Source organism: Haemaphysalis longicornis, unplaced genomic scaffold (genome assembly GCF_048455015.1).
Source record: "Haemaphysalis longicornis isolate Haplotype H1 unplaced genomic scaffold, Haemaphysalis longicornis Haplotype H1 scaffold_8, whole genome shotgun sequence".
NCBI classification, from domain to species: domain Eukaryota; kingdom Metazoa; phylum Arthropoda; class Arachnida; order Ixodida; family Ixodidae; genus Haemaphysalis; species Haemaphysalis longicornis.
Genome location: NW_027526445.1, coordinates 40,470,216 through 40,614,394, shown reverse-complemented (window position 1 = coordinate 40,614,394; position 144,179 = coordinate 40,470,216). Strand labels below are relative to the sequence as shown.

The following is a 144,179-nucleotide window of genomic DNA, read 5'->3' as shown; positions in this document are numbered from 1 at the left end:
CCAGGTTAGCAGCCCAATACGCCACCAACTGCGCTACCTTCGAACTTTTTTTCTTCTTTACTTCATGTAAAACTGCACTTATAACAGCCTAAAAAAAGCTATCAGTCATCCAAGAATATGCAGATCACTGCAGCTAAAATAGCCGTCCGTCAAAACCCCGGATTGCGGACGCACTCGTACATCAGATGCAGCCATTATTCTGGTGGGTCACTTTGCGCCGCATAAATGCTCCGCACCACCGCAGCCTGCTCCAGAAAAAATGAACTTTATTGAGCGAGGGGATCCACATGCCTGTCAGTCATGCGGTACTTCCACAAGCTATACTACCCCATCACAACAAATATATTATAGGGCACTCCTGTAACATCTCGAAAAGGCATGAACTGAATTGTGTCAGGGGTATTGTCCATGTCCTTCTTAACAGTTCATTGCAAAACATCCCAGAAAAAACACCGAATCCCGACACAAAACAAAACAATGACCAATGGTTTCATGTTGGTTACATAAGCGGCAATTGTCGGACCAAGGAATAGACATTCCTTTCTCGCGCAACCATGTTTTCACTGGGAGTGTTCATGTACGCAGCTTAAAGAAAAGCGCTTCTGCATTTGGCGGAAGACACATACGTCTGACAGGCTCCGAAACACTCTCCTTATGGTTGCCAATGTAAGACTGGCGATAAACGGGCAGTGGAGTACACCCACTAATCATCAAGGTCTTCCAGGAAGGCCTTGATGATGCGCTACCTCCGCACGGTGCCAGGGGTCGAACAAAAAGTTGCTGTCGTCGTTATTCTTTTTTTCGTGGCACATATACACGTAGGGAATTGTCAGGAACTAGGAACTTTCAGCGTATAACGAGCCCTCTCAACGAAACTAGGGTCCGTATTCTGAGTCCCCCCTCCACTTCGTTTGCTCCCTCCCCTCGGTTGAGGGGGAGGATTCCGCAATGCTTATGCACGGAGAAATCCATTTAAAGGACCTTCTCTACTGGAGGTTCGTGTGGAAGAAGGTCTCAGAATACCAGGGTATGAGTCGGAAACGTTTAAGTTTGTAGATTAGCGCGGGCCCCGTGAGACCTGAACGTGATGGCACGTGAGTAGAACAGGTACACACCAGCTGTCCAGAACCCTAACGGTAAGGAAGCTGTGGCGAGTACCACTCTGCGCACTGGCGTAATTCGCGCAGGAAGAACACAAAATGAAAGCGAAGAAGTAGACAAACACATGGTGTGGCAAAACATTTACACATTTACACCATCTTCCCGCGAGGGGAACCATGGGGTAGATGCGACGCATCGGGGGTTGCCGTTGCGTTTCCGTTATGTTAGCGATGTCATTGTGTGGATTGCTGTTGTTGTGTATCCTATTTACGCAGCATGTTCACACCCGATGCGTCGCATCTACCCCATAATTCCCCTCGCGGGAAGATGGTGCAAATTTTTAACCGAGCGCAAGCTGCGAGCGAACGCGCAGCTGGCACGGCGACGGGAGCGAGCGCAGCCGAGCGCAAGCTGCGCGCTGACCGCGCTGACGCACAGATGGCGCTGCGGTGAGAGCGGTGGAGCGCGCAGCTGCCGCGGCGAGGAGAATGGGGGAGGGATGCGGACTACGCCGCGACAACGACGCGGGACAAGGCGAGTTAAAGAGATGCGTTGCATCTAAAAAAAATCGGTCGAATTCTGGTGGCTGCCCGTCAGATTCCTACATCCACCCGCCTCCACATTTTTTTTTCAATTCCTCCGTTAACTAGAGAAAACGGCTCACACGGCAGTTGAGTTCGTTATATCAAACCAGTTTTCTTCCCTTGCAAACAAGGTTACCTCGAAGGTTTCGATCGGTGTTTACTTGGGGAATAAGTTGTTTTCGTTTATTTGAGACAGGTTCAAAAAAAAAATCATTGCTCTCAGTGACATACATGAACGCCAATGGTGATTGACGAGGCCATGGGGGCTTACAAAGCGTCGTCGCTGCCTACGAAAACCGTAGAAACTTGACCAAATGATTCAGAACGCTGCTTTTATTAACTAATAATTTTCAAACATAAATTATTTTGGTGAAACAAAGCGGATGAGCGCAAAACAAAGCACAGGACTCAACAGGGCGACCAGGCATATAAGCCACCACCATCATGCTCATCATTAAAATTTATTGCGATAGGGGGGAGAGCGTAGGCGAGTGGAAGCATGAGCGGAGTGCGGCGTGCATAAACCCGGAGGCTACAGCTCTGGCCTTCGTTCTACGGATCAGTTTTAACTGGTCTTGTAGAGCGTGGCTGGCCAGGGCCGCATCCCAAGTTTCGAGTGGGGAGGAGTGTATGGCATTCTGTGTCTGCAAATGACGGGCAAGTAGCATGTAGTATGGACAGATTGGGTTTGTCTTTACTTTAATCATTTTTCGTTAGAACGGTGGTGTGGGCTCATGTGTAGCTTTCCGGCTGATCGAAATTCTTTCAGAAGTAATTACTCACCAGCTATTTAGCGTAATGTAAGGAATCCTGTCACTGCTGAAGGCGACAGCTTGCATTTTGCGGAGTTTGAGGATCCGCGCTTAACTCTACTACGTTCCAGAGCCAAGGAAACTATCCCATTGAAATGTATGGGCGCTAACATTTGGCAGCGAGTAGGGCAAAAACTATTTAGAGTTTTGGAGTGTTCATATCCACGTCGACTCTCTTCTCCATGTGAAATATCACTTTCGTGCAGTGGTTCCACTAAGTTCCTGAGGATTCGAAATTTTGAGCGAGACAGCTGGGAATGTACCTGGGGCATACTTGCTAAACAATGCTAAAGGACGGGAAGAGGGCCCAGTCCTTTAGCACTGTTTTGAGTTCAGCTAACCTTGAATCCTTCCTCGTTCTATTTGTTAGAGAGAAACTAGAGAGCATAAAGGAAAGTGCATGTCACACACACGATCGTCTTTTTTATTCCAAAATAATCAGAAGCACAGCACAGCAGTTTGAGATAGGCGGCGAGGCAGTGGAAGTGGTAAGCGAATATATCTACTTAGGCCAAGTTGTGACCCCAGATCCCAACCATGAGGCAGAGATAATTAGAAGGATCAGAATGGGGTGGGGTGCATATGGCAGACATTCTCAGATAATGAATAGCAGCCTACCATTGTCGCTGAAGAAGAAAGTGTATGACAGCTGTATCTTACCGGTACTCACCTACGGGGCAGAAACTTGGAGGCTGACTAAGAGGGTTCAACTTAAATTGAGAACGACTCAGCGGGCAATGGAGCGGAAAATGATAGGTGTAACATTGAGGGACAAGAAGAGAGCGGAGTGGGTCAGGGAGCAAACTGGTGTTAAAGACATATTAGTAGAAATTAAGAAGAAGAAATGGACGTGGGCAGGGCATGTAATGCGAAGGCAAGATAACCGCTGGTCATTAAGGGTAACAGAGTGGATCCCTAGAGAAGGCAAGCGTTGCAAGGGGCGGCAGAAAGTTAGATGGGCAGATGAGATCAAGAAGTTTGCGGGGATAAATTGGTCACAGTTGGCACAGGACCGAGGTAATTGGAGAATAATGGGAGAGGCCTTTGCCCTGCAGTGGGCGTAGATAGGCTGGTGATGATGATGATGATGATGATGAATCAGAAGCAATAGACAAGCTCCAGAACAACAGAGTAAATTAGTTTGTTATATCCTATATTCGTTGTAACGGTAGAAGTAAAAATCTGCTCTAACAAATCGGCAATCTGGCGCTCGCAAAAATCCCAGATTCAAAAGCGCACTATTCTAGACTTCGAACCCGCTATAAACGAGGAACTCCTTACCTGTCTCCTTGTGGAATTTCAGATTGAATGGGCCGGGAGATGAGAAAGTGAAATAAATTACAGCAAAACAATGTTTGCTTGTCAAAACAGGTTTCCGTTCTTAGTTATTCGAAGAAGGATGTGGTCTTCGTCTGGTGGCTTTTCACAGCACTAAGCAGGATAAAGTTTCCACCGTGTCCACGCACCCAATTAAGGGCCTTTTCCACTGCAGCTCTTCAAACTATTACGAAAATGGTTGTGTTACCATTCAATTCTTGTATTTTCCGTTTTCATGCTAGCTTTGAAGTTATCAACGTCGCGCGAAATGAATGCCTTCGTTACAGCCGCTGCTGTGCGCGACTGTCGCGATTTTGATGCCGTTATAAAAACAATAAGTGTCACTGAAATGGAGCGTGCACTACCAAAGTTCGCATTCGGTTCGCTATACCGATAATTCGGTTGTCAGTGTTCGTTATAAAGAGGTTCGTCTACTAGCCTGCACAACTGGCTAATAATAGCTAATCAACAAGGAGAAAACTATCGTCAACTTTGTTTTCGGATATGTAAGACGATCGGGCTCAGCCTGGCCGCACATGTCTTTGTGAACCGGTGGCGATATTGATCGATTGATTGTAAGGTTTAACGCGCCGACGCAACGCAGGCGATGAGGCGTGCCGTAGTGGAGAGCTCCGGATTAATTTGGACCACCTAGGGATCTTTAACGTGCGCCGAAATCTCGTACACACGGGCGTTTTTGCTTTTCGCCTCCATCAGAAAAGCGGCCGCCGCGGCCGGGAATCGAACCCGCGACCTCGTGCGCTGCCAGGTAAGTACAAGCCCCGCACTTGGGTGGAAGTTTGGGACAAACATTAAAGATAATTCGTCTGAAGTCGGCGAAAGGCGGTCATCTGGGCTCTGGATAGATGGAGGTTTTTGGTGGGCGGAACTGACGTCGTTCCTGATGATACTGTGCTATGATTTTCGTGCTCGCTGAAAGAGGAATGAGCTTGGGAGAGCGAAGGGAGCGCGTGTCTTCGCCCTCTTGAGAAACGGCTCTGTGGGTACGAACGCGGGCAGCGGCGTGTGCTGCCTCGTTTCCCCGCGAAGACACGTGTCCGGAGGTCCAGACGATGTGCATCTCCGGGAGCTGGCGCACACTTTGCAGAATTTTGAGGGCCACCGGTGATATGCGACCTAGCAGGAAGTTGCGGCAGGCGGCTTGGGAGTCTGTACTGACATTGAGGTATCTGCTACCAGTGGTGGCGGCCAAAGCAACGGCAAATTCTGCTGGCTCAGTTATGTGTCGTGGCTGCTGTATACGGGCCGTCAGTTCGGCAACGTTGGCCTCGCTGACCGTCATGGCATGGGACGGGGATGCATTCGTGTATGGCAGGAGTTCGGAAAGCGTTTTCTAAGGGCTCATATGCGGGCTGCTCCGCGCGCCTTGTTATAGACAGGGTGCATATTTCTAGGAATGGGTGCGTCTTCGATGGAGTGTCGGATGGCTAGGTCTTTGTACAGCCAAAAATCACGGACAAGTTAGATAAAAATTTTACACTTCTGAGGCTACGATTACACCAGGGTTCTACCCCCAGGCTACTGAGGCCGAATGGCGCATTTCCTTTAGCAGTGGCTTAAAAAATAGGAGGAGTGCTCTAAGCGAACCAGTATATGGCGTTGGGTGTGCAAAGGAGCATCTCTCTACAAGACCGGCGCAACGTTGTGGAGAGAGCGAAGACGTGTGCATTCGCTAGTGGGAGCCTGGAGTGTTACACCTACGAGTTCCACTTCCCTCTTCCTTTTTCTCGGTAAAGTTTCTTCAGTCAGTCAGTCAAGTGACAGGCTCGCACCCACAGGGGAACGGAATCTTGCGAACCGCTTGTATCATCATCGTCATCGACATCATCAGCATCGTAGTCGTCGTCGTCGCCGTCGGCCTATTTATGCCCTGCATTGTCCTAGTCCACTCTTCGCTGCCCCCACCCCCTACACCTACGTAAAAGCCCTCTCTTCGATGTAGTAACCTGAGCGTGCGGAAAGAAGCCCTTGTGGCGCCTAGATTTCCGCGTTAGAGTAGCTGGCATCACCGATTTGTTTAAACACCAAGCGTAATGGCTTTCTCAAGTCATACTGCCATAAACGACTGAGCAGCGAAAGTGTATTTCGCCTAAGAACAATAACGCACGTCGTTATAAAAGACCCACGTGGGCCGTTGAAAGGGTTCTAGGGTTTTGTTTTTTACTCTTTGTTGTAGCTTACGAATAAATAGCTTTGACAGCAGTAAAAACACCCCAGCCTTTCATTTAAGAGCTAGTTTCTCAAGATAGTTTACTTCAAGCAACTCGCGAGAACAGCTAGCTCCTCATTCTGTTTCCAACGCCTTCGTCTTAAATCCCCCCAACTTCACACTTGCTCAGATAACGCCTTCCCTTCCTTCCTTTGCACAGGTACAAAAAAGAGACCAAGCTTCAAAAAGCTTCAAAACCAAAATGATGTGTATTCAAATTCCAAGGATCGGGATAGAGATGAGTGATGAGGAGGAGGAAAACTGGCACGCTCCAAGCGGTAATGGGCCAGGATGTCCCCATATGTGTGCAGCCTGTCCCGTAGAGTGAATATCTCACTATCATTGGCGGCGCCATCGAGCCCTCGGAAGACCAAAGCTCGAGCAGCTTCGTGGGCCGCTGAGTTTCTTCTTGAACTTGGGGGTTTGGGTCACGCAGGGCGGCCTCCCCGCGCGCCTCGCTGGTCATGGTACGGAGAATGGGATGGGATCGGTGCCTGGATAGAGGGATGCTATCACAGGCCCATATGATGTGGGATAACGATGTCGTCCGATGCGCACGTGAATGAGCCAGGACTTGGTGGCCGGAGCGCGGAGACCCCCCGACACCGCACTTGTCGTTCGTCCGCCCTCCTAGATCGCTCGACACCACTCGTCCCAGTTTCCAGGCATCGGTAATGCAATAGGGCAACAATTGATCGCTTCTCGAGAAGGGAACCGCACACTGTGCCAGTAAGAAGAAAACACTTCGATGTGTCGCTTCGCGCCCCACTCGTGTGCCCGTGATGTAACCAGGACACCCATTCATTTTGACCACCTGGAGATCTTTAACGTGCGCCGAAATCTCCTACACACCGGCTTTTTTTTTTTTTTTCCTTTTCACCTCCATCAGAAAAGCGGCCGCCCCGGCCCGGTATCGAAACCGCGTCCTCGGGCTCAGCAGCGCAACGCCTCAGCAACTGAGCCACTGCGGCGGTTAAAAAATAAGAAATGAAAAGTAGTGGCGCGAGGCAGGTAAGTCGGTTCCACACCTGTCCTTCCGTACGCGGCATGTTTGGTACTCAAGTGCAAAACTATGAGAAACGTTCTTATGTACAGGTTAAAGTTATGTACTCGGTGCTTAACGTTCTTACGACCTTCCAGCATGCGTTTTGAGTGTTCGTATCGATAACGTTGTCTGCGCGCGAGTGAAATGTGTTTCCGGGCAGGAATGCTTCCGTGTTGTCCACGTATACAGATAAGCCGCAGCGTTACCAAAAGGCACAACTAACACGTATCAGAGTGTCCACGCTGTTTTCTATGCGCTAGTTGCGTCCACGTTCGCTTTAATGTATATTTGACAAGGACATATTCGTTCTGCTGAACAATATAACCTTGTTTCAGCGCTATAACGTGACTAAAAAAAAAACGCGCATATTACTTCACGCTGTCACGACTTCCATGTATTCTATTTTGGTTTAGCCTAATCAAAGCGCAGACTCAAATCGATAAGTGGGTAGTACAGTAGGATAAGAACGGGGGGTAGAACTTGCGTGTACAGGTGAAGCAGACAAAAAAAATTGGCCACGTAGCTACTCTTTTGTTGCAAATGTCGGCGAAAGACAATAGTGGAATGGCGCCCCTGGCAATAAAATGCCTCCCTTCTCTTTCCTGCTCACTTCCCATGCTGTTACTCTTCCGCCTCGTTCCTCCCAAGATAATTGGCAAGGTTTGGATGACGATGGTAAAGAAAGGTAGGGAAAAAGTTAAATTCGCTGCCTTGCAAGTAGACTGCAAATGGGGGCTAAAAAACTATCAGTAAAATTGTCATTGAGCCTACAGCTATTTACTGGAACGCGCTAAGAATTTTCAGAGAGCAAGCTCTTGTACGCTACATCCTTCAAGGTCTTATCGCGTCGCAAGTGGCCTTCAGTCGCTGGAGCGCAGGCTGCGCCTTTTTTACTTATCGCTTTGTTGGCTCGGAGCCTCTCTGTTCCGGTATCACCTGATCAGACGAGGGTGTGGAACGGCTGCTTTGCCGGCGCTTAGTCCCTCAGTCTCACCATCGATGACACTTCAGCCGGGCTGACTGCGCCTCCTCTCAGTGGAAGCGAAAAGGTGAATGCAGTCATCCGATAGACAGAGCTATCGAGGGCAGGTCGCAAACACTCAAGCAGTGGCAACTCGTTCGCGAAACACTGTGTGCATTGCCTTTGGTTTCGCTCGTGATAACTAGGTTTAGAGGTGTTAAACCTGGGCCATTTTCGATTCACCGCCTGAATGCTCACAAAAAACATCATATCAGTGCTTGTAGCTTGAGTTGCAGCTACGGATGGAGGCGAAAAAAGAAAACGCACGTGAGCCGAGATTTCAGCGCATGTTAATTATCCCCAGGTTGTCTAAATCAGAACGGATCCCTGAACAGCGGCATGCCTCTGTGTAGCTTCGGCGCGCAAACCAGATTTGACTTTCATTAACAGAGCCAACGCACTAATTAGGCTATGTTCAGACTACCGATGCAAAAGCCATATCGTGATATATGGAAGTAAAAAAACAGCATATCACGCAGTTCAGTTGGCTGAGACTAGAGATGTGAGCTGTTGAAAAAAAAAAAAGCATAAAGAAACAGATTCTTTCGTCTCGTTCTTTTTTTTTTAACCCGTGTAACGTTAAAAATACAGCTCCTCCGGAAAATTTGTTGTGATGCGACCAATGTGCAGTGAGGGAAACGCTTCCTGAAATTTATGATTTGCGTGAAATCGTGCGCAGATTTTGAAAGCGGAAGCTCTGCTGGGACTTTTGTTATGCAGCGTGAAACAGTGATATTCTTTTCAGTGACAACGGAAGAATTCATCTGGCACTTATGTCTTTTAAGTGGTTTGAAGGAGAAAGCCAGCGATTATCGACGACTTCTTCACTGCCACATCGTGTTTGCGGTGCCGTCGCGTTCACCCGTCATGCGGCACGCATCCCAATAATTTGTTTCAACCTGGCACGGTACAGGGTTAGTGCTGTAGTTACCACACTTAGCTGCGGCTCTTGGTGACTCGGGTTTAAATAACATTCCAACCCAAATAAGTTTCTATGTACATTTTATTTACTTCATTTACAGCAGCCGTACTTTTGTTTCATTCGTGTAGTCGCCAGCAACTACGGTCACATTTCGCGTTTGATGAGACATCCAAGGGTTCCGCCTTAGGAAGTACGTGGAATATTTTATAGAACTGCGGGGAATTGTTTTTAATTCGTCGTATTTTTCTGAAAAAAAAAACTTGAAAAAAAGAACTTTTGTTTCCACGGCCCTGAAAAGTTCATGAAAACCTACATGTCTAGCTGAGACGTAAAATGACGTCATTCTTTAAAGTTACTACGACAGCTGCGGCAACAGACTGAACACGTTCTTAGACCGACGCCACGTGACTCGCTTTGTCAGCAGTTAACTGGAATAGTAGTCGGCGCAAAAAAACATGACAGTGCCAGTCACTTCTTCGGCAATACCTGATTTATTCGCTAGGCACACCATTTAAGTGCGGCATAATTGCAAACGGGCGTGTAATCGAACTTTGTTGAGTGCATCCGAAATGAATTTAATTCCTTCGCCGTAAAGGCAACCACTGGATCGGTTGGAAAAATGCGAAAGGGAGACGTCGTATTCCAACAGCGTGGCGTCCCCGCCGATTGCGATGCCGAATTTCGACGTTAACCGAACAGTTCTCGGACGACCTGCTTGTTGACGAAGAGGTCCATCCTCCAGGTGGCGTATACCTGCGACGAAAAGTTGCTTGTGAGAAAAACAACAGCGCACCCCGCCTTACAGTAAAGCCTCTTTATAACGGAGTTTTGCAGGTAACTGACTTCGTCATAAGCGGAATTTCATTAGAAGCCGGAAGGGCTTGGTCGCCCCGTACGGAATTTCGGACCACGAGAAACTTGGAGTAAAGAGGTTAAGGTTTACTGCACGCCATACACCAAGTGTGTGCTATCATTCAACACTTTGAATATGAATGTAGCGGTTATTTATATCTCGTGCGTAGAATTTGGTTGTGGAAGAATGTTTCAGCACAGAAAAATTATTCATGATTGCAAAGATTGCTGAACAATCTTTGAGCGGCTGTTTTAAATGTCTGGATGCTCCCAATTTAAGCGCCGTAGATTTGACTACGCCTACGTCTCAAATCGGCGAACGCACATATGCAGATCCGTGTTTCAAGTGGTCGTCCCCTGTATGACGCTGACCGTAGCGTGAAGACACCGCTAGGCTACATTCTTCGGAAAAAAAAACATTATAGAAAAATAAAAAGAAATACACCTGATATTTATTCTTCATCCAAACGAGTTTTTTTTTTCTCTGTTCTGCTTAATATTGCATTGCATTCAATTCAAGAATGGTTGGCACACCTCTGTCCTGGAGTGAAACATTATGACCTCAAGCTTCAGAAAGATATCCCAATTGTTGGTCTGCCCTCAACTTGAGGTTTCGGCGTTTGGTAACCTGAAAAACCCTCATATAATTTTAGATGACATGGAGTGAAGAGTTTGAGGACACGACAAACATTAACTTGACAACTGAGCCTTAAGAGCACTGTTGGTGGGTGTAGCATTCTTCGCACGTAAGCTTCTCCAAGTTTACACAGGCGAGCACGCCAGCTGCCAATCTCAAGTCGATAAAATGTTCTTCAGTTACTTTAAACCTCACTTTCATAAATAATGAAAGCTTCCCGTAAACAATTTCGAAGAGATGGTGCAACGCCCGTTCGTATAAGAAACTTGTCACTTTCCTTATGGCGAGTTATCGTGTCCGTATATCCCTGCGCTTCTAAAAATTGCTCTGTCCAATGACCACTGCTCTCGTTCTTGGCTAGCACCTAATTTTTCTCCGGTATCACTTTAATGACGCCTAGAATTTATTCCATTTCCCTTCTCGTTTCAGTTTTGGGGCATTTAAAGCGAAGCTCTATAGTGTCTTCACTGACGCAGTTTTACGCCCAGACACCCCGCAGAAAGTCCAACTTTCTCCGACGATGATGATGAATGCTTCCCGTGGTCGCAGTCGAACCCTAGTCCCTGGCGTTATGAAGCCGGCGTCAATCCAACTGCTCCCTTTCGACATGGCCGAACCGTATGCCAAGCAGCAGGTACCGGCTCACGCCGTACACCCCACACTCAAACGTCAGGCCTACGGAGAGCACACCCGTGAGTTTCCGTGGGTGTTCTAGAAAAGTGGTGGGTACCTCCAGGGTAGCACATACTCGCAGTGTGGGATTGGTCAAGCAAAGAATCCATCACTAGGAAGCTTCGTTTTCAAGCATCTCCGTCGTTAGACCGCCACTCCGCCACCCTAAAACCAAAGTTTCAATAAAGTGGATTCTCTCTCTCTCTCTCTCTCTCTCTCTCTCTCTCTCTCTCTCTCTCTCTCTCTCTCTCTCTCTCTCTATCTCTCTCTCTCTCTTTCTCTCTCTCTCTATCTCTCTCTCTCTCTTTCTCTTTCTCGTTAGACGGAGGGGTGCATGGTTGTTTCATGACCATTTCTTGATGTTTCGTTTGGGGAAGCGTGCTTTTATTATCTTCATGTTATTTTCCCCCGGAAAATAGAACCAGAGCAACACCTCGGCGCTTCAGGATACCTATTTAATGTTTCCCAGTGCCGTGTCGCCTATTCGCCTCTCTCCTTACTGTGTGGTTGTGTCCAATCTCTATCGCGTACTGTGTTTTCACGTTATTCCCTTACGATTCGACGTTCTTGTACAGCCTGTGAGCTGCCTCAGCCGCGTACCTAGGCTGGTGGATGGGATTTAACTACATTTAACCTCATCCTATCAATAGTTGTGACAAGGGCGTAACGCTCTGTGATTCCTCCACATTCCCTGGTGTCTCTTAGTGGATTCAAAATTGGCTGTCCCAAGCTCCTACTCTCTATGCCCGTGGCAGCACAAAGTATGCCCGCTATTCGGCACCCTGAAGCACTCCCCTGCTCTTCTACCTCACTTAATGTTACACTACCAGCTAAGGTCGGGCGCCTCAACAATTTAATAAGGATCACCGACAGCTCATTGAACGTCGTTTCTCAGCTTGTTTCGCGTGGTTGTGTTTCGCTGTTTTCATGCCGGCCGGGCTGACGTAGTGAACGAGGGGTGCGAAGGGCAGCCAGAGGAGCCCTTGTACGCGTGCAGGAGACCGAGAAGCCAGAAGCGATTGCCGGGGGTGACGGATGTTTTGTAGCGTAAGCTACACTGCCCGAGGTTGAGCAGTTTCGCGTCGACCTTCGAAGGCCGTGCTGCGCAAGCGCAAGGCGCATTGGATTTGACAGGATTGGATTGGATTGGATCCGATCCGATTGGAGTACGGGTATGTAGAGAATTGGGTCTACCCACCGCGGTGGCTCAGTGGCTAAGGCGGTGCGCTACTGAGCACGAGGTCGCGGGTTCGATTCCCGGCCGCGGAGGCCGCTTTTCTGATGGAGGCGAATAGCAAAAGCGCCCGTGTGTACAAGATTTCGGCGCACGTTAAAGATCCCCAGGTGGTCCAAATTAATCCGGAGCCCTCCACTACGGCGCGCCTCATCGCCTGCGTTGCGTCGGCGCGTTAAACCCCGCAATCAATCACTAGAGAATTGGGTCTGCACATTCGCTGGTCTGCGCATTCAAGAGGAATGACGTTATAGCCACGGCAGATGCACTGGCGTCGGCGCGTGCCCAGCTGTGCGCCTCCGTTGCGCAGCAGCCAAGTCTGACGCTTCGCCGGAGCCGCTTGAAAGCCGTTTCGCGTGGCTCCTGGAGAGCCGCGCTGCGCATGCGCGAGGAGCAGTGACTGGACCGGACCGGACTGGACTGGACTGGATTGCATTGCTGAGCGTTAGCTCACGCTACGTATATCCAAGCATAGCCAAGCTAAGCCACTGCTATTTTTTTTTCCACCGTTTCTTTGAGGAAACGAAAGGTGTGTTTCTTATTTCTGTTTAGCCGGGGTAATTACCGCATTATAGAGCGAGGCGCGGGCGCGTTCTCGTCTCCAGGGAGACTGGGGCGGTAAGGTCATTTGAGGGGTCGGAGCATTTGAATCGGGAAACGAAACCGCGTCTGCCGTGATTGCACTGCCCAAAGTTACGAAGGGCATGCTGATTTGTTTCACTTGTGGATATGTCGCCGCGACAGCGTGGGTGCGTCAGGGAACGAACGACTATCGTATTGTAGCTGTCCGTGCCCGGTTGCCTGATGGGAAATTGCTCTTCAGCTGCAGAAGAGTGGAGGTTGTGAGTTTAGGCGTTGGTTGATACGGAGGCTACGGCCGAATTTAATGGTAGATCCGGTACTGGTGACACAGAGCTGCTTCTTCCGAAGGAGCCTTCTTCGCTTAGTTGCACGCACTTAGTTGGGTATCACTGGTACCCGGGGATGCATCTTCTTACAGGACAAGTGCCAACACTCCTATCTTCTGTATATCTGTTTCTTGCCGGACCAAAAAAATCGTGAAACAATGGCGACTTGCCATTAAATTATCAGTATTTACCCCTTCCTAATAACATTTTGAAAAGTTAAAAATGGCAGTATAGGAGCATGGAGGATTCGACACAGCAACATGACCTACTAGAGGAAAGGATGAAAAAAAAAACACGCGAAAAAACGCACACTTCAGAAAACGAAACCGACGACACGATCATGAAAATGTTGCTAGGCGACGCAGGCTGGCGCCGGGTGGCTGCAGCCCTAGCGACGTAAGTGTTAAGTCTTGGTGTCTTATTTACTCGCGGTTTCATGTTCGCTCGTTAGTGGGTGCTTCTCGCGCTTGTAGTCTGATCAAATTTTGCAATTAGTAATGATGTATCAATTATAATAATTAATATTAACGCCTGCATAGGTATTATTGTACAAACATTACTGATAATATTAGTACCTCAGAAAAAGTAATAGCTGGAAGTGCACTTCTACTGAGAGTGACGCCTTTTTATCGTTGTTCTAGACGAAAGCCGCGCCCGCACAAACGTGCGGTCGCATTTCTCAAACGTGATTTCTTTACCGAAGTCCCGCAATTGATGTCTATGCATACTTTCGGAAAAAAGATTAAATAGCGAGAAAAAATATCAGTTTACGTTTTGGAAGGAGCTGGTGTGGCTGCGCTGGCTGAGGCGCCATTTTTTTATTGCGCGATTTTTTGCCCCATTGTGGCGAAATGCAAACTCCTGAAACCGATACAACGTCGGGAACGTTCACAGGGAATACACAGGGCTGCGAAAACCAAAACCGAAACAGATGCGGTAGAGAAGAATTTCTTCGCCCTCACAGATTGATTGATTGCATACGGTTTAACGCGCCGACGCAACGCAGGCGATGAGGCGCGCCGTAGTGGAGAGAGAGAGAGCGACAGAGAGAGAATCCACTTTATTGGAACTCTGGTTTTATGGTGAGGGAGTGGCGGTGGCCCATAGGGCCGCCGCGACGTCGAGGGCCCGACCGGTGACCAGTTCTTGGCGGTCGCGGTTCGAGCTCCCCAGAGCCTGTACCCAGAGGGTGGGGGAGGGTAGAGGGGGGAAAGGGTCGCGCGGACATTCGCAGTGCGAGTGATAGAGCGTGTCCGTCGCGTCACACAAGGGACAGTTGGGAGAGGAAAAGAGGTGAGGGTGCGTATGCACCAATAGAGTGCGGTGAGGAAACGAGTGCGTCTGAAGAAGGCGCCACATGTGGGCAGCCTCTGCGGTGAGTGGGGCTACGGATTAATTTTAACCAGCTGGAGACCCTTAACGTGCGCCGAAATCGCGCACACACGAGCGTTTTCGCGTTTCGCCTCCATCAGAAAAGCGGCCGCCGCGGCCGGGAATCGAACACGCGACCTCGTGCTTCGTTCGCCCTCACGCTGTGTGGGCAGGGCAGGAAAGGGCCCTCTATCGACACCTCGCGTTCGCGAGGGAGTTCTTGTCCTGTGTACTGTTCAGAACCTAGTTGGGAGTTCGAGCTCAATACATTACGGTGAAGTAAAAAGAACTCGAGATAGACAGTATCACAAGAAACTATGCAAAGACAACCCTTGCTCAATGGCGGCCTCTTCCTCCCCACTGCGATTAAACACAAATACCTAACCGAAACATAAAAATCCCGGGCCATCTCCACTAACGTAAAACCTGGAGAGGGGGTGAAGCATGCAGTGTATACAAGGGTTTCTCGCCACACGGTGCGCGCTCATTGGGAGCCGGAGCAGCGCTGGTGGGAGGAGCAATAGCATGCTTGCTGAGGCAGTGGCGCCATCTCTTGCGTTGAAACGGATGTAAGCAATCAAATGAGATTCAGACTGGCCGTAAGTCGTCTTCGAATCACACGCCGCAGCAAGGTAAGAAGTATACTAAGAAGCAGCGCGAGCCGTTGGAAAACGAGTGTGCCGGTGTTTTAGTACCTTGACAACATGAGAATACGACGATATGAGACGACGACGACATGAGACGCCGACCGCCCGAGCCCCTAAGGCGCTTCGCCCCTAAAAGAAAGTTTTTGCGCTAGAGATACCGTGTGCTAACGAGTGATCAATCTTGCCTTAACTTATATAGTCAGGTAACGAAAAAATCATCCTGGCCAACGTAGTCTAACCTATGGATCTTACGTGTAAAACGCTACATGCACATCGTTTTAACTATAAATATCAGTGAGCAACGCATTGGGGAGTGCACCCGCAACCTGCACTCTGCTAATATCGTTGACCCGCCGCGGTGGCTCAGTGGCTAAGGCGTTGCGTTGCTGAGCACGAGGACGCAGGTTCGATTCCCGGCCGTGGCGGCCGCTTTTCTGATGGAGGCGAAAAGCAAAAACGCCCGTGTGTTCAAGATTTCGGATCACGTTAAAAATCACCAGGTGGTGAAAATTAATCCGGAGCCCTCCACTACGGCGCGCCTCATCGCCTGCGTTGCATCGGCGCGTTAAACCCAACAATCTGCTAATACCGTTGCACTTTTGCATAATTTACACTTTCATGAAATGCAAGCCGCACATCTAGGAGCTGTCGATAGCGCTCATTCTAAGCGATGGCCTGTACCTTTACCTTGTGTCCACGCTTATGTGGAGAAGTTGACGAAATCGGATATGAACTTTTTACTACTATCTTCTTACAGCTCACCTGCAAATAACTGCACTGCTTAACATACCGGGCAGGTGTTTACATAATTAGACGGGTCGGTATCTATACTTCGCGTGTCTATGCTTTCCATCGATCCATGCACGGATTGATGAGTTCAATGCTGCGATTAAACAGTGTATAAAGCTTGAGAGGTCGGAGAGTCCGATTACTACAGGTCTGTTCCATCGTTTTGCAGTTTCGTCGAATTAAATGGTAGTGGTTAGTTTTTGGAATGACATGCATATTATCCTAGCCTTAGTAAGTGAGAACACTTAAAGACCCGTTATAAAAGCTGTAGCTACCACGATTCATTAAACTTATTTGAAATTAAATGCAGTATTCTCATTTATAGGACAGAGATCATTCTTTCTGTCCGAGTGTTGGCTTTCGCCTTGCTTGCCTCACAATGCTCCAGTTCAGACGGCTTTGCACGAAGTGCAAGTCAGGGCAGACACAAACGTTTTCCTTGTGTCCAATGGCACCCCATTTATCATGTTAAATTACGAATTTCCACGACGCAATTTTCGATTGCTTTTTTTATGGAGCCCAATTCTTAGTACCTTACCCCTGTAAGAGGCGTTCGTCCAACTTGCAGTCAAAACGTCTGGTGACATTACTTTTTTATACTTCAGACATTGCGTGCGCCATCCGCAAGTGCACACTTCAAGGGGCATGCTGGCCACACATTTTGCGACACATCACGTGTTTGGAAAGAGCGCTTCAAGCTTCTCGCCGTCTGGATTCAAGAGACTTACGTCTATTATCAGAATGCCAAGCTCCGTGAAGAGGTAGCAGAGGTGGTGAAACTGTAACGGGAGGAAAAAGCGAAGGCAGACAAACAACACAGACGTTTTTTATAAGCGATTTATGCCTTGAGACATGGCAAATCGAATTTATGCCGGCACAAGTTGGCAGCAATGTTTCCCCGCACTTAACTGGTACATGCATAGGTTGACTTAAAGGAGCCATGAAGACAAAATACAAGTTGGGTTTATTAGAAAGACTGCTTAGTCCCGATAACAATGCTGCCAATATCATCGCAATCTTCGAACAAATAACGGAGATATTAAAGAAAACGTGTGAAGCCATGGCGACCCCCTAGCCGATTTCCCGCAACTTTTCTATGACGTCACGGAACTTTGTTTGTGCGATTGGCGGCCGCCTAACTGACCTGTCGCGACGACACAACACTGGACGTCTGTAGTGGGGCCTCTAGTTCCATTTGACCGCATCACTTGAATGCTAACGTGCAGTTGACGCACTGAAAACTATGTTTTATTGTTGGCCCGTATGACGTCATTCGTGTTCCTAACACGTCACTGTGGCGCAAAATTTGAAAGTTTTTAAATACTTCTTGCTTTCTTTTTTCGTTAAAAACATCTTTTGTGGCTTTGATGTAGCTGAGTGAGATACTGAATACTAGTTCTTTCAAATTAAATAAAGGTGTATTTTCTCTTCATGGCTCCTTTAAGAGTTTCCCGGTTAGGCATTGCCTGTTATGCATACTCCAAATAGCACAGCTATCTCACGGGGCATGTCATCTCATTCTGCACTCGAGAGCTTTAAAAATCCACTTTCATACTTGAAAGATGCGTTGCTTATAGAAGGCCGAAGTTTCGGCACAGAGGAGGAAAGCGGGAAAAGGGGCTTGTAGTGCTCAAAGCTTGTTTGCTTGAGCAGTGTAAACAGTTTATTCTTAGGGAGTATACAATTCGGTGCTCTTCAGTCATCTATATTGCTCTATATAGCAATATATATAAAGCCCCCACCGAAGCAGCGCAATTGGTAGGGCACCCAACGCGTTCTGCGGAGGTGGTCGGTTCGATTCCAACCTGGGGAACACGGCTGATTTTTTCTCAAGTTTCATTTCGTGATCACTTTCTCATGAAAAGAATATATTCTTATAATTCAGTCACATAAAGCTGTTTGAAGCTGACGAATAGCGATGGTAATAAGGACCGCAACTTCACAGATATACATATATACACAAAAAGGCAAACCAGCAGTCAAGATCCCCAAGGAAGACATAGTTGAAGTGGTTCGTCTTTTTGCAGTATTGGAAAAAAAAATTTTGATGTGTTTGAAAGTGGAGAAAAAGCGTGCTTCTCGGTGGCACCCGAACCCCCGACCTTCGGAATACCGGTCCGATGTCATACCAACTAGGCATCCAAAATCTGCGCAGCCGAGCGCTTACATACCTTTCTCCAGTTACGCTCATTCCGCGGATGCCTGTTAATGACAAGCTCGATGAATGAGGCAACGGGCTGGAACAGGAAAAAAAAAAGATGACGCGCGGCTCAGGTTTTATTTCTATTTTGAGCAAGCGGTCGACAAAAAGTTGGCTCCAATCAACGCTGTGAAGGTGGTTGGGGAGCAAAGCTTTAAACGACACCCACAACAATTGCCCATGCGACGCCACTGGAATTCGCACACGTGGCTCTACAAAGAGTGAAACCAGAGCTTCTGCCAGCCGTTGCCTGGAATTCGCGGGGGCCGACCGTGCGTCAGCTGAAAGAAAACGGGTAGGAGCGTCTTTCGGAGGGTGAGACCGTGGAACATACCCATCCAGGGGCGGTATTCTCGTAACTGTCCCTTTTGAAAACGTCCCGGTGGAGTCCCTTTCATCGTGATGTACTTCCGGTTAAGCAGTGAGCGTAAGCAGTAGGTTTGTTGCGCTTGCGTTACGTCACTTCCGGTTGTTTGCTTTTAGACAATCAGGGCTCGCCAAAAGGGACACCTGTGAAAGGGACGCAAAAGGGACAAAACTCGAGAATACCGCCCCAGATGTACTAGCTTGGGGCTACACCACCGCGCGACACAAGCGCAGGCACTGAAACAATTTGGCATGTGAGCTTGGTGATTCCCATTTATATCAATTTAAACTAGTTAGTTTAGTAAGTTTGAGAATTCCGAGAAACCTGAGGGAACTTTTATAATCGCTATTTATCAGATTCAATTGCTGCTTTCGCATTTTGTAATACCTCTTAATACACAACCGAAATGGTATTCGGCAATTTAGAAAACGGAGTCCTATTCGTGGCAAGCAGTGCACAAAAGGTAGCGTTTCTCTAGCGCCCAGATGCCTGTATATGGTCTCTACATTTTTTTTACCACCCTGCAGACCAATCCTTAACGCATATTTCCCGTCCGCTCACTAACTTCCGTCGGGTCCGGGTTACCCAGCAGGTGCTGTCGAAAAAAAACTCCCAAGCATTTCCCCGAGGGTGAACATGGTTAAGTGCGAATGCACGGGGTGATGCTATGAGGGGGAGTAAAGTTAAAATCCGTTGGCATTCGCCCGTGAGCGCGCGCGAGACGACCCACGGAGGTCTGGCAGTTTATCGCTGCATATATAGGGGGGTACGCCGCGCCGAGCGCGCCGAGCCAGGTGGCTGAGAGAGGAGGCGAGCGCAAGGGGAGAGGGACAGCGGCGCACGGCAGCTGCAGCCGAGCGAGGGGGAGAGGAGAGAGTGTGACGTCACGGTGGAGAGAGAGGCGCGCGGCAGCTGCTGGGGAGAGGAGGCGCGCTGTGACGTCATACCATGACGTCACGGCGCGAGGAGCGGTGCGGGGAGCGGCGCGCACCCGCGCAGCCACGGCGAGGAGGCGGAGCGAGCGCGGTCACGTGGTGAAGTGACGTCACCGCGCCGTTGCTACCGACGCTCCTCTCCGCTCCACGCCGTTGCTAGGGAGAGGAGGACTGCGGACGCCGCCGCCGCCGCCGCCGGCGGTGGAAGGTTTGGGGTCGCTTATAAAGTGCATTCGCACTTAAAAGGTAATCAAGCCCTGCGAAGAAAGCGCGCAATGGGCGCGAAGCAGAGTCGCAGCAGGCCTAAAGCAACTGTCGCCAAAGCAGACGACAAAGCCGTCCAGCCGACGCGCCCGCCGGTGTGCGGGGAACGCTGGGTAATAGCGCCCTATCGCCGCGGCATCTACACTGCGCTCCGAGAGCGAAAAGCCCCCCCACCGCCTATCCCCAGCCGCATTGGGAGTTTCTTGTCCGGCACGCCACAAAAGAACCGTTGGCAGATAGAGGTATAAAGCTTTGCTTTAAAATTGCCGCAGTTATTCAGTGCCACGTAAAATCAGGTGTGAAAAGAACGTCACCGCACAGCATTCCGTTAAAAAAATTATCCCAGCTTGCACTCCAAATCAGCGGGCATTCAATCCATCATCACCATCACGTCCACTGCAGGGCGAAGGCTTCTCCCATTAATCTCCAATTATCCCGGTTCTGTGCTAACTGCGACCAATTTATTCCCGCTACCTCCTTGATCTCATCTGCCCATCTAACTTTCTGCCGCCCCCTGTAACGCTTGCCTTCTCTAGGGATCCACTCTGTTGCCCTTAATGACCAGCGGTTATCTTGCCTTCGCATTACATGCCCTGCCCACGTCCATTTCTTCTTCTTAATTTCTACTAATATGTCCTGAACACGTGTTTGTTCCCTGACTCACTCTGCCATATTCTTGTCCCATAATGTTACGCCTATCATCTTCCGTTCCATTGCTCGCTGAGTCGTCCTCAATTTAAGTTGAACCCTTTTAGTGAGCCTCCAAGTTTCTGCAAGGCTTGGGAGTGGGCTAGTTGGTGTTTTAACATCTTGAAGTGCAGAGGTGCGCTGCCTGACACGAAAACGTGGAACAGTGTGAATAACACAAAAACATTGCGCCTCACCTTGTCTGTTTTTGTGTTATTCACACTGTTCCACGTTTTCGTGTCAGGCAGCGCACCTCTGCACTTCAAGATCTCCACGTTTCTACCCCGTAAGTGAGTACTGGTAAGATGCAGCTGCCATACACCTTCTTCTTCAGGGACAACGGTAGGCTGCCCGTCATTATCTGAGAATGCCTGCCGAATGCACTCCACCCCATTCTTATCCTTCTAGTTATCGCTGCCTCGTGGTTGGGATCCGGAGTCACAACTTGGCCTAAGTAGATATATTCGCTTACCACTTCTACTGCCTCGCCACATATCTCAAACCGCAGTGCTGTCCCGAGGTTATTTATCATTACTTTATTTTACTGCATTTAATTTCCAGGCCCATTGCTATACTCTGTTTGTCCAGTGCGGTAACCATTCTTTGCAATTCATCCCCCGAATTCATCCCCCCCCCATTCACTCCATATCGGGATTTAATTAGAGTTTCTGGCTGCACGGAGCCAATGGTCTGGTGCAACGCGAATCTGGGGCCGCAGCGTTTATGGTTAGTTCAGCCAAGCAATGAGTCTTTGATGCTCTCGCATTGAAAGAAACAAGGGGCCCTCTCATCAAAAGAAATGAAGCCCGGGTTTGGAAAGTAAGCAGCCAGGCCCTGTGCAGAAATACGTGCACGCCTTACGCGCAATCCGCACACGTCGGATTGACAGAACGATGACGCAGCGATATATTGGCTGCGCACCAAAGGCAATGCGCGCCAAGAAAATGTGTGACCAACGCGCACATTTGGCGACGACTACAGACCGACCACGGGCTCACCTTCCTGCATTGGATTCCTCCTAAAGCATACTCCTCGACTTGTACCCATACCCATACTTCCGGGGCAGTATGGGTATACTGCCCCGGCGCCCCAAATACAGCTAATTTGGTTTAGATGGGGTGCCCCATGAATGAATGAAGCAATAAATTTGTCAAACAGGGGTGACACTCTGGCCTGTTGCGGATATAGGGGAATGATTTCGGGGTTTAAAGGTCGATAAAATTCATGTCGTGTTGACGAAGCCTCCTTCATGAAGGAACTCAGTCCAAGCAGCACGGCGTTCTCTGGGTATAGCCAGTCATGGAGGGATCTGACACCGGGTAGCTTGTGCCGTGTTCGGATCGCTTCGAGAACCCACATGACCACAGTGAGCGGCTGATTGTCGGGCGATCTTGGTGGCACAGGGAGCAGAGGAGCCGGTCTGGTGAAGATTGTGTGTCCTTGTAGTGCCGGCAGTGTTCCCAATGAGCTAAGGTGTCTTCTGCGAACGCGTAACCACTGCGGGCCTTTGTAAGAATAACTTGTGCAGCTCGTCAAAATGTTCTTTCGGTCGCAACTCGCGAAATTAGACACTGCCCTCTGAGTTTGCGTTGTGTGTTAGAGAGAGAGAGAGAGAGAGAGAGAGAGAGAGAGAGAGAGAGAGAGAGAGAGAGAGATAAAGGCACAGGAGAAGGAAAGAAAGGGACAGAAACCTGACAAGAAACCCCAGTTAGACCAAGCTTAATTTTGTCTCCGTTTAGCTGCCCCTGTACGCTTATCTGTTGCTCAAGTTAAGTTGTGATCTTATTCACCCACTTGTCTCGAATTTGGTTTGCGGCATTCTTACCATAGCATTCTGGCCGGAGGGCTGCTTGAAGAACTGCGATTGGTTGAACAGAAAACAAAAGGAGAGGTAGTGAAGTGTTAGTGCAGGACGAAGCACAACCAGATATCTCAAGAGCAGCACTTTAGCTAAAATCTGCCTTGTTTAAGCTCCAGTAAGAATGTCGTGATTCGCCAGCACATAACGAATGCTGATATACCATCTACGGACAAATTGAAAGACCGAGATTACGTCGCACCATCTCTAATTGGTAAGGCTGTGCTTAAGAAAAAGGGTTTTACTTGTAAACACTTACGTGCACCGGCAGATCGTACATGCCCATTACAGTCTGGAAACAGGAAAAAAAAACAATCATATGTCCCGTTATATATACCACCTGGCTGGGTATTTCAGCCACGGCTAGGTCAGCTGGTATACCCCCAAGGTAACCGATAATTGCACCACTAGCGCCAATTTGTCCCCTGGTGCTTGGTAGGCGAAACTGTCAAACCAATAAACAACAAAACAATCACTGATTCTGCTATGGCAACGCTTTCGTTGATGCGCGAGGAGGAAACGCCGTGCCGCTTATCGTCTGCTATGGGCTGAACGAGCGCGGCTGTCTTTGTGTGGCGCAAGCGTGAACAAACGCCGCTTGCATTTTGCTTTTCAGATTGTGTTGCTGCTGCACATCTTCTTTTCGACAGCTTTCAGTTGCTAATTTGCTTGGACTCTCCACACGTGCGTAAAACATTTGTTTGGATGTCTTTCTTAGTTGAATACCCGTGAGCCAGCACGCCCTGAAGCGTGACAATTCTGGGGGGAGGGGGGGGGGCAGAAAAAGTGGTAGGCGGCAAATGTGGTTTATTCACTGATTTTATTAGCAACGTATCGCAAGCGAAGTTCAATACATGCCACAATATCACAGAGCTGTGTATCTCGTAAATTAAGTACAAATATCTGCATTCTGTGTCAGTTACAAAAACATAAGAGACATCTTCGTACAATTCATCGTATACAGAAAATTGCTTCAGAGGTGACCACGTTCATTTGCTGTAACAATACAATTCTACAGAAACGATGTTTCATAAAAACAAGCGTTTGGGAATAATAAAATGCTTATGAAGTGACATGACCAGCTCTTTTCGCCACCATTAACAACCGCTCCATATTCTTATTCTCGGAAACTTGCTAGCCCCCCCAAAAAAAACCTTTTATAGCTAGCGAATTTTCTGCGTAATTTCGCCATACGTCACACATAGTAATTAAAAGAAATACCACCACGGATATCAATAAACAACACGTAAAAGCGAAACAAATATTGAGAGTGCAAACAAGGTACAAAAAAATTCCCCCGCACCTCCCCGAAGGGAATCGTGCAGAAATGCGAATGCATTGGGTGCACCGATGAGTGTTTTGCGAGTAATGGCGTAATTAATGACGAGAGTGTGAACGTAATCATTTATTCATCAGCACCTGTTTGTGTTATCGTTGTACCTGACGGCCACAATCACTGCCTTGTGATCGCTAATGTGCACGGTCAAAGGGTCTTTGAGAAGCATACGCGCGTCACAGTTTCGCGTAAAGACCAGATCAATGCAACTCCCGTGAATGGTAGTGGGGCACGTGTCGAAGCCGGCAGAGAGACAATGCATAGAGTGCCTGGTCTGCATGTACTCGACCAGCCACTCGCCACTCTTCTTGCGCACGTCAACGTTGAAGTCGCCAACCAAGACTATGGGGTCAGAGGGTTTGGAGCGCACGCGCACACTTTCCATAGCCGCGTCCAGCTGCGCGGCAACGGCGTCTCGAGCGAGGTTGGGCGCGAGGTACACGGTCACCACAAAGACTCCGTCTCCGGTGTAGGCAAGGGTGTACAAGTCCTTGTACAGAGACGTGTCTCGAACGGGAGACGTGGCAACGGCGTGCGATATCAAGTTCCCATACACGTTAGACACAAGACTAGCACCGCAGTACTCGCCGTCCTTGCCGCTTCAAGCAAACTAGTACAGCTCGCTTCAAGCGCATTGGTTCGGCATTGAGCGCGGAGAGATAACACCTGCGGGCGCACGCCGACGGAGCACGACAACCCCCACTAAGAAATGCATTCGCATTTACGACGACGACGACGACGAAGGCAGAACTACGAGGCGCGCGCTCACGTGCGCTCGCGCTGGAGGAATGCAGGCGCACGCCACTCGATGGACGCAAGACAACCCCCGACTAATAAATGCATTCGTATTTAAAAAATGTGTCCTAGCACAGGTTGAAAAGCGCAGCTCGGCCGCCGCACAGCAAACTTGAACTTCTCATAACGCGGAATGCAAGCGGTCAGCTGCCAGGTAAACAATTTTGGGGACCTATTTTGTGTTAATAAGCATTCGAAGGTGGTAATGTCACTATAAGAAACTGATCGTCGGAACGCTTTAAAGCCAAACCAGTTCGTCGAAGAAGCATTTAAGCACATTAGGCGAACATGATTTCCAAGGTTTTCTCTGGTGGAAAGAAAATTAAGAGCAACCACTGACGAACCGATACCAAAGCCAAATTTCCGTCTGCGCGTCCGCTGACATCAATCGGCTCATAAGGAACTGTCGACAAGTAGCTTCACATGCTGACAACATTACTGACAAATGAGTTGTACCAAACAAACAGGAAATTCACTGTAAAGCAACAGCAGAAGATCTTCGGTTCGCCCTGCAGCTTTTTTGATAAGGATAGCGCTTGCTTCTTCATAACTTTTACTGAATAAAAAGACCTGCCGTCCTTTGGGAAGCGAAAAAATTTCGCTCTGTCATTTCTTCTCGAGTTGTCGCACCGCACAACATCGAAGCACGCATTGTGTCCTTTTCTCAGTTTCTCTGACATTTCGAGCCCGTTCGCACTCACAGACACCAACAGTTTCACCTTCAAGGCATACTACAAAACTTCTACACGTGTACACGGTGAAAACGGCAGGAGCAGACGGGCAGGATGGCAGCAGAAGAGGTAAGAGCGGAAGCGCCGCCCGTCGGCACAACGAATGAGGCGAATAAATAAATAAATAAGTGCCACAAAATGGAACAGCCAAGAGCACATTTTATTTCTACACATAATGAAATCACGTTACTTTATTGCTGCGTATGTTAAAAAGATAAAGCCATATATGCCAACGTTGCTGAATTTTCGCTTGGCTACCAGCGTCATGGCGAAACTTTATTTTGCGATACCGAAACTAGCCAAAGTGTCCGGCCCCTGGTTCAGCGTCAAACGTAAGCTGCGTCAAAGAGGTGGCCGATAAAAATGAACCTTTGCAATACCCGAAGGGGTAGATAATTGGAGTTTTATGAATTTAAATAATTAATTGTCATTCCACTCTGTGAGGGTGAATGACCAGCGGAGCTGTGTGTGCGTTATCGGTTGGCTAGAAACTCCGGCTCAAACCGCGCCGGTGAAGCATCAGGCGGAATTGTAGCCACGTCGACGTCTTCCGTTTTTCGTCTCGATATATTAGAGCTCCCACTGGCATTGCGCTTACGCTTGACGGGCGCGGCCTGATCGTCGTCGGCGGTATCCATCCGCCGCATTCGCACCCGTTGCTGCCTGTTGTTTATGAGTAAGCTTTATAGCTCAACAGACAATGTGGGGAAGCCAGCTTGCAAAAATCAAGCCAACACCGATGGAGTTAAAGTCGGCTTCACTCCTCAACACAAATGCATTGCCGAGAATACAATTTAAACGCGATAGACTTCCTTGGGATACTTAAACGAAGAAACTTTGGTCTGTCTGTCTGTCCCGCGATTCAGCCACCCGCCCATAGCAAAACATAGGCTCCACAATAGACTTATATACCCACAGGTAAATCTAAACGCTCAACGCAAGTGACGGCGCCACCGCCTCAGCAAGCGCGCGATTGCTCCTCCCACCGGCTCTGCTCCGGCGCCCAACCAGCGCGTGCCGTGTGGCAAGAGAGAGAGACTTACAATCTTTGAATACGCGTTTGCACTGCCTGCTTCGCCCTCCTCAGGCTTCGCGTTAGTGGAGATGGCCTGGTGTTTTAAACTATTCATTTGCATTTAGGTCGAAAACTTAATAGTCAATGTTTTCTGCGCTAACTAGGGGAGCGTAATATTTAAAAAGATCGAAATCAATAAAGGAGCATGTATATTAGGTGTTGAAGAAGACAATGGTTAATAAAGGTACTGCATGCAATAAAAAAAAGCAAAGTTAATGCCTGGCTGGAGCGTTAAAGGTGGCAGTTCGGCGTTCAGTGACGCTTCATATTTGGTTCCCTGATTCAATCTAATGCTCAGTTTCTAATGCTGAGAAGAGTTCTGATTCAGGCGAGGAACGCATCGGGCCTGAAGACTGCTCAAGCCGACAATGAGCGTACTGTACGTATTTCTTGTTAGGGCCGAGCGCCTTAGGGCCTCGCTTTGTCCGGGGCTTGGCGTCCGTGTACACAGTGTTGCGCATGCGCGAGAAGCATTGCATTGGATTGACCTAGATTGGATTGAATTGGATTGGAATTGTATATACTGTACACACGCATTGTCACTCATTTACATGCGCGAGTGGGTAATGCCACGGGTGATGTACGGTAAAAACGATCCCCAGTGCTTCGCCAACTCATCATGATTCACTTCGTTGAGATGCGTGATTTCTTTTTTTGCTTTGGTCGCCGGAATGGCGTGGAGCGTGGGTGGATGTTCACTTACCCGGTAGCCGATGTAGCCGACCTCCATGGACGTGAAAATGATCCTGGCCTTGCTTAGGAAGACGCCCACTTCCATGGGAGTGGCCCGCCTCTGAAAGCAGAAAGAAAAAAATTCATAGCCCTTCCATCAAACTGAGGGGTGAAGACCAGCGGAGCTGTACTGGTGTATAACTATATCGAGTTGTGTATTATGACTTACTATATCGACCGTTCAAGACACATACGCACAACTCCTTCAAAATTCATTCTCAATTATTTTTTATATAATTTGTCCCTGGATACGTTAGATAAAACAGGAGTTCCAGTTGTTTTCCGTAATGATATTTCTTCCGGAGACTGTTTTGCATTGACAGCAGACGGGATTCTACGAAATTTGCAACTTCACTGTTAATCGACTGATTATGACAAGTACATGAAAGTCGGGATAATAATAGAGTCGCCATAGGGGTCAATTTCAGTAGGATTGTGTCCAGGAAACCTGTATTGTAATATATATGTTTATTGCAATATACAAGGTACATTTGCGGGCCTGCCGAAGCCACAGAAGGCTTGAAGGGCAATGCCCGGCAGTTGGCGGCACCGAGGCCAATCGCTTCGCCGGTACGGACACACAAAAAAAGAGAAGAAAAAAAATAATATTAAAAAATGTGGTGAGTGATGAGCAAATAGTCAATAGAAAAGTTCAAACAGACGTTTATTAAATAATTTTCGGCTACTGAGGGAGAAAACATCGTCTGGTAACTGATTCATTGTATGCGGGACATAAAAAGCGCGAATACGTTCCCCATACCTACTTCGTGTCCTAGGCAGAACGAAACGATTGCGTTGACGAAGGTCCCTCACAGGAATGTACGGAACACAGTACTCTTTCGTCCAAACATATTTCAGAACTACTGTTTGTGTATACAGAACTAAGAATTTTGGCATCTGAGACCATGGGAAAATACAGACATTGCCATCAATATTTGTACCATACAACATCGATTTCAATACCAGTTTCAATAAACTGTCAACTTTGTTGCGCCAAAAGGCCGAGCAAAAATAAAAGCAACAAATTGGATTGAGAACTACTGAGCATGACACTAGCTCTCTAGCGAACGCGTGCGATTCCTTGTAGGCGCGACCCAATTGACTCAAGAAATTGTTTGTCATAACTTAGCAACAGGCCGCTTCGCTGTAAAACGTACCGGAGAAAGAAAATAGACGCGTCTTATGCACTCACAAAATGTCAGGTCCAGCCCCGCTTCCCCCCGCCCACTACACCTAAGGTAACAAATACAGCTAATGACACTCCGCCACACAATTATTACGCAAGGGCAATCGCGTAATGATCGTGTGGCAGAGTGTCAGTCGCTACAGGTCGTCTTTCATCAGGACTCAACGCCGACCGACAATTGTAAACCCCGCATCTCAGAATGACATTCTTCGGATTAGTTTTTTCAAAATCCGCGAAAAGGTAAAGTGATTAGTGCAGCGACCGAAAGTGGAACTAGGCTTCGTTTTGCGCGATTAGGAGGAGCGCCTTGCCATCGATAAAGTGCTCTGATTGTGTTCTTCTTGACTTCGAAGCAGAGGCACTTGGCGAAGCCGCTACTCACGTAGAAAGTACTGTTCTCGGTAATTGATTTGTACCCCTGCCCGGCGAGAATAATCCTGGAGGCTCAGGATTGTCACTCAGCGAACGGTAGGTGGCATTTGATTATAGGCGAACACAATCAAACGACCAAATTTAGGGGAAATCACCGAGATGGAGTAAATTTGACAGCCATCTGAAATGCAGGCGTACGGTTACCAGGGTGAATTTTCTCCAGCTACGAAGTTTGCGAGAAAACTGTATGACTTTCCTTTGTAGCCGTATGAATGCATTTGAGGTGGCTGTCAATTTTTCCTTCGCAATTGAACGCGTTGCAAGCGGGGCAGTGCCAGCTATAGCCCAATCACGTGAGGAGGTAAACACGCACCGCTGCTACAGAGTATGAGTAACGCGGTGAGGTTTTCTTATTGGGAGCAGACGTAAAATGAGTTCAATATTAGAGAGTTTTAGTTTTACCAGAGTCCTTCAATGAAAATAATTGAAGGACTCTGGTGTTACGTAGGTAGACGCTCCACGTACGTAGAACTTTCACGGGTGACCAGTGCGCATGCTCACAACGTGAAGGTCATACGTGAGTCTTACTTACGGACGTACGTGAGATTAGAATTTTTACGTTGCGATGTTCACGTTGTTTACGTACGTAGAGTCGACCAACATGGCGGCGCCCAGTCCTCCCGCTTCGCAGCGAAAGCAGCTTCGTCGCTAATCCCTCGGTGCGATGATGTGTTCTAAGCTGTTGATTTCGTCTTAAATTTGCCCATTCTAACGCTCAGCAAAAGTTTACATGGATAAACACTTTTTTGTTTTTCTGGTAGAAGGGCGATTTTGCAGCTGTTAAGCCTGACGGAGTAGCGTTCGTCGTCGTCATAACAACGGTCCCGCGAGATCACGCGAAGAGCGGAAAAAAGGCAGCAGACAAATACCGCAAACAACCTTGTCAACATGAGTAGAGTGTATTACAAGTTTTAGAGTGGCCCGACCGGCCGCCCGGAGAGGTGCTCGTTTCGCGCAGAAAATAGCGGCGGCGCTGTAGTCAACAACAACTGAAAGCGGCGTACGGCCGCGTGCTCAGTCGGGCGAGGAAACGCTGCTTCTTCACGCGCGGAGCGCTCGAAATTTGTTCTGCGGGACATCCAATTGCTTCAATATACTGTAGGTATAGTGGACTGTGGGTAACGAAAGAAATAATAAACGCTGCAGCTCATTTTGCGTTAGTTTTGCCTTTCCCGCTCGACAACAACGAAAAAATTACGGATTTTTCTTAATTGAGCACAACATTCTTACCGGATTGTAAATAAAGTATTTGCGTCGATATTTTGGCTATTCCAACTTCCCATCAAAATTTATTTTGCGCGAAATTGCCTGATATGAACCAGTTCATGATTGCTTGATAAGTGTGTCCTTATTGTGCTGCTGTCGACACAAATGACATGAAAAAATATGAGGACTGGGATGATGGCTTTTCAGAAGAATTTCTTATTTATTACTACGCACTTTACGCTCCGACTGCTATTATGTGGGTTAATATCATAGGTTGTGTTTGTTTTTTTATTGCGTGAGTTGTTATTTAGGGAGTGGCCCGCTTGTGATAATTAGGGGTCACCGTGGTGTTAATGCTGTCGCCTGTCCGAACAAAAAATTACACGCGCAAGGGAGATATCTTTTTAAATAAAAAAGGGATAGCCCAGCGGTTATCTCAGTTGTTCCAATCACCGTCTTTCACAGAACTATGCCCACAACATTCTATTAATCGCACCACCTTTCACCTGATTCGGTCAAGAAAGGATTTCAATCAAATTAAGACAAATTTATTTCACAAGTATGCTAGAGTATAATTACACGCACATAAAACCAAAGCAAAGCATAGATCAGAAAATATATTGACCGCGACAAAAATGAAATATAACACGGGAAATCATACACAAAGTCAAGAAAGCTAATATATATTGGTTCAAATAAACGGAACTAGAACAAAATACACATTGTGTTTTCATTTTCATTAGCCCAGCATATAAAATGTTTCGCGGGAAATCATGCACAAAGTCTACACAGGTAACGGTTTGGGAATGACGCTAACAGGGAGATTTAAATTGACATTTTTGGCCAACGCATTTTCATATCTCGCCTGCAATCATTAGCGACGGCTAAGTTCAAGGTGTTGCTCCCGCCTTCGCATGTAATCACGAAACTTGTTTAAACCTTTTATATAGAAATTAATCCGTGTCACAATGTATACAAAACCAACCAAATTTGCTGTCAAGGTCTCGCTGTGCTGGTCGGAACCAACGCCGTTAAGGTGTTTGTTGTGAATAAGGGCTGCAGCACATCCATAAAGCTGTCATGGTGGAGCTCCTTGTCGCTGAAGCAACCGGTAAAAACGTCCTAGAGATCGCTAATAAACTTTACAAATGCATGGCAGGATTGAGAAGTCCCCCAAAATTACAAGCCTGAGGTAGTAAATACAGCGGCATCTTCCCCTAGCTGGCATGCAGGAAGCAGTAGTTGGTCCTGCAGACTTATTTTGGCACTTCGTTTTCAGTACACACTTACTGACCAAGTGCCTGCGACATAGCACGTTAATAAAATAAGAAAGCCCACTAATGACAGTACAAGCACCAACGTTAGGGGTATCTCATAAGAAGGCTCTTAATATTTTCGTTCCAAATAGGAACGTAAAAAAACAGCAAACTTTTGTCAGCCTATAGAAAGTGCGCCCCGCCGCTTTTGCTTCACGCGCAGAGTCAAGAAGGGCAAGGGAAAACATTCCTGGTGCCGGTCCGTCAAATTAATCCCTCGTTAACTTGAACTCATGCTATCTCAGAATATATTCTCGAAACGTTTTTTTTTTTTTCGGAGGACTCCGGATATATTGAAATACTGGCAGAGAGGACACAAGGCAAAGTCCGCTACAGGCAGCTGATAAGGTCCCCGTTCGAATGCTTGCTCCCACTACGCACCGAACGCGGCCGTGAAATGCAATTTAATTACGCGGACTACGCGTCCCCGTTACCGGAATGCTGTCTGGCGCGTACATCATTGAGAAAGCTGTGGAGCTGACCATGCAGCTCATGACGCAGCTGATCATGCGGAGGAGGAGGAGCCTCCAGAAGTGACTACGACGGCAGATACAAAATACAACAACGGCCGATACAACATAGATGCGTCTGCTTCGTAGCAAGGTAGAATGTAGCGGTGGCGACCACCAATTCATACGATGCATTGAGAAGCTCGAGTAGGCTTTTCTGGTATGCAGATGCGAACGCGACACAGCCGAGCACAAAACAGTTCTTTCTTCTGCAATAATAAAAGCTTCTTTTTCCTGCGAATTCTTTTGCCTTTATAACGAAATCTCCCCTGTGCAATAGTGCTTTTGTTAGAAGCACTAGCTGCTTTTCAGGGACCTAGCCACAAATTTCCTGCATTTGACTTAACTCGAAACTCCGCGCTTATCTCGAAATTTTCAGCTAATTTTACGACTTTGAGTTAACGAGAGATTACTGTAGATCAACAACGTTCTCAGAATACGCATCAAAACATGAGAAAGTATTTGGGGGGGGGGGAGGAGGGGGTTAGATAAATGTTGGGTCGTACTAGTTTAAAGTTTGATCAAGCGGAGTCATAACGGTCTGCGTCTACTTTATAAATCACCAAAGTATATTTAGCTGACCAAAGGTGCGGGTTTGATTCCCGGCCGCGGCAGCCGCTCTTGCGATGGAGGATAAAAGCGAAAAGCGCTCGTGTCTTCGAGATTTCGGCGCATGCTAAAGATCTCCAAATGGTCAAAATTAATCCGGAGCCCTCCACTACCGCTTGCCTCATCGCCTGTGTAGCACGGGCGCGTTAAACCTCATAATTCAAACTAAATCAGCAGAGCATGCGCAAAACACCGCAGCGAGCAAAGCAAATCTTGCCGCGCGCACGTGCCGGGGAGCGTCGGCTGTTCAGTTGTCGGCGACAGCAGCGCCGCCGCTATACCGGTTTTATTTTCTGCGCGAAAGTCGACCCGGCGGAGCAATGGGAGAGGCCGCCGCTCGGGCCACTCTAAAACTTCTAGTACACTCTAACTTGAGTGGGGCACCGGCGCGTTTTCGTTTCTCCAAAAGCGACGATTTAGATATGTTGCGGGATGTAAGGGAGTGCCATCCCTTTGAGGAGAATATGCAGCATACAGCGCGGTGGACAGAAATCGCCGTGCGCTTGTTACGGCACAACAAACGCAGTTTGCGCGGGGCGCGGGGTTGCGATGCTGTTCGACTAGGGGTGCGTTCCAATTTGCCCCTTAGGCGGCTTCGTTGCCGTCTTCGCGGATGGTCCGCCATGTTAAGCCCCGTACCAATTTGAACGAAGCAGTCAACGAAGACTGCTTCGAGGAGACATCATCGAAGTCAGCAACGATGCAGGCTACCTTCCTGTCTAAACTAAAAAACGACGCCAGCGCCACCTTCTGCGTATTAATGTTGTTACAAACGAACTTGTTCCTTTAATCAAATATTTAATATAATTCACTAGTGGTAAAGATGATTTTGTTTTATTTTTATATCACGCTATGTTTGTAATAATAACGGTAATCTTATTTACGAAACCTGCGGCTCGCGTTTCTCCAAATGTCTGCTACGAGGTTGTCGTCTGCGTTGGTGTTGCATTCTTGACCGCTGCGCCGTTCCAATTCCTATTCATTTCCACGTCTAGTTATACTGCTTCTTAAGCTGTCTACCAAGCTGTCCGCGAATTGGAACGCAGCCTAGAGTTCGACGTTCCGACTGGCTTGGCTATGGCTCGTATTGTACTTGAGTGGCTACAGCCAGCCACAGCAGTGTCTGTGTCTATTAGTAGATGGCGCTAGGTACAATGCGCGGCGTGCGTCGCGTAACTATATGGGTTTCAAGCGTCACGCGCGTGGGCGACGTAGACTTCTCACGTTTGCGTACGTGAACTCTGACGCACGTCAACCTAAAACTGTCTGTTGTGTCTCTCCACGTTTATTTATCGGACAAACTTTATGTAACCAGTCGCAGAAAACTAAGCCCACTTCCACCGAACGTGAAATCTGAATAAACAGAAGATCTCTGGTTCTGTTGTGTTGGCTCGAACGTCAACGGGCGTCCTCCTGAGAACATCAGCGCCGTCGCTGCGCAAATTCTTCGGTTCGCGCAAAAGGAATCGGCAGCTTAACATCAGTGGCGGGAGGCTCCTTCCCCTAGAGGAAGGAAGAGGAACCCACCCCTGCGAGACCACTGCGCCCTCTATCGGTGCGCCTCGGAACCGGGTTCTGAGAAGCCGTCTGTGGGTCTGTGATACTGCTCCCGCCTCTGCGTGACGCATGGCCTTCAGGAGACGGACTAAAAGGCTCAACCTACAAAGCTCCTCTGCTAGGATGGGCGTTTAACCTCGTTTGATAAAAACTTCTCGGAGCCCCTTGCCGTCAAGGGAAGTTTTTGGCTCCGCACGACCTGTGTAAGCATGAAAGCGCTACGTGCCGCCGTTGGTGCTGCAGGTCTGTCGGAGTGTGAAGCCTGTTAACCAAGTTCACAGAGCGGAGGAATGTCGCGCGAGCGAGATCGTTTCTAGGCACCGTCCAGGAGCGTCGAGCGTGCTACGCAGAGCGCCTGCGGTGTAGGCCAGTGGAAAGCACGGTGGCTGCACACGAGCACAGAGGACTAAGATAGTATGGAGAGGAGTGAACGTATCTATAGCCCAGCTCCGTCATACATGGCATTATCTCTTAATGTTTGTGCAGCGCATCAATTTTACTGTCTTCATCGTCTCGCAATAGCTTCTGAGAATGGACGAGCCAAGTACATTCTTTGACCGTTATCGATGCTCGGTATCGCGCTGGTTGATCTGGTCCAAGCGTAAACGACGGCAGGCTTAACGTCCTTCCCTTGACCGTGAAGCAGTGGTTAAACTATAAATATATGAAATGAAAAATGTAATCGCGGGAAAACAAGGGGAGCTTCCTCCCTTCGAACGTATACCATTATCTTTCAACTCAGTGACACAACTCCGAAGTTTTAATACTGGTCCTGTTTAGCACTTTAGCCACACTTATTGTGATGAAGGCGGTCACTATTATACAGTTTTGTTTGCGGACAATTTGGTTTTATTTGTTTTAAATTTACCGCACCAGAAGACGGCTGTATCGAAGAGGGCTGTATCAAGTGGCTGTATCGAATGAACAGCGGTGACAACTTCGCTTTTTGATATGCGAAGAAAATTACGGCCAGAACGTCACCACAATAGCTACGTCGCTTGGAAAAACATGGGCTTAAAATTGTCTTCGGTCCGCATGGAGTTGATTGTCCATCCGGACACTCCTTTGCTCTGGCTGCCACCCGTTCTCGGACTCTCTCTCGCTCGGCCATCTCTCCGTGTGTCACCGCCGTATTAATCATCATCAACCTACTCAGGTCTACTGCAGAAAGAAGGCCTCTCCCATTGACCTCCAGCCGCTCCCGTCGTGCGCTTCACGAGTCCACAATTTACCCCCGAATTCACTTACTCCTTCCGTTCGTCCTGTTATTGTCCTTCCTCTTCTTCCAGACCCACCTCGCGGTATCCACTCTGTTACTCTGCTGGTCCACTGGTTGTCGGTTCGCCTCACTGCATGGCCTGCCCAAGCCCGTTTCTTTTTACTGACAAACTGAGCTTTAACACGTACGCCTTCGCCATTTGGTAATCGCAAAGGTAACGGGTATGTCTTCATTACACTACCAAGGTCCGTCAATGTACACTGCCCACATACTCGCCTCCACACGCCTCAGATAAAGGTAACGACGCTCCTATTAAGCGGTGGGTCGATAGGGGTAAAATGAAATGCAAAAGTTCAGTGTCGGAAAAAATTCACGGAAGCTCGCATTCATGCGCAAGACTTGAATGGCCAAGCCGTTGTAGGTTATCATTGACGAACACAAACTTGAGTTTTAGTATCATTGTGGAGGCGTGGTTGACGCCGGCGGCATGGAATTTCAATGACCTTATGTTGAGCAAGGCCAGAGTGAGCTCGTCCTTTCGGTAGGCGTGCTCGCACGCCACTCTGCAAGCGCGACTTATCGTCTTTACGGGATGCTTTAAACTCCAAGCCTCTCGAAGCGCTGCCTCTTCCTCGACCGTGCGAACTTTCCGCGGCCGCGCCATGTGGAGTGAAGGATCACGTACAGCAGCTTCGACATTCAAATCGCGACTCTTCTACGGTACAGAGCGCTTGCCCACAACGACACGAGGACGAACGAACGGGGAGCGTACGCTATGAGGTGTCTTTCGTTCTGCGAGCAATTCTTGCCACGATACGGCGAACACTAGAGTTTTTTTTTTGTTGTTGTTGCCAATATTGGCCAACGACTCTAAGTAAGTATGCTTGGCTTGACGAATGTACGCTCTAGGCACGCGTGGACGAGCACTCGGCATTTTCCCGGTATTTTTAACCCCGGAAACCGTACCCAAACGATTTGCTTGACAGCTTCGCTGTTAATAACGATGTTGCTATATTATTCATGAAAAAAAATACGTAGTGGCGCTGTGGCAACATATATATCCCCGGATATTTTAAGGGTGCTGTCGTTATGAGCCTGTCCGATCAACTTGCCAATCGCCAGGACACAGTAAACAAAGAAAACGTAATGCCTCGGAACCTATTTAAAGCTTTCTGTGGTGACATGCCGCCCTCGAGATCTCAAATAGATAAGCGATGTTAAGTGTAATTTAGGTCCAAGAAGCGGACGTATTTGTATTTCAAACTACACCTCGGTAGCTAAGCCACGGCACGGGTACGAAGACAAGCATCAGATGTCCCATGTTTACAAATTCCTATTTATTCTCTGTATGGAACCCTTGATCAATAAGGGAGATCGATCCAAACGCGACTCACTCCACAGTCTTGTCGACCCGGTTGTAGGTCGACGAGGACTCTAACTTCATCGACGACAACAAATGCGTTGTCTTGAAACGATCTCAATTGTGTGTCAGGAGGCCAAGGGCAAGTCAACTTACACTACAACCGTGACCTCGTATGCCTCTTTGTGTCGTATTACAAGCGGGCGATTGGGGTGAGCGTGTTTGCTGCTGTCTTTCATCCGCACACAAAAGCCCAGGTGGTCAAAATTAATCCGGAGCCCTACACTACGGCGCGCCTCATCGCCTGCGTTGCGGCGGCGCGCTAAACACCACAATCAATCAATCAATCAATCAATCAATCAATCAATCAATCAATCAATCAATCAATCAATCAATCAATCAATCAATCAATCAATCAATCAATCGATCAATCGATCAATCAATCAATCAATCGCTCAATCAGGTAAACAACTAATTGTTTATACACTCAATTAGTCAAAACCAATTTATTCAAATATTCAATTAAATAATCAATTGTTTAATTTATCGATCAAATCCTGGCTGCGGGGTACTCGGCAAACAATGCTATGCAATCAAATTAATTCAAGTCAGCCACGTATCGTATTTCGGCTGCTTTAACTGCGCTCACTTGAACGTCTTTTCGAGTGTGCCTGGGTGGGGTGTGGCAAAAACGCTCAGACATTTTCTCTCTGCGCTTGTTCTAGGCTCCTCGTTGCATGAGCTCGCTTCACAAGGAACTCTGCATCTTTGTATGTCCTGTACGAAATTTCCAAACACAACACTTCCTCGCCTTCTCCCCAGTATCCCAGTGAGGTTTGATTTAAAATGGCATCAATGTCGTGAGAAGCGGCACGTCGCAGGAGACAGTGATTAGATTACGAGTAGCATGGCGTAAGTTTTGTTGCTACAGCCGCCAAGTATTGTCGTCCACTACGAATACAGCAGGCGCAGCTATTTGGCATTGAATTCCTTCTCGCTTTGCGAAGAACGGTATGCCGATGCGAAATTAAAAAAAAAACGCATTGTTGTGCCACCCGTTATATGCCTTACAGCGTTAGAGTTTTCGCTGGCTACAGAACAAAAAGTTCTGCGAGATAATTTATGTAAACACCAACAATGAATGCACGTCTGCTTCTTTTACAAGAAGGTAATGCAGATGGCGAGAATAAAAAAGATTCCGCACAAACTCGCTACAACGCAACCATTCTACGCACATTATCGCCAACCATGTGCTTTTACGAATGTCCATCCTGTAAGACCCGCAACACCACGTATTACCTTTTATGGGTTTGCCCCTAACACCCAAACGCAACCCTTTTATTATTGAGCCATTTTGCCACGGGTCAATATAAGCACGAAGAAAGCATGTGCAAGACAGTTGATAGGTACGGAACAGTACGAACGCCATTAAAAAATGCAGCATCTCCACTCCGTGGATGATGGCGAGGGTGCGGAGTACGGGGACTCGAAATGACATCCAAGTTCCGCCCCGAGTGACATCCGACTTGCGCCCCGACCGTCATTCGATTTGAGCCGTGAGTTGAACCTTGATTATTCCCGAAATGAAACTGCAACTCACGGCTCAAATCTAACTTCGCTTGATTTTCGCTTGATGGTGGACATTGGGAGGTCCTAAGGCACTCCGCGCCGTTACAGGCGAGGGAGTGAGCCGTTTGACTCTCGGATACTAACTCACGGTCGTAGCCCAATGGGTAAGGCAACTGACGCTAACTCTGTCTGGTCTACCAGACACAGGCTCGAATCCTGCCGGTGTCTGTGTGATTTTTTGCGATTGTAAAGGTTATGCGCACGGACGCGGACGGACATTGTGTGGTAAGGTACTCCGCACCTAAAAAAAGAAGCGACATGAGCGGGTGACTTCGTGTACTACAAAGAACTATATACGCAGTTCATAGTCCAGTCTAACAGTTTCTTGTAAATGGGGCCGTGCGTGCACCGATGAATATCGATAGGGCAACCTGGACGATGTCCTAGCGCCCCTATGTTGGAGCCCTGGACACTTTCCTATAAGACGAGATATTTAATGCCGCTCACACAGAAGGACCTGACGAGCTGCCTGAGAGGCAGGTTAACCTTGTGCCTCGAACAAGAGCGGTTGCCACGGCTCGCGGCTTTCCGGACTAAGAAGTCAACCTACAATCTGCAAGCCGTGTTTTGATGAATGCGACATTTTGTTCACACATAAAGACCAGCTGACTCGATCGAGAAGTTGTTGAAGCGTATCATATCAACACGAGGCTAACCGGGTGCGTAAGGCAGTCTTCTCTCACGCTGTACGAGGAGGAAAAAGCTTTTTTGGATGCCACGTACCTAACTCTGTGAGCGGTTATTAGGCCTTTACGCAGTTTCATCATAGGTTTCAATATCTGTTTGTTTTCACATCAGATTGTACGTATGGGCTATAAAATTCGTGTTCCTTTCCAGTCAACTACTAGTTGCGACCAGTGCCCGTCTTGTTAATTTCTTATGCGTCCCTCGTCGTTTATTGCGTTGTTACTTTTCATCATGAATACGTACCAACTCGCGCAACTTTACATCTTGTTGCTGCAACACCATCTAGCATTCTAATAAACATCCACCGTCAACACAAACCTTTGTTAAAAGAACAGCTGATCACCCAGCTGTCATACCTATCATCTCGCTTTGACCAGAGTTTCAGAGATGGTAGCCGCCTTCGCGTATAGAACTTCATAGCAGCGCATTAATCCCTAGCACAAGCAGGGATGGCGACCACCTTCCCGCCACCGTCGCAGCCATTCTTCTGGATACGCCACGTTGGATATAACTAGCGTCACTAAAAAAAGGCTTTTAGAGTATCGGCACTCTTTCCCCTCATTGTTATGTGCCGACAGGCTTTTCATTGGTCGGGCAGCACCACGTAATATTTGGTTACATATGGGTGCAGCCATTTTGTTTCTGGGCGCCTCTCCTCTCTCTCTCACTGCTGCGGGGACGCTAGAGCAGCCGGTCACACTCTGCCCATCACAACCGGCGGTGGTTTCGTTGGGAGAGATGGCAACACTGCAAGCCAGAAACAAAATGGCTTCCAGACGGTTCCGGGTGCACAAAGTTGCGGTACTCTTGGACGTAGCTTATTTAGTGACGCTACATATGACTTGGTATCTTGCACAAATATGTGCACACTCCCCACTCCTTTCTGTAATGCCTTCGGGCTTTAAAGGTATTGTAAATAAATGAATAAAGAACTAAAAAAATTAAATCCGTTCCACTCAATGTGACAGCTGTCGGAGGTGCAGAACAATGATTCGCCCTAATGGGCTGTAACGCCGTTGTCCGCTCAATGCTGCCACCCAGTGCATTTCAAGTTTCCCGCCTTCGCACTGCTTGCGCGCCCCCTGCCTGAAACTGCGGCAGCGGGAGTACTGTTATTTTTGTACTTGCTTTAATTTCGTATGCTGTAGCCGTTTGCGTCATTTCGAACGCGCCATTTTTTTTCTTGCGTTGCCGCTTTTTTCGATTACTGTCGTAAAAACCAACCCAACGAGTGTTCCTAAGTAATTGAACGCGTGCTCCGGCGGTTATAGACACATATTTTGCCTGAAATGTACCTGCAGTTTTCTTTGCGCTAAACAACGGGGAGATGTCGTGCAAGCGCCACCGGTTCACGAGGTTCGAACGGTTGTTAGTATTTAAACCGCGTGGTTTTCGAAGCCTCAGCGTGACTCCCTGAAGAAGGTACACCAGGCTCTACTTGGGCCCGTCCCCTCGCTGCGGTACCTTATTCCGGCAGTCGCTTGACATCGACCGTTAGCGAGTTACGATGACAAGGCGAGCGCATAAAGTGCTCTGCACTTAATAAATAAGTGAATAAGCAACCGGAAAAAAGGTGAACTCACCGTGAGGATGCTCACGAAGAACAGCACGGCGATGGTGAAGCCGACCGAGTGCACGCCCACGTAAAGGCAGTGCAGGGGTATGAAGGCACGGTGGCGCGCTGCATGCAATGGGAAATAAAACCGACGGCAGCCGCGTTAACTTCTATACAGCAGCAGCAACTGATTGCGGAAAGCAAGAGTAGGTTTCGTTGTTGTTGGTTTGTGGAAAAGTAAAAGGTATGGAGGAAGTGCACTGGGGATATTTTTGAGCTCGGCAGGGAGCTCACATGCACACCACCCAGTGCGCGGGAAAAGAAGTAGAGAGGGACGATAGGATAATTACAGTGTTAGAGCGACAGAAAAAAAAAATTGGCCGCGTATCTGCTCCTTTCGTTGCAAATGTCATTTGCAACGAAAATTTGCAAAGTAAATGCTTCCCTTCGCTTTCCCGCTCACCTCTCAGCGCAATAGTCTTATATACTCATAGTCAAATGTAAACGTCTAAGCCCTGTTTATATGTTCATATTTGTCAACTTTGTTGAACAAGAACAAGACATTACGCAAATATAAGACAGAAAAGTAGTACAGAAGGGATATTTACAGCGTTCTTTTATTTAAAAAATTCATGGATGCTTGGTTTTTCTATAGCAAATCATATTCTAAATCTACTGCAGGAAACCACCGCCTTCTGCTGCCCGCGTCACCGCCTGGCGGCATATGAAAAATCACGTGGCAGAAGCAACGAAAGGTTCCGCTAGCTAGGTTCTACGTTCTGCTTGGAACGCACGTGGAGCACGGCAACGCGGTTCTATAAACCTTGAGGTCGGCCGCCTCGATTCACGCGCGTCTCCGCCGTACTGCAGCGCTGGCATCGAGGAACCCGGCCTGCAGCAGTGGAACGCGGTAAATTCAAATCGCCTTGAGCAAACCTTTATTGTGATCACCTTGGGATGACTGCGACGGAACAGGAACAGCATTGGAGGTGAGCGGGAAAGCAAAGGGGTGCATTTCCTTGGCAAACGTGTACAAAGACTATTGTCTTTTGACGACATTTGCAACGAAAGGAGCAGATACACGGCCAATTTTTGTTCTTCCGCCGAGAGCTTCGCAAGCAAAGGTGGGAGGAAGAGGGGGTTAGTCTGGAAGAGCGAAGTCCTCTACCTGGACAGCGCGAAGCACGCCCCCTGACTTCGTGGTGAGAAGGTTCACCGCCTTTCAGCGTCAGCTTTCTGCTCAATAAGCATCCCAGGGGAAGAGAAAAAACTTGATAAAACATCCGTTGCCTATTAGGTCACTTCGCTGCAAATGTCGTTGAAAGACGATAGTCTTCTGCCGCCTCTGCAATGCAAATGACTTCCTCCTCTCCCCCTCTCACCGCCCGCGCTCTTCCCTTCCATTTTGATCCTCCCGCAATAATTCAGTTTTTTTCGGGTTCCACGGCTCACGCCATGAACTGAAACCTCCTGTTACTACTGCACTCCTTGGAAGACCTACCCGAGCAGGCGCCGTGAGCACGTTAGCATTTCTGGGCCAAAATATTCTTTTCAACGCGTATATTTCTATATGTCCTCGCACAAATTAAGCAGCCATGCATTTTCAATTAAAACGACACTGCAAATGTCGCTTATGTACTGATGACTTGCCTCTACCTAAAGTCTTCTTTATGCTCAACGGTGTTGACAAGTGTGAACACCCTCCACCATATTTAGTAGATTGGAAACGTTTTCCGCATATAAGCGTCTCGTACAAAAATTGTTTTAACTTTTGGCTAGGCGTCTAAATCGAGGAACAGATGTAGATACCACATTTTCGCGTTTAAGTAACCCAAAAAAGACTGCCGACTTCAAAAATTGGCAGAGTATTTTCTTGCTCCGCTACAAATCACGCCGAATGACGATAGGATCATGCCACCCGTGCTGCGTAACTCCCTTTCCTTTGAAACGGGCAAGTCTGCACAAAGTGGACGGGGTAATTGAATGCGGGGCTGAATGCATTGACACAACACTTTTGCGGCGTAGCAGAACATCGGTATTGATCGACCACAATCCCGGACCAGGGCGAATTTTTCTTCAACTGCGAAGTCCTTGAGAAAGCTGTACGACCTTCCATTGTAGCCATACGGCTGCATTGAGGTGGATGTGAAACTTTCCTTCGCAGAACTACGGTAGTTTGAGATTAGGTGACCTACGTTACTATACGAATATACTAAAGCACGTCATCGGTGAATTTGCCATTGGGGTTTCACACACCCCTGCAGTCACCGTGCTACAAGACGTAGCCCGCAGTGGAGGGCTGCGCTTGAATTAAATTACCTATAAAAGAAGTCCCTGGTCTACAGAAATACCGACACACAGGTGGCATTACCATTTTTCGCCTTCGCCGCCATACGACATCAAAACCAGCATCTCCGTGCCCAGTGGCCGCACGCCTCGTTCACCGAGTTAGCGCATATGCTTCATTGATTACTTGCACAGGAACTTCTGGCTATACAGGGTGGTGCGGCGATAATTGGAACACTTTATAAACTTTTTTCCTGGACGAACCGCCGCTCTGTTCGCGCTCAAACTTCCAAGGAAGGTCGCATTTTGTGGTCTATTTTGTTTGACACCGGGAACAACTACAGCACTTACCTGTTTATTCTGAAAATAAATAGAAACAATCTTCGCCTACTGGAAAATGACTGCCGATTTGGACGTGCGAGCCAGCGCAAGTTGATCTTGGAACCACGGCGACACCTGGGGTATTCAGAGTGAAACGCACGTTTGGTATTCATAGGAAGGAGCCAAACGGTGAAGTAGATGATCAGAAAATGTGAAAACTGGTTTTGTGATCACCTGCTAGCTCATTTGGCTCATTTTCTCATCGTTTGCTGCAGTATTTGGCTTCTTCCTAACGTGAATCCCAAACGTGCGTTTCGCTCTGAATACCCCAGTTGGCGCCTTGGTTCCAAGACCAACTTGCGCTGGCTCGCACGTCCAAATCGGGAGCCATTTTCCAATAGGCGAAACCCGTTTTTATTTATCTTCACGATAAAAAGGTAAGTACCTTATTTGTTCCCGGAGTCAAACAAACTAGACCAAAAAATGCGACCTTCGCGTGATGTTAGAGCGCGAACAGAGCGGCGGTTCGTTGAGGAAATTTTTTTTGAAATGTTCTAATTATCGCCGCACCACCGTGTGTGCGAGCGTGCGTGTTTGTCGACCTGAACTCCTAGGCTTGACGTGTTCTAAGAATGACTGAGTGCAGACCTGGTGCATTTAGAAACTTCTGCCTACCATCCCACTCTGGACAGTGAGAAGGAAGTAAGATTACAAGTGTGGTGCTGTAAGATTATGTGTGATGCTGTGAGACTGTGGTGTGGTTAGATTACAAATCAAAGCCCTTTTTTTGACAGAAAGGTGGTTAAAACGCGAATGCCGCATTCGGATAGACGTCCACTCCATCACGCAAGAAACCGAGGTTTGACGCCGACTACGGGAAGCGCTTTTGTTTTCTTTTGAGGCGCTTGGTTTGCCTTCGCTTATCACCATCATCATTTTGTCAAACCCACTGTGTAAAGCTGGTTCTCCTCCAGTGCATTTTCTTGACAGGATGGTCGCACTCGTGACTAAAGCTTCGCTTTAGTCACGAGTGCGATGAACAGAAGGCGATGCCTATCATGCTCACCCATGTTCACTCCGTGCATCAGCAGGTACACGACGTTGTAAAGCTGTCGGGAGAAAGGTTTCATCGTATTAGGCTCTTTTCTGCGGTACAGCGGGCGCTACGGGCGTCCTAGAACGAACGAGCGCCCACTCACCGCGCACACCACGGACAACGTGAAGATCTCGCCGCGGCTCTGGATGCACATGACGAAGGATTAGGCGAAGCCGCTCTCTTTCCTGCGAAAGTGTGATGGAAGGACGCGAGGCGCGGTGTACAGCTGGAAGCGCGTCAGCACTGTCGGAAAGACGACAAACTCGGCCGGTATTCCAGGTCATATTTGCGTGCACAAGAAATAACCGCTTTATGAGATGTCCAGCAAGGACAGAAAGACGCCGCCCCTGAGTTCCTTTCCTCAAATGGCCGTGTCCACTTAGAATGCCAGAAAAAAAAAAAACCTTTTTAAATATTCTTTCCTCCCCCATATGACAGCCTACTGAAACAACCTGGTTTTGTGTTCATTGCGGCTTACTGATACCCATGGATTATGACGAGTTTTCCTTGCTTGGCGGTTGCTTAGCTTTTCGACTGCACCGTGTTTACGTCTAGGTGTTGGTGGTTGTGGTTTGTAGGAAAGGAAAGGAAGGGGAGTGCATTGGGGATATTTTTGAACTCGGCAGGGAGCTCACCTGCATACAACACAGTGCAGGGGAAGGGAAGTACAGAGGGAGTGAGTGAATAAAGTAGGGACAGAGAGAGAAAGGTATAAAAAGAGGATAAGGAATAACAGATAGGGCTATTAGTCCTTCCTGTTTCATTTTTCGCATAGTTCATTGCTGCACTTACGTGCTGTTTATTTTTCCCGTTTCGAACTGCGTTGTTCCCCTCCTGCCTGGGCTCCACCAGGGCCCAGATAAATAAACGTTAAAAACAAACAAAACGGTAAAAATAAATAAACGTCGCAAGACCATCACGTTTGTTCCGCCACGGCTACGTAACACTTTCCTCCCCACCACTCTCCCGTTCGCTCCCCACACCTTCTCTTTCCCCCCTCACTTCTCTGCCAGTCTCCCCTCCCTTTCCTATCATTCTCATCCGCATTTCCCTCTTCCTATTCCCCCCTCGTATACTCCCCCTTCTTCCACCCCTTACGAGCTAACAAGAATGGACGGGCGCGAAATATGAAATGCCAAGAGCAAGATAGGGCGCAACACCGAGACCCGGGAGAAACACAGGAGCCGCGAGATAACAGAGCAGCAACAGTCTGTCTTACAGTTTTTTAGGACTATTTTGCATAATCGTTCGTCTTGAGAACTGCAGGAGTGAAAGTGTGGCATGCAACAGCAACCATGCACTCAACTAGGAATAGCGGAAACCCCAGCTCTCTTTGTGAGTTGTGGACTGGACAGTGTCAATGTCCATTGGAAAGAGAGCACCCTGGTTTGCTTGTGATTGTTGCGCCGCTGGGCGAGAGGAGTTTAAAGTTTAGCCGAGCAGGCGCTGTCGCAACCTACAGATGTTCATATTATATACAACAACGAACGTTCCACAGTTGCTTAACATGGTTCGCTAACAAGCTGAAAAGTTCCATCTGACCGCGACGAACAAAAACCGAAATACGATGGTATTATGAAAGGATCGACATTTGAGCGAGTAGGTACTGGTTAGGCATCTTAAAGTTCAGCGTAATAGACAAATGCAGGAGGTAAACAAGGCGGCAGGACGACGCTGTACTCATAATTAATTTTATTCGGGTTCGGCCCTAGTACTGATGTTTGCGTTTCGTTTTCAATAAATTTAGCTATGAGCATAGCGTCGTCCCATCGTCTTCTGTACGGGTTAAGGATTGGGCGAGTTGGTGAATGATTACGAAAGGGGAACAGTGCAAACTCAGACAAACCACAAAAAGAACAACGTGACAAACACGAGCGCTGACTGACAACTGGCTTTTATTCCTTGGCTTTTTACATATATATGCCAATAGTAAAAAAAATACAAGAAAAGCAGAAACTTTAACGACAGCAGGAGATACCAAACCGCTCATCACGCATCACTGACGCCATGTGCCACAAACACTTGCTGTACTACTGAGGGACAGATAATTATTCTCTTTCTGCGAGAGGGACAAGGAGGGAACGCTTACACATTAAACGTCTTCTGTACATCCTGTCTTTGCCTACTACGATGAATTTTCAACCATAGATGACCTTCCACCATGGCGGTATACAGCAATAACGAGCAACAAGACAACGAAGCTTCGTCGCCGTGCACAGCGAGCTGGCAACCTCAGATACCAGAGTATCTGAAGGTTACTGGGTATTGTACACAGACGTAGCCCTTCTCCCGCACGGAGGACGGACCGCTTTCGTCAGTTCCACACACTCAGAGCTTAAAAGCTCGCGCTGTTATTCCACTGACACGCCAGACCCGCTGCTACTGGAACTCCAGGCTGTAGATGAAGCAATCAAGGCTGCAAGTGCCCTCCTTAACATCAAAGAGGCGCATATATACACAGACTCGCTCAGTGCCCTGAAACGCCTGGAGCAAGTGAAAGACTCCTCTGGTCTGCCAGCACATTCACAGCACAGAAAATGGTACGCGTACTTTGGGTACAGGAGCGCGGTCGCAATTTTTTCAACCAATTAGCGGACAATCTTTCGCACTCTCTTGGCCCACCCGAATCTGAATCCGCCCCTAGCCCTCTTCCTAGTGATCCACGCTCCGGCCTTTTAGCCATGAAATCTCTCCTGAGATGGGACATACGTGCCCTAATTCCCCCGGTGTGTCTGCTCCCTCCCCCCTAATCATTCCCGGGTGGAGGAAGTTTCTCGGAGGAGGCTTCTTGCTGGGGTGGCCCTCACACCTTCGGTCACCTGGACTTGGAGACCCGCACCACAAGACCCAGGAACATGTCCCAAGTGTCCGGCTACGGCGGATGAAGCGGATGTCAATCATCTCTTGTGGACGTGTACAGGAACCAGAACAGCTCGGGACAGTGCGCTAAGAGTGGTTGGTCTTCGGTGGGATAAACCGGGGGACTTCCACCGGTGGGTGCACGAACACCGCTACTGCAGGTCGCTGCTGAACTTTTCACACGAGACCGGACTCCATGACTACCTTTAGACTAGTACAGTGTCATCAGTTTCCTGACTACCTGTGCTTTTCTACCCCTTCTCTTTCTTCTAACTAATCTCTTTTCTTCATATGCCGCATGGCGAAAATGCGAATAAAAAAGCTATTATGAAAGATTCTTCAAATTGTTTTATGAATACTAAAGTGGAGCTCCAATCCGAAAGCTTTATTTGTCAGGCATTTTTCAGAAAAATGATTCAAGACGAAAAAGAACAAATATGTTGCACTTTTCTTTTATGTTGGCTTCAAAGCGAAAGGAAGCAGCCGTGTGGCTAGCCAAGCCAATTAAGGGGAACACGCTGCTAGTTGCTAAGGCGGCGTGCACGGCGTCACGCGCTTTGGGCGACAGATTTCCTTACAGAATACATTACCACGAGACCGCATGCCGCAGTCCTCGCCACTAGTCCACGTGGAGCGGCGAGTGCACAAGAGTTTCCTATACTCAGGGACCACTAAAGGACGACAACAATGATGATGATTATGATAATCGCTATTGGTTTCCCCTTTGTAGCAGGGTGATGCTGTGTCATCTTACCAAAAAGGACTAATATACCTATGTTTTATACTCTTGGCTTAATACTTGCGCTGCTTAGGGCAGGCACGAAAAACTTATTAGGCACCTTATTAGGCATAAAATACTTTTTTTCCTGTTACAGGTGGCAAGTATCCTATATAGGCAATATTCCGCTCTCTGCGATTCGTCCACCAGATTTCTAATCTTCTTTTCGTCGCCTAGACACCCTTGAAGTTCACTTCCTCTGTGCTACCCTTAAATCCTAGGGCTTCTGGGAGCCGAATATTGCCCTCGAGCAGATTTGGATGGATACCCTCGCATTCTAACACTATGTGCCGCATAGGTTCTGTTTCTTTTCCGCAGACCACGCATACCCCAACATTTTGTGAATACTTCCCCACAAGCTCTTAGTTCGCAAGCAACCTGCTCTCCTCAAAAAGCAAAGCACTGCCCTGGGAATTATCGCAAAAATTTTGCTTTCTGATGTCCAGTTTCTCAGTCCTGAACATCTATAACGACGTTTTAGCTTCCATTTTTTTCCTTCCATTTTTTCATTTCTATCTGCCTTGCCTTTTTTTTTATTACCGTGGCTGTTTTGGATTCTTCACTGTTCTTTCCGTACTTCATCATTAGCCTTCTTTCTTAAGTCCTGTGTGTCCACGCTTTTCAAGTGTGGTTACCTAAAAATCTTAGCTACCACCTACGTTGATCCATTGCTCTCAACCTCCTCTCAAAACATATTTTACTCTGCGCTTCTCGAACTTCAAACGACGCCCATCCCATATCTCCCTGCACTGCTTCGTTAGTTGTTTTTCCATGCGCGCCTAAGGCCAAACGTCCTACCGTTCTCTGGTTCATATCAAGGCCTGATAGAACGCCTGATTTAAGCAGAGTACAGCATTCACAAATGTGAGGCCCGGAACCATTACTCCTTTCCACATTCTTCTCACTACTTCATATTTGGTATACCCCCCCAGAGCTGTATGCTTCGTTATAGCTGCGTTTCACTTTCCCTTACCCTTAAGTTGCTCCTCGTGAGTTCTTAAGTAGTTATCCCCTTCGTTTATCCACACTCCCAAATATTTACATTCCTTCACTCTGGGTACTTCGCCATGCTGGATAGATACTGCGTCAGTGGTAATCTTAAGGCGCAGGGGCCACGTAAGTTGCCCCTGCGCCTAATCACCGCAGCCGGCTGTTACTCCGCGCGGCGCTGAAAGTGCCTTTCTGCTAGTATTTTGAACGTGACACGATTCTTTTCCGTGATTTCTTGCACTTAATCTGCTTATAAATACCTGCAGCGACAATAAAAAGTGAGCCAGGTGCGAAAAATTACGTGATGCTACGCATTAGGCGTAATCTCGTTTCAAAACGCGCGCGCCCGCTGACATCCGGGTCCGTCGCTTCGGCGGAGTGATACACTAATGAGCTATTGCCGTTGGTAACTTGTACCCGAGAAAAGCAGAGTTACTTTTGCTTGTGTGTTATTTCTAACACGTGAAATAAAACTCGTCGCAGCCAGTGCGAATTCATGTAGGCACCTCGTTTGAGGGCCGGCACCTTATTCGTTCCATAGGCCGCATAAAGCCTCCGCACTAAATATTGGCAGATATCACACATAGGTGGGAATCGGTGTCATAGGTGGGTTGAAAGGAATTGCTTTGCGGTACACTTTTGGACTTTCTTCGTGTGCATAGTGCGCAATGGCAGACGTAAATATTTACAAAGTGCATATACTATATTGGGCTTGGCGGAGTGGCTGGCGTTTCTAAACGGTGAGAGGTGAAGGGTGCGCCGAGAAATACGAGATGTAACGAGGAACGTTCAACTTTTCAATGTCTCTGACGGAAGCTCAAGTCCAAGGTCCAAGCTCCAACCTCAGGTGCAAGCGCATACAACGTGAACACGCATTACCCGGGCTGCGCCAGCCATTTTTTCCTTCCGCCCTCACAGGCGCGGCACGGGGAGGCCAGCGTTATTGGCGCAACTTCCGAAGCAACCCCCCCCCCCCTTCCATTTCCTGCCGGCGCGATATACGGAGGTTAGCGAAACCTCCCACGGCAAGAACGCGACACCAGCAGCCCACTGTAAATCAAGGGGAAGAGGCAAAGGCAGCTTCGAAGACAAGCGCTGCTTTCGAGGTGGCCACTAGTGTACTAACCTGGCTCGCCACTGCGTTGCATTCATCATCGTTACACGGAAAAAGCGCTGTCGGCATCAAAGGTGTTCGTCCGATAACAAGCCTCCTTTCAATGACTCGCAATTGCGGGGATTCTGCCAAGGATAACTGAAAGCAATGAACGCAGCCCTGCAATTGTGGTTGTGCCTAAGGCAACGAATACGATGCGAATGACAGACAAGACTTTGACCCTTACCTGTTCGGATGTAAAATTTGCAGCCGCGCGGTCTGCCCCGCTGCGACGGCCAGTTGTCACTGTGGCGTCAGCGGGAGACTTCGTTCTCCTTCTACTGCTGTCATGGCGCACTTTTGGATTGAGAACCTCGATGATGCCTCCAATATCAGTTGCAGAAATGTGACAAGTGGCTATTGAAAGGGCTGTCTACGCTAGCCATGGGATGAAGCAGCTGGAGCAGCAAAACGTGAGTTAAAACAAAGCAAACGCAAATTTGGTATTTAAACAGAGATATAAGAATTGGGAAACCCAGTAAGAATAGATTAGTCGTGATGAAGAAAAAATACTTCGAAAGCTGATGAGTCCTTTTAAATGGTTCGTCTGTGTTTTTCTGTCAACGCTTGTCCTTTCTTTGACCTCACTACTGTTTGCTTTGTTGAGTGCCTCCTGGGCCAATCCCTTGCTGGGTATGAGGCATTTCTCCCTGTCATCGCTATCGGCACGTTTTTCCACGTACGTATGTAGATGGAGAGACAGAGATAGATAGACCGGCCCCTGAGTAAAATAAAGAAAATTGTTGTTTTACAACGGGAAACTGGGCAGCGAATAAATGACGACTGATTGTCATGAGAAATGCATAAACAGAGGCTGTGTAATTGCTTGGACCGTTGTTACTAGTATATCTCGCAAAATTGTGACAATAGTTCCTATACGGGGCGCATTACTCGAAAGTTTGAGCTTTTGGAAGGAGCCTCAACTGCCTGCTGCTGGTAAACTGTAAACTCGGTTTAGTGAATACTTTATCCAAAGCAGGGACGCACCTTCGGGTGCGTTCTACTAAATCTAACCTCTGTAATCGCAGTTTTAATCACCTAGTGGCATAAAGGGCGTGCGAAAAGGTCTCCTTCAATAACGCACACTGCCGCTTTGGTGCAACTACTATAAACAGGCTTATTCCAAACGTCCTGCTAGCAAATCCCTGGCGTGCACTTCTGAGAAAGGTTGCATTTAGCAGTCAATTGTGTTTCAAACCTACATCGGTGGCGGAGTTACGCGCTAAATTTTAAATCGAATAAAAACGATTTTCGGCTTCCAAATCAACCACGATGAAGGAAAGGTGACCGCTGCAGGAGAGGCAGACCCCGAGCGATCTCTTGAACTACTGTGATGCGTGGCGGCAAGGGGAGAGGTGATGACGCTCACGGCAGGCTTGCAAAGCCTGCAAAGTCATCTCCCGCCCAGCCCGCAAGATTGGTCACTGATGTGCTGACCGAGTGAACGCCTGCACCTGGTCCGGTCAGGCCTTCCACCACATGTGTTTGGTAGAAACGAACCGGGAAGTGAAGCACTTGAAGTTCCTTGGGCACTTAAGGGGGACTCACCTGTTAACACTCCCATGGGCCTTGGTACTTCAGGACCCACGCACTTAAAAACCATCGGGCACCAATACGAAAAGCTTCACAAATACGTATCCCCGTTCACAACAGCCCAGTTCGCTTATTTTAGAGACATGTCACTTCTGTATTTATTTATTTATTTATTTATTTGTTACTTATTTCTTTATTTATTTATTTTCACTGCAATGCATTACAGAGAGGAGTGGTGAAAAACGTTTTGCCAACAATAAAACAAAATGGAGCAACATCAAAACGGGTACGCGTGTATGGTCATCTTGAAGTTAGTCGTGTCGATGATTGTTGCGGTAGAAGCAGGTAGGTGGTTCCAATCCGAGCCTGTTGTGGCGTTTTTTTTTTCTTTACCCGTCAGAAAAGCCGACGCCACGGCCGGAATCCAACCCGCGTCCTCGTGCTCAGCAGCACAACGCCTTAGCCACTGAGCCACCACGGCGGGTACACCCGAAAAGTGGTGCGTCTCTCCAGAGGAGCACACACTCGCAGTGTGGGATTGGCCAACCAATAAATCCGACAAAGCTACGCGTTCTATTAACTCCTCTACGGCCGTTGTCGTTAAACGGAGGGGCGCGTGATTTTTTAAGTGCAATGCACTTCTTAAGCGACCCTGAACCTGCGTCCACCGGCGATGTCCGCGCACGTGGAGATGGGCGCGCGCAGCCTGGCCGCTGACATGGCACATACCCACGTGGGGGATTGGCCAGGAATCTCCTCGTCTTCCTTGGCAACGGGGGGAGATGGGCGCGCGCTGCCTGGCCGCTGACATGGTACATACCCACGTGGGGGATTGGCCAAGAATCGGGCGTGAGAAGGGCTAATGCACCTGCTTAAAGGAGTACTGACACGAAATTTCAAAGCTGAGATCCGCTCTAGCAATCAAGTACAACGACAACACAAATAGGTGTCTGTGAATAAATGCATCTTTCTTTCTTTGTAGTTGTGTGTGTGTGTGTGTGATATCTCTTTCGCGAACATTACCGAACCGCGCAAATTCAACTCGTGCATTCGCACTTTCACATTCTTTCCCTCGGGGAAATGCGGGGATTTTTTCCTTTCTCCGCGTTAGCGCGGGTATAAAAGGGGTGCCCATGCCGACGTGAAACTAGTGGCGTCGGAATGTCGTGATGTAAAGACGACTTCTGCCGGGCGTGCATCGTCATCGGCGACCAGCGTCTCGGAAGACTCCAGCGTGCTGCCGAGTCTTGAATCACCATGCTCGTCATCGGACGTCCTAGCCTACACCGAAACAATTTACGCTTCATAGGTAGCCACTTGCCCCGGATAACCTTGCATCATCCGGCCCGATCGGTAATATTGTGGGACTCTTATGTCTTGGATATGCCTCGAACTGTTTTATTATTAACTCCTCTATTCTGTAACTGTTGTTAACGCTCATCGTTTGAATCATTCTGTAACACTTACCGCTCGCCTTCGTGTTAGGTTTTAAGTTTCCTCTCGTTAATGTTTCATGTCCTCGCGCCGGTACCGTACCTTGTCTGTTCAAATATAAGCCTCTCTTTGTTGTTGTTTTCGTTCAAGGCCCTGTCTCTATCTTTTCGAACTTGTAGGCGAAGGCGGCGAATCAGACAGCCACACCCCCGTCACCGGTGCCCTGCAGATTCGGTGGGGCTGTTCTCTCGCTCGCGTTAACTTCCCACATCTTCTTGACAGCGAAACCTCTTCAAGGAGCCATGAATACAGAGTACAAGTTTGTTTTATTTGAACAATTTCATGTTTTACAGTGCCCCCAGCGATTGTCGGGATGCAAAGAATACTTTATTCACTGAGAAATTAATCAATTTCAGTTAAAATTTTGATTTTCCCGCTAAACCGTATGTTTTCGTGGTCTGCAATGACATCACAGGAACCGACCGCTCTTCAGCCTAGGGTGCCTTGATTTACGTCTCCGCGAAAAGAACAACGCGTTGAGCACGTCGACACAATTGCGGCGGCACGGGACCATTCAAAGGGTGTCTCCACCCTGTACGGCGGGGCTGGCATCGTGGTACCCATGGCGACATTCACGCGTTTGTTTACATTAGTGAACCTAGATGGCGCCACCATACCTGTGGCAAGCCGTATTCAAGCCTGGCTTGTTTTAAATGCAGAGCATTTCAGTAACTCACGATGTCACCCGCGTTGACGTCCGTAGTCCTCACGGTACCCCTCCCTACTATATAAAAAAAAATACTATCCGGCGCCTGGTTTCGATCCCTCGACCCTGCGGGCGGAACGCAATGTACATGGTGCTCTACCCACTGCGCCACAAAGCCGACACAGAATGGCAGGCTACGAACGCGCCTTATATCCTTGACTCATTCAAACTACGTCAAGAAGCTGCTGATACAACGCATTCACTACCACCAAACTCCAAAAAAAGTGGCAGTGCAACGCCAGCATGCGCGGGAGGGAGAACAAGCACAAAAAGAAAAGAACTCCTGCTGGCGCAGTTTCAGGCAGGGGGCGCGCCAGCACTGAGAAGGCGGGAAATTTGAAATGCGTCGGGTGGTAGCAGTGAGCGGATAACGGCGCTACAGCCCATTATGGCGAATCCGTGCTCTGCATTTCCGACAGTTTTCACGTAGAGTGGAACGGCTGTAACTTTTCTGCTTTTTTGGCCTGTCTTCAACGCGGTAATTAACAGACAGGGTGGCTTTTGCTTTATAAGTACTCTCGCAGCGACGCGAGAAGGAAAGCTGGAAAGGTATCTTTACAAATAACCAATCACTGTAAAGCGGGCTTTACTGTTTTACACCGAGCCTTTCTGACGCAGCCCTCACTTCAAATGTACTTCTGGACAGACATATTACCAAGGGAAACATAAGAAGCCGTGCCAAATTGAAGGTCCCAGGCTCCATGCTTTCCTAAAGCGCAACGCTGTACGTTACGCACGGACGCATGGTTTCTTGAGGGAAGATAGTCATACGATGCTCACGCATTAGTAAATTTAGATCACAGCTCAAGGGAGTGCAAAAAAAAAACTGATACGATACGGGCATTACAACTTTCCTCTTCAACCTACCCCCGCTTCAGCCACCGATCTAGACGAATTATACTGACTTTTATCAGCCTTATTACTTCCGAAGGTGAACGCCAAAAGTATCTGATAACATCAGTACAGATACCGACCTGTGCAACTAGGGTAGAAAATGGTCAAAGGGCTTCACCGAATGTTTTACTTTAACAATTAACAACAATTCAAGTCCCGCAGGGTGGCATTTACATAATTATCATCCCATTGGTCCACCTCTACGTCCGATCCACGAAAGGCAGCCTCTCTTTAAAGGACACTGAAGTGATTTGCAAACGTTGCGGGATTACTAGCGCAAATTGTAGTCCGGAGTCCATAGGACATGTTTCGACCATTCTGAGCGCGTTTACGCGAATTTATGTAGTAGAAAAATCAATTCGAAAATGGTGTCCTCCTCTCTGCATCCTTGCCCATTTTCTGTGGCGTTTTCGTGTGACGTCAGGAGGAGATGACTTCGCTTGACTGCGCTGCTGCACGGCCCGCCGACCTTCCGACAGATTCAGTCGGCCCAGCGTTTATGGTGCAGGGTTTAGTCCGCTGGCCGCCGACGGGTCGTCGTAATTCGTTGGCTCAGTTGAAACTAAGCCACGACACGTTTGTGAATGGAAGAATGTACGTTTCCTTAGTTTGTTAGTTTGTACCTCCACACAGGCGCTGCACACTTCGCTGACTGGTACGCTAGTAGGAAAATCTAAGGCCACTTGAAGGTGGGAGAAGAGTCAGCGAAGTCAATATAGGTACTAAGGAAATAAAATCAACTGATACTTTTACCGTACAGCGTAAGACTAGGGAGCACGAAGCACTTTTTTGCGCTACGAGAACAAGCACAGTGGTCAGCAGCACAATATATCTCCGCACGCTTTTTTGTCTAAAAAATGCTCTAGACGTGAGATATTGTGGAAATTTGGGGCACGCTTACTGCACGAGCGCTATACAGCGAATAGTAACCTAAGCTGCTTGAAATGCTAAAACTAAAGTGTAAATTGCTTATACATTATATACTTAATATTTCCAACTCTGGCAGCGCTGGTTCGTGGCCTAGTGGTCTGGAGCGCCAGGTATGTTTATTTTGCAAGTCGCAAGTTCGAATCCCCGAAGATACATTCTGTTTTTTGTGAGTTGCTTTTTTCGTTTTCGGGCGATGTTTTCTATACTGAGCTCACCATTTTTGGGCCGTTACGTTCACTGCTCCATGAACAAGTTCCCAAACGCGCGCAGGCTGGCACTGACGCGCTAGCGAGTTCTCGTTGGCGTGCTGTTGCCATAAGCACCGACTGCTTGCGGGCAGTGGGCACAGTTGGCCTGGTGCGAACACGCTTTTTGCGATACAGGCATGAGTGAGGCAAGCTCCAAATATGGGGGGAAAGTGCATGGCATTTGAGCGTCTGCGGTGATGCGGTGGGCGTTCATCCACTGCGTAGGCCTCGGCTAGTGATTGCTACGATAAGCCGTCCTGGGAGGCTTATCTTACGCATTTTACAGCCCACAACATGGCAGCAGCGCGGTACGACGATTACTGAGATATCGAGAATGCCCATCCAACGATACCGTCGGATGTCAAGCATGTTGTTTTACAGAGCCGAACTGAAACTTGTGTGAATGCTAACCTTGGACACCGTCCAATCGAGGTGCATCTCCTCCCGTCGTCACGGCCTTTAGTTGGTGCGGCCGCCGCAGACCGCGCATGGTAGTTTTTCTTCTTTCGCTCTTTATAAAATAATTACCGACTTATCAACCGGATGAACGGTGAAAAGTGTGTTAATTTGAGCCAGTCTACGCAGTGCAAGCAAAACCGGGAGCTTGACAAATTCACTTCAGTGTACCTTTAAATGCCACTGCTTCGATTTATGGTAAACGACCCGACGATTCGAACGCCTCCGTGGACCTGACGGGGATTACGGCAGAAACTCGATTGGGTGAGCACTGGCACTTCAAAATCGGAGCGGTATGACACTGGATGGGGTAGGGTGTACCAGAGAATAGCTTGGAAGACGACTGAAGGAAGGTTTAGCAAAGCAAGGCAGTCTGCATGGTCGGAGGCTGCCGGGAGAAATGTGGCTGTTGAGGGGTGGAGAAAAGTAGCTGCTCGCCGGCGTTGTCACCACGGTCATGTTTCAAATATTGTCAGCGGTTTCGCTCACGATGAAAACATAAGATCTATCTGCGGTGTACTGGCATGGACGGCCACCTTTCACTACTGCCGAGTTCAAAATCACGTGCTATCGAACGCCTCGCCCTGGGGTAAGCTTCAAATCACGTGGTCGAGGAGCCGTGGTCGAGGAGGCGCCGACGCGAACGTTAGCACCCACGTCGGCTTTTTCGCTCAGAGGGCAATTCATTTTTTTTTCATTAATTTCGCATTTGCATTTGCACCTTCAGCAAGCTCTTCTTTTTTGAGCAGATTATTCACTTCTTGTGGCAAGCATGATAAGTTATCTTGCTCCCATATACCTCGGGGTCGTTGTTTCTTGCCGGCAGCCATGTTGCCCCATGCTAGAGGGATGTCTGAGTAGAACATAATAGGCCATGCAACTTTCAAACAACGCAACGTTAGCAGTAGTGAAGACTCGAAGTTGTCTAACAACGTTGGCATATTCCTGCATAAGGATTCATTAGGGCATGCAGGAGCTGAAAATTTGCAACCTCTTTGCTGAAGCAACTAGAGAAGACATATGTGTCACTTTCAATGTACACTTTAGAATAATAGATGTAATGCGAGAAAACAAGCTTAGGAATGCAATATTCTTTACCAACAATTTCACCTAGCTTGGCCCGCACTCACTGCAAACAAAAATAGTATTTCAACTAGCCATTTGTTTTCACATTAACATGGTTGTCAGAGAAGGGACGTCTTTTATGCTAAAACAGCCCGTTTATGTTATAACCCGTACACTTAATATAAACCGGCGTCTTTCTTTTTCTCCTCTCCGTCCGAGTCACCGCACGAACACCGCGCAGACGTCCCGTGTGGGCGTGGTTGTAAAAAAAAAAAAAAACGTTTATTTTAGCCGCAATAAAAACAGGGAAAAAAGTGGGTGGAGTTGTCTCATTCCACAAGACAGCGGTTAGCGGCATGTGCTTGGGTCCGGTTTCGTTTTTCAGTGTTACCTTGTTTGTTTGAGAATAACCTCCGAATGAAATATCTGCGCTTTAATATTGTAGACACTAACTGTTTAATGGCTTAATTGCTTGTGTCCAAGGTTCCCGGATACGATAGACCAATCGCGCCGGCTCCGGCAGCGACACTATGAATATTTAATGGTTTCATTTGTACCGCAGATGAAAACGCACCGGTTCAAACAGCGGGACCGCGCTCTGTGACGCTTTGCAGCTACATGAGTTATATGAGCCCCGGGTTTCTCGGTACGTGCTTGAGATACTGGCTGCATAGGAAGTGTGTTGTATTCGCGGGCTTCTTGGGCCCATTTTCTTCTTTACATTAGTGCAGGTGGTTTGTTTGAGGATGACCTCGAAATGAAAGGATGGTGGTTTTTGGCACTAGTTGGGCCTGCTTAGCTTTTGTTTGATTGGGGTTTGTTTGATGATAATATTGTAATTAAACCACCGTGCTTTATTAGTGCACTCACTGCGACGGTCTCAGTTCAGCTATACTTCGGCCTAAGCTTCACACGGCCTCCGTTTTACTTCCATCAAGTCTCTTTTACTGCAAGCATCTGTTACGTAGCCATCAGGGCTATAATAGGGACCGGAAGGCACAAAACATAGTTAGCGAAGCAATTTGTGTACATAAACGGTTATTCTTAACGATACACGGCTTCTGACAGCGCAAACGCCGCATCCCCATGCAAAGTTTTTGGAGCTGTGAAAAGGTGCTTTTTTTTGCCCTTACCTTGGGCGCCTATCCCTGATATGCTATCGCGTATACGAGCCGAATTGATGCTTTCGGGGTGTTGGGCCGTTGAATGAATATTACGCGAACTAGTGGAGGCGAGGGTAGTGGTTCTTCTACCGTAACCAGCTGCTGACCCCGCTGCTTTGGAAATAATAACCCAGTACTCCCTTGAAAACGGCCTCTACAAATTGGTGTAGCGGTCTTACAGTCTGTCTCGGACTGACCATACTCATCCACGTCCAATGTCAACAGCGACATTGCAACTGACTGAGTGAACTATGCATTTTGTGAATTGGACCCCAAGACTAGAACTGTGTACATTGTGGAAATTGTGACCATTCCCTTTCTCCTCTTCCTTCCCATCCTCACTTCCCCGCTGGGCCTCATGGCCTCTCCTCTTTTATAAAGTGTTTCACTCACTCACTCCTACAAACGTTTACCCAATTTACCAGTCCATTGAGTTCGAATTGGAGCGACCAAAGCGCACCTAACGGTGTTGAAAGCTATCACCACGAGCACCTAAATTTATACGGTGTTTTTATGAGAATGGAATATTATTCTGTTTCTAAGATGACTAAGGAAGAAGCCACCACCCACCGCCACCTTCAAACCAAGACATGCCCGCACGGCACCCTTATCCCCGCCATCCGCCCCACCTACTACTCCGCCATCTGCAAGTACTGTCCCCAACCATGCACGTACACTCTACCACATGATCTGCGTGTGCTCCCACACACCATCCCTCCCCCCTTCCCCTCCCCTAACCACGAGAAGTTGGAAGGCATGCTAGGCAGCCCGGCGATCAGCTTCGGCTGGTTGAAAGGGCTCGCCAGGCAGCGACCGCCCCGGGACTTCTGGACCGACAAGACCCCTCATTGCCATGGCTCCAGAATTAGGATAAAAATAAAGCTTATTCCTGCTCCTCCCCTGTTTTTAAGATAAGTTTATCGCAAGAAATTGTTTACCTATTTCCGTATAACCGTCGGAGGCTAATTTTTTTCTTTGTCTTTACAGCGCGCATGCTTTGATCGTCTGCAACTGTCCGGCTGTACCCCGTTTCGATTCAACATGTATTTCCTTACCAGCAATGAATCTAAGGCGTTTCGAAAGCAAGTTGTTGGCCCTACATGAGAACCCAGGGCTAAAAATTGTGCTCTTCACGAAGCAGCAAGCAACATTTCGCAGAGCGCTGGAATTGTGTAGTCTACTTTATTAACGGCGAGGGCATTTCCCGCAAAAAGTGTTCTTCTTGTGATGAATATACGCCGGTTATTCAGCTAAATGCACTTTTCGAGCTCTATGTATACTGATGCTTGAAAGGACAGTTCTCCAGTTAACGAGAATTATTCCTTATAAACGCTTAAAGGAGCCATGAAGAGAAAATACAACTTAGTGTAATTTGAAAGAACTAGAATTCAGTATCTCACTCAGCTCCATTACAGCCCCGAAAGATGTTTTTTGACGAAAAAAAAAGCAAGAAGTAATAACAACTTTCAAATTTTGCGCCACAGTGACGAGTTATGAGCAAGAATGACGTCATACGGGCCAACAATAAAACATAATTTTCAGTGCGTTAACTGCACGTTAGCATTCAAGTGATGCGGTCAAATGGAACTAGAGGCCGCATTACAGACGTGCAGTCATGTGTCGTCGCGACAGGTCAGTTAGGCGGCCGCCAATCGCACAAACAAGGTTCCGTGACGTCATAGAAAAGTTGCGGGAAATTGGCTAGGGGGTCGCGACTGCTTCACGCGTTTTGTTTAATATCTCCGTTATTTGTTCGAAGATTGCGATGATATTGGTATCACTGTTATCGGGACTAAGCAGTCTTTCTAATAAACCCAACTTGTATTTTGTCTTCATGGCTCCTTTAAGGACGATTAAAATTTCGAAGCAATTTTTCCGATGTGAGCTCAATGGAATGAAAGAGCGAGAATCTGTTTGGAAGAAAAAGCTTACAAAGACACTTAGTCAGTTCTTATCACTTTTGTGAATGCAAAATAATCAGTGCCCGACTGTGGAACGGTTATTTCGGTATTGTGGACATTTCCATAGTACCTTGTATCTTTTATGACACCAGCTCGTGTGGCTCAGTGGCAAATTCGTTATGCTCTGCTGAGCCCAAGGCCGCAAGTTCGATTCTCGGCCCCGGTCACGGCTTTACTGATGAAGGTGGAAAATAAAATTAAAGCATTTCCACTCAATGTGGAACTCAACGTGGGACTGTCGGAAGTGCGGAGCAGTGATCTGCCATGGTTTCCCTTGTGGTATTCTAGTGAGCGCCTTGAGCTTATATATGCTGCTGTTTTTTTTTATGATTTCCGTACATTTAGTAGAGGCAGTAGACATCGTTTGAATCCTCTGGCGTTGCGGTCTTCTGCGAGAAAGCGCCCGCTTCCGCTCGATCCGTTCCAATTGTTGGGTGTACATGGCGGGAAAGCCTGGCTGTTCGCAGGTTGCATTTAGAGTGCTGTCGTACCAACGCCGCCTGTATAGCATTGCCAATGCAGACGGTGCTGATCCTACTCTCCCGCGAAAGGGGCTGTAACGCCATCTCTTGACTGCTTTCAGTGTCAGCCTGGTGTTGATGCCGAAAGTAGTCAAGAGAGGGTGCCGCAGTCCCTAAAAACAGTTATAAAGAGACGATGGATTGATTTTTTTTCATAATTTGTGGTTAATAAGGCGGTAATTCATGATCTTTTTATTATTTGATCGTGTACTGGAGCAACGACCGCGTCCGTGGCAACGGCTCAGCGCAAAAGTCACCCCCAAACACTGCACATGCGGGACGTGTGCCTTTGTGGCGCAATGGGATAGCATTATCTTCGTAACGCGAGGGACCCGGGTTCCTTCCTGAGCAAGGGAAGCGGTTTTCTTTTCTAATTGTTTGGATGCGTGACGCGGTGACCCCGGACGAGGTATACGACGACAAGCCGGGCCCCTGAACTGCTCCGCACACAAAAGAGCACCTGTCGGATGAGATTTTAGCGCACGTTAAGTACCCCCGGGTGGGCAAAATTTATCCGGAGGAGCCTTCCATTACGGCGCGCCTCATAGCCCGGGTGTGTTAAACTGTTCGGCGTTCACCGCTCTAAACCCCCCGATTTGGACCCCTGGTGACTGGACTGCAGTGCCGCTTGGGGGAGTCGCGGCGGTTGGACGACGCTCGCTCGGCACAATGCGCGCTGAAATCGCGTGTTCTTTATTAATCGTCGGCCTACTCTCTGCTCGCCGTCCTTTTCTTCCTCTGCCCATTATTATGACTGAGGGCCTGCGCCCATGCCCCTTGTTCGGCATATATACCCGGTCTTCGCTTTACGAAGGCCTAACATTGAACTTTAGGATGTATCAAGGAATTAACCTGAAACACACTGTGCCTAAAGCTGTGGCTAGAGGTTAATGACGCTAGGTTTCAAACCGAAAAGTTAGGCCTACAGGCTCGCATTCCATCGGCAAGCAACGAGGACATTTAGCGGCAACATACTTCTCTACTTGCCTAACTCCTGTTTGTACAATTTGCGGGTCCAAATTGCTCATGTAGGTGTCAGTACGTGCTTAAACACACGTCTCTTAGTGGAAGGCCACAACGCATCTACCAGGTCGCCCTTTGGTCGAAGTTAGATAGAACCATCAAGGTACCGCGTTGGGTGCGTATACACTTGTGTCGCATTCCATAGGCGCCGCGTTTCATTCCCACCCAGACACAAATTTACCCAAGTTTCTTTCTAACTCGGTTACTCTGTTTGTATTCTTTTTGCGACGTGAGGTATATTGTTTGGCATCTCTCTGCTACGATTGCGGATTTTGGACCGGTGTATTCGTCCCATGTTTTCGCCTTAGGGACAGAGAAATATACCTAGGCGTATGCGTACTGCGACATGGTACTTTAAAACGAACAGCGAGGCAAGAGACTGCGAAAGGAATCACTTTATTCAGTATTGAAAGGAAGTGGCCCACATGCAGCTGTATAAAAGAGGAGGCAGGAGAAAATCAGGAACAAATATTTTCAAAATTGCTGACTTCAGTTTTGTTTGACCCATTACGTCATAAGCTCGGATGAACCCTCGGATGAACCCTCGGATGAATTCACAGCAATCTCATGCCCACATCTTGTAGGTGGCTAGTCAACGATGGTGAGATCCTGCAGACAGCCAAATAATGCCGGAAACGATTAGCGCTGACGTGAAGAGATACAGGGTTTCCTTGCACCCCTCGTTGTTGCTTCGACCGCACATGTATGTCTTTGTCAAAATTTTGTGGGTAACGGTGACCGTGGCCGGAGCAGGCGCGCGATCAAGCAGGGGCGCTGCGCCTGTTGCTGTCGGCAGGTTGCGCGGCTAAAGAGAGTGAGGGGAACTTTAGCGCTTTCTTTCGTATTATGGCTGGCGCGATAAGTGCAGCGGGGGCCCTATTCTCGACTGCACAAATTGCCGCCATTTCTCCCATGTTTTTTTGCGTAAGCACGACGTAAGCAATCAGTGACGTGATGCACCTATAGCTATGACGACATGCAGTGTAATTTGACGAGTCATTCATAAAGATCGCTACCAAGGTATCAAATATTGTGCCAGAAAGATATAAAAACACTTGGCATTTACTATAAAAATTAAGACGGTAGCTGAGGCTGACAAGAAAAACACATTTCTGAAGGTCAGACTTGGCGCCAACACCACAAGGCGATCGAGTAACGTTGATCCAAAAGCGAGCGAAAGGCGGATGTCGAGCTAAAGAACATCACACAATTTTTTTACCGTATCTATTTATTTCTTTCAATCGCTTTTATTAACATAGCTGGGCTCTCTGCTTCAATGCAAGCTTTGTTGCGTTATCACCTTCCCTGCCGCCACCACCGCCACGCCATCGTCTGCTGCTATGTTACAAGTTTATGGCGTGATCACAGAAAAATACGGCCGCAACCATCGCTTCTATGACACATAAGAGCAGCGAAGCGCTACGCCTGATAACCGCGGAGCGCACCGATGTCGCCGATTCACTCATTCGTCAAGCTCGACTGCAATCAGCGCTGTAATGAACTAAATAGTCACTTTTCATTGTTATTTTTCTCTTGAGTTCGATCATGTGACCCAACAGCTTACTAGGACAAGTATGGACAAATGCCATGCATTGGGTTCTCTTTGTCATGGAGAGGCTTGTACTGCCCTCTTATGTTGCGGTTACGCCAAACAAATATTTTTTTATTTCATTGCCAAACATAAAAACATAATACTGCATATTATTTGTATGTCCCATGATCGCTGACTTGGAAGCAGTTGAAACTATAATTTGTTTCGGTAGGAAACATGCTTTAAACAGCGCGCATGCGAAACTGCGCCTGCTGCAAATTGCCGCACATTTCGCGGCGCCGTAAGCCGGGACAATATTGTGCCCTATTTTGCTTGTATTTTGCGACAAAAACAGCCGCCATTTTCATGCTGTTACGTAGCATTACGTCACTTTTACGCAGGCTGAAGTTGCCAATGCATCACGTAATCGTTCCCGCCAACTGTGTAAATTACGTCACGCCTACTCAGCCAATCACAGAGGGGGTGTGTATTAAAAGCAGTATTGTTGTTGAATAGCAAAGACAGGCTTACGTTGTCATGTCCGCCGCATTTTGTCTGGTTTTTCATTGCCGGCCAAGAATTATGCGCCTTTAGTAACGAGAAATAAGGCAAACTTTAGAACTGGTGTCCGTAGACGACATGAAACGTCAAAATGACGACAGCACACACAACCGCTTTGTCAACCGGAAGCACGTGACCAAAATTGAAAGTCAATCAGAAAAGACTTCCGGAAAATTGCCTAAATTGCCGGCAATTTGTGCAGTCGAGAATAGGGCCCCGGGGCCGGTTTCTCAGAGCAGGCGAAATTCGCTTCAGCGCAGGCACTTTGCGCAGCACTTGTCGCGCAGGGCACACTACAAAAGCAAGAGAAAGAGTTGCCCTCCCTCTCTTTAGCCGCGCAACCAGCCGACAGGAGCCAGCGCAGCGCCCCTACTCGGCCGCGCGCCTGCTCCGGCCACGGTTGCCGTGGCCCACAAACTTTTGACAAAGACTGTACGTTTCGTATGCAACACGGTTTATCTCAATTGACGGAGTGTGCTATACATCTTGTGCGCCTCGGAGTAGTCTTCACAACGAAATTCTTTTCCTAAATCGTACTCGTGACGTCACCATTGTGTATCGGTGCGATGTTAGGGAGGACTAGAGCACATATGTGTTTGGCCGCGCTTTTTGTCGGCGCAAACGACAACGCAAAACTTACTGCATGCGAGAAATATTTGCGTGAAAGTCTTTTTAGGCCCCTGGAAAGGAGAGGAAAGAGTAGTGAGGGGGTTTCGAAGCTCTTGTGCGATCTCGCAAAGCCTCCAGGCTGGAGGCCACTCTGTTGCTGTATTCTTCTGTACCTCCTTTTGTGTGTGTGCGTGTTTTTAGTTATTAATTGATTTAACTCTCAGCACATTTTCACCATACAACCGACGTAGCAAGCACAGCATTGTGTAGTGCTGACATTTTATGTCTCCTGAAACAATTACCTCTATCACACACTTCTGCATGTGCATTTCTATAGAACGCCGGCCTCTACCGTTGTACCACTGTTTAACGCAAGAGGAAACATTTGTTTGCAACCGCGAGTATATCAGCATTTCTGACGTATGGTTTCGCTACCCATACCACTGGCGGTAAGATTTCAAGCTGTGTCTGTTTTAAAGCAGGAGCCATTAGAACAAGAAATATACGCGTGCTGCACAGTCATTCGAAGCACTCCGTTGCTGAAAATGGAAAAAGATTGAATAGCCCCATTCTAAATACTATGTGAAATTTTGTTGATATTTGTGTTTTTCGGATGCAGCGACCTCAAAAGTAGTCTACTGTTTTTCCCCTAAAATAAGCACCGCAAAGTGTGGTTTTAAAAAGTAGATTTGTTGGGATGTGAACGATGTTAAAAGCAATTTGAACTTGAATAACGTATACAAACTGTCGGCAGCAATAACGGCCCGTTGGGGCATCCATCCACAGTTGTCGGAGGAGGGATCGAGAGAAACTTTACAAACTGGCCGTACAAGTGGACGTCAAGAAAGCGACCCCAAAAGCATGATAAAAGCGTAAGACAATTGACATGCACAAAAGAGTCATCTTACGTTACTTCTTATTGGCAGGTATCGTCACAGCCTGCAAGCCACTCGCGACCTAAAGCACATGCCAAAGTCGCTAGGAAGCGGGGAGCGCAGTCGGCGTGTTCACTGGGCTTACAATATACAATACAAAAATGAGGAGCAGGAATGAACGTTCAGAGTTTCTAATTGAAAAATAATTCCTTTATTGTACCCAACCCAGGCTCCCCGGTCACCGCGGGATGTCGACGTCCTTCCAGAGGTCCATCACGTCGCTGCCTGCAGTCTTGGTTCGTATGCGGTCGAGCATCCTCTGCACTTGGTCAGCGGAGAAGTGGCCCTTCCAGTCCCCCACGGCGCCCTTGCGAACAAACTCGCCAGTCATTGGCCTTGTGAGCAGGTCTCGTATGCTGTCGTCGCCATTGAGTACTGCCTGCGTCGCCGAAGTTCCCGACATCTGTGCCTCGCTTGAGCCGTATTTGGGTGCATTCTCCTGGAAGATCAAGAATGAAGAACAAGGTGGAATACATTTACAAAAGACGACGAATAAACCGTACGGAGCCATAAACACCGAAAACGCTTATCTCAGGACCTTGGAAGGTAAAAGTGCAGGAACTTCTTCCTGTTCCTACATAACAGACGATGCTAATCACCATCATTTTCACCAGCACGGACTGAGAGGTGGCACGCGCTCGCGCTCCACGCGCACCACTTCGATTAAAGCCCTCATTCTCATTAGACATGCGTTCTCCGTTCTCTCTCGACGGCTTGGCAGCCGGAGGACCTCGAAATCCATTACAAAAAGAATAGTGGTAAAAATACGCGACCCAGTGCGAACATGACGGTCTCGTAGACAGCCAGTCACGGTACCATGGACTCACGGAAGCTGTAGTCCGCCCCCACTATGCTCGGCCGTTCGCCGCCGCACTATCTCAGCAAATTGAACCATCTTTCTCTTCAGTCCCTGTGGTTCTGCTGTCGTGCATAGTGCTGTTTTTCTCCCGGTTTCTTATCGTTTGTGTTTTCTTTTTAACACATCGCTTGTGGGCATACCGGAACCATGACTTTCGGCTCGTGCTGTCTGCGCGACACTACGTTCAGAGGCGACAAGCGGAACTCATGAAGATTAAGAGCCTGATTCACGGGGGTCACTTCGGTATCGCCAGGCGAACCATCAACGTCCCGGTGGACCTGGACAACATGGTTGCGACCATTTCCCGAGACGTTTTCGGAGACGCGGCGATTTACGTCCAACGTAAAAAAAATGCAAGTGATGAAGCCAGTGTGAAAGCAGAAATGTAAAGCTTCGCCTTACATCGATCCTCACCTATACGTGACATCCTCCAATTTTTAACACAACAAGCGGTCCTAAGAAGGTGACAAGAGCCGACGGCTTACAGCAGGCGATACTAATAACACGGGCTTGCGCAACACCTGTCCAGTCGACAACACTGCACTGCAGCGTGTGCTACCTGAGGGTGTTTACGCATTTACATTTTTTCTTAGAATTGCTTGGCGAAAGTAGTTTCGTGTGCTTTTATTTTATTATTATTGGAATTATGCGGGACAGCGCCAAATTTAGGCATTGGTTCGCTCATTGACAGTGGCAAAAGGCTTGTTGCTGCATCGACCTTCAGCGCATGCAGCATTCAAAACGCTCAACCGTTGAAATTTGTCACCTGACCTGCATGGCATTCTTGGCCATGGTGCACATCAATCCCCATCCGAATTTACAGGCGTGAATGTCAGCGGGACCCCCACGTCGGGCACTCAACCAGACATGGGTCTGGAAAGTGTTGCGCTATGTCACGACGACGCTAAACCACGTTTTGAATTCTTCGCTCTCTCATGCCGCGTGCTTTGTACAGTGTGTATGCTTTTCGTGGCAAGTTTTCATAAGGACTCGTGACACCACAGTCACAGTGTGTTGGGTCTATTCCTCCTTTTTAACGTTCGTACAGGTGCTATTCATTGGCCAATCGACCAGCAGTCGTACCACCGAGTCCATTGTGACAAACGAGGTCTTTGGGATTATAAAAATAATCTGGAGAGTTGGTGTTCCCCATTGAGCCCAGTAAAGATGTGTTTTTCTTGTCGGCAGATGTAGCGCTGTGAATGACTAACCCTGGGATGCAGCAGTGAAGTTCTTGTTTGCAGTACGTAGCATCAACCTGGAGTTACACTGCTTTCAAATGCGAATAGGAAAAAGAAAGCAGTAACTATACGCTTGGCTCATACCGCTCCGCAAGTGTTAAAGACGGATAAACTCATCCACAGCACATTTATGGCAGTGCCTGTTGGTGGCACATGTGAAATGGCGTGGGCAATTTGCGAGCGGAAAAGAGAAGCAGAAATGCCGAAAGGCCACTGCTGCAAGAAAGAGCGAAAATTTCATTACCTCGTCGACTAAAGAAATACTTCAATAAACTCCAGAAATGAATTCCTACAAGGGATGTCAGAAACCGCGCTATGAACGGGACAAGGAAGTGCAACAGGACAGGACAGTTGTCCTCCCTTGTCCGGTGCGTTTCACTGCTACCGCCGTTTTTTTAAACTGCACCAACCAGCCCAACTTTCTACTTCGTTGAAATTACTACGAAAATTTCTAGTTCCGCAGTAAAGAGAGCAATTCTGGATACCTCATCTTTCGCAGCGAAGTCACACGAATTGAAGATCTTCTTCATGTTTCTCAGGGTCGCCGCTTCCAGGATGCGGTCCACAAGCCCCGGTTCTGTGCGCAGCCTCTGTGCGTACTCGTCCCCGAGAAAAGAGGCGATCTTGGTCACGGCCGCCCTGGTGTCCTTCTTCAGTTCCTCGTACGTGAGGAAGAGCACGATGGGGTCGGCGCGGTGAGCGTACCACGACAGCAGGTGGTCGAAGTAGTCCCCGAACTCGAGCTCGCCGCCCACGAACAGGTCGAAGAACTCGTCGAAGGTGCCCTCGGAAAAGCAGTAGGCCGGGAGGTGCTTGGTGTGGTAGAAGTAGGACACGCAGCAGTCGAATGGGTTCCGCGTTATATACAGGTATCTGCGCCAGGATACAACCAAACAATGTATATAACCGGCCCATCCATGTAGGGCGAGGTACACTAAGGTGCGACTAACGGTTGTAAGTCCACCAGGTTAACGGGAGGCTCCCAAGGTGGAGTAAATAATTGGTCTCGGAACTGTTTCCAAACTGGTTTAATCTAATAACAAGCTGCGAGATAGCTCACATGTATCCCAATATTTTGATAACCAGCAGCTTTTACGTGCTTCTCGATCAACTCCAAACCATTAATCTTATTTCGTCAGAATGGCACTGAGCTAACCACGTAGAGAGAAAATACTCTCGCCTTTACTGACAACTGCTTTTCATCGGTCGATCTGTAATACTCATGCACAAATAAATATGGCCTGTATATTGTGAGCGTCAATGTGGGCTCTCTTTAGCGCTCGCTTAAGGACACATGGATGGTGCCTGTTACTTTTGTGTCCAATCCTCCTTTAACTTCGACTGGTTCTCACGCCCATTATCATCATCATGTCGTACCTACCTAGGTAATCTGTTTCTCATACCCATCCACATAATCATTCCTGGGGCTGGAGTTCTGGGTTGCCGCCGCTCAGAGTAAACGCGTTGTTCCGACTGCCTCTGCGACGTTCCTTCTGTGCAACGGCTGTCCTTGACGTCTCTCTGAATATTATGAACCATTAGTAAATCAGGAACAGTACAAATGATACCAGTTCTATGATAGGGTTTCTCAACGCCTATAAGCAATACTCGTTACAACAATAAATGCATTACACGAATGTGTTTGGAACTAGCTACTGAAGGTTGCAATCCGGGTCTGCGGGACAAATCACATAAAGTGAAATGCGGAACCACACCGCACGCGCCAGAATTAATTTAAATTTCGATAATTTCACCACTACGTGTAAAGAAACACTCACCCACTGGCCCACGTTTTTGTTCGCATGTGAAATCATCCAGCCAAGGTGCTGTCTCTCCACAGCATATGGTTATCTTTCCGTACACATGCAACATAATCGGATACAGTTGTAGGCCTTAGGCCTGTACTCCTTAAAGTTTAATACGCCGGACCTCTATGAAAAAATATTTCCAAGTAGTTTTGTTCCTTGGGGGACGTTTGTGACCCCTACCTATAGTCCCAAAATAAACACCGCTCGATGAAAAAACCCTGCGGCATTCACGAAGAATGAAAGCGACCAACGAAGCACCTCTGAAAGTGCATAGCTCCGAGATTGAAGATGTAGACAGCTGTACTCAAAGGTTCAGTGAGAAGCCTTTAGTGCTATTTACGTTCACGGTATTGTTACTGGCTCATAGTGTCTGGCTGGTTTCATGTTCCAAAAGCCCTCAGCAGTTCGAAAACGCCGCACGGCACTCTGCAGCCATATCGGTTATCATAGGTGAAGGCGTTTATCACTCCCTGCATTGATAAGGAAGTGACTCTCAGCTATCTGACAAGTAAATATTATTCTAACTTCATGGTGTTTTTGTCTTAGCAAGACAAGGGGTGTTTTAACAAAAATGATCATTCCCATTCCACAGTATCTTCAAATGTAATAGCATGCATCGGCATGGTGCAGAACTCATAAGATGTTGAGGGAGTCACATGCCTACACATAACTTCAATGCTCATCCAGCTGCGCAATCATAGCAACTTCAAGAGGGCGAAAATCAGCTGCGCGCAAATTAAAAGACGAGAAATGTTCGCAAATTGGGTACTCTGTCTGTGGGAGCAGACATCGCGCATCCCTCAATCCACTAGAACGTTGCTTTAAACTGCAACTGGGTGCCTTGCAACAGACTGTCTACATTAAGCGATCATCAAAGGTCGGTAATTGCGCCCTTGTTGCTGCTGATAAAGATGGAAACCCCATGCACAATATACATGCACGCCTAGAGTTCTGCACCTGCCGGTTACACATACGGTTCCGTGTTGTCATTATATAGCTATAACCCCCTCTGAAGTACTCACGAGGCGGTTTCCTCAGAGGTGATTAACTGGAAACCCACGGTTTCAGCTGTCCTTGAAAGGAGTGTAAGGGATCCGTAGACATATTTTTATAAATTGAGAACACTGTCCTTTTGGCTAGGTTCTTCGACGTGTCTTACGCCGATGCCAACACAAGGCGTGCACCCTCGACCTCTCATTCAGTGCATCCACTTGTTGCAGAATCACTATTCACGATGCTGCGACACTGCCTACACAAGCTGAAGACCAACTGGGACTGCATACGAGGACACGCTACCTTTGTAGATGCCAGATGTTCTGGTTTATTGTTGAGTTCGCTTATGGAACGCGTCGTAGACAATGGGTATTCATCACACACCTAGTGTTGCGGCAGCATCTAGGCGTTGGCGCGGCGTCAGTTCCAGTGCGAAAGGTCATGTCCTTTCCAGGCGCCGCTTTTGTGAACCTCTTTAAAAGTGCGGATAACAGTTAGGTACGCACTTACCGCACGCTTTTTGTGGGCGCCTTTTGCGGCCGCCAGCTGTTTGCGTACATTTTCCAGACTAGCCAAGAAATGCTTTTGCAGTAAGAAATCTCAGCACCACGTTAAGAAGTCCTCTAGGCAATTTGCTTCGTACTAAAGCCCCCAGTCGCACTGCAATATCCCGTGGGTTGGTTCCTTCTTAACGAAGCCACATTTTTTGCCCCTTATCATTGAGTTATCTTTACAACACTAGAGGTTTCCAATTATTTTGGCCATGCATCGGCTTCCTGGAACCCGGAACAGGTGACGGCACGAAAGTAACCCGGACAAGTTGCGCCACAAAGCTGTCTACGCTATCACATGAGCAGAGCGAACCCAGTAGTGGAGACGGGTTTCTCTTCAACGGCGCTTTCCTCCTGTATTGGGCATTCGGAAGGCCAGCCGGTTCATTTAGTAACCTCTGCAGTCCACACGACCATTGGGAGCCCGTCAACATAGACAGAAAACCACGGAGGATTACGTCGAGCACTATAATGATTTTGATGCTTTTAGCACCTTGTTTACAAGTGCTGACGGCTAGGTATTTACTAGGGCCCTAAATATAATAGAAGCAGTCTGAGTTGTCACCAGTCGTCATGACGACTACAGTCTCGACGTAGTCTATTTATTTCACAATGTCTCCAGCCGCTGGTATATAATACCTTGATGTCTCCAGCCGCTGGTATATAATACCTTGACTCCAATACGAAATGATTTGACGCGTATCTGCCGCCTTGTGCCGCAAGTAACACGTTTTGCTTTAAAAGAAATACTTGCAAGTAAACTGACAACAGCTTTCCTTCGTGCTCAACGTGTGCAACGCTGAAACTGCAAGTGGAAAACGATAGCAACCACGGCATGTGCCCTACCTGGCCTCAGGCGAATATGGCTGCTTGGAGAAGGGTAGATGCGTCTTGATGGCTCCCGGCCTGGTCCTCTTAGCAGAGCGCTCAGCGCCTCTCATCTCTAGGAATGGCGTGTTGTCCCAGAACTGCTCGCGGTTACGAGCAGGAACTCCACCGCTGCAATTATGATAGTTCGCCATTAGCCAAAAGCAGAAGTAGCTTACACCACCCCCCCAAGGGCCGCTCCTGCAGTACCATCGCCAATCAACACAATATATGGGAGTTCCTCTTTTGCGCACAAATTAGCCAACACTACCGCCTTGCGACACCCATTAGGATGTAGCCGTCAGAAAATTTTGCAACTGCCTGTGTATGTTTTTGATAACCAAAATTTCACTTAAAAACCATACACAACTCGATCTCATAAGTAGTTAATAAATTACGTCGTGTCCTATTCGTAAACACGCTATCGTAAAAGTGACCACAGTTTCCTATTCATTGCTACAATAGAAAATGTATACATGGTATTGTGATCTGCAACCATTATATACTAAGGTAACAGCTTCGGTTTTGCTTTAATAAACGTTTTAACGAGATAGAAAACGACAACCGAGAACACATACTTGACGCGCCGAGACTTTGGCGTGCCAAGTAGGTGTTCTTAAACCGCTCAGTAGGTGTTCTTGAACCCCACTTGAACCGATCAGCTAGCACTCGCCGTAGAAGGGGAAATACGAATGCTGGCTGAGAGGTTCAAGTGTGGATGACAACGATTGTAGCTGACAAAATGCTCTTAAAAGTCGCGTGTACAATTGTACCCGTCGCTTCGCAAAGGGCTACACTGAAGACTGGCTGGTGGGAGCCTGGACGGAGGCACCCATAGTCCATGAGGCCCTCCGACAGCATAATTCCCCTCCTTCAGTCGAAAATAAAACTCTCTCTCTCTCTCTCTCTCTCTCTCTCTCTCTCTCTTTCTCTTTTTCTCGCACCACCAGACCGTTAGCAAAGCGCCGAAATATCTTAATTTGACATCTGCGAGTGACAGAGCTCGCAAAACGCGTAGACATGCCAGCCCGACCAACACGAAGGTTTAAGTCCACGATTGCAGCCGCTTTGCTTCTCTGTCGCAACTACATTTGCTCCATCATTGTTCCTACTATAACAATGAGCTTAGACGTGACCTTGGAGGGGCGTACGCCATGATGTGCCTTTCCCGTTCCCAGCAAGTATTGATTTCGGCCAACACTGGAGTCTTTCTCGTTCCCAGCAAGTGTTGCCCACGATTACAGCGAATGCTGGAGTTTTTTTTTTTTTGCTAATCTTAGTCAATCTCCCTAAGTGGGCATGCTACGCCTGATAAACGTGCGCCGGGGACGCTGGGCGGTCGTCGCGGGACACGCACACACGAGCTCTAGGCGCTTTCTTGGTTTTGTCAACTGGCGGACGGGCGCGGCGAGGCCCGCGCTCATGAGCGCGCGCTCGGCAATTTCTTGGTATTTTTACCTCCAGACATGAAAGATTACGATTTGCTAAACAGATTCACTGTGAAAACACGTGAACAAGGTCTGATTTTGATCGCTGTCCTTACAAGAGATGCAGCTGAATAGCCGCGATCAAGAGTGTGATCCGTAGTATGCGTAACACCGCAAGCCATAGCAAAAGCATTATTTCTTGTTAAGAAGAAATTACCGTCCCTGCCTTAATCGACCGCTCCTATTTCGACTGAACTACTCGACAGCATCTCCGCTCACGACTAAACGGGACGACAGTTCCCGGACGCTGCACCGTTGTGAACATCCGCCAGGAATACGATTTTGGCAAACATTCTGACAGCAGCTGTAAGAGAACGCAGCTGCGATACGAAGCTTCTCACAATGATTCCGTTAGTAATTAGGTGTTCAGCCTGGCTGCCGATGAAACGCTACGTCCCTATCCTCACATAACTGGCATAAGCAGAGCGCTGTCGGGGGTACACCACCTGAGAAAGTCTCACATGGGCATCATCTGCGGACACGAGCTTAGATGTCGCACAACCAAGCGTTCGGCGAAGAAAGGGCACTTTTAAAAAGCACTTAATGGTATCGAAAGATAGCAGTTGAACCAGCCGTAAAAGCGAAAATCGAATTGTATATTTCGTTTTGCCTTCGCGTATAGCCGTCGTTTCATTAGACCGAACATGTTTTTCCTCTAAGCATGTGCTGGCTCCACTCGGACAGCAACCAGAAAGCTCCTTGTAGCTTGTGCCTCTGCTATGTAATTCAATTACGTACTGTTGTGACAACTGCTGGGAAAGATAACCATGCTAACCTTCTCCAAAGAAAAAATAAATAAATAAATAAAGAAGCATCCGCTAGAAACTATCATTTTTAAATCCGTGCGTTTGTGCAGATTACAAACAAAAAGTACGTGAACAATCTCTGTCGCATCTGTAGTTGAAGTGCAACGCATGAAGCGGCACTGATCACGTGTTAGTATTCAGTAGTTGCATAGCACGCTATGCCAAAAACTATGAATAGGCTACTGAGGGCTTCGTTCGCACGAGCCAAAGTTAGGCTTGACGGATTATGCCACAATTATCTTCTGCTTGTGACTTCTATCAGGCTTAAGCTCACTCAATATAGGTGCCTGTTTTAGACAATTCGGCAATGTGGCGTTCAGTTCGTGGTTCCTACAGACTAATTTAAGCCACAAGAGAGGGAGGCGGAGGACTAATCAGGCCTTCGACGACGTTTACGTTTAGCTAGGCTAGAAAGCAGCCTCAACGACCACAAATCACAACCGAGACGGAGTGTTTCCCAGTTAACGCTATACCCTATAAGCTCCCGAACGCTTGGTTCGCTTGCTTGCACATAAAATGAAATATCAGGATTATAGGTGGTCATAATGATGGCAATTCAAATCATCCGCTAGAAAGGTTCCCACAAAACCAATAAAGAAAATTTACAAATCGTGCGCTAGTTCTTCGCCTCGAGGTGACAGCCGCATAGAGTAAACCGGAAACAAAGTGTTTCTAGCCGGATTAGCCCCCTTGCATGACCGAAATCACTCACATTTGACCGATGGTTTGAGCCACAAGACACCATCGCAGCACTATACAACGCCCTTCATTCGGCGCGTGCAGCCTGTGCTCGTCATTTCACGACACGAATTGACGCCTCTACGAATATAGAACATTCCGTTCCGTACTTGCAGGAGTGCGAAGGTAACAGAGTTGAACCAAAAATCCCAAAATTCCGCCACCCGAACCTTCCTTCACCACCTTTGGTGCCGTACCAGCGGAGCCAAAAGCAGAGCAAGGCATTGGCGGGTGTGGCTGCTGCGGAAGCTTCCTATGCGTATACAGCTCACGCCGCAGTAGTATAAGCGCATGGGGGGAAAGATTGTATCTTTTTTCACTGCAAGTGACGCATGCTTGGCTCCAAGAAAAAATTCAGTATTGGCCTCCAGGACATACCGTGGCGCCACCTACGAGTGACGTCACTTGTAGGACGCCGAATCGTGTTGTCGTCTGCTACAACACATTTCCCGTGCGTATGCGGAAGCGTGTTTTTTTGTTGTGGCCACCGTCTCGCCCCCTCCTTGTGGATTTGATGCAAATCACCAAAAAAGTTGTCTGTAAAGCAAATAATTCGGGCAAGCAATCAGCGACTCGCTTGTTCCCGGCGACACCACCGCGTGTAGGTAGTTGCTACACTCTTAATCTGGTTCCACGTAAGATCCACTTAGTAACTGGAACTTTTTTGCAAAAAAGTTCCAGTTATATAATTGGAACCGTGTTCCACATATCCTGAAAATTAAGTGGAACAGTGCACCACATATTTTTGCAACGCAATTATGTGGATCGGTGTTCCAAATAAAAGTATGCGGATCACTGTTCCAAATAAAAGGGTACTTTAAGTTACTGGAACATTGATCCATGTAAAATCATTATGGAATTTATCTGGTGCGCCGTTCCAGGTACCTTCAGACCAGCTGTTTATATAAAACGGTGTTCCTATAGGCATTGGGAAGCTGTCTATGGGACTCCACTTTTCCAATATTTCTGCTTTCCTGTCGGTATACACCGAGGTCATATGCCAGGCTGGCGGATGCATTGGTATCAGCAGGAAACCGCAAGCACCATTTTAACACAGCCTTGATATATGACCCGCAGTGATACCAACAATTGGAAAGCAGAAACCACCGCAGCAGTGTGGTCCCTGACAGTTCCCAACAGTTGCCAATCGGAGCACAGTTCCATATAAAAGTTGGTCTGAGGCACTTAGAGCGGCACACAGTCTTTGGCTTCACCCGTAGAATCCTGTTCTGGGTTTCAGCTGCATGTAAAAGAAACAATATACTTGCATTAAAATACGCACGAAACAAACTATTATGACTTATACACTGCTTTTCAACATACTATACAACTTTATTGGGTGTTAGTATTCATACATTCCAGATTTGAATAGCTGTCTATTTTAAATTGCACAGAAAATGACCAACGTACAAGCAATAAATACCATAACGATAACACTCATAACGATAACACTAGGCTCCAAGTGGCATTTTCACATATTCACTTGTACTCAAAAACATGGTTAATAAAGACGGTATTAAGGTCAACTGCTTCACAAATAAATAGACGGGTGCGTCCACCGCGGCACTGACACAGACATTATACAACAGTGAGCGTCAAATATGCTGTCTTATCAGATAAACCAAGGTAATTCAAAAGCGGAATTACTCATTGCGCTTGCCATACTATGTTTACGCATAACTGTTTGGGAAAATGCAGTTTGCTATTAAATTGTAGGGAAAGGCCTAAAAACAAGCCATACACGGTTGTATTATCACAAACCTACAACAGTGCAGTGCAAGAGTTTAGGAAAACAACGCTCGAGCCAAGATTAACGATAAAACATTTTGACACGAGTGGTCACATGCGGCAGTATGCCACAATTAAAACATGATCATTAAAGATAGTAGTTTCCTGACACCAGACGTAAGTGTAACATCAAGCTATTTGTAGGCAAAATAGACTTTATGACCGTCCTGAAAAGGCCTTTGACTTAAGGGACGTTACTTGACCAAACAATTTTTAGTTGTTTAAAATAATTCATCCCAGGAAATCTCACGAAAGCCAGCGTGAATCTTATATAATTTTGCAAACCAGGTAGCCGGAAGCATGTTACACATATTAAAATTTAACAAGCAGACTAATTATATACGCCATCGATTCAAGCGGGATCAAGTCAGACATCCTTAAGAAGCAAACAAGCCAGCGGTGAATCATACAGGGGACCAGTTTTACAAAGCAGACTTGAAAGCATTTTTTCCAGCTTCAACGTTTTACCTTAGGTAAAATTCACAGTTGCGTGCTATAAAAACCCTCCCATCTTGCTGTCAGTGTAATTGTGACCAAAGCCCTGCTTCTGCCAAGCAAGAAATGCAACTTTGTTCAAAGGAGAAGACTTGTTCAAGCCAAATACGCACATTTTAAATTCTTCTACGGCATGGGTGTCAGCTCACTTACAGTACTAAAATTTATCAATGAAGGCGGAAGCCATCTCCGTAAATAAGCACTGTCACTTTTGCATCACCAGCAGCACTGCCACGAAAAAAAATCTCATGAGCTACACTTGAATAATAGGACGTTACAATGCGGTGCCATGAACTACATTAACACCCACTATAGATTCAAAGACAGCCTGCGCATTGTGTCAATGATGAAAAATAAGGCACGACTTCAGTGTTCAGTTGACATGAAACTTGCATGTGCCAGTAACTTAAACCTCTTCATCTGATTTCACCCCCTTCATGCTTTTCATCTGACCTCCTTCATGCCTTTCAAGAGATACTTTAACCTCTACCAATAATATAAAATCCCAAGTAGAGCTGAACACTTGAAGTATTTCAACAGAGACTCCAACTTAAATGACACCAGGCCACTGTCAAATTTCTCATGCTTTCCAAGAACTCCCTGCAAAAGTCCCAAGAACTCTTCAAAGGCACACAACCATAAGACCATGATGACACGATGAAAAAGATGACATATACGGCGAAGAGGATGACCACATCCTGAAGTGACAATGCAGGCGGCGAATCCGTGATGTGTTTCTTGCGAGCAATATTGATGGCGCCAGTCCCTTCTCTCGAGAACCGGGCCTCGAGAAGACTTACTGCTCACCTCATGTACCTTCAAGGAAACAAGATTATTTTGTTACATGGTTGCTTTAAATGAGTGAGTTGCTTAGGCCCTTTTATAACACGGTAATTGATTTAAAATCACTGATTTCTTGGGTTTTTTCTGGAAGTGCTGCTAAAGGTGAAAGTGCGCTAAACAAGATCACCGCAGACAATCAATGAAATTGCCCTGATTCTGGAAAGTATCCCACCTTGCTGCCTCGGTATCCTGAATATAAGGTTTTTTATCCTCGAGAGATTTCGTTTAATAATCAAATAATAATTACTATAATCACCTTTTGGCATTATATTTTACACACCTTCTCTCTGCAAAAAATGTTCTCTGTATTGTATAATGTGCTCCCTAGAATGCTGTAGTGAGGCTGGCTTAATATAACTTAAAGCTAAACGATGTGTCTACCGCAAAGAAATAAATGGCCAGTCACAGGAAATCATAAATATCGCACTGTGGCAGAAATTTTTTTGGGAATTGATTCCACCTAAAATATTTGCCTCTCGATATGTATTACCTCCATGGTTCGTAGTGGTATGAGGCAGAAGATGAGCTGACTAATGCTGAACTAGGCTGTTGCACAATTTTCTTATAAATCACAACTATATCACATTTTCTTGCAGACGACACTTTCTGTGCTCTAACCAATTCCCTTAAAAAACAATTACCCCTTATTTAACCACCTGTAAAAATCCAATGCAAGCATTACTCATGCTACGGCTGTATTTGGGAGTATTATTGGTGCTACGGGCGTATTAAAAGCGGGAAATTTAAATCGTCAGTTGCCACCGTATTGTTGTAGCAGCAACCACGTTGGGCGTGTCCGTGGTGCTGGCAAATCACAGCAACAACTCTCAAGGCGTAAAAGCTAAATATTTACAAAACTTAAATACAAAATAGTGGATTTTTTTTGCCAGTGTTGGAGCATCCGTAATAGGCGGAATGTGAACACAATGGCCAATATTGGCGTTCACGATAACTTGTTAACAGTGAGATATTATTAGGATGAATAGCCCCAGAAATTGAGTCCCGCAAAAACAAAATGCCAGCTTACCCAACCAAAATTAAGACCCGGGTGTTTCTGCCAGGGACGTCTCAAAGTGCACTTCCAGGAAAGTTTCGCTAACGTGTTCCGAAAAGCTGCTACTGTCACCTTGAGCCACAGGCCAAGCTGTCACTGAAAAGAAGTTTCAAATCATTAGTTACAAAGAAACTACCTAAAAACGCGCCATGAAAGACCAAAAAATGGCAGTGCGTACTTACTTGTAGAATGCAATGATTTCATCCCGTGCAAGAACTTTAATGTGTTGCCTTCTGATGATACACTTCCAAGAAGGGATCCAAATACAATTAAAATAGCCATATGCATTCCTTGTACAGCTGTTTCAGATCTATCTTCGCCCTATTGCCTAGAAAATAAACAGTACAAAAATATAAGAGAATAAATTTATGCCTTGCTTTACCCAGGGAGCACTAGAAAATATTGAACAATGTCTGATTTGTTCCACGAAAGTCGAATGTCTTTTTTACAGCGGAAGCCCTGGTAATCTTTTCTTGCTAAACAATTTGAGATATAAAAATATTTGAACATACTTTGAGCTCACCTGTCTTTGGTCTATGCGAACTGGTGAATATCTGCACAATATGCACGACTCAAAAGGTACTCTTTTGTGGCTTATGAGCTCCACAGGGCATTCATAATCCGCCACACTCTCCCCGACGACCCTTCAGCATGCCGAAGATGTCTTCAGCCAGTAAATGACACAGCCATGACTTTGCAGGAGCATGTAAAAAATGGAAATAATTTGTTCATTTTTTTTGCAGAGGAACAAAAACATTTGTCACAACCTATCAGTGGAGGGCCAAATGTCTCCACAGTCAGCCACAGACTCTTTCTGAACAGGTCATAGAGTATGAATACAGAATGTAGCAATCTACTTTTACAGTATAATTTCTACGTTCAAAGGAGAACAAAAATGGATTAATGTTTGGTGCACATCATGATTCAACAACTTTGCACCTGAGCGTTTCAAAAATTATTCCAACCCTCTAGCTGCCACTGACATTGATAGCATAAAATGGCAGGAATGAATTATTTTTGAACTTACTTTGTGACGTTAAAACTTCTAATAGTCCACACGTGAGCTTTATGGCTAATTATTTTGAGGTCTCAGGTTACCAATGACATTGACAGCATAGAAACGGCACCACACTTTCTGCGTGTTCCCACCTGCCTTCCCCTCCAAAAAAGGAACGTTTTGTCACTACGCTACTGCTCAGACAACCACTTTCCCTTGCATTTTACAACACGTCAGGGAGCCAACTAAAGTTGACTAGTGTAAATATAACATCTGAATTCATCGAAGGCATTGGAAGAAATCGGGAACAACTACACACACAGCACAGATAAACGTAAGCAGTGCTGCTGCTAACGCCTGGAACGCACATTGACATTTGGCGGAATAGCGCGATTAGCACAGTAAATTTATGGATCTCAGCAGACCAACACAACGCAATTAACACGAAAGTTTGAAAATGCCGATAAGTCTAAAGACAGGCGCTACAAATTGTTCAGTGCGTGCGCGCGAGACAATAGCGAGCGACTCCGAGAAGATTTAGTACCGCTGACTGGAACAGAAACCGTCAATATACAACTAAGCAACACCACACCGTAAGGGGACATGCAGACTCGAGAAATGCGCGCAGCAGCAACTTTCTAAATAGCACAAGCCAACGTACGCAGTCAGAAATGTCAAGCCGACTCGGACCCACAAACACGCAGCAAACGTTTCTTGAACACGAACAACAGGCATGGGAGCGGCACGTTTATCGGACTCAGTGATAAACAAGTCAATGAACAACAACCGTTACCAGAACATAAATAAGCAGCACTGACCTTTTTTGAGCCTCCTGGCAAAACTACATTTTGTCGAACAGTAAATACAGCCCGAGGATATGAAGAAATCCGCAGTTTCACGCCACAACCAAACTGCCATAACGGTTCCCGCCACTGTGATTGCAATGCCTCTAGTACATAAGGCGCATAACGCGAGCAATCGAGAAAACTGCTGTAGAACGCCACTTGTGGCGCTGCATGCAGAAGAACGCAAAACTAGCGCAGGGAACGCTGAGAGATAGGGGCGCTGCTGTCGTTTAAATGGTTGACGCAGTCTTGTTTTTCACTCATCTTCGTTGTACCCGTTGCCTTCCCACTATACCATGCATCAACGCAAACGGCGTGACCTTGCGGCTGCCGACGCATGCGCACGGCATGCCGCACTGAAGTGGCGGTCGTTTCGTAATGGTTTCGGCCAACTTTTCCTTCCTCCGTGGTCTGGGCGATGCACGCCGTGGCCAGTGACCAGTCCGCGGAAGAGATCACAAACTCGGCACCCTTGATTGCTTTTATTTGCTTAGGAAAATGGGAGTAGGCCTCTTAGCGGACGTCTGTGCGGCTCTGAGGCTGGAACAAAGAGCTCAGATATTAGCCAATTTAACACGTTAGTTGGGCTAAAATTTTTTCTCGCCGCGGGCCGTGAGTGCGTGCGGCATGTGTGCATAAACTTTGATGACAGCATTACTTCGTTGTTTGCAGTGAAAACAAAACGACGCTTCTTTATTGACTGCGTTCTCCTGACAACAAGCCTTTCCACGTTATAGAAAACTACTTCCGTATAGTGAATTCAGTGTGACATAGCTAATTAGCGAGTAATAATACATCTGCCCGTTTTCCAGCAGTTTTTCTTCATGAACACCAATAGTGCAGGAAAACAGCAACGGGGGGAGCAGCAGGAGACGGCAGGTCATTCGGTGAACTTGAATTACTATGGCAAGTAACAACATTAGGGTAACACTGCGGATTTCCCGATACTGCAATGAATAATTTGAAATAAGAATGCCATTTAAGTATAAATATATAGAATGTAAGGCAGATGCCGCGGGGTAGATTTAGTTCTCCAGGTTTTGAGTCGTTCTCTTTCTGCAAAGAGGCTTTCGTTTTTGCTTGTGAAAATTAATAGCCGAGACGAGACAAAATACAAAAACGAACTTCTAAGCATATAACTGCATGCGTAGCATGATGTGTGCGGTGTAAAATGTGACGCAGTCGGTTACCATTATGTATGCACCCCATCACAACATAAGTAACGTGGACTAAGTACCATTGAGCGCGTACTACACCACAGCGATATGATGACTGAGCGTTGAACAAAAACTGCTGTTTCTGCGAAGCTTTGTAAACCAGATGCATAACATGTAATAGCCTCAACAAGTATTTCGTTATGAAGGTGCTCACAAAAGCACCACGAATTCTTCAGCGCTATAGCAGCTATGGCTTTGCCCGAACGGCAGACGGGGAAAGGTAAGACGTTTAGTCCTTCTCAAATTGAAGTCACTGGTGATTTTGTACTTGACGCCTCAAATTAGAAAGATACGATGTTCACGAAAGCGGTTTGGGTGCCGCAGAACACCTGGAAATGGGTTCCTGCAATTTCTTTTTTGCCTAAGATATCCTCCTCTCGACATTTTTAATGCTTTGTACGGCGTTGACAAAAAAGTGGGATTTCGTTTTCTGTCAAAGAACATCACTAAAACTACACCTTAGCCGTATTATGAAAGTTCACTGCTGCAAGGCAGTTTCATAGATGTCGGCGAAGTTCATTAAATTTTATGTGCGGTGTGCGTGTTTATATTAAACGCGCACGTGCATCTTGGGTCAAGAAGCACCTAATGTATATGCGGGTCATTGTTCCAGTTGATGCATGAAAGAGTGCATACTTCACTGCCATGCACGAGTTATGTGGAACAAGACACGAGCAAAAAATATACAAACGCACTCTCCCCAACCGTTTACTGGGACATAAGTGGAACAGTAACCGGAACCGCCGACATCGCATGACCCCATTTCTTCGGTTCCAGATAAAAACCACGAACATAAAGAAAACAAGCTGACGGTTCCAGATAAGACCCACCTATATGCTTCGTTCCAGTTATTCTTTCGTTTGGATCCACATAAAATATATGGATCACCCTTTCTAACTGGAACTTATATGGAACCAGATTAAGAGTGTACCATCGTGACCCATAGCTCTTACATACGCAGCCAGCTAACGTCAAGGACGATGCAAATGATGCCGAGAAAAGTACGCTGTAAATTCATTATGAAATACTTGTGACGGGACATGTGTGTGCAAGGAAACAACTTGTAACAGCGACGGAAACGCGTCGCTCACTTTTGATCTCACCGCGCAAACTGCTCGTATTGTCTGGTAAATGAAGGACTACGCGAGAACGGTGATCAGATTGCTTCGCCGCACATGCTTAAAAGTATTGTTGTGGTCTGCAGTTTTGCTTAATGTCATGAAGTGAAATCGCATCGGCAAAAAGGACCAGCACGAGACGAAAAAACGTACAAAAAATGACAACAAAGAAGACGCAAGGCACGCGGCGTGAAGGCCATCGACACCGGCTACGGCGCCGAAGGCTCGCGACCACGGCACGAGCTTGCGCCGGCGACCAGCCAATGGGACGCGGCCAGCGAGAGCAGCTGGCGGGAGAAGCGGCCGAAGAAGAACACCGAGAAAGAGCACAGGGACGCTTGAGTGTGGAGCGAGACCGGGATGCGCGGCGGTCGGGCGACCGGACCCGTGTCGTGCCCCAAGAGGTCCTCCTCAACTCCAACCCCCAGAACTTCACCACTGCAAGAAAGTCGTCTCGCCGTGCGTCGGTAGGAGACCGCGACGCCCCAAGAGAGCTGCGTTACCCACAACGGTGCAACGGGAGCTCGGTGCGCGCGCTACCACCCCGGCATTGACACGCCACCTCGACCTTTACACATCGAAGCATCACGACGGCGCCTCCGCGACGAGAGGTACGGCAACTCCGTTCCAGCGGCGGATACGTGTTGTGGACTTTTCATTACCGAGCTTTGCCCTCGCCCGTCATTACCGGACTTTGACTGTTCCCCGTATGCTTGAACTTATTACCGTGTTCCATACCACTTTGTTGCCGTTCCCCAGTGTCTAGAATGTCCCCACCGTTCTTTAGTTTCCCTACTTCGCTATGTATTTCATTTGGGGTTTTGGGTATAACATCATAAACTAGTCTCGTTTTCAAAGCTTCCTCTTCTATTTATTATTGTCCAACGAACCTGACAGTGCCTATTTCCCATACCATGTTTTTATAGTCATGCCCGGATTTGATTAACGATCACTGCCGTAGCCTGTACGTCTGCACGGCTGATGTTTACATATCGCGACTTGTCCGCAATGTATGAACGGGAGTTTTTAACACCTTCGAGAGGGTGTGGACAAGGATATATTTAGTTTGCATTAGGTGCTCGGCGTGGTAATTTATAATTGCATCGTGTTTTGTATGTTTACAGTGAGCCGGCCTTTCTCAAGCATCAATTTCGAAACTCACGACTGCTCACAGAAGGCGAGGCTGCGTACGAGGCGAAACACGTCGTTAATTATTTCGGGTAATGGGGAGATTTAGAAAAGGATAACCGAGCGTTGGGGGCCCCCAAGAAGTTAGGGGAACCCAAGCGCAACACGCGCGTGCGCGACGGGAGGGCCTTCTCCAACAGCTCGCAGCCGGCTTCGGATGCACGTTATCGGATGTTTGGCGTCGCAGCAGACATTTCATCGCCTTTATAGTTGCGAGTGACAGTCCCTAATAGAACGTTTCACCGCGCTGGGAACTCTGAAAGCGCGGTGATTTCCGTTGAAGCGATCGACGATCAGCAAGCATAGCCATCCTTCGGCAGCTCGCCGCACCGTGCGTGAACGGGCCGGCGCTGCCGGGACCGACCTCTGCGGCCGGTCGGCGTAAATCGCGGCAGATATTTGAGCATCGCTTTGAAAACCACAGCTGATGACACTACCTATCAGAATTTTTCATCACACTAACATCCACTTTCACCAATCTGGAACTTCTTTTCCACGACTTGTGTGATTTTAAAAAGCGGCGACAAGTTGTTGCTGCCGCGACCTGCGTCGGTTCGAGCCGCACCGTCGGCCGTGCGGGCAGGCACGGCGGGTGCGTGTGCTTCTGCGAGCAATTAACGCTTCACGATTTCCTGCTCTATACACTTCTTGCAAACAAGGGAAATCTAGAAACTTCCCTCAGCGATCGTCGTAGTCCACATTGTTGATCGGGAAACAAGCCGCTGCTTACGCTTCGGTCGCATAGGCCTCCTGCGCTGGAGTTTTGGCGACATGCAGCGCCCCTAGCGGCCGACGCCTCTGGGTAGTACAAAAGCAGACGACCCTCGCCGCCCTGCATGTGTTTTCAATTACAAGCCAGAGTGAAAGTTGGTTGTGGCGCTTTGTGGCGTGTTTAAATGACTGCATACTGTATGAAATAGCCCTTAAAGTAGCTGCAGAGGCTAAACAAAATAATATCCGCTAAAAGAAGCCGATTTGGCGGCTTTCTTTTGAGCGAGCTGTCTCGGTGGTCGCGGCGTACGTGGGACAGTATCGCCAGGTCGGGTGCTTTAACTGTTTGACGACAGTTACAGTTTTTACTTCTTGCGTGCGGTCGACAAAGGAAAGTTCACGAGTAGCATAAACACGGAACGCTGCTCATCTTACATCCTGAGGTAACTGCAAAAGGTTGCTTCATCGGGAGCATGCAAGCGAACGCTGACACTGCTGGCCTGGCACCGCCTTTGAAACGAGTGGAAATATTGTTTCGTATTTTCGCAAACTAAATGATTCTTGCGTAACGTTTTACGTCGCACGATTTACGAACAACAGGGTACACGTATACATGTATACTAGCGAGTAGGTGGGGCAATAGCGCCAATTAAATAATCAAATTAAGCGCTATTAAAGGACGCAAAACATGCACCAAATCACACGCCCGCTGCCTGCAGAGATGTATACTTCTATAACATCACATAACACAGCATAACATAACACAGCCGGTACGGCGCGGGACCCCGAATATTTATACGATCATCACTGACTGCGTTGGTTTTCTAGTGCAGGGGTCGTCGAATGTGAACGCCGAGTCCGACACTCACTCTACCGACACGCCAGTTTTGACTTCAAATGGAGTTAGACAGCGAGACAAGAACAGAGAATTGGCGTCCTCCAGTTGAATGCCCCCCCCCCCCCTCCCCCCAATCTTCACACTTCGCCAGATTATTGTCAAATATTTTTAGAAATTCGCAGACTTTTTTCTCTTTGCATTCAAAGCCCCCCTCCTCCCCCTCCTCCCCCCCCCCCTACCCCCCATTTGCCGTCCAGCCCTCCTCCTGCCGTCCAGCCCTCCTCCGTGTCGGCTGCATGGAACTCGGCCGTTGCTGACCCTCATTCTAGGCTATTAAGTGCGAACTGGGAATGTATGCTGCAAGAGCGTAATTAAGTAAAGTGAGAGCAAACAAGGAAGGGGAGCGGCCTCTTAGTTCGCCCGACCACTTTGTTTTACGGCCACTACTTTCGGAATCGCAAAACAGATTTCACGCTTCTGACGGTCGCGGCATTTTGTCACTGAGACACGCAACAAAACGGCAAGCTAACGGCGACACAAACGAGCACTGTTTAATGAAAGTGCACGCATAGTGTGCAGGTACGCAAAAGCGGCGCACCGCAGCAGGCGAGCGCGCGCGGTCCGCCGGACTCGCTGGCTTAAAGCGCGATCATCGCCGGTTGCGTCACTCTTCTTTTTTGATCGGCTGTTTTTGAGAAGTCTTTGTCACCTAGAGTATTAGTTTAAACTAGAAATTTCACTTAAAATTTCACTTCGTACGACCATCGATCGGTGAACCTGCGAGTAGCAGACGCCGTCACGGTCCCGGCACTTTCGTCGGCGCTGTAAACGTGTTTAGCGCTGCAAAGCTTTTTCCCCTAATGCCAAGTTGATCGCTGAAATAGATCGGACGCGTCGGGAATGAGCTGGTGACCACGTCGCAAAATAATTGGGAGCGTCGAGCTCATTTTGCTTCTGTCAACCCGGGATCCTATGGGACCCGCGCAGCTTTGTACTACCCGGAAGTACTGCCCGGAAGCCGTTTGCGCAGCGCCCCCTGGGCAGCGCAGGAGGCCTATACGTAATACACCACCACGCTCATGGTGTTTGCGGATAATCTACCACAGTTGATACGGTTATAAAGTCCCCATGAGGTCGAACTGCGCTTGACGCACTGAGAATTAACTTCAAACGAAGGAAATTAACACGAAGATACTTTTGGAACGCGCTTCCTAAGCGAAGTGTCACGCGCTGCAAGCCAACTACGCAGCAAGATAGGAACGGTGATCCTACAAGTGACGTCAAAACGATCGCAGCGCCGGCCTCTCCAGTGGTGGGCCTCGCGGCCAATATACAGTAGAACCCTGCTGTTACGTTCTTCACTGTTGCGTTTTCCTGTCTGTTACGTTATTTGCATCGGTCTCGGCAAAGCTCCCATAGGATATAGTGTATTGCGAACCCCGCTGTAACGTCGCAGCTGTTGGCGCGTTCCCGTATCTCCGAAGCCGCTTGGGCACCGACATTTTGGCTTTTAATGAGTCTTGGCCAGGCTTTGTTGTTGTCGAAAGTGATATCACCATCACCACTGTGCTTACAATAGAAGTTTCACTTCGGAACGACGGAAGTGCGTGATGTAAGCGCTGCCGCATTGTTGTAATGGTGCCGTGCAGCGTTCTTAGATTAGGTCAGCTGGCAAAGAGCGCGGCCTTCCAGTACCGCGGCGTGGGCCGGTACTGCCGCCGACAAGGCAGTGGCGCTGCGGTAGCGTTGAGATCGGTCTCGGCGCGTCGTCTGCTGCTCCTTCCTTTCTAAACCACCCATGGGCCATACCGCAACATGCGCCAGTTTTGTCGCACGAACGCCCATCATTTTTGCAGGACGCAACACTCCCTTTGGGTGGTTTTCTGCCTGCCTTTGGCGTCTTTGTTTCGACAGAGGCTCAGGTGTGTTAGGTCAAAGACGGGACACCGCGCTTTACGAGTCCACCTGCCTTGCGGTGTCCTTAGTCTCACCGTTCACGGTGTGTTCGTAACAGTTGACGATGTCTGAAGGCTCAGAATGAATGTCACAGCCGTATGTTTGCGACGTAACCTTAAAGGGGCACTGACACAAAATTTTGAAGGCGAGATAACTTCGGAGATAGATTGGTGGGAACACATATACATAATCTGCAAAATATCAGCGGCGAATACAGCCTAGAACATATTTAAAATCAATTTTAAAGTGTGCGAAACGCAACCGAGCAGCCAGCAGAGGACCACGCGCAATCGACATCCCGAGGATATTGTGTAAATAAACAACATTCAAACACGTCACGAGTTTGCGTTTGCCGCTTCCGCAATGCCGGCGTTTTGCGCCGGCTCGCACAGCTCGCCGCTCCAATCGGAGGGTCGGAGGGCGGAGCTTCTGCTCTCGAGAACGAACGACCCGATCGTTGGCGGCGGAGGCGCCGTGATTTCGTCAGCTCATCAGACAGCTGGCCACGACCAAAGTTCTACAGCGATTCTAGGCACTCTGTTTCTATTACTGTTTATTACCATTGGATGCGAAAACGCGCCGGAGGCACGAAAAGCCCACTGAGCTAGCCTCACGGTCGCTGTGCAGGCGGCGGCCACGGCCGCGAAGTGGCCCAGGCCGGAGCAGGCAGCTCGAGTGATAGCTTGTTACCGCTGCACGAAATTGTCCCCAAGTACCGACCATATGGTGGCTTACATGAGAAAGGAGTTAATGATGCGATGGCGGGTTGCATTAAAAATTGTCATCTGCACCGCTTACGAGAGCGGCACTCGAATATCCGCCGCAGTGCCGCAGTGCTAAGCCGAACACATCTGTAGGCGGACCTGATGGCAGACCGGCCGGCTGCTCCCAGCGCGCGTCTTGCCACCCACCGTCTCGAGCGTCGCGCGTCGTTCTTTAGCCGCGGTAGCATTTGCACTCGCAGCGCCTGCGTCGCATCCACGGTCGCTTTTTAATTAAGCGCCTCACGAGATCAGTACGTGGGGGCATTCGCAGAAACTGCCGTCGATGCGGATTCGACAGTGCTACGGCGGCTCTGCTCTGTGATATCCCTCCGACGGTCACGTGGTCAGCTTTGTTCACACAAAATCCACAAAATCCATCGTTTCGCGGCACTCGCTGAAACCGAAACTGCGACTGGCCGCATTTAAAATGCCTCTAATTAAACAACCGTCGCACGCTGAAGCAAATGAGGTTTCTACAGGTTATGAGTAGGTCACGGGCTACCTATCGCAACAAAAAAAACAAGATGCAAAATTTTTGTGTCAGTGCCCCTTTAAAGCTTTTCCGTGGAATCGTGCTTTCCCACGCCTTCTATCCGTCAGGATCCTACGGCGCCTTGAAGAAATGCCGCAGCATGGACTTTGCCGCTGCCTAAGCAACCCCGAACGGAAGCCAGCCGCGTAGCACGCCCACAAACCGCACCGACTATTCGGAGACCCACTAAAATATGTATGCCCGATGACAGCACAGAGTTAATACGTTAATAAAGACGTGATGGCAACAATGGAGCTCTCGATAGGGGGTGATTTAACGACGACACCAGTTAAACACCAGCCCATTTTTGTGGCTTTCCTCACTCTTACGTTTTCCCGGTTCTTACGTTTTTCTTTCCCGGTCCAGTGAAAAACGTATTAACAGGGTTCCACTGTACAGACTTTGTCAAAACTTTTCCAAGCCATGGCAAATATGCATAGGCCAGAAAAACATCAAAGTACAAGGTTACCCTTCAAGTAGGGCAGAAACATTTTGTCAAAAAAGAAGACCAGACATTTATTTCCTACTGTCATAAGAAAATTTGGTCACAGTTAAGCGTTATGGTTTGATTTCTTTGTGGCCACAAATCTTTGGCTTGGTATAGAAAATGCTGACAAAGGCTGCACGTATATCATGTAGCCACCGAAAAAGTTCCACTCGAAAAACCCTCCATGGTAGCTTATAGTAGTTGCAGTCCAGACCGTGGGTGCAAGCACTTGAAGGTATCTTTGCCTACACAAATTCCTATTCCACGCCTTTTTTTTAGTACAATTAATGTGAAAGAGCTTTTGCCTTGATGGTATTTTACCTGTAGATATTGTAGACGAGGTACTGGAGCCAGGTCGTTCCGCACTTCGGGTAGCTCACCACGAACACATCGTCCGGTTGCGGCTGGTACGCAAGCGCAGACCGCACGGTCTCTTCCGCAAAGTAGTGGCTCCAGTGAAGACCCTCGATGACACGGGTGAGAGGACGGTGAGCCATATCTGCCCTGCACAAAGCAAAGAGCGCCAGTTGACTGGCCAAATTTGCAAACCATGTTACAGCGCTTCATTCGATCTCAACGAACGATATGCGTGGTCCCGCTTCGTTTAGTTTATCAGGATCAGACGGCGTTTGTTGGCGGCAGCGAAATGCTAAGCATTTTGATTCACTCGAAATGTTGGAAGTAAATCTACTAAGTTAAAGAGAGTAACACAAGGGTATCTATTTATGCAGACTAATAAGTGACTTTGAACATGGTAAATAAGGAAGGCGGGCAAATGAACTGCCGGGATATTTGACCAAGTTCAGGATAGCTGGCACCATATACATAGACAGACTCCTTCGAGAAACAACCAAATAAAAAGGAATTTGTGAAGTCTGTGGAAATTCAGACTAACTCATGCAGCATAAACTAAAGCTTAGTACCAAACAGCCGACAGTAGGGGAAAGACCTTTCAGGCACTTGTAATAAAGTGATGGTAGTGGAGTGCGTACATCTTATCCACATTGGCTGCACAACCACATTAGGCTAAAGAAATTAAATAAATGATCATAATGCGGTAGTTCCACTTGGCCTTTGGCTTCAACTGTCAACAGGTCCGCAGCGCACCATGTACCGCGTGGTCCTTGGCTGCCCCAACCATCCGACACCCCAAGGCGCAGCGCGACTACGAGACCACCCCAACCCCTAGGATACGGCCGTCGGGGCCGCGGACACGGAGGGTCAGCGCCAACTGATAAATTTAGCGGGTGACCTGCAAGGCCAATGGGAGTCGGGACTTAGGGGCCAGCCCCGAATGAATACTCGATGTCATCGCTTATAATTTCAATAAAGTATATTCCTCCTACTCCCAACTAAAGAGGGAATCGGGCCATCGTCAGGAAATTCATCCACGTAGGCGAGCAAGCACACAGGAGTTAGAAAGCCCGCCGGATCTGAAAAAAAAAAAAAAGATGGTGGGGTTGCGAGGAACAACCGTTCTCACGGTCCGGTACCCCAGTCGATTATTTCGGCTTTCGCTACCCCTTCTTTGTCTCCTTTCCCCCACCCAGTAGTCCGAAATGGGCGGGACGGTTTGCCTTCGCAAAGGGACCCACTATTATTACCGCGGCATTCTTCTATAACCTTCAGTGACCATTGAAAGGGGGCGCTGGACAGCTCAGATGCGGAAGTTGATGCCCATAACGAATCGGGCTGTCAGTGTCGCCGCCAGTCTAAAGCCAGCGGCCACCACGTCCCAGTAACGCATCTTGGCCCGATAACGTTTGTATCTCTCCTCACCCAGACAATCTGCTGCCTGGAGGCGCCATAGCGCATTCAACTACGACAACCGCGTAGTATTGGCAGTGTGCTGTGCATCTAGACAAGGCGGCGGGGCTCTATCCTTTCAAACGCGACGCGGGGGCGTTTGGTCATTGACCCCACAAGTGGATCTTGCAACCACCTCGTCAGCTCCGGCGCCCCTGCGACCCGAAAATGAGTTGGGCCAACATTGCCGTTTCACATACTACTGCTGGCGACCCCTTCTCCTCTCTACCTTCGGCACGTTCCCAGTCAACCCGCAACAGCCTTTTGACTCACCTGTCATAACCGCCTCTCCCGGCCGGCGCTACTCTCGATACCACTGGTCCCTCTCTACAGGAGGGACAGGGAGGGACTATACTGGCGCCTTCCCCAAATACTTCTTCCCAGACTACACGCGTTTATCCATATGTGGGCCTCCTCGATTATCAGTCCCGGATCGTCCGCGGACTGCCCGATACGCAATCCGGCGCTCGATATTCCCGTGTATTCCTGTGGGACTTCCGGTCCGAACGCAGTGCTCGGACTGCCCGCGGACCGTCCAGGACTGGTAAATCGAGGATGCTCTCTCCCGAGTTCGACTCTGGAGCCTCCCAAACAAACTCATTTTATTTGGCGATTCCCTAACAATCCATTCTCTTTCAGGTGCTCTGCGCAGCATGGGAACGACGTTAGGCAGCTCGAATCCTTAGCGCCAGCTAGGACTCGCTAAACGGGCAGCCCAGGTCACCGGCGCACTCCAAGAGCTGGTGACCACTCGTCGTTAACCCAGTTGATGCTTCAATAAAGTTTCTCTCTCACTCTCACTCTCTCTCTCTCTCTCACTCTCTCACTCTCACTCTCTCTCTCTCTCTCGCTCTCTCACTCTCTCTCTCACTCTCACTCTCACTCTCACTCTCTCTCACTCTCTCTCTCACTCTCTCTCTCTCACTCTCACTCTCTCTCTCTCTCTCTCTCTCTCTCATGTCGGGCGAAACACCCAGGCGAATTACTCCCGCTCACGGTGTAAGAATACCTGTATGTATTCGTCCACCGTGGTCCCACCGGCCCTCCAGCAGTTCTGCGAATGGCAGGCGCCCACATGTTCCCTCAAAGCGTGATCAAAACAGTACAAGCCCAGGTCAAAGCGTCCTTCCTTTTTACAACAGCGCTCATTGCAAACTGATAAAGAGCGTCGGTGCACTGACGCAGTTCTACGCAGCCCTCAATAAACCGCGTCATAACTCTGTCCGCTCTGCCTGGTATGAATAAAAAGCAGCGACTACAAGACGCAGGCCCCTCTCACGCTGCCTTGACACAGTGGCCCTCACTAGAAAAGACGAAACCTTCATGCGCTAATTTAAATCTTCCAAAATAGCGGGAGTGATAATCCTCCCCAAAACCCCGCGAAATATCTCTGGCAAGCCTGAAGTGTGAAATCTCCCGCTACATCGACCGCCATGCCCGTTGGTGTACCCGGAATTAATTCACCACCTCCGTTTCCCCCTACAGTTCACTGTGGTTGGGTCCCGTCCACATGCGCACCTGTAACCGCCAGTAACTATAGCAAACGCCAAACCGCCTCCCACGATGTAAAGGTAAGACGTTCAGGTCTGTCATCATCATCATCATCATCACCATGTCTATCTACGCCCACTGCAGGGCAAAGGCCTCTCCCATAGATCTCCAATTATCCCGGTCCTGTGCTAACTGCGACCAATTTATTCCCGCAAACTTCTTGATCTCGTCTGCCCATCTAACTTTCTGCCGCCCCCTCCACGCTTGCCTTCACTAGGGATCCACTCTGTTGCCCTTAAAACGGTTATCTTGCCTTCGCATTACATGCCTTGCCCACGTCCATTCCTTCTTAGGTACTACTAATATGTCCTTAACACGCATTTGCTCTCTGACCCACTCCGCTGTCTTCTTGTCCCTTAATGTTGCACCTCTCATCTTCCGTTGCTCGCCGAGTTAATTTGATTGCTGACTCAACTCAATGTAAGTTGAACCCCTTTAGTGAACCTCCAAGTTTCTGCCCAGTAGGTGAGTACCGGCACAATCATTCACAAGCATTGAAGCACTCTGGTACCGGTAACATGCAGCTGTCGTACACTTTTTTCTTCAGGGAGAATGGTACGCTGCCATTCATAATCTGAGAATGTCTGCCGAATGCACCCCGCCTCATTCTTATCCTTCTAATTATCTCTGCCTTCAAATTGTATCTAATTATCTCATCTCTGCTGACTGACACAACAAAAGAACGGTTGAAAAGTGCCGTTTCGGAAATTTTGACTGTATCCCAGAGTTCTTTCCAACCGCTTTGTGGGACGCATGAAACCCTGACTGATGACAGCATCAGATTTATGGATCTACGACTGCATTTCTACGATCACCATATTTGTTGGGCTTATGAACCTCGTTGTTCGAAGCCTTGCAACTACAATTCTGCCCATTCAAAATTATTAAACCGCGGGATCGTGAATCTGTGTGCATCAAATGCGCTGAACAGATCCCGTTTTCACGTAATGCAAGCCAGCCTTGACGGACAGACAGCTCGGCTGACTGCCTCCGGCTATACGCTACAATTATAGACTTCCGTAGACGAGAAGGTTCTAAAACAAGTGAAGGATGAACGATATAGGCAAGATGCTCCAAAAGAGAGAGATAATAGAAAAATCACTACTATCCCTTACATTCGCACGCTTCCGCACAATCTGAAGGAGATGGGAAAACCCGCTAACGTAGACGTACTATTCTGGGCTCCAAAGACGCTCTCAAAGCTTTGCAAGAAAGTTGATGAGAGCCACGTCAAGTCTGATAAGTGTAGCACCCATGGAACATCGCACGCCGTTCGTGGTCTGCTCGGATGGCGTGGTTTATTCAATACCGTTAAACGATGCAAAAAAGTATTTGTACAAACAGGAAGATGTGTCAATGCCAGATTGCGCGAGCATCGCAATAACGTGGAAAAAGGAGATAACGGACATCTAGGCGCACATTGTAAAGATTGTAGTCGGTATCCTGGCGTGTAAAAACGCCCCTTAATTTATAAAGGTAAGAATCAAACGGCGCGAGAGATCGTTGAAGCGCATAAGACTTATTTTAGATACGCGTGAGAGCTGCCCTTCCGTGCTGTTAACCGGCAAGGAAATTGCTTTTTTTATCTCGTGATAACGCGTGAGCTGCAGTGACGGCTTGAAATGTCGATGTGTTTCTTCCTCCTCCCCCACTCTTTCCTTCCTTTGCTGCAACTGAATTCTGTATACAAGTAATTTTGAGCAATAAACGCCTGTTGTTAGTCTGCCCTCTGAGCCGCATGGCCTCATCCTCGTCTATTTGCACTGTTCCAAGGACCAAGTCAAATTTAAAAAGTAAATATATATATATATATATATATATATATATATATATATATATATATATATATATATATCCTGGAGGTCGCGGGTTCGGATCCCACCTGGCGGGCATTTTTTCTTCACTTTCTTTCTTTCTTTCCAAATTCTTAATCTGTTTCAATGATCTACCACATCCTCCCCTTTGCTTTCCGAGGTTTTCTCGACTGCCAACCCTTATTTCTGTGTTATTTTCAACGAGCCCCTCATTTCCTATTCTGATTCGCTACATGCATAGCGAGGGCCTCTGTTCTGGCAGTCTTGTTGCCAAAGGGAGCTTAAGAGGGTTCAAAGCTGGTCGACCACTCTGGACATGTCGTAGACACTCGAGTCACGACCCGGGGGTTAAAAAGAAGGTCCCCTTCACCCCGATTAGTCCGAATGGCGCTGGCTACCACCCCCAAGCACAGGAAACAAACATACCTAACATAAATACCCCAGAAAGTGAATGGGAAAATCGCCCCGCCGGTAGCGTAGTGGTTATCGCACCAGACCGGTATTCTGGAGGTCGTGGGTTCGGATCCCACCTGGCGGGCATTTTTTCTTTACTTTCGTTCTTTCTTTCCAAATTCTTAATCTGTTTCAATGATCTACCACATCCTCCCCTTTGCTTTCCGAGGTTTTCTCGACTGCCAACCCTTATTTCTGTGTTATATATATATATATATATATATATATATATATATATATATATATATATATATATATATATATATATATATATATATATATATATATATATATATATATATATATATATCAGGGTGTCGAACCGAAAAAAATACCGGTTCGGTTACGGTTCGGGTTCGGGTGAAATAATTTCGTTCCGGTTCAGTTCCGGTTCGACAAAATCACGTACCGAACCGGTTCGCGAACCGGTTCGGGAGCTTGAACCGGTTCGCGAACCGGTTCGATGAGTTGAATTATCACTAAAATTAGAAAAAAAACATTTACTAGTTTAAAACGACCGTAAAATCAAAACACAAACTAACATTCAAAATGGTGCTGCTCCCCAAGGGCACTGGCGCAATTGCAAAGGAAACTTTAAACAATTAGGAGATATTAGAAAAACACATAAAGTGGCGACGATTTACCACCTTCTTTATCGCTCAGACTTTCTGTTGTCCTAGCAACTATTCATAAAGCCAACGCCAAGAGATATGATGGTGGGATATATTTTCTCTCCTTTCCTTTTTTGTTGAAATCGCAATTGTCGCTATGCAATCGCCCATCACGCTAACCTTGAGGCCTTAAATTTAGTCTTGCCTACTGGCGTGTTCAAATACCAGCGCTTAATAACAATGGCGCACATTTTTTATATTTGTAACAAAACAGAAAAATTCTACAACAGGCACATAAATACTACCAATGAATTAGATTATTTGGTAACCCTGAATAATTTGTTAGCTGGCACCTTATCGAATGTGTTAGCCACACTTTTGTTAAAAGTAAGCTTTAGTTACGCTCAGTCACTGCATTATTGCTCTGACCACTGCAATTCCTTTTGCGATACCGAAAGTGTGCATTACAATCAGCATGTCATCGTACCGCCTGAACCCCTACCATCGTTCCGTGTGCTACATTGCGGAATCTTATAACAGATAATGCGGTTACAAAATGAAAGGGAAATTTGACACGTGGAGCATGAGATGGGACTTTTTGGGTAGACGCTCTTTAATTCGTCCACAGCAGTACTCCCCTCCGGAACGAGTAGCATTAGAAGCAATGTAGCGAGTTGGGCAAACGGCTTAGCAAACAGCTTAGCCACTGAGCAGCTCCTGCGGTCACACTTGTCAAGTATTAATAATTTGCAGGTGTCGGACCTTTAAAACAAATTATGAAATGCAAAAAGTTTGCACACATCGGGTGTGAGCTTTCGCTGTTGCGCAGTGGAGCACTCCTGCAGCCTGATTTCTCCAATGAAGTCGCAGCTAGGGAAGGGCAAAGTCGTTTTATATCACCTGCAAGCTGCCGAGAATGACATTTCGTTTGGTCAGCTTGCACTACGCTCGCGCCTCCAGCAGCAACAGACCAATGCTACATTGGTGCTCATTCATTTCCCCTGTTGTTACATAGAGCGTGATAGTGTTCAATTGTCTGGAGGGGAAAGTGCGCGAGCAAGTACGAAGTTGATGGTACGGGAAAGAAAAAAAGGCCTGAAGTGCATTGACTGTGCAATATCAACAACAGAGGGTCGAACCGTTTCGGCATGAACCGGTAACCGTTATTTCTTTTTCCGGTTCAGTTCCGGTTCGGGTTCAGCGTGCTCAAAAAATAACGGTTCGGGTTCGGGTTCAGTTCCGGAAAAAATACCGGTTCGGTTCGGTTCCGGTTCGACACCCTGATATATATATATATATATATATATATATATATATATATATATGGAGAGAGAGAGATACAATAAAAAAGTCAATATCATCAAAAGTCTGTCTTTAAAACAAACATTCCCGCGTTCCCGCGACAACCGTGCACGCTTGCACGCTGGCAATTTGCCGAGCGCTGACGCTGTTTTCCTTAGGCAACAATTCGAGACAAGCTTAGAAAAATGTCCCGAAGCGTGCATTCCGGCAAGGAAGGAGAATTCGGACTATTTGTTCAAACCCACGAAGTGAAACATATTATGGATATAAAACAAACGCTGAAACAATAGGGAAAATCTGCTAGTTTTGCACAAATTTCCGACCCCAGAGCCAAAGCATACTAATGCGTTGACATGTGTCCAAATTTAGCACTGTTCAGCACCGCGGCCCAGCACTCTAAACTTTTTTTCCACCCATATACTCCCTAGAGGTTCTTTTTCGCCTGTCCTCTAGTGATCCTCCTTGTAGGAGTTTTTTTACTACATGGAACAGGGAGGTTTTGTTTACCTCCTCAAAACAGGGTGTTTTTAGGTGATAGAAAGGAGGTAGTTAGGGAGTGTTAAGAAATGTTAGGGAGAATTTAAGGAGATCAAAATGGAGTATTCTTTACTTCCTCAAGGCGTTTTTAAGTGATGTTTATGGACTTTTTAGGCGGTTGAATAGGAGCTTATTATGGCTCCCTTGGGAAGTACTTATGTTATTTTAGGGGCGTTTTGAGGAGGTTCAAGGGAAGCATTTACTTCTTTTGCATGGAGTTTTACGTTTTGTAGGCCTCGCGAGGGGAGTTTTTAGGAGGTTCAAGGGAAGCATATATTTCTTTTGAATGGAGTTTTGCAAAGTTGGGGCGGTTTTGTAGGCCTTCCGAAAGGAGTTTTTTCAAGGCCACAAGGGAGAGTTTCTAGTTCCCTGCCGGAGTACTGATTTCACACGGTTTTGCTCGGTTTCAGGTTTATTTCAAACGAACTTTCGCATACAAGTTTACATGGTACATGGTGTACACAAGGAGGCTCCGAAATAAAAACTTAGGGCGACCTCCTATAAGAAAGCACAAATGGTAAATTGCTAAAAACACGCCAGTTAGGAATGGAAGACAGCAATAGAATGCTAGTTGAACAAACCGTAGAATTAATATTACTACAAGAACTGGAAATACGCGAAAAACAAAGATAGGCGCAAACACAACCACATGGTAAGTGAAATCATTATATAATAATAGCGGATCAAGAACGCGTCAGTACTTATCAGAACTTATCAGAACGCATCAGCACTCAGTACACAAAGTGAAAAAAATGGTTGCAGGGGTTTACAACAACAAAAAAATTTCAGTTGGTGGTGAAATGAGCGATCTGTGTGCTAGTTGAACAAACTGTAGAAACAATATTACTACAAGAACTGGAAATACGCGAAAAACATATAGGCACAAACACAACGGCATGGTAAGTGACATCATTATATAATACTAGAGGATTGAGAACGCGTGAGTACTTATCAGTACGCATCAGTACTCAGTACACAAAGTGAAAAAAATGGTTGCAGTGGTTTACAACAACAAAAATTTTTTTCAATTGGTGGTGAAATGTGCGAGAGCTGTGTAACGATTTGATATTGAAAGGTAACGAGCATTTTGTAGATGGTAAAGGCACAAGAGATAAATGATGTAGGAGACAGACAGCAATGAGATGGCTATGGATAAATGAGTAATATAAAGAACGAGAAATATGCTGCGGAAAATACCAGTGCGTTTTGATAAAGACACAAATGCGCCAAGAAAAGTGACCCAGTCTGAGGGGTTAATTGCAAGGATATAGAACAGAATGGGTGGTATCGCGACAGCTTCTTCAGAGTGAGAAGGAAAAGCCATGTAATTCGTGTTTTTCCGATAATTTTGAGTTGATTCATTTGGCACCAGTTGCCAACATTATTTAGATAATTGTTTCAAGTTATATTAGTTGGTTAATATTATTGCTTCACTAAAAGATAGCTGTATTATCAGCATACAGAAGGGCCCATCAAATATCCCCTGTTCAGTAAAAAAAAAAGAAAACGTCAGAAACATAATACGAAATTCTTTAAACTACTATCCAATGATTACAGGATTGAAAACAAATAAAATATTGGTGAGGGATATTGATGCGATAAAAGGTAATTAGTTCTAAATCCTTCACACGTGGTTTGGTGCTGGCAAGGTCCAAAAAGGCATGTTCCACAAACGTTAGAGCTCTGTGTGCCTTCTTGGGATATTGAATGTTGAAAACCCAGAACGATGCAAACAGACTACACAGTCCTCCCAGTAAAGATGATGCAGTCAAGACAATCTGGCCATCGATGCGGAGGCTAATTTCCCCTTTCGCGGAATGCAGGCAGGGAGTCAAAGGAACATCTACCTGAAAAAGCAAGCAAGAAAAAAAAATGCCCCACATGTAAAATTCAAAACAGACACTATGGTTAAACGAACTTAATAATTCGGCACAGTAATAAAATTGCTATGCCAGGTTCCCTGCGAATTTCAGTACTTAAATTAGGAATGCAAAGGCTTCATAAAACCAAGTGCCAGTACATTAACCATCGTGGCTTTTGCAGCAATAAAAAAGATATTACTTCCGCACAATATACTCGAGCACAACTTTAAATGACAGTGAAGTTAAAATGCAAGTCTCTCTAGGTTGATAGATTAGCTCACGGGGAACACTATTATACCCCTCTTACACCTTACCCCTTACAAATAAGGTTGAAACTAGCAAAAACACGTTTTCACCGGAAGGGCTTAAGTGGCCTGACGCGCACAACTTCTTTCTTGGCTGCCGCTGGATGGTGCTACTCGTCCATACTTGGGGTGGCAGTACCGCTTTCCAAGGGAGCATGCGAGCTACGCATGAGAAAATCGTTCGACGCCAAAACTTGCGAGGCCTCAAAAGGCCAATGTTCTTCTTCAGTGAAGCGTAAATACTGATCACAGGTCCAATGGAGAAACATTTTGCTTAGTGGTCTCGAACGGCAAATGACAGGGGAGTTTGGGGAAGCATGAGCGATTTGACCGGAACTGACCAAACTGTTTGGTACGTGGTAATGTTGTATTCAGTTGCTTGTATACTGCTATTAATCACCGCTGCTTCACTTGCTTCCGGTTTATCCTGATGCAAACAGCGACTGCAGTCGTGTTTGCGTCACGCTTGATGAGCAGTTGAACAGCGATTTCTCAGCACTTAAGGCATCTTGGCACTAAATCAATGCTGAAATGGCTATGCGGAGGTCCGACTTCCGTTTGAAATCAACTTGCTGGTTGTCTTCAATGACCCTTTAACAACAAGTTACCCTTATGCCTCATCACTGCAACCGATTGTTCCTCCGTGTGGTGCAAAGTGTGTTAGTGTGTAACGTGAAACGAACCGTTTCTGTGATTTGTAGGACTGATTCTGCTATTAATTACTGCAGTGACAACAAGCTATGAAAGAAAATCCCGCCATCTCCACGAAGTGAATGATGATGAGAGGGGCGAATCTAAAATGCTTATCAGCAGACAATGTGACGCATTAAGTGCAAGCTGCTTTCATAGTGTGTGCATTGACATTAGGATATGGCCCCCTGGCAGAACGATGCGCTGCGCGAGATTTTGCCGTACCTAAAAGGACAGGCAACTCATTTTTACGGAGTATAGGATCTGTAAAAGGGTTGCGAGTTGGGCGAGTTGGTAATTATGCATTGCGAAAAATAAACTGCGCGCAAATTAACGAGGACAAGAACACATGAAGACGGCACAAGCGCACACTCGCAACTAGTTTATTATTGCACAATTCAAAGCTTTATATGCCCAAGCGCCCAATTGCCGCTCCCCCAATGCGTCACAATTCTCGGCGCACTCAGCCGAAAATACTAAAAAACCGTAACAACAAAACCACAAAACGAACTTTGAGGTGCACGAAAGGCGAAAAATCAGCAAAGATAACCGCCTCATACATGGATTAAGACCCCCCTCCCACCCCCAACACGCATTCCCAGAAGCACCGAAATAGCGCTCAATGTGCGTCTAAATATGCGACTTCTCGATTAAGCAGGGCGATAGAGGGATGACTGACACATTCGGAACCAGCTTTTCTGATGGGGCTGGCTTCTACAATTTCTCGCGTTTGCTGGTTCTTATGTCGCAAAAGGATGGCTGTGCGCTCAAACACAGGGACACAATCAGGTCTGCATGCGCGGCAATGAGAAGATAAGTGGCTCAGGTCACGTTGAAAAATGAAAAATAAAAAAATATACGGTACTTTTAGACGTCGTACGCTCGAGTTTGTGACAACGTACCCGTGTGCGGCTCTGTCCTGAAGTTCGGAGAAATGCAGGCGGGTTGTGTTATATTTCTCGTCTTGCATTACGCTTTCTTTTATATATTAGCGCCCTCTTCCCCGACCTCCCTACGTTCCTTCCCGCTTCCGTCTGACTGCGCTGATTTTCGCCAGCACGAAGTAACCGTCACGTTGCTTTGAAACGACGCCGCGCGCGACAAACGATTTTACCTCGAATGCCCTGTTACAAACCAGCCTACAAAAGAATGCGAACGCATACCCCAAAACCCACAAACAAGTAAAATAATACGAGTGTGCCCTTTTTTCTTTGCCCGTGCGCGTACGAGCGCTGAGCGGCACGGGTACCCGGGTACTTCGCTGTTAACCCTATCCAAACGTTTGACAAACGCATCGACTGATGAAAGACCACTTACCAGCGAGCTGTCCACACCTGTCGCCGTATCCAAATGCTGTTTGCGGCCGTTCCTCGTGTGACAGGGGCACATGAAAATCTTTCCACCAAATGGCACTACTAGTCCTTCACAAATAAGAAAAAACGACGGCCCAAGGCGAGGCTTGAAGCTCCGGCCACGCCGAGTCACCGGCCGCGCTGCGTTGATAGCACAGAGGTTGTATGTTGTATACGCCTCGAGCGCGGCCTGTAGGGGCGCCACTGAAATCCCCCTAGCGGCCCGTTTCGAAAGCAGGCGCGGGAGTCCCCGGCCCGCTCCCCCCTGTCGCCGTTGCTTTTGGGGCTCGTTCAAGACAGCGATTTACCGTTTGTCCGCGTTCGAAATACCGAATAACGTGGAGCAGGCACTCTGTTTGCAAGCGTGGTGTGTTCACGAGAGTATAAACGTTTATGACGCGATCTTAGTGAGATGTATATGAGCGCCGGGCGTGTGTCACAGGCCGGCGTCCCGAAGCCAGCATTTGCATGCAGCTGATTGCAATTCCGCTGCCCTGAAATTTAGTGGCAGTGTCTCTGTAAGCAGTGTTTCCTCCGATGGTCATGTAGCGGCCATACACCCTGTGATGTAAATCGACTTTGTGCACTTAGAAAATCCAGCGGAGCACTCATACCTATTCTTTGAAACTCTTCTTCTTCGAAACTCATACCTCTTCTTCGAAACCAAACTCTTCTTCGAAACATCGTCATATGACACAGGGAGACTGCAGAATCTAGCATAAACCGAAATCAGAGACTCTTATCAGATACGACACTCTTCCAACGAGCCCGTGTGTACGAGATTTCAGCGCACGTTAAGGATCTCCAGGTGGTCAAAATTAATCCGGAGCGCCCTCCACTACGGCGTGCCTCATCGTCTCCGTTTCGTCGGCGTGTTAAACCCTGCAATCAATCAATCAATCAACTCTTCCAACGACACCTCGTATCGCTTCCTAGAGAAAACGGTTGCTTGTCCCTGCTGGTTTATGGCCAAATTCCCAGCTGGGCGGTGCTGGTCCCAGCTGGTCCCAACTAAGACCAGCAGCGCCCAACTGGGAATTTGTCCATAAAGCAGCAGGGACAAGCAACCAGGGCAGTTCACAACAACCACGGCAGTTCACAATTAATTGTGAACTGCCTACCCTGTATTCTTCAAAAAAATGCGTCCGCCGAGTGATCAGTCGTTCGTTGAAGGCGAAAAACAAACGAAAAGTGAACACGCAGCTTGTGTGTGTGATTACTAAAGCGTTCATTCGTTCATTTCGCTCCGCATTTCTAAACAACGATAGTTTAGCGTCCTCCTCCTCACCCCCCCCCCCCCCATCATGTCTAGCGAAATAGTGCATTTCGCATCTAGTTGGTCTGGTGAATACTACCTTGCTCAAACAAACGTATTTAGCATTTCAGAGGCTGCACTCGGTTTTTTTTTTTTTTTCATTCCCGTACGACTATTCTATTTATTCCTGACTTGCAGACCATTCATTTTCCCGTGGATTCATTAACATATACCTTGGTTCTTACTATAAGACATGAGTGGGAACATATCTGACAATGCACAGCCTTTAAGTGTACTTAACATTGTCGCGTGGCTTATACTCCCATAAAAGCCACAAGTTTTTGTCAGCTATTGGGTTATCACATCCCCGAAACCTATTTTTCTACGACGTACATATTCGAAGCAAAACCGCATTTGTTGTCTGCGCTGCAAAACGAACCAACCTCTTACAGTGCCAATATCAGGTCTAAACGAGGCGACAATAAATAGAATTCACTTGTGCTGACGTGTTCGAAGGTGACAGCGGTGATATGATGCTGCCGTCGCCGACGCCCGCAAGAGCGGATAAGAAGCGCGCAGAACCGCCTCCCCGGGCAGCTCCTGTTGCCGTTAGAGCGCTCTACCAAGACGCAGCTGTTTTTTTTAAGTGCTCTAAACGTGCACTTAGCTTACAGACGTCACCATAACAAGTTGTTTAGTGCGCGGAAAGGCAAAGAGAAGCGAAAGAGGACCAAAACACTGCATGACCACCTATCAGCCACGCAGCGCTAATCCCGCAAACGCCGCGGAGAAGCGGCGTCAGTCGGCGCAGCGATCGCGAATCTCGAGGCGTATACATCCGGGCAGCCAGTCGTGCCGCCAGGGCAAGTTGAGTCGCTGCAGTCGGGTGCGTTGGCGCGCTGGCACGGGAATTTAAATCGTCTATGTATGCGCAAGCAAGCGAAGCAGATGAACGTTGCAATTGTTTGCAACGGCGATAACTGCCTCTTCGTTAGCAGCAGAGTTTGACACCACCTATCGCCAAAATAAACAGATTGAGACAACACGGCCGCGCTCTCTGCCTGTGATCGCGCTGGTTAAAGCATCTATACGGGTATACGTACGGTACTGGTTTTGTAGCTGCGTGCAACCGTCGCGTCCTGCTTACTCGTTCTAATTAGCATTAGGCCACGGTTGAAGTGCTGGTGCACGGAGACAACAGAAGACTAACATGGCGACCGCCCGCTTGAGATGATTACCTCAGATAGGGCGTTTATTGTGGACGTGGTAGTATACAAGGAACCGAACGCCATCTCACAAATGGTGTTAAGTCGTTCTAAATCCTCCCTTTTGCTACCCGGATGGGCAACGGTACTACCGTGGAGGTTCGTCCACTTCTTTAGATCATGCCTAGGGAGTACATTTTTTGCTATAGGTACTTTTCAGGGCACATTACTTGATTAAAACTCCATTTCCGGCTAGTTTGCGTTTACAGTTTCATGAAAACAAATCCCGAGAAATAATTGAATTAGCTGATTGGTGTTAATTCTAACCACCAATTCAGGTCGAGCTATTCGAAGGAACACATAAAAATTAGCTCCATTTGGCCAGGCAAGTCCCAAGCTATGCGAGTTTTCTATGTGTGCGCCTCCTGATCATCATTTGGCCTGATCGGTTCGTTTATGTGCGAGCGTGAACTGATGTGTAGTTTATAAACTTCTTGCCCTGCCCCTCTCAGCCTCCCAGAGGACGACGACGACGACGACGACGACGACGACGATGATGATGATGATGCCCTCAAGGTTCACTGGAATATAAACGAATTCTGACTACGTATTCAAAGACATTTATACGAATGTCGTGCTTCGCTCAACAAAATGTTGATAAGAATAATAATGCATTACCGATCACTATTTTTCGACCGTCTATGCAAGCCTATCGGCTGTCCCTGGGCGCGCAAGTTAGCGCAATTAGTGCTATTAATATATGCATAATTATGATCTGAAATTTATAGTTACGAGACGACGAAGAAGCGAGCAGTGTGGCATAAAGCCGATAACTATCTCTACCCACGCCGTCTGATTTGTTTATTGTGTAGCGGAGATGAATAGCAGAAAAAGGAAATTTTCCTTGAGGCTCGTTTCCAGATATATATAGCAATTGGTGGCCGGTTTTCCCACATGGGTATGCTCCGTGTAGTGGTTTCTAAAGTAGACGAAGTGTGTGCGCGCCCAGCCAATTGGCTGTATAATCATTGGCCTGTATAATAATTTCCTAATGCGTGAGCGAAAAATGGCGAAACAGCCACTCCCCTGCTACTCTCTCCTACCCTTTCCCGCTCCCTACCTTTCCTGCGTGCTTTCACGTCCGCCAGCCAGCGCCGCTTCCCGGAAACTATGCAAAATAGTTGACAGTTTGTCTAGCGTTCCCCAGGCGGCGCTCTACGCCTTCTTGTTTATCACTATGCGTGTCTGTCTTGGACTGTCGCTGCTAAACCGCCTTCGCCGCGGCGGACGCAAAATCACTTGTGCTGCCGCAGGCTGATGCCGGCTTTCCACGCTTACCTACTTGGATCACGGGCACCGAAGTTTTCTGAGTGGGAGTGTTTTTTGTCCACGCTGTTCGCACTCCGCACCGGTACACAGTTTTCATATTGAGGACCGCACTGTAGAAGCGCCCGGACAGCGTGGCTGTAACCTCAACTGCTTATCCTATTTTAGGTGCGGAGTACCTTACGACCGCACAACGCCCGCGTTCGCGTCCTTGCGCACAGCATTTAAAATCGCAAAAAATCACACAGGCACCACCATGATTCGAGCCTGTGTCTGGTAGACCAAACAGAGTAAGTGCCAGTCGTCTCACCCATTGGGCTACGACCGTGAGTTCGTACCTGAGAGTCAAACGGCTTACTCCCTCGCCTGTAACGGTGGGGAGTACGTTAGGACCTCCCAATGTACGTCCGCGTCCATCCGTGCGCACACCACCATCAAGCCAAATCAAGCGAAATTCGATTTGAGCCGTGAGTTGCAGTTTCATTTAGGGAATAATCAAGGTGCAACTCACAGCTCAAATTGAATGACGGTCGGGGAGCGAATTGGATGTCACTCGTGGCGCAACTTGGATGCCATTTCGAGTCTCCGTACTCCGCACCCTCGCCATCATCCACGGAGTGGAGATGCTGCCATTTTCACTTTACACCATTTGTCTGAGGAGGCTAAGAGGCGCGTCTGGCCGATAGAATTTTTAACACGAAGGTGTTTTATTCCGGGATTCAGTAAAATTTCATTTACGTCATATTCGACATGGAAGTGACGCCAGCACAACGAAGCAAGCAGCCTGTATAGGGTGCATCCCTGCACACAGGGTCTTCTGGCGGGAAGCAACCTTTAGTACGAAAGACTACGTTCTTAGGCTTGTTCGTTTTCGGATTTTATATTTCAACACGAAATGTTTTATGCCGGAATACACCAAGATTTCACTGACGCCATAGCCGTCACGAAAATGACGCCAGTACACCTTTGCCGAAGCGACCCGCCCGCAGGACGTTGCTCACCAAGCACACCCACAAGTCAGCCGGCGACCCGCAAACCATGCTCAGCTGCAGATTTTGCTGCATATTTCACTTTCGTGTTTTAGTGATTCCCATGACAGAGGAATTTTTCTATAATCTCCAGAAATTTACAAGCACGTGATATCTTAACACGAAAGTGTTTTATGCCGGGGTCCACCAAGGTCTAACGGAGGTCATATCCGTCACGGTAATGACATCGCCAGAAAAACTTCGATTGACGCGGTGGCGCCGGGATTCGAGCCACGGACTCTTACGCCGCACCCGACTGCGCTATGAAAAGACGCGTGCACAGGACGACAAAGGCGCCTTATAGCTTACTTTTCAGATGGTGCTGCCATCTAGGAGAGGCGAAGCAAGTTCTGCATCATGACGCTAATGAGCGCCGACAGTTCGCGCCTCTATGCCAGAGCCTACGTGTACGAGGGACACGCTGCTGCGTAAGCTGCTGAAAAGTCGACTTTCGGATGTCGCACTCGTGACACGGTCCGATGCTGCTTCTTTCGCTGCAGCGGACGTGTGTTCACCAAACAGTTCGTTGACAACCCGTTTGGTTTCGTTGGCAGGGACGGTTTGCGAGCGCCTGTGGTTTCAGTCGGATTTACGCAATGATCTTCCGCGTGCAATCCAGTGTCTAGCGTTCATACGTCTAACATTGCCTTAAATAAAATATAAATAGCGACGTGCAAGTTCATATCGATACACAACAAACACTCAACTGCTCGTGTGAAGGCACATGTCACTTTCGTGTTTCACCGGTTCCTATGGAAGAGGGAACAACCACACTTTTAGGACAGTAGTGGTAGAAGTGAGCGCTTGAACAGAAATTATGCCCGCACTTTTTTCTCCACTAAAGCCTCCAAAGAGAAATATATCAGTAAAAAAATGGCAGCATCTCCACTCCATCGATGATGGCGAGGGTGCGGAGTACGGGGACTGGAAATGACATCTAAGTTGCGCCCCGAGTGACATCCGATTTGCGCCCCGACCGTCATTCGTTTTTAGTCGCTTTGCTTCCGCTTGCCGCGCTTTCGTGTTCGGGGAAGTTCGTTTTCTTCGTAGACGTTGAGCAGCAGCGTGAAGTTTCTTACGTTCGTTTCCGTCCATGGCGGGAAGAAGGTGTGTCATTTCCAGAACCCGCTTATATACGCGGTGCACCGCGGCGCCATCTCGTGTTTACGCGTAGCGTCATCTAGCGTAGGTCTCAGTCACCATGTACTACAACTTGATCCCAACCTGACTACACCGGTGTTTTTACGCGTTTTCTCGTTGCTAGGTTGTGTTTGTGCCTGTTTTCGACAGTTTTGGAGTGTTCTTGTACCCTTTTAGGTAGTTTCCGCACAGATTTTCGCTTTATGGTGGCGTGCACAAGGATGGGCGGGGACGCACATTGGGAGGTCCTAAGGTACTCCGCACCGTTACAGGCGAGGGAGTAAGCCGTCTGACTCCCGCGTACTAACTCACGGTCGTAGCCCGGTGGGTAAGACGGCTGACACTAACTCTGTCCGGTCCCTGTGTGACTTTTTGCGATTGTAAATGCTATGCGCACGGACGCGGACGGACATTGTGAGGTCCTAAGGTGCTCCGCACCTAAAAAATGGCAGCATCTCCACTCCGTGGATGATGCCGAGGGTGCGGAGTACGGGGACTCGAAATGACATGCAAGTTGCGCCCCGAGTGACATCCGATTTGCGCCGCCACCATCATCCGATTTGAGCCGTGAGTTGCACCTTGATTATTCCCTAAATGAAACCAACTCACGGCTCAAAATGCATTTCGCTTGATTTTCGCTTGATGGTGGTGTGCGCACGGATGGACGCGGACGGACACTGGGAGGTCCTAAGGCACTTGGCAACTGTTACAGGTGAGCGAGTAAGCCGTTTGACTCTCGGGGGTACGAACTGACGGTCGTAGGCCAATTGGTAAGACGACTGACATTAACTCTGTCTGGTCTACCAGACACAGGCTCAAATCCTGCCGGTGCCTGTGTGATTTTGTGCGATTCTGAATGCTATGCGCACGGACGCGGACGGACATTGTGCGGTCCTAAGGTACTCCGCACCTAAACAAAATACTTGCCAATCCCCTTGAGTGGGTATGCCCTTGGTATGAGTGGGTATGCGGCACCACTACCACCACCACCATAGCCAAGTTTTAAAGACGATAATCTTTCTTGGGCTACTTAAACCCAGAAATTTCGCTCTGTCTGTATGTCTGTCTGTCTGTCTGTGACTCGATTCAGCCACCCGGCCAAAGTAAAACAAGGCCTGCGCAATAGTCTTATATAGTCACAGCTAAATCTACCCATCTAAGCCCGGTGTAATGTTCATACTTGTCAACATTGTTGAAGGAGAACAAGACATTACGCAAATGTAAGACAACAGATTAATACAGAAGTGATATTTGCAGTGTTCCTTTATTTAAATTCATACATGCTTGATTTTTGCGAAATTAAATACTTCATCAACTGCAGAAAAAAATTCACTCCGCCGTCGCCTGCTGTCGCCCGCGCCACTATAGCTTCTGGCGCCATTTTAAGACATCAACCGGCAACAGTTACGAAAGGTTGCACTAGATAGGTTCCACGTTCTTCTTGCAACGCACGTGGAGTAGGGAAACGCGGTTCAATAAGCGTTTAAGTAGGGCGCCTCGATTCACGCGCGTCTTCGCCGTACGGCAGCGTTGGCATCGAGACACCCGGCTTGGAGCAGTGGAACGCGGTAAATTTAAAATGATTTTAGCAAACCTTTGGCGTCTTTACCTTGGGAGGAGCGCGACGCAAGAGGAACAAAATGAGAGGTAAGCGGGAATGCGAAGGGAGGCATTTACGTGGCAAAAGTCGATAAAGACTATCGTCTTTTGTCGACATTTGCAACGAAAGGAGCAGATACGCGGCCAATTTTTTCTACTCTCGCTCGGGCTGCGGCCTAGCTACGCGACGTGACCGTGAACCAGCGATTCTGCCATTAAACGACACCGTAATTGAAATTTTGTACCAACGGGTCGCCACGCTCAGCTACCTTATCGTGTGTTGCATGCGAAGGGCGCGTATCCCCCTTTCGCATGCCGCATCAGCAAGGCACGCTGAATCGTTTTGAAACGGTCCCTGTCGTAGACTTTTTGTCTCATCGGCAGCATTGTTGACCTGATCTGATGTTTCCAGAAACGAGACCACAACAGGGGCGGAATTTAAGTTTTGGCCCTTTCGAACATGCCCATTTGGCGTCCATTTCAATCGTTACGTAGTTGCTTCTCGAGGCCTCTCACCATTGATATGCACAAAAACCGTGCTTGCGCTGCGTCAGATGCGGTCGTCTGCATCCGGATAATCTAGGCTCGCCAGAAATGGTTATTTTTAAACGGAAATAAAATAAACAAAACTGAGAATTCCGCCACCTGCAGATAAATGCGTGGAAAGAAAACGCCGCTGTATTACATTCGCCGGCTATCGTCTGAGCACGCCACCCTGTTCGCTGCTTTTTTTTATATTGCGATAGTATGCTTGTTGGCGTAAATACTATGTCACAGGTATAGATTAACTCCCGTCTCGCGAAGAAACGCAAGGAGGGAGCGATGATGGGGTCCCCAAATCCACCGATGAAGGTCAGGTGGTCTGCCAGGGTGGAGGCCTGTGCCTCGGAGGTGTCTTGTCCTCGCCGCTTCCAATGAAGGGCACGTCCACAGTAAATGTTGAGTGTCCGCATCTTCGGCAGGAGCCGTGCTGCTTCGATGCTTGTGTATCAAGTTCATGGAGAATCACATCACAAGTCCGCTCCAATAAACGTTTATTTCTTCAAGAACCTCGCTTCATTCTTTACTGAGCGACCATATTGTAACATACCCTTTTGGAGGAAGCCTTGAAGACGACCAGGACAACAGACCTTGGAGCGTCTGTTGAACGGCGGAGAACGCCCACAGCTCGGTTAGGCCAGCCGTCTGCTACGGCACTACCGCGGAGGTTTGGGTCGGTAGCCCATTCTGTAAATACATCTACATCGCCACACATCGCCGCCGCGTTGCCCCGTATACGAATTGGAGTGCAAAGCTGTGGCTTGCTCTTTTTTCCTCGCATACGTTTCGCGTGATGCATGTTGCGGACCACAGCGGTGTAAAAGGCGAAAATAAACTAACCTGAAGCGTCGCTTCGTTGAGGAGGCGTTCAGTTTAGGAGCATACAGTATTCTCAAAAGGCTGCGTCTAATCTCACGGCAGCCGTGAGAATTACCTGCGGAAAATTCTCACGGCAGGTCCCATAAAAGCTGGATAATGTTCCGTCCCAACGTAACCTAACGCAACATAACCTCTTAAGGACGGAAAGTTGGGCTAGTTGGTTAGACGACACTGGGTACATTTTACCAGTGCAAAAGGCGGACAAGAAGAGTGAGAAAATCACAGGACGAACGCGACCACAAGAGTAAGAAAGTTACAGGACGAACGCTAGCTTTCGTTCCGCGATTTTCTTACTCTTGTGGCCCTCGTTTTGCGCTAAATAAATGTACCCAGTAACATAACCTCACCGAACCTAACGTAACGTAACCTAACCGAACGCATCATAACCTACCCTAATCCGTCCCAACTGCAACAAACCTAATCTAACCCAGCCCACCGACACAGAACACAACCTGTGTTAAACGTAACCCAACAAATTCTCGAAGTACTGTGCGTTGATCTGTTGATATAGTAAAGACGAGAGTAAAAAAAAGTACTAGCAAAATCACGGTGACCGAAACACATTGCAATGGCGGACACAAACCTGAGCCTTCCCGTTTATAACCGAGTACTATACCACAGCGCTACAGGGGCAGGTGCAAACACGGCTTTGTAGGAAATATTTACCCCATAGAATCTTCGCGTAACGTGCTTAGCCAATGAGAGGCGGCTGCCGTGACAAATGTCTGACGGTAATTCTCACGGTTGCCGGGATAATAGACACTACCTTCTCAAAACCCCTGGCAAACCAGTGTATGGGCGTAGCTTCTAAATACAGTAGAATCTCGATAAACGGAAATCGCTTAAACGGAATTGCCGCTTAAACGGAACAGTAGCCGGTACGTTGGTTGGTTTTGTATTCGTAAAAAAACGTCTGGTAATCGCAACTAAAGTTTCTAGATTACCGTGTAAACGAAACTAGAATCCGAACTTCATGTGATACATCTCGGCATGAGAATCAGCTATTCACGGTTCCGGCTGTTTCGTTCTTGTTTTTTCTTCCTCCGTGTTTTTTTTAGCCTCGTAAGCCTCGTCTCGTAAGTGGTTAGCCGTGTTAGCGCAACGAATGCAACATCGCAGTTCTTGTTCCAGTCGTTCGGTCTCGATTCTGAAGCCGAGGTTACAGGGCTCAGCTCCTGCCGCCTCGTTCATGCCATCGTGGTGCTATTCACGCTTCATTACGACATTGCAGTCTGCTAAATTCGGTGGCTCGTAAGCACTCGCGAAGTTCCGGCCTCTAGCCTCCGTGAAGATGCAGTTGCAAGGACTCAAACAAAAATAATTGATGCATTTTGTAGTGCTCAGCGACTCATTGTTGCCAAATCAACTTTGTGAATGTTCCGCCTAAGCCTGTTGTAGTTTTGCTTTCTGAAAAACTACCAGCTACATTCATCTTCTAGTGCTTAGAGTTCATAAATTTGCACATGTCTCTCAGTAAACGGAACTCCTGTTAAACGGAACTCCTGTTAAACGAAACTAATTTTTTCAGTCCCTTGAAGTTCCGTTTATCGAGAGTCTACTGCACTACCGGCTGAGAGCAAGCATTTATCAAAGCCATGTGCTGTTCGCATCTGTTTGTCTCCTCTGTACAATTATTGCTCGACTTAATTATGCAATGCAGCAACGGCGATATTTCTTCAAACGAAGCTTATATGGCTACGCTTCCGCTTACTTTTCTTGTGCGCAAAAAAAAAAAAAGAAATTCCCGATGGTTTAGGCGTCTTTAAAGCGGAAGGCGTTGGTAAAGAAACGAAAAAAGGATGCGCGCGCGTCTCTCTCACTCTCTCTCTCTCTGAACAGGAAATGTGGTGTCGTTCAAAATATTATTTGGACCTCGAGCTTACAGGTGTCATCTGTTCTGTATGCACCTCGCGAAGACTTGTTATTAATAGACCCCATTTTCATAATAACAACGGGAATTAGGTATCACGCTTATGTCGCACGACTCGGACATGTCCTTCGATTAAATTAATTAATAATAGGCACCATTTCCGAGATCAGTAAAATAATAAAAACAATGCGCAGGTACGGATGTGTATTTCTGACGCATTACCGCCGTCGACGCTGTAGAAAAAATCAGATATGCTCAACTTTTCGCCTAAGTTCCGTTACCTCAAAGTCGTGTGCTCTGTTATCCACCTTCACAGGGTGTGACGGCTGACAGTTTTTTTCATCAGCTCAGCTGAGAAAACGTGATTTTAATAAGCGTGGAATACCGTAAAAGTGTACACATCGGAAATACGGACCCGCAAACTTTCAGTTATCGTCTGCTACGCCCCTGCCACCACAACACCACACAAACGAAGCGATGTTTCGTTTCGCGCAGGCGAAACATAACCCGCTCACCAGTGAAAACGTAAACAATTGCGGCGTCCAAGCTACAGCTACACGCATGCCAGTCGCCTCCCGATTCGCCCGTCTTGGGCGCACCGCCGACGACACCGCGGAGATCAAAGCAGACGGCGAACTTACGTTTGCAGCGCGCGTCGGCTCTACTTCAGCGTCTGCAGACGGTGCACGGCTGACGCGACGGCAAGCGCTGCTAAGACGCAGGAAATCGTGGCGCCGTTTGTGTCCCAACAGACGCAAGGTCAGCGCTGCTCCACCTTCGTAAACGTTGACGCCGGAAAGAAGCCGCTTGAGGCGGCGGTGGCGCGGCGTTAGAAGGCCGAGGGCATAAAGAAATAAAGCGCTCCGGCCTCCTCTCTTCCGGAGCCCGCCATCAAGCACGTGACCATGTTGTGGGCAAGGGTAACGGAGGGCGAGACGACTGGCATTGATCCAGGACGGCTTTGTCGGCTGGCGCGCTTTATGTAGGGCGCCAGAGGGGGCGGGAAGGCGCGATAAACAATTTTGAGAAGCACAACACGCGCTCTGCAAGTTTCGTTTCACTCGTCAGCGCAGCGTACTGCGATCTGGTAAGGAGAACGCTAGGACAGGGGCCCTCGACAACTGTTACGAGGGCCGGGCGGAGCTAGCGAATTGTCCTCAGCCGCGCAGGTATTAAGCGCTTGCAGCCGAGCAGCCGACAATCAAAGCTCGCTGGAGCTTTATATGCCGTTACCTGGGCTACATCGAAAGGAACTTTGCTCACTCTTTCCGTAATCCGTTTGTTTCGTTGTTTACTTCTTTAGTTATAAAGAACGTACCACGGCTTCAGAACACCAAGCGGAGCGGATACAAGGTTAGTTAAAGCAAGCAAGAATGCATTCTCCATCAAAAAGCGGCACCGTTTAGAGTGTTAAGAAAAAAAACAAATCTAAAATGCAATACGAGGCTACCAAAGGAAGGAAAAGTAATTACCACCACCGTACTACTTGTCCAGCTTGGAAGGACGAGGAATATCGGTCTTCTTTGGAAGGCCTGTTCACCCCGACGATAAATGCCACTCACGCAGATTCCCACGCGTGACGGGAAATTTTGCATAGCGAAGCGATAAGGACAGGATAAGGGCGAAGATATATACACTGACAGACAGAGACAACGAAGCGTCTTGTCGAAAGCTGGGGCGTATGCGTAGATACCGTCTTCGAGTGCTTTCAACGCTGCGGCATTCTTAAGACTGGAAATTCGACCACCGCCTGGCCCCTGTAGGCTGCGAAGCGCCAAGCGTCAATTGGACATGTAGCTCGGAAGAACACAGTTGACCAAGCGCGCTGGCGCTCAATTTGATACCGACAGCGATGCGTATTTTGGTGGTCGTGAGAGATTGGTCTGGATGCTGTCGAAGGCGGTTAGCTTGGACAGAAAAAAATCGCCGCAGCTTCTACTAGTGGAGAAAGGCTGGGGAAACAGCACATCGGTGGCCCCTCTCCCTTTGCGAGAGACCCGCATGTTTCACCTTTGCGCCTCACATGGATTTCCCCACTTGCCCCTAAAAGTTCTCCATGACTGGCAGGCTCGAATAGTTTTGCCCGCAGGCTTTCAAAACTCTCCCAGAGTGGACCGCGTTAGCGCGCGCTAGAACCCGTGGCAGCCGACTTCGCGAACTCGGCTTCTGTAGGGCGAGCTCGGCGTCTGTGCTCCCCTATTCAGTTGCGAACGCACGTGAACTGGGGAGGAGAACAGCACGCGAGAGATTACACCACGAACGCTGGGCAGAGTGTTTTCGAAAGTCGAGCTGGCCGACACAGGGCGCCCCTTACGAGGCGCAAGCTCACGTACGCTTGGTATTTCTTACTGGTATTTTTTGCGAGCTCCTCACAACGCGCAAGCCCGCGCGCAAGCCTGGACGATGCCAGGCGCTCCGCACGAGGCGCATGCTCACGTGAGCTCGGCTATCATGACAGAGAGAGAATTTCTTTATTGGGGTAACGAAGCCAGATGCCCTGAGGGTATAGGGGTAAAAAGGTAGGGGAAAGAGCAGTTGGGCCGACGCTGACTGTTCACAGAGTTCTCTGCATATTCGTGCAAAGGCTCGCTGTTCATATGGGGTTCACAGTTCACTCGCTTTTTTTTCTCACTTTTCACACGTAAACGGGCAGGTGGAGCGTGTTTGGTGCACTCTAAGGGAGTCGGACAAGCTGCTACACCATTTTCGAGAGACCATTCTCAAGAGCGCATTCGGTAATCATTTCAAGGGTTGGTGGATCTTCCCGCACCCGGCGTATGTGTTCGGATTCGGATGTAGGCACCGGGCCCATGGCTAAAACCTGCGCACGGCTTCTGTCGTAGGCGTGATAGAGCCAGATTAAATTAAATAAATTTGCTGGGCTATCACAACCACTTTGTGGGCAATGGTTGAGCTCGGACCCTGCAGGGGCTGTCCATTTGTAAATGACGCGAGGGGTGTAGGCCGCATTGGTGTGGACTTTATCCGCGAATATTTCCCCCGAGCGTGAAAGAGGATTGAGAAGGTTGAGGACTCCGTCCGGTGTCGCATCTTGCAAGAGTTGTCTGCTTAGTTTCTTCAGATGACGAAGCCGAAGTTGCCAATCCGACTGGAGGGAGGAGGTTGGTGCGTTGGTAACCGCGGGAGGTGCTTGAAGTCGCTCCCTGGAAGCAGCGTGCGCCAGAAGGTTGCACTCATGGTGTGCCCCGGTGTCCAGGCGATGCGAAGCGCGAAGCCTTCTTCTTATAGGTCGCGTACCGAAGTCAGAATGCAGGTTACCGTGCAATTAGGCGAGAACACATGGTTCAGCTCCCAAAGTGCGACTTGGGAGTCCGTGATTATTCGGAACTTCTTAATGGAGAGGGTAGAGGAATATTCGCCAATGCGCCGGATTGCTCCAAAAATTCCCATGAGTTCCACTTCTTCCACAAGCCCGTATGTATTAGAGGACGTGACGGGATCCATTTATTTGGGGGATATCTGTAGAGGTCCAGGCTATGGCCGCCATTGTTCCGTCAACCGCAGCGCCCGTGTGAATGTCTGCCTCATCTTCGGCCTTGTCGTTGACGAGGGTTCGAACTTACTGCTCTCTGACAGTTTGATGATTTCTCCTAAATGGTCTGCGACGTGGGATGCCGATCGAAGGTCCCTCCCGCGGAGGAATGCGCGGCAGAAAGTTCGTTTGGTTAAAATCACTTTTTACTTGATCCCCTTCGGTAAGCACTCGTCCCTGAGGAGAATGCTCCACATGATGCTGGAATCGCACGCAGCTTGGTTTCCTCTATAAGGGTTGGAAGGGGCGGAAATGGAACCAATTGATGCAGAATATCGACTCGCGTGAAGTTAGGAAGGCCACTAACCGCACGGATAACATGGCGATTTAGCTTATGAAGGTCATTAACATTGGACGGACGTAGATCATACACCGGGAAGCCGTAGCATAATCGTCCATGTGCCACTGCACGAGCGAGCACGGTACAAGCGTGTTGGTGTGCCCCACCATATTTATTGGACAACCGGGTGACCAGGTGTAAAGTAGGGCGCCAGGTCTTCCTAACGTGGGCTATACATTGTTTCGGGCTGTTGCAACTACTAACGGGAAGACCCAGCAGACGAATAGTGCCATTATGAGATTCTATTAGGGTGTCTCCTACTTGAAGATATATGATATTGTCCTTATTCGTTGCACGTTTGCCGTCGACGCTGAGCAGTTCCGTTTTGGCAGGGAACAACTGGAGTTGGAAGCGGGACAAGCTGTTCTCCAGGCTGAAGATCGCAGCTTGCAGTTCAGGCTGCATAGACACTTTGGAACGGAAATCGCTGGCCTCGGTCCATACCACAACATCGTCCGCGTAGAAAGCGGACCGGGCGGCAGTGTCTTTCTCCAGAGTACGAGCTACGCGATTCATCGCAAGATTGAAAAGTAGAGGCCCCAAGATTCATCCCTGAGGAACGCCCCTGTCAAGATAGTAAGTGGTAGGCTGGTGTGTATGGGGGTTGAGACGAATCGGTCGGTGCTGGAGGAAGTTCCGAATCCAGGCTTGAGTCTTCTGACTCGGAAAGGCAAGCCTAGTTCTTGTAGAATGCCTGGTTGACTAAGGTTGTCAAAGGCTTTTTGGATATCTAGTGCGAGTACATAGTCAGGCAATTCCTTGCGGGATGTTCTATTAATGACACGTCTAAGCAGCCACATGTAATAATGAGTATCAATGTGAGGACGAAAACCGGAGAGTGCAGGATGAAACCAGCCTGTACGTTCGAGATGAGTTTTCTGGTAACGCTCCACGGCGGAATTAAAAGTTAAACAGCTGTGCTGTTAAAAAGCGTTACGCTATGGGCTCGTTCTAGAGCCTCCAGCACCTGTTTTCCGCTTCTCAATCGCCGAAACCTAAACAAATATTTTGAATGGCGCTGAAATTCACACTCGGCAACACTTTGGTCACTTGCACGTGGGTAATACTTGCACATGCGAACTACGAAAAGAATGAACACACAGCTCACGTCACTACTCCTTTAAACAATAACACTTCAGCAAGTTATGGCGCGCCGCCACTGGCAACACTGCACTAGTAATTGCGCTCGCCCCTCGGCTGATGTTGTAGTTCGTCGACGCGTTCATTAAAGGGGCCCTGCAACGGTTTTTTTAAAGTTTTTTTCTAAATATCATATGCTTTCAGAAGATCATCAACCAACACATTCAGTACTTAGAAGAGGCGGTCGCAAAGCACCTCAGCCAAAAATGACTGCTCTTTGCCCATTAGGTAACCTAGAGACTTGGTCAAAGTTTTTTCCTCTCTTTTTCGGGGGGGGGGGGGCGCTGCACGTCCTGTCGCCGAAGACACAGGACGTGCTCACATCGGCTCCTGGTTTTATGCGAACTATCGCAACGGTAATCAACAGTTACCGAGGTATAATTGGTACCAATGTGTCCGTGAACGTACTAGTCAACTACTCGTACCAGATTCGACCAAGTGGTACGTTGTTTTTACAATTTACGAGGACTTTATTCCCGCGACAGCGCCGACCCACCGCTAAGCCTAATCGGCTGGCCGCGAAGTACGGCACCTAGGTCTAGCCCGGCTAGGCCTAACACCGGCGTGGCAATGGCTGCCACGCCGTGGCAATACGTGGCAATACCTCGTGGCAATACGAGGTGGCCACCGAGATGGAGATGACTACATCACCACCACAAACACTACCAACCCTCGGCCCCAGCAACAACAACAGCGGCCGGATGTGCATCGATGTACAAGGTTCCCTCGGAACAAATCAACGAGAGCCACGGTTGGACACACGTGGGACGACGCATAAAAGCACCGACCGACCGAGACGGCGCCCCAGTCGAGGCGCGCCAGTCGAGACCTAAAACGAGGGAACAAGCAGCCAGAAAGGCAAGGTCAGCGGCAACGAAAGCAGCGAGGATGCCCGAGATATTCGGTAATTAGAAAATCAAGGTGATCTGAGGCCAAGAGGAGGCCTAAAGATCGCGAGAACGCAGTTATCGATCGTTGCCTCGGCAATCATGGCGGCGGCGAGAATTTTGAGGGCGTGCACCGTCTGCCCCGACGTGCGGCAGAACATCATGGTGGTGAGCACCCCTGACGAGGGGAGAGCTCTGTCCTACGCCAAGATCCAGGCCATCCACATCGGAGGCAAGTCGCACGAGGTATGAGCGTACCCGACCACTCCGGACGGCATGGTCAAGGGAGTGATCAGAGGCATGCCGGTCGAGGAAACACCTGCGGAAATCGACCGTAACATCCTAAACTCAAGAAATCCGCTGGCGAGAGGAGCGCAGAAAAATCGGCAGCTCGGCAACCGTGATCGTGGTATTCGAAGGCGAAAAAATACCGAACTACGTTTTCTACAGCCCGGCGGTCACGAAGTGCACGCTCTACTTCAAGCTCTTCGAAGTGTGTAAGCAGTGCAATCGAGAACGTAAAAAAGCGTAAATTCAGCGAGAGGATGAACAACCTCGAAGACAGGCTCGACCGGATGGAGAAGAGGCTCGACAACTTCGAAGAGTACGTCCGAACGACGTTCACCACGTCGATAGACGACCGGTTCACCTCGCTCGAGAGAACGTGCCAGAAACTGGCTACGACAGTGCAAAATCTAGTGACGCAAATGGCCAACCTCCAACAAGCATGGACGGGACACCAACAGCAACAGCAACCACAGCAGTAACGACAAGGTGCCTCCTGGTCTGCCACTGGAATTGCAACGGCTTCGCCGCAAAGCAGGCGGTACTACAGCAGCACCTACAGCAAGTACCGAGAAAGCCAGACGTAATCATGCTGCGAGACCCGCACTGAAGAGACCGGACTCCCGGAATACCGGACCCACGCCACCCCGCCCAGCCCGCAAAATGCGGCCGGTAGGCCAGGCCGGGGGGTCTGCAGTCCGGTCCGAAGGGGCATTACATACGTTGAGCATGAACTACTAAGCAAGAGCACGATAGAGCACACCACGGTGGAGGTAATCACGGGGAAGAAAAAGAAGAGGGAGAGCACATTCTTGACGAACGTCTATAGCAGCCCGTCGCACGGCAGACAGAAATTCAAGGCGCTGCTACACAAGGCGAGCAAAACGGCGGGGCCCGGTAATAGGTTGGTAATCTGCGGGGACTTCAACGCGCAGAACCGGGCCTGAGGCTACCCCAGAACGCTGGCAAAGGGCAGAGACCTAATGCAATACGCCACGGACCTGGGGCTGAGCCTAATCACCGACCCCGCGTTCCCCACGAAAACGGGCAACTCGGTCGCCCGGGACACGACGCCAGATCTCACGTTCGCCAGGGGCAGGAGCGGAGACACGGCGGAGTTCGGGTGGCAGAATACGGGACACAAGCTGGGCAGGGACCACTATATTGTGGAGGTCACCGTACCGCTTGGGGCCAACGAAGAGATCGGCAAAAGCCCGCGGAAACACCAGTTCACGGACTGCTGCCTGAAGATCAAGGCGAAATCACAGACATCGAGGAGTGCGCCAACGATATCGTGCAGAACACGATGGAGGCAACCAGGGTAATCGAAACGGACGCGCGAGTCGACAGAGTGGACAGCCGCTTGGCCCACCTAATCGAGGCCAAGCAGTCGATCACAGCGAGATAGAAGACGCAGCGGACGAACAGAAAACTGCGCAAGGAGATCGCGGAACTTAAACGCGTGATCGAGTCGCACAGCAGGGTCCTATGCGAGCAGTGGAACGAAGCCTGCAGCTCTGCGGATGGACAAATGCACTGTGGCAAGACGTGGAACTTGCTCACACACCTAGTGGACGAGACCAAAAGCAAGTCTCACCAGCACGACAACCTGGCCAAGACCCTCCACAGGGCGCTGGCGGAGCAGGTAAAGGCCGAGGTGAAGAAGCGCCTCGACAAGTACCTGCCGGCCACCCCAGCGGAGACACATTCGGACTACCAAGGCGAGACCAACGAGCGGCTAGACAGGGACATAGAAGTGTGGAAGGTGAGAGCGGCCCTACACGAACTGAACACCAAGTCCACCACCGGACCCGACCGCGTGACGAACAGTGCACTGAAGAATCTGAACGAGAGAGCGGTCGAGAACCTCACGGCGTACTACAACAGGTTCTGGTGAGCAGGGAAGCTGCCGAAGCAGTGGAAGGCGGCCAAGAAGATTCTGATCCCCAAGCCAGGCAAACCACCGAACATCGAGAACCTCCGACCAATCTCGCTCACGTCTTGCGTGGGCAAGGCGCTAGAGCACGTGCTAATGAACAGATGGCAAAGGTACCTGGAGGAAGCGGTGGTGTACCCGAACACCGTGATAGATTTTCCGAACAATCTCGGGACGCAGGACGCCATGATACAGCTGAAGAACGAGACGACGCCAACACGAGAGACAACCGGGCGATCATAGGCCTGGACTTGCAAAGCGCCTTCGACAAAGTGAGGCACTCGGCGATCCTGGCACAGGTGCCACGACTGAACCTGGGATATAGAACATACGAATATATCAGGGACTTCCTGACGGAGCGGACCACCGAGGTCAACGCCGGTGACCTGAAGCTCCCGGAGAAAAAGCTCGGCAGTGTCGGGACCCCCCAGGGCTCGGTCATCTCGCAGCTGCTTTTCAACCTAGTTGATGATCGGGGTGTCCGAACGACTCTCGCGAGTGGCAGGGGCCCGACACACCATCTACGCCGAAGACATAACTCTGTGGGTCCCGGGATGAAGCGACGGACACATAGAACTGGACGGGTCCGGACTCGTATGCTCCCCGAGCAAGTCCGAACTGCTGGTGATCCCACCGAAAAGAATGACCAGGAAAAAGATAGGGGACGAAGAGACGCCGAAAGAACCGGAGAAGATTAAGGTCAGAACGAGTGGCGGCCACACGATCCCGGAGGTCGAGAGGATCCGAGTGCTAGGCATGTTGATAGAGCGCAAAAGCGTGAACGGCGAGACGGTGAACGGCCTCGCGGCTAAAGTCACCGCGGCCACACGGCTAATCAGAAGGGTGTCAAACAGAAAGGCAGGCATGAAGGAGGATAGCCTCACCCGACTGGTGCAGCCTTTCGCCATAAGCCACATCACGTACGTCGTGGCGTTCCACAACTGGAGGCAGTGCGAGCGAAACAAGATCAACGCGCTCATACGCAAGGCGTATAAGGCGGCACTCGGACTCCTTTACTGCACGAGCACCGAAAAGTTTCCGGCCCTGGGGGTGAACAACACCCTGGAGGAGATCGCGGAGGCACAGAGGACCGCCCAGATCTCCAGGCTCTCGGAAACGAGAACGGGAACAGATACTGCACGACCTTCGTCTGACACCGATGGAGGAGGGAGCCGAAAATGAACAGGTACCTGTGCCAGAAGCCACAGGCAGAAAGTTACGGGTATGCCCGGTAACAAAGAACATGAACCCCGAGTTCAACAAGGAGCGAAGGACGGCGAGGGCCAAGGCGCTTGTGGACATCCACACCAGAGACGAATGGGCCATGTACGTGGACCCGGCGGAGTACCAGGAGAGCGAGAGGGCCTACGCCGCGGCAGTCGTCAGGGCGTCGACTGGGGAAACGATAACGGCGGCGAGCGTGAGAACCCAGAAGGCGCACCGGGCAGAGGTGGTGGCCATTGCCCTGGCTATCGCCGACCCTGCGTGCACGACGGTGCTGTGCGACTGAAGAACGGCGGTGCGTAACTACGCCAGAGGGAGAGTGTGCAGGGAGGCCGCACGAGTACTACACACGGTCGACCTCCACAGTGAGAGGAGGTGCGTAGCCATCAAGTGGTTCCCGGCACACGTGGGCATCGATTTCAGTAGTTCAGTATTTGATGGAGGATAAAAGCGAAAAAACCTCCGTCGCATGCCCCCGCGCGAGGGACACGAGTAAATGCAGAGCATTGGGGGTGGTCACGTGGCGTAGGTTGTGGTAGTTGGCGGTGGTAGTTGTAGTTGTTGTTGTGGTAGGGGTTGGGTAGTTGGGTTGCGAGACGAGAGAGAGAGAGAGAGATGAGAGACATAAGTACGTAACGTGTTATTTATTGCCATCGTTTGCACCCCACCCTCTCTGCGGGGCAATCGGTTGGATCTTTATTATTATTCTTTTCTTTCTTTTCTTTTCATTATCCCTCTCGGGAGGGCAGTGCGCCATCGTCGAAGTTCATAAGCGATGGAAGCAACACATTCAACCAGTACCGCGACGCGAGCCAACGTCAGCGTTGCAGTACCAGTTCAAGACATCGTGCCATCCTCTTCATCGACGGCGGCAGAAGGCAAGGCGGCGAGACGGCGCGCTGCCGACGCCGAACCAGGCCAATGCTACTTTTTCTAGTTTCGGTTCGATTATTGCGCGCCTAGAGGCAGTGGCGCTAGGGAAACACTCCTCCTCTTATTTTTTTTTTTCATTCCGCTTCTCTCCGGCGCGACTGGGGGCGCGCATGCGCGATAACGGTCACCGCAGTTGCTGCTTGCGCACGGCGAGCATCGGGGCCGGCGCGCGTCTCATGTAGTGGGCGATTTCTCGTATGTGCTCGATGTGCTCCCTCGGACATTACGGGGCTGCAAAAGGGACGCCAAGAACACCAGGGTGAATCGTAACGCGAAGACTCTTTGAGTGCTGTTGGCAAAAGGTGAGAACGTCGTTCGTATGCCGTACGTGAAGCTGAGCTGAACGATAGGACTTGTGTCGTGCGTGTGCTGTGCTTGAAGACAGACAACCTTGTCTGTGTTGTATTGGTCATCGGTGTTTCTCGCCGCACGTTGCGTTCGCGCACGTAACGCGAATAAAGTGTTCAAGTGACATTCGGGCTGGCCTTGTTACTGCTCAAGCGGCGTGGCTTCGTGCCGTGGGAGCGAGGGTTGCCCGTTGGAGGCAGCGGGGTGGCGGCGGCGGTTGCCGGGTGGGAATGGGGGGGGAAGGAATCCAACCGGCATAAGAGGGGAGAGCAGTACCTCTCACCCACGCAAGCTGCGCGCCCTTGCATTGTTGCCATGGCAATTATAACGCCTTCAAGGCCAACATTGCGGTGGCGTTGCTAGGGCAACAACAACGCAGTAATGTTTCCCCAGGCTCACCAGGGGAGAATATGCCGCATGAGTCGCAATTAGCCCGGACGCTGGGTTGAAGGCTAAGAGTCCGCTGTCTGGCCGACCTTCGTGCACGAGAAGCCGCGGCCAAACGTCAACGTCGGGCCGCGGATCCTTCACCCGGGCAACGAGTATATTCATAGCGCGCGCAGTAGAGGGAGAGGAGGTAGCACCTGCTGCTGCAACGCCTCTTTCAGCGCTGGAGCACGCGTCTGCGCGCCCGCACCTGTTGTTGAGAGCGAGGAGGAGCGGGACAGGGGCGCACGTGCTGGCTGCCTGCGGACGCCGAGTTACGGACGCATAACATGGTGAGTTAAAGAAATGCTCTGCATTTAAAACGCCCGTGTCTTCGAGATTTCGGCGCCGTTAAAGATCCCCAGGTGGTCAAAATCAAATCGGAGCCTTCCACTACCGCTTGCTTCATCGCCTGCGTAGCGCCGGTGCTTAAACCTCGTAATCCAAAATAAATCAGCCGCGCAAGCGCAAAACACCACAGCGAGCAACGCAAATCTTGCCGCGCGCAAGATGGGAGCTGGTGCCGGGGAGCGCCGGGTGTTCACTGATGATGATTATTATTATGATGATTTAAGGCCTTCTGTTTGAATCGGGGTTACAGCATGAGCCATATAGCCTATCTTAGTAATTTAAATTTAAATTTAGTTAACCGCCAACTCGGATTTCTTTTTAATTCTGCCCTGCCGCTACTCCTGGTCGACGACAGCAGCGCCGCAGCTATACTGGTTTTATTTTCCGCGCGAAATTCGACCCGGTGAAACAATGGGAGAGGCCGCTGCTCGGGCCACTCTAAATCTTCTAGTACACTCTATCAATATATACAGTTGCGAAACTCCGCTTCAGAATCAGGGTAGCCCTAGCCCTCCCTGCTCCGTGGAAGATGAGGGGCAAGTCGACGCGCGCGGCACCTAGGAGACAAAAACTGATCTTCGCTAAAGCATTATTATCCAAAATTTGTAAAATAAAGATTGTTTTTTTAATTATAATACATGAATTAGGTGAAATTTACTTGTGTTTTTGCGGCTTTTCTTTTTATGACTTACGGCAGCAGTCGCAAGCACTTGAGTACTACTTCAACGTTCTCCCGAGAGAGAGAGAGAGAGATAGAGAAATAGAGAGAGGGAGAGAGAGGGAACAACTTTATTGAGCCAAACAAAATTGCTGCGACTACGTGCCGGATGGGATGCGTCCCTCTTCACGGGACCCATATGCGTCCTCGGCTGTCTAGCTCCTGGGATCAAGACGAGCTGGTCTTCCAAGGTGGGGCTGGTTAGCAAGGTCTCCCATCGCTCGTTAAGGGGCGTGGGAAGGGGGGTTGAGTGCTGGGTAAGGGGTGGGGGAATGGTCTCGGTGAAATCGCACTCTCCGATGACGTGCCGGATCGTTCCCAATTGCCCACAGAAGCTACACTCTTTCTCGTATCTCTCGGGGTACATTCTGCTTTGTAGATAGGGGTGCGGGAAGGCTCCTGCTTGTATTTGCCTATAGATCGTTTGCTGCGCTCTGCTGAGCGATTTGTGCGGGTCAAGGTACCGCCGTCTGCCTTCCCTGTAGTGGCTGGTGATGTCCTTCTAAGTCGTTATTGCCTGCGGCTCGTGCTCGTCTGCCCGGTGTTCAAGTTCTCGGGCGAGCTGGTTGGCGAGTTCGTTGCACTCGAGCCCTGAGTTAGCCGGCGTCCATATCAGTTCGACTTTCTGCTCGGGTATGCGGCGTATGCGATACCCGAGCAGATACCCGATGCGATACCCGAGTATGCGTATAGCGTATAGCGTATGCGATACGCTCGGGTATAGCGTATGCGATACCCGAGTATGCGACAGGGCTCGCGTATGCGAGCCCTGTCCAATTTCCTTCATCAGGTTCTCTCCCCTCTCGTCGGCAAAACGCCCACCCACGTCAAGAACGCCGGCCACTTCGTCGAACGTGTCTCCGAAGTGCCAATCGACCCTGGGGACAGACTTGTCTCTTTTGACGTCGTGTCGCTTTTCACCAGCGTCCCTGTTTCCCTGGCCGTCGCAACCGCCACAAGTGCTCTCGAGAACGACGACAGCCTGAGCTCCAGGACCTGCCTCAGCGTCAGCGAGATAACGCAGCTTCTACAGTTCTGCCTGCAAAGCACATATTTCTGCTACAAGCAGGAATATTTCAGGCAAGTAAGTGGAACTGCGATGGGGGCAGCTATTTCCGTGAGCACAGCCAACCTTGTAATGGAAAAAATTGAAAGGACCGCTCTGGAAAATTTCCCCGAAAAGCCCAAGGTGTTTCTCCGGTACGTGGACGACTGCTTCTGTGTCATCAAAGAAACAACAGCAGACAACTTCCTGTCGCAGCTAAATTCGATTGAACCAGCCATCCAATTCACCATGGAAAAAGAAACGAACAGCACCTTGCCATTCCTCGACGTTTTGATAAAAAGACAGCCAGACGGACTAAATTTCACAGTATACAGGAAACCCACCCATACCGGCCGCTACCTGCAATTCGATTCCTGCCACCCAAATTCCCACAAATCTTCTGTGGTCTCAGCTCTCTTACTTAGAGCCAGAACTATATGCTCAACAGAAGAGGACCGGAAGAAAGAAGAAAAAGCCGTAATCGCCGACCTGAAGAAAAATGGATACACGAGCAACTTCATACGACGCGTCAAAAGCCGTCTCCCCCAGCCGGGCTGCAACCAAGGAAATTCCTCTGCACTGACGCCGCCGGTCAACAACCCCTCTCCTGTCTCCGCCGTCTGCCCCCCCACCTCCTCCGCACGCCGACCCACCCGTATTTCCGTCCCCTATGTTAAAGGAACGAGTGAAACATTATCCCGCATTCTTCGCAAGGAAGGCATTGTCATCTCCCACAAGCCAGTGTCAACTCTTGGACGGCTCATACCTCGACCTAAAGAGCGGCCGCCAAAAGAAAAATCACAAGTGGTCGTCTACAAAATTGCTTGCGCACAATGCCCCGCTAGTTATGTTGGGGAGACCATGAACTTCCCGGTACGCCTCCGCCAACACAAAAACGACGTTCGCAAATCCGACACTCAGCGCAGTGCGTGCATTGGCCGAGCACTGCGAAAAAGCTGACCACCGGATTAACTTTGGCGCCGCGCAGGTGATTGACACCGAAACGAACTACTCACAAAGATTACTGCTTGAGTCCTGGCACATACAAGGGAACCGGCAGGGCCTGAACAGATCCCTCGGAGCCCTTCCCACCATCTACGCCCACGGCCTCCGACGCGCAAGGGAAAGAATCCAGTAAGAAAAAAGAAAAAAGAAAAAGAAGAAGACACCTATATAACCGCTGCTTCTTGTCGTACATAGTCACCCCTGATGGAGGAGCCGAGTTGGCTCCGAAACGTTGGGACCGCTTTGAATAAACGCCCTTGGTTGGTGTATTTGCCTCTTATCCTCCCTCTAGTATTCTGAGTATTCCGTATGGTGCTTGGCCATGCCTAGCAGCTTCTTAGTGGACGATTGGCGCGGGATACCTAGCGCCACCTTCGTTGCGTTTTGTAGGATCGGGTTCAGTTTTTTTTTAATAATAATAATAATGCTTTATTGGGCAAAATACTGAAAAAATACAAGGAGGCAGGCCTGCCAAAGCCGCGTTGGGCTTGAGCGGCAGCGCCTGGCAGGCAACGGAAACCGCAAATATCAACTAAACACTGACACAAGTACAAATCATAGTACAGCAGAACGCTTAAGTGCACATACAAAGAAAGAAAGAAAAAGAGAACAAGTTGACTTACGACACAGATTACACCTGACAGAATACCAGCACTCGAGATTTAAAATACCAGCTTGTTTCCTTCACGGCTTATCAGAAATTAGTGTACAAGAACTCGAACGTCATACAACTCACAAACAGCGTTTAGCACACACCACCTGATATGGTTTGAAAGAACGTGAAGTGCTGATTAAAAAAAATGGAATTGTAAAAAATCAATAGTAACAGGTTGATCTCTGTCTTTCTTGAGTAGCTGTAGGTACGGCGCCGCATATACGATGCACGTCACAAAGGCCTGTACCAGCGTGAGCGCGTCGTCTTCCTTCAGTCCTTTTCATCTGTTTGTGACCCTTCGGTTCATGTTCGTGATCTGTTCCATGGTGGTCTTGATCTTGCTTAGAGCCGCTGCCGCCTTGCCGTTGTTCTGGAAGATCACTCTCAGGATTCGGGTTTGCGTGGTCGGCGTTATGTTCGTCCCGTCTATGATAATACGCACCTTCTCTTGGCCGTCTTTCTTTCTTCGTGGCTTTATGATTAGGAGCTCTGATTTTTGTGCCGAGCAGTCGAGACCGCGTGTCTTTGCATATTCGTGTACGGTGTCGGCCGCTCTTTGAAGGGTCTCTTCCATCCAACTTTCCGACCGCACTCTAGACGTCCACACGGTGATGTCGTCCGCGTACAGAGTGTAGTCAATGCCCTCTATGCCTTGGAGCAGGGCTGGGGGCGGGAGTAGCGCTAGGTTGAAGAGCACGGGCGATAGGACCGATCCTTGCGGGGTTCGCCCTGTCTGCCAGCGCTATCGGTCGCGACGTCTCATCCCCGATCTTGATTTTTGCCGTTCTTTTAGTGAGGAGCTCCCGGACGTACTTGAACGTTCGCTCTACGCACCCTGTCTCTTGCAGGTTGCGGAGTATGCTGTCATGGGTTACGTGGTCAAAAGCTCCCTTGAGGTCGAGCGCCAGGATCGCCCTCGGGATCGGGATCTTGGCTTTTAAGTGCGAATGCACTTTATAAGCGACCCCAAACCTTCCACCGCCGGCGGCGGTGGCGGCGGCGTCCGCAGTCCTCCTCTCCCTAGCAACGGCGTGGAGCGGAGAGGAGCGTCGGAGAAGGAACGTCACTTCACCACGTGACCGCGCTCGCTCCGCCTCCTCGCCGTGGCTGCGCGGGTGCGCGCCGCTCCCCGAACCGCTCCTCGCGCCGTGACGTCATGGTATGACGTCACAGCGCGCCTCCTCTCCCCAGCAGCTGCCGCGCGCCTCTCTCTCCACCGTGACGTCACACTCTCTCCTCTCCCCCTCGCTCGGCTGCAGCTGCCGTGCGCCGCTGTCCCTCTCCCCTTGCGCTCGCCTCCTCTCTCAGCCACCTGGCTCGGCGCGCTCGGCGCGGCGTACCCCCCTATATATGCAGCGATAAACTGCCAGACCTCCGTGGGTCGGCTCGCGCGCGCTCACGGGCGAATGCCAACGGATTTTAACTTTACTCCCCCTCATAGCATCACCCCGTGCATTCGCACTTAACCATGTTCACCCTCGGGGAAATGCTTGGGAGTTTTTTTTATCACCAGTTTGTGTATCTTCACTACAAAGTCTTGCGTGCTCAGGTGCCCACGGAAACCGTACATGGTCGGTGGCCTCTGATGAATGGTGTCTAGGTGCTTCTGGAGTTTCTTAAATACCATGCGTTCGACCACCCTGCCACGCACGACGTGAGAGAGATGGGTCGCATGTTGTTGACGTGAGGTGGCTTCCCCGGCTTGGGAACGAAGCGCACCTCAGCTTCCTTACATTCTTTGGGTAACGAGCCCTCCTCCCACGCTGCGTTGGCGAGGTCCAGGAGCTCCGTCCGACTCTTGTCGCTCATTTTCCTTAGAACTTTGTAGGTATTGGCGTCGATGCCCGGTGCACTGGCTTGGTTGCTTTTGTCTATGGCCGCGATAAACTCCAGTTCGGTGAAGGCCGCGTCCATGTCTTCGTTGCTCGCCCCTTCATACTCGAGGGACGGTGTGCAGCTCTTTCCAGTTTTGAGGTACTTCCGCGTGAGCTGTCGGACGAGCTTCTCCCCGTTCCCGTCGTAGCTGTTGATCGTTCGGGCGAGGTCGCAGACACCTGCGCTCTTGCTCTTCAGTGGGTCTATTAGGTACCTCAGCAGTTTCCACGTCTTTTTCGTTGACATGGTTCCCTGGAGACCGTCGCAGACCTTCATCCAGTTCTCCCTGCATAGTTGGATCGCATACACTGCTGCTTGTCTGTTGAGGTCGTGGATGCGTTTCCGCAGCTTCTTCTTGTGTCTCTGCCTCTTCCACCTTCGGGTGAGCCCGTGCCTGGCCTCCCACAGGTGGGCGAGCCTGCTGTCCACGAAAGGAACCTGCGTTGTCGTGGCTATCTTCTGCGTGCCCTTCTCGACTAGGTCGCGTTGCTTCTCGGTTCATGCCCGATATGTCTTGACTTCGTAGTCGCTTTGTTCAAACTCGTCGTCTTCCGCTTCGGCTTTTTTGCGCAGGCGGCCCCAGTCCGTGATGCTGGCGTGCCCCAGTTTTGCCTTTATGTCGGGTCCCCTGAGGGTCACCGATCACGTCGTGGTCCGAGCCGAGGTTCTCCCCGGTGTTGTGCCGGGCAACATCGAGGTCCCCCCGTACTAGCGTCAGGTCTGGGGTTGTGTCTCTCGCCGTACCCGTACCCATCCTGGTCGGTACGCCCGCCTCGTTTACCACCGTCATGTCATGGTCTTGTAGCGCTTTTTCGAGTTTCTTCCCCCTCTTGGAAGAGTACTTGTAACGCCACTGCGTGTGTGCGGCGTTGAAGTCTCCTAATATGATTATCGGTCTCATTTTTGCTTATTTCACGCAGTCTAAGATGGTGCCCTCGAAGTCGACTGACCGTCTCGAAGGTCGGCAATATGCGTTCATAACGAACACATTACTGGCGTTTCCCACTTTTTGTTGTGAATTTGGATTAGCGTGTGCTCGCAGCCGCGTTAGGCTGTAACGTGCTGCGTAGCCGCAACGTTACTGCGCACCAGGGTCGCCGTGCCAGCTTCTCGTTGCGGTCCATGTAAGTGATGTACCCAGCCAGCTGGACTCTGCCATTGGTTTCCTGTAGCGCAATGACGTCTGGTTTCTGTTCTAGGTTGTCCACGTATAACTGAAGCTTCCCGATCTTGTGCCTTACGCCCCTGCAGTTCCATTGAAGTTATGTCGCGGTCTCTTTCTGCTTGCCCTTAGTCTTCTTCTGCATGTTGGGTAGTAGCCTTGTTTTCCGCGGTGCTAACTTCTCACGGCCTACCTCTCAGTGCTACTCGAGTCGTTTTCTTTTGAATTACCGTGGCGTCTCTGAGTTTCGCGTCGAATGTCGACATTCTGTTGGATAACCGGTTGTATTTTTCTTCAAGGTTACCCACTCTTGCCGACTAGACGAGAGGATAGTCAACTTGCCCGTGCTTGCACCGGCGCAGGAGGGCAACCGAAGACCGGCTTTTCATACATGGAGCCTATGGGGAGTTTCGCAAATTATATATCCAGTAACTCTGGTAAACTTGTACAGGATACAGTTTGAAGTTAATCAGATCTATCAGAAGGTAGCAAAAATAACTGAATTACCAGAAAGACGCTTTTGAATGAACTAACGCATCAAAGCGGGCTTTTTCTAGCACAGGCACTGCTGCTGCCCCTGGGCCATCTTATTCTTGCTCCGTGCCCTGGGCCCCTGGGCCCTCACAAGCGGAGTGTAGCAGACGACAGCGGCGCGAGTCCCTAAGCCGACGTCAGATCAAGGGGGCCACTCAAACATCTCATCGCACAAGCATGGTCGCTGGCCGAGCGGCGGCCGCGGCCGCGAAGTAGCGCAGGTAGCTCGAGCGATAGCTTGTTATCGCTCCCCATCAAAGCTGCATATATGAGAAAGAGGGTAATTATGCGATGGCAAATCGCATTAAAAATCGTCATCTGCGCTGCTTCCGAGAGCGGCAATCGAATATTCCGTGCAGTGTTAAGCCTAACATCCCTATGCGGGCCTGTAGGCGGGCCCCCTGCTCCCAGAGCGCGTCTATCCACCCACTGCCTCGCCCGCGGCGCCCTGTTCTTTACCCGCAGCAGTGCCTGCATCGCGTCCACGACCAATTTTTTGGGCGGCTGACAAGATCAGTACGTAGGGGCTTTAGCAGAAATTGCTGCTGTCGCGGAATAGGCGGTGCTACGGCAGCTGTGCTTTAGAGATCGGCGACTGCAAACAGTGACATCCGTCCGACAGTCGCATCCTTTGTGTGGGCGAAGGAGCTGGCCGAGCGGAAGTCTGACTGCGGTGACGTCACCATCTCCCTCGGATTTCTCCGCTGAAAGGCTCCGTTGGGCCAATCGTGTGAATACCGCTTCACAAGTGAGGACTCGTGACGACCGGTCGGAAGCGCTGCTGTCGGGTTCGGGATGCGCGTGCTTCTTGAGGAACGCCAGCGGCTTGCCGACACTCCTATTCCAAGTGGCTCGACGAGACCCGAAGTAGCTCGGCGCGAAGCCTTCCTGGGCGTTCATGCCCCTCAGATAGCTTCCAGGAGGAAGGTGCGGCTGCGTAGCGGAAATTTCCTGGATGTTCTCGCCCAGCCGGTGGCTCTCCGCAGACTCCGCTTCCACCTGCTTCGAGCCCTCGCCACGTCCGCCTTCCTCGCTTCTTCTTCGATCCTGTTCCCCACGTGATCTCCCCCGACCACCGCACGCGCACTTCGTCCTCGTCGCTTCTAGGCGCCGACTGGAATCCTCGTGCTTAGCGCTTCCTAGTCCTCACAGAGGAGTAGCATGGTTGACTAAGTAGAAAATTGGGCAAGTTGGTTCATAGTCATTGAAGTGAGAACAAGTGTTTAAGACGCTACACAAGGGAAGGACGCAGACACGGACGGCACTGGACTTACAACTGATTTATTGGAAACAAATCCCCTGGCTAAATACAAAATTTCCTTCGCTTTCGCATGCGCAGAAAAGCCACACCCTTACGCAACAAGGAGGCGAGCAAGGCACAAAACCCAATCTTACACGTGTTGCAGTCGGCTAGGAAAAGCAATTTCTTTCTTTTTCGGTAATTACGACAGAGGGTTCACTGACACATTTTTCTCCGTGTTTATATCAATATGGCTTCGATAATCTCCCGCTCCTGCTTTGTCGCACCACGCCACACTATGGACACGCTTTTCAGATCTGGGCTGCAACAGCATTGGCGCGCATGTTCCGCCAAGTTGCTGCCCCTACCAGTATTGAGGCACGTGCGGTGTTCGCGAATTCGTTCATTAATACATCGGCCTGTTTGGCCGATGTACTCTTTCTTGCAATACAAAGGAAACGAATATATGACGAATCTTGTTCGATGCTGCGTTTTGCAGCACTTTTTCTTGGGCTGCTTGTTGTGTATACGAGCCCACATGCCCGAAATCTTGCGCGGGGCAGAAGATACCATTTTTACACCATGTTTTGGGGCTATCATTTACATGTTGTGAGAAATTGCGTGGAAATAGGGCATGACGTGCACCTTGCAGCATTCATTTTCCGGGGATTCAGGATTTGCAAGGGGCTGTTTTAATTTCCTGGACAAGGTTTCGGCCACCGCATGCAAATGTGTCTCAGGAAACCCTGCGCTAAGTTTGAGTACTAATGACGTGCTTTTACATGTGGCTGATAACATCATGACCGTTTTTTAAATACTGCTCCAAGCAACTAAATTTCACGCGAGAGATACCCCCGGACAACAACATTAGGTTTCTGCATTTGAGACCAACGTTTTGCATTGACGAACATCTGTGTTGGAGGTATGAACCCCGCTCAAAGAAAGGTGTTATACCATTTCCTTCCGCTCATTCAAAATTGGTAAAACGTAGCATTGCCAACATGTGCTTTTCCAGCTAGTTAAAAAAAAGCTGTTGTCACACGATGGAACAAAGCTTTCGCCAGCAAGCCGAGCGCCTTCTTTGCGCAGGGTTCCCTGAGACACTTTTGCATGCTGTGGCCGAAACCTTGTCCAGGAAGTTAAAACAGCCCCCCGCATATCCTGAATCCCAGGAAAATGAACGCTGCAAGGTGCAAGTCATACCCTATTTCCACGCAATTTCTCACACATGAGAAGGGTAGCCCGAAAACGTGGTGTAAAAATTGTATTTTCTGTCCCGCGCAAGCTTTCGGGCTTGTGTGTGTCACAGAATTAAGCGAAGTAGTAATTTAGTGGCCGATGTCTCGTACGGGAGGAGCGACAAACAACTCCCCCCTGGATACGAATAGAAATTGTGGTTCGGACCTGCTAACCGGCGATAGGTCCACGCCTGATTGGCCGCTGGCGGGAGACACGAGACGGGGCACGGGATAACCGTTTAAAGCAAACACATTTACTTCTTCCACACACACACAGGAAATACAGACTGACACAGAGGGTAATACAGACACAGAAAACGAATCTCAGCTTAGGAAATAGGCGACCATAACACGAGGGGAAGAGAAAGGCAGAAAATAGGCGGGCTGGGGAGCTTCTCTTCAACTACGCTAACAATAGGCCCGCTAGGCACACACACACACACACACACCCGTACACACAACACGGTACACTAAGAAGAGAGGATAATCAAGTCCGCGTAGTCGATGTGAAGGAGGAAGATAATAGCGAGGGCGATTTTAGAGTCTGCGGAAGAGTGGGGAAGGGGAGGATGCCTTAGCTCGGCTTGGTCGGTGGTCTCGCCGTGGAAGATGCATCAGTCCGCCGGTCGTCTGCGATGGGTCCCGTTGATCGGCGACGCAATTCGGGCACACCTGGGCCGCGCACAGTCCCTGTGAGGAGGAGAATGGAGGAGAGACGCGCATGCTCAGTGAAGTAGCGCGCAGCGCGTGTGCACACCTGGTTTATACGCTGTGATGAGGAGAATGGAGGAGAGACGCGCATGCGCAGTGGAGTTGTGGACGGCGCAACAAGTGAGGGAACAGGCTTGACCATAAGCATCCTATGGGAAGATGGTGTAATTTTATTGGAGGAGGGGTGTTAGCGTGGATAGGCATTATAAAGAGAGATAGAGAGAGAGAGACGTTGTACGTGGGATGAGTTTGACTTTATTTAGGCATTATCATCATCACGTTCAACGCAGGTGACGTCCAGCTGTGGTTAGCGTTCCGGTTTATGTCCACCTTATGGTCTGTGAAACTACAAGGGCTGTTGTAGTGGATGAACCCTAAAGTTGCTGAAGATGAGGTCGATGCACGTTTCCCGGCTGGTTGTGGGCTGCTTGTAATCACGGCCCGCAGAGACTCGCCGACGACGATGAAACGTCGAAGGCGCGTGAAGCGTGCTCGTCTCGTACCGGCACAGGAAGACTCCGGCAACACTGTCGCTCCAAGAGCCCTTAAAGGGGAAGCGTGTTCGTCTCGTGCCGGCCCAGGAAGACACCGGTAACATTGTCGCTCCAGGAGCTATTAAAGGGTAAGACACCACCGGATGTTCAGCAAGCCGAGCATGCGCAGTGGGGGTGTGGACGGCGCAAACACAACAAGGGAGGGACGTAGCCCCGACCATGAGATGCTTCGCATCTAAAAGTACTGCAAAACACAGCATCGAATAAGATTCGTTGACTGCGTAGACCGTGTCATGTATTCAATTCCTTTGTCCTGCAAGAAGGTGTACATTGGCCAAACGGGCCGATGTATTAATGAACGAATTCGCGAACACCGCCCGTGCCTCAACAATGGTAGGGGCAGCAAATTGGCAGAACATGTGCGCCAATGCCGTTGCAGCCCGGATCTGAAAAAGCGTGTCCATAGTGGGGCGTGGTGCGACAAAGCAGGAGCGGGAAATTATCGAAACTCTATTGATATATAAACACGGTGAAAAATGTGTCAGTAAACCCTCTGTGGTAATCACCGAAAAAGAAACTGCGTTTCTGAGCGGACTGCAATACGTGTAAGATTTGGTCTTGTTCCTTGCTTGCCTTCTTGTTGCGTAAGGGTGTGGCTTTTCTGCGCATGCGGAAGCGAAGAAAATTTTGTATTTAGCCAGGGGAGTTGATTCCAATAAATCAGTTGTAAGTCGAGTGCCGTCCGTGTCTCCATTCTTCCCCCTTTCGTAGCGTCTTAAACACTGGTTCCCACTTCAAGGAGTAGCATGGGTTGCGATGAGCGAGTGAAAGAAACGGACAGTTCGGAGACCAGGGGAGCTCCATGCCGTGGTGATAAAAGATGGGGTCAGGCTGGGTTCAGTCAAGGCATCGACTTTTTGCGGTCACACGCCGCGGTGGCTCTTTGGCTAAGGTGTGGCGCTGCTGAGCACAAAGACGAGGGTTCGATTCCATGCCGCGGCCAAAACGCCCGTGTTTTCGAGATTTAGGAGCACGTTAAAGATCCCCAGGTGGTCGAAATTAATCCGCAGCCTTCCCCTACGGCTCGCCTCATCATTTGTGTAGCGTCGGCGCGTTAAAACCGACCGACCGACCGACCGACCAACCGACCGACCGACCGACCGACCGACCGACCGACCGACCGACCGACCAATCAATCAACTTTTTCGGGTCGTTGATATGGTAAGGGTGTTAATTTGATTGGTGGGCTTGAATCGAGCATAGCGGGGAACAAGGCGGGAGGTGTCATATTCAGACGGGTGACAAAAAAACGGAACCAGAGGATATGACGTGGCTCATTAGGAAAGGTAACCGAAATTGTGAGCCATTCCAGTCTGTGAAGAGGCACGACCAGCGTAGCTGTTTAGCACACGATACCGAGGTGATACGCGACAGAGTTTTGAAAGAAGGTAGGGACTCGTTTGTTGTGAACTTTTTAGCACAAGTGAACGAAATCCGACTTAATGAAAGAGTCGTCTTAGCAGCCGACTATCATATACTTTTTATTAGGAAAGTTTTTACCAACAAGAGTTGCCGTTTCCTGCAACAACTTCACTATGAGCCAACTAATCATGTCAAGTAAATCAAACATGGAGTAATGATAAGAGTCGTCTTAATGGTCCATTGTCATAAGATAGTTTTCGGGCAACCTTTGGTTTGCTTAAAAAGAACAGGGCTGTTTTCTACAGAGGATCCGCGGCAAAGTTGGCTTTGCCGAAAGGTGTTTTTGACATCTGCACTCCAGCCATATAAAGCTTCGCTTTAGAAATTCATTCAGGACCCATTGGTGGATCTTTAAGTATGCGTTCGCATCTAATCCGTCACCCTCGCGAACTCGAGGCTTGGCCCAATGCGCACGTGTTGCTTCGGCTTCAGAATTAATCTACGCGACGTTTTTCGAACGTCCTTGGTACACCTTGCCAGCGGTGCTTAGCACTCTAACCGTCTAAGGCCGGGTTCGGACTGTTGCCGCAACTGTCGTAGTATCTTTAAAAAATGACGTGATTTCACGGATCACCCAACCTAACTGCGTGACGCTCTTTTTTTTTACGTCTATAGATCACGATATGCCTTTTGCGTCGGTAGTCTGAACGTGACCTAAGTGGTCACGTTTGACAGCTTTAGCAGAGACATTGACTGTCGTCTCTGCTTTGGTTGTCCACCACCATCGGCCCTAGGTCACCGTCATACCATTCCTTCCTCTGTCGTCCAGTACTGGCTGCAGACTCGACTCTACAGGGCGCACAAGTGATGTCGCGAGTCACACGACCTGTCGGGACGCGTTGCGGCCGAACCAGCGCGTCGTCAGAGGCCGGTGCCAAGCCTCGCTTCATCTGACGTTTCCCTGGCAATGTCGCTGTCGCCACTCTCAAAGGGCGCTCTAACAAAGTGCTCTCCACTTCGCCGTTCTTTGGTTTCTGTCGCTCGCTTTGTGACAGAGCGACGAGGATCGACGGAAAAATTTTGCGTATATGACTCACCCATTGCTCGCCCAATAAAAATGCCAGTTCACAGAATTGTAGTCGGTCCTACTGTGTCAATGTGAAATTTGGCGAACAGCTGAAAAAAATTAGCAGTGGCTTAGCTCGGCTATGACAGGATATACGTAGCGTGAGCTAAGGTTCAGATAGTTATTCTTAGATTTGCCGGTTGTCTAGGGTTAGCTGATTATTATGTTTACTGCTGCTAAAACGATATCCAATCCAATCCAGTCCAGTCCAATCACTGCTCCTCGCGCGAGCGCAGCACGGCTCTCCAGGAGCCACGCGGAACGGATATCAAGCGGCTCCGGTGCAGCGACAGACTTGGCTACTGCGCAACGGAGGCGACAGCTGGGCACGCGCCGGCGCCAGTGCGTCTGCCGCGGCTATGACGTCACTCTTCTGGAATGCGCAGACCGGCGAATGTGCAGACCCAATTCTCTACACACCCGTACTCCAATTGGATTGCATTTCCAATTTAATCCAATCCAATCTAAGCCAAGCCAATCCAATCCAGTCTCATGCTCTTCGCGCTTGCGCAGTACGGCCCTTCAAGGTCCACGCGAAACTGCTCAACCTCGGCCAGTGTAGCTTACGCTACGAAATCGTTTTGGTTTTTTCAGCGTGGAACATCATGCGAGCAATACTCTTCGAGCTTCTCACCAGGATTTCCAGGTTAATTTTGTAGTTTAACAACCAGAAGAAAAAATTAGAAGGCAATGTATTTAGACAATTGCCTCACTTTTAGAACAGCTTCTAAACGTTTGAAGGGTATCATGCGCCACCATGCAGCGCGACAAATTGCCTCTACATTTTCAAGAAAATAGCAAGTTACGTGGTGGCGTGGTTTCTTGACAGATTTTCTACGGCCAAATACTCACTCAGAAATATTGTCAAAGCCAGATGCCCAGGCTATGAAAAAATTAGGCCATAATAAAAAGTAAACCCTTCTCCAGGAAGTCGAAGCTGTTACTCCCTCCGACCTATACTGACTACCCTGTCAGCAACGTTAGAGGAAGGCCCTCCATCCTCGTGCACTTTTTAATTGATAGAAATCTGTGGTCGGCACGGGAAGGGGTATCCAGGAGTCGGAAAAAGACATCAGCGATGAATGAAAGCAACAGACACTCCTCAAGACCCGAACGTAAACACGACAACCAAGCAACCTTCATGCGGAGATCTTTCACTGCGTAAAAACCACGGGATACAAGTAAAAATTAGACACCAAAACCACTGTCTCTCGACTGAATTTTATTGGAAAGGTACACACATATAAACAGATTCGTGCAACGTTCCGCATGCGTAACTTAACACAATATCGAAAAATATCTATAAAAATACAATCAAAATGGGACTGCGCTTGACCCTGACCATGAGCGCACAACACAACACCGCATGGTATACCTTCCGTCACTTATCGCGCACCAACAGCCCGGAGATAATCTACTTCTTTTTTACATAGTGAAATTGACGCATGGCTGACGCATCGATTGTCATTTTTGGCTATGTGGAAAGCTTCAATTATTTCTCTTGGGAGCTGGTTCCTGTGTCTTGCAATTACTGCAGTGTTCTTAAATCGCGGCGTGCACCCACAATCTCTGCAGGGCAGAGAGAGGTGCGACCCCACATCTCTTCCCTGCGCCCGCTCGTGTTCTTTTAACCTCACGTTCAGGCAACGACCCGTCTGGCCTATGTACTGACGGCCACAAGAAAGGGGCAGGGTGTTGACGACACCTGTTGCACAGGAAACAAAAGGGGCGCCGTGTTTCACGCCGCATCCATTGGTTTTTTTTACCCATCTGCGCCTTCTTTTTCTCGATTGCTGAGCAGATGCTACCCAATTTCTTGGGTCCAGAAAAGACCACGTCTACTTCATACCTTGATGCTACATGTTTCAGCTCATGTGACATCCCGTGCACGTAGGGTATAGCGACTGGTCTTTTTTCCCGCGTTTTCTCACCGACTGTGTCAGCTTGCTCGCCGGTTTTTACTTTGCGGAGGGCTTTTTCGCAAGCCCTGGAGACGACATGCTCAGGGTAGGCAGCCGCTCCCAGTCTGCGCATTTGTTCACACAGGCTGTTTTGGATGGCATGGTGGCACGACTTAGAGACAACAGCATTAATGCATGGCACAGCTATGCCGTCTTTTATTAGTCTAGAGTGCCCCGAATGGTAGCTGAGCAATGGTTTATCTGACCTCGGTTTGTACCGCCAACACACATGGTTAGGCATCATTGACAATCGAAGATCTAAAAGCTGGAGACAATTCCCCTCAGGAACTTCCAGGGTGAAATTTAGTCCACAGCCCTTCTCTTTGAAAGTGTTTAACGTGTCAACTATGTGCCTCTCGTAGTTCCCTTCTTCTACAAAAACAAGAAAATCATCCCCGTATCGGAACACTTTTTTGGCTATGCCTTCTAGGCTTCTTTGCACTTCAGAGCCCACCATGCCTAAGAAAATATTGCTCAGGACAGGGGCCACTGACGAACCAATACATACCCTATTATTTTGCACATAAGCAGACCCTTTCCACCCAATAACAGTGGAATCCAGGTAGAAGGACAAAATTTCCAGAAAACCCTCTACTGACACTTCGCATCGGCCCATGAAGCTCTCCTCGTCGTTCTCTTGCGTAATACAAGCCTTTACGCTTTTCATGAGGCCACCCCGTGGCATTGAATACTATAAATCCTCTACATCCACACTCAGGGCACCGCAACTCCCAGGGTTGCTCTCTCTTAAATATTCGACAACCTCCTGCGAGTTACGAACGTGAAATGGGTGTTTTACAAACAGAGACCCAAGATGCTTCTGCAAATACGCTGACACCACTCGCTGCCACGCCCCCCTCTCTGAAACTATCACCCTGAACGGCACTCCTGCTTTGTGCGTTTTTGCAGCAAAGAAAGGTTCCAGGACTGCCCCAGCGGACTTCTTTACACTTGACGCTAACATTTCAAGACCGTTCGCCCTCAACAAGGCCATAGCACGCTGCTTGATTTTTGCAGGTTTTAACGAAACCCTTTTGAAATTCTTCCTAATCGCAACACATGCCTTTTCATAAAAAACAGCATCCCGCATGACAACAAAGCAGCCCTGCTTATCTGCTAACAACACCCTCTGTCCTGCACTGTGCATAAAGTCCACTAGACACTTTGAGCTCGCAGAGCTACTGTTCCTCCCTTTTGACCTAGACACCACATCAACACTTTCCGAGACAAATCGAGTCTGAAAGTCTTCACGCACTTGCCTCGAAATGCAACGGGTGGCAGTAAGTTTTTCCGCGTGAAGACTTTCGGACTCGCTTTGTCTCGGAAAGTGTTGATGTGGTGTCTAGGTCAAAAGGGAGGAAAAGTGGCTCTGCGAGCTCAAAGTGTCTAGTGGACTTTATGCACAGTGCAGGACAGAGGGTGTTGTTAGCAGATAAGCAGGGCTGCTTTGTTGTCATGCGGGATGCTGTTTTTTATGAAAAGGCATGTGTTACGATTAGGAAGAATTTCAAAAAAGGTTTCGTTAAAACCTGCAAAAATCAAGCAGCGTGCTATGGCCTTGTTGAGGGCGAACGGTCTTGAAATGTTAGCGTCAAGTGTAAAGAAGTCCGCTGGGGCAGTCCTGGAACCTTTCTTTGCTGCAAAAACGCACAAAGCAGGAGTGCCGTTCAGGGTGATAGTTTCAGAGAGGGGGGCGTGGCAGCGAGTGCTGTCAGCGTATTTGCAGAAGCATCTTGGGTCTCTGTTTGTAAAACACCCATTTCACGTTCGTAACTCGCAGGAGGTTGTCGAATATTTAAGAGAGAGCAACCCTGGGAGTTGCGGTGCCCTGAGTGTGGATGTAGAGGATTTATAGTATTCAATGCCACGGGGTGTCCTCATGAAAAGCGTAAAGGCTTGTATTACACAAGAGAACGACGAGGAGAGCTTCATGGGCAGATGCGAAGTGTCAGTAGAGGGTTTTCTGGAAATTTTGTCCTTCTACCTGGATTCCACTGTTATTGGGTGGAAAGGGTCTGCTTATGTGCAAAATAATAGGGTATGTATTGGTTCGTCAGTGGCCCCTGTCCTGAGCAATATTTTCTTAGGCATGGTGGGCACTGAAGTGCAAAGAAGCCTAGAAAGCATATCCAAAAAAGTGTTCCGATACGGGGATGGTTTTCTTGTTTTTGTAGAAGAAGGGAACTACGAGAGGCACATAGTTAACACGTTAAACACTTTCAAAGAGAAGGGCTGTGGACTAAATTTCACCCTGGAAGTTCCTGAAGGGAATTGTCTCCAGTTTTTAGATCTTCGGTTGTCAATGATTCCTAACCATGTGTGTTGGCGGTACAAACCGAGGTCAGAGAAACAATTGCTCAGCTACCATTCGGGGCACTCTAGACTGCATAGCTGTGCCATGCATTAATGCTGTTGTCTCTAAGTCGTGCCACCATGCCATCCAAGACAGCCTGTTTGAACAAATACGCAGACTGGGAGCGGCTGCCTACCCTGAGAATGTCGTCTCCAGGGCTTGCGAAAAAGCCCTCCGCAAAGTAAAAACCGGCGAACAAGCTGACAGTCGGTGAGAAAACGCGGGAAAAACGACCAGTCGTTCTACCCTACGTGCACTGGTCAGATGTCACATGAGCTGAAACATGTAGCATCAAGGTATGAAGTAGATGTGGTCTTTTCTGGATCCAAGAGATTGGGTAGCATCTGCCCAGCAATCGAGAAAAAGAAGGCGCAGATGGGTAAAACAAATCGCGCCAATCCACCCAGTGCATGTGGTTGGAAAGCAAAGCTGTAAACGACACCCATAACGATTACCCATCGACGTCACGTAAATTCACTCACATTGCTATACAGATAGTAAAACCAGAGAGAAGTGAAATGCACATCACCACACCATTTATAACTTCAAAGAGATATTCTTGGTAAGGTTAAATCAATGCATGATGCATGAACGGTGTTTGGTTGAGTTGTATTGGTGTAGCACAAGAGTGGAAACTTTTTTTTATAAAATTATAGTAAGTTCCAACTCGGTGTTAGACGATCTGACTTCTCTGTCTCTGCGCCGCGGACGGAGGCTATGAGATTTGCGGCAGAGAAGGATGGGGAGGAGGAAGAAATACTTCTGTTCAGATTTCTGAACGGCCCGGAGTGCAGCCCTGGGGAGTGATTCCTTCTTCCGTGGGGCCCATATGTAGCCCGCGCAGTCTGTGTTCTGTCCACCCGCTGAAGCTGGGTAGGTAGAGAGGGCCTGGACAGCAGCATCTCCCATTGCTCCTGTTGGGTAGTTGACGGAAAGAGAGGAGGGTCCTCATTGGTAAAGTCGCACACCCCGCTTACGGGGCGGAGTGTTCCTACTTCTGAGCAAAATTTAAATTCAGCGTCGTAGCGATTCGGATGCATTAATTGAAGACGCGTAGGCTGTGGGAAGGAGCCCGGATTGTATGAGCCGTAGGGTAGTTTGTTGTTCTCTGGAAAGGTCAGGGTAAGGTAAAGGTATGGTCTGTCTCAGAAGGCGATAATGCTGGGTTATCTCCATGGACGTGACAAGCGGTGACTGTCCTCGTGCAGCTCCATAGCAGGGGAGGTAAAAGCGCAGGCTTGTAGATTGGACGTATTCGTTGCCCTCCATTGAAGCGTGAGGGGGTGTCCAGATGAGCTGAATGGAACCGTTTGGGGAGTGGTTTTTTAGCACGCGCAGTGCAGGTCAGGACACCCAACCCGACTGGTAATTCCAGTAGGCTTGCTGGGAATCGGTGACTACCCTCCGAACCCCTGGTTGAGTGAGAGCCAAGGTGATGGCTGCCTCTTCTGCTGCCGTCGTTTCTTGGGTCCTAAGCGAGGTACACGCAAGGAGGCTGGTTCTGGAGGTAGCCACGATGATGGCGTATTGCTGCCCTCGATGTTTGGAGGCGTCTGTGTAGATAACTGCATGATCCCCATCGAGGGCGGTGATTAGCGCTTGAGCCCGTGCTTTTCGGTGACCCTCGTCATGTGAGGGGTTCATATTTCTAAGCAAAGGGAGCATCTTTAGTTTTAGTCGCCAAGAATCTGGGAGTACGTCAAGTGGAGTGCCATTCTGGGCTGCCCAGCCAATATGGTGAAGCATGCGGTTACCAACCGCAGTTCTGAATCGTACCTTCTGGTTAGAAAGATGACCTTCTATCAACTCTTCCACCGTGTTGTGGAGCCCCGTGCTAAGCAGCCTCTGTAAGGACGCACTCATGAGAAGACCAATGGCCTGTTCGACCACCTTTCTAATCATTATATAAAGCATCTCTATGTCTTCCTTGTCGGGAAGAAGACAGGGGGTTGACGTAAGTGACTCTCGAGAGGACAAAAGCTTCAATTAATCGAAAGGTACCGGATTATTTTAGGCCTCGCTTCCTGGTGGCAACTCGCCTGATCATGTATATGACTTGATTAATGCTATTTTTGAGGCGCTGCGAGGACACGTCACTCTTGGTCTTAGCCTCGAGATGTAGGCCCAGGATCTTGATGCTGGGGCTTGGAGTGATAGCCTGGCCATCAAGGAGTATTTGAAGGTATTCTTTGATTTGGTGTGAGGGCGGACGACAAGGAGCTGTGATTTTTTTACGTGAACACGGGCGGCCACAGGCTTTAACACATGTGCGTACTAGAAGTGGGATGCCATGCCTTGGTGTGAGCTTCCTTTAACTTTTGTAACTCTTAGTACATGAGCAAGGTGCGCACAGGGCCGCTAACGCTCGTGAGTGGTCGCGTGACGCTTTCACTGGCATTCAGCGAGAAC

At 48.6% G+C, this 144,179-nt stretch overlaps 1 protein-coding gene and 1 long non-coding RNA gene across 4 annotated transcripts; both read right to left on the bottom strand.

Annotated features, from left to right (window-relative positions):
• Window positions 1-65,628: 65,628 nt before the first annotated feature.
• On the bottom strand, window positions 65,629-114,651 carry LOC144149997 (sulfotransferase ssu-1-like). 3 transcript variants are annotated; one of them, XM_077681763.1, is made up of 5 exons: window positions 114,281-114,651; window positions 90,005-90,187; window positions 71,799-71,951; window positions 68,086-68,473; window positions 65,629-65,939 (listed from the first exon to the last, which is right to left on the bottom strand). In XM_077681763.1, the coding sequence occupies exons 2-5, from the start codon at window positions 90,178-90,180 to the stop codon at window positions 65,679-65,681; spliced, it is 978 nt and encodes a 325-aa protein (XP_077537889.1). In that variant the 5' UTR covers window positions 90,181-90,187; window positions 114,281-114,651; the 3' UTR covers window positions 65,629-65,678. The 3 variants fall into 3 exon arrangements, with proteins under 3 accessions (XP_077537889.1, XP_077537890.1, XP_077537888.1); XM_077681764.1 differs by lacking the exon at window positions 114,281-114,651 and adding an exon at window positions 113,450-114,202 and having other exon boundaries at window positions 90,005-90,214; XM_077681762.1 differs by lacking the exon at window positions 114,281-114,651 and adding an exon at window positions 113,450-114,197.
• On the bottom strand, window positions 74,153-79,720 carry LOC144149998 (uncharacterized). The gene is made up of 4 exons (XR_013318404.1): window positions 79,554-79,720; window positions 79,213-79,358; window positions 79,004-79,126; window positions 74,153-77,949 (listed from the first exon to the last, which is right to left on the bottom strand). It is a non-coding gene; the product is annotated as an uncharacterized LOC144149998 (long non-coding RNA).
• Window positions 114,652-144,179: the final 29,528 nt, after the last annotated feature.

What these genes read in the sequence shown, in the direction of transcription:
- LOC144149997 (XM_077681763.1), bottom strand. Translation starts at nt 90,180, where the DNA reads ATGGCTCACCGTCCTCTCACCCGTGTCATCGAGGGTCTTCACTGGAGC. An exon ending in CTCGTCTACAATATCTACAG is followed by an intron (nt 71,952 to 90,004) that starts GTAAAATACCAT and finishes TCATAATTGCAG; the next exon opens with CGGTGGAGTTCCTGCTCGTA. An exon ending in ACTTCGCTGCGAAAGATGAG is followed by an intron (nt 65,940 to 68,085) that starts GTATCCAGAATT and finishes TTGATCTTCCAG; the next exon opens with GAGAATGCACCCAAATACGG.